The following is a 144,179-nucleotide window of genomic DNA, read 5'->3' on the forward strand; positions in this document are numbered from 1 at the left end:
CAGGTGCTATTTGCAAATTCACAGTTTTGGTTAAGTTGGTTTAAAGGAGGAGAAAATGCACACAGGAAGGGCACTAGCTAAAGAAGCACTCATGAGGATGCATCAAAGAAGGAGCAGAGGAAAAGAAGTTGTTATCATGTCACTAACTAAACAAGTCACCATGTAATGAACAGGTTGACGGGAAAAGTGTAAATGGGAAAAATCCTCTTTTGTTTCTCATTCCCCTGTACTATTCAGGGAATTGAAATTTACTGTCTTCTTGATAAGTTAGCTGTATTTCGTCAAAGAAATACCAATTTGTACTTCCAGTTTCTTCTCAAACAGTATTGAATCTGGAAGGCCTTGGATATTTAGTAACATGTCAGACCAGAAGAACAGAAGTTTTCTATCATTTTAGATTGGATAATATTGTATATTGAGTGTATAATATTGAGTACCACCTACTCCTTAAAACAGAAAATCAAAATTTATTTAGCAATATATATCATGATCTGATTTTTTAGAATTTATTTGAATATTTCCTACAGAATCCAACTTTAAATTTCCAGCCTTCTCTATATAAGGTCTTGTGAACAAGATATTTCAGTATGAAATGACTCAGTTTGACAGCTAATGAAATAAGTAGTGCTTTACTTTTCATTTTGCCAGAACATTCCCATTTGACTTTTAATAACAACTTTTATGAGCAGTCATTAAGAATTAAGCGAAGACTTTGGGGAGGTCTGTCTTTACGAAGTATAAAATTGCAGCTGACACTTCTGGCTTTCTAACTGAGATGTAAATGAAATTTAAAGAAATAAGATCACTGTAAGATTATGGTTTGAGCAAGATTATACTTCTGGTACTGCTGGGTTTAAATCCAGAGTGAGTGAGAGTGGAATCTGGGAGCATTTCACTAACACATCACTTAAAATATTTCAAAACCCTTTTACTTGCTCCAGCAACTTAAATAAGCAAAGCTTGTAATAATAAAATACTAATTGTCACTGATCTTTTATTATGGTCTCATCAGAAATACCTTTCCTACTTAAATTTATTAATTTTCCCCACATTGCAGGATTGCAAAATGAATGCATTAGAATAAAAGGAGAAAACTGGAAAGAAATAAGGTATCCAAGAAGTGACACAACAGCCATGATTCGTACGATCTGTGACTCTTTTGTACTGCTTTGCCTGTACAAAGCATGATTAACACCAGTGCAGCTGACTACAGAAAGGGCCAAACCAGTATACATGAAATTGTGAATGTAAGATAATGACTTCAGGTGCACAAAATATTATTAGAAGAAATAATCCACATTGGTTGCAAATTTTCAAATGTTTGTTAAAGCAAATCTGATGATGCGTCATATAACTTTTCTGTATACGAGGATTACATCCCGAAGACCCAACTTCTGATATGTTTGTCTGGATATTTGGGGGTACCGTAGAATCCTAACTGAGACTGGCTCTATCAAAAAGTGAGTGTAGAGAATTCAGAGCAGAATTTGTCCTTGGACTTTTGTTTCTCCCTTCTTTTGAGAGTTTAGTCTTCTCCTTGGCAGCTTTAAAACAGTTTTGTAATGTAAGCAAAGACTAAACAATGAAAATGAATTTAAAACTTACATGCTTTCAGTCACATTAACTCCCTGCACAATGTAATGTTGTATAAACATAGGCAAATAGTCCAAACTAACTATGGCAATTGTTCCTCAGAGTGTGTTTTCTTAAGAATTATATAGACAAAAGCATGGCAAGTAAGGCCAATAATACTATTTTTTAACAGCCCATCTGTGGTGAAACTCTGGAAATTATTGTTTTCTGTGTTTCAATAATAGTTTGAAATTACTCTGTATGGAAATACTGTCAAATAATCCCAGGACAGCTTAGCACAATAGTTGAAATAAATCTGAGTATTTGTTATCACTATGGGTTTGACCTGCCTCTCTCAGTTTCTCAAAAACTTATAACTGACAGCTTTCTACCTCCAGTTATTGGACAGCATTATACCTATCAAAGAAGTCCAGAATGCAAAGATAATTTGGCTAATTTACAAATAAAGATAAACATTCCAGAAATTAAGACCTAGAACAGAACTTCAGCTGAGGTAAATTGTCTTTGCGCCTGAAGGTCTGTCTCCCTGTACCTCATCTGACTTTGTTCAATGACTAGTCCAAACTGTCAGCTAGCGGAGTTCCAGTTAACAAAAAAAAAAAAACCAAAACCAAAAACCAAAACCTGGCCTGGAGATTGTCACAGTAAAAGAACAAGAGTCAAACAATAAAATACTTAACTGTGTACAACAAAACACATAGGCATGCCTGACTTAAAATCTTACTTTCATTCTAGGAGCCCCAGAACTTGAAGGGGCCAGCCCGTCATCTCACTGTCTGAGTACTCTTCCACACAAAATCGTGGAAATGGAAAACCAGCAAAATTCTAGACGTCACATAATCTTTTGCTTTTCTTTTTATTAGATCAAAATCCTACGTGGGTTAATTACTTTCAAGGAGGCAGTATGGTTTCTTTGTGGGGATTGCTGGTGGGGGTTCATAGACGATAGTAAGTGTCTATGTTGTAACCAGTAGTAATGATAGAAAGGTCTTCTAAAAGAGAGAAGTTTTGCAATATCTCCTAAAATTTTTAAATTTTCTGAATTCTCTGGCCAACTGTGTCATAACCAGATACCCTACTGCAAATACTTTATTTTCTGTTCTACTTTTTTTCTTATTCTTTACCCTCACGTCATGGTCTGAATTGTCTCAAATAACTAAAATTCATACTCAAAATGCAGTTGTTGATAAGAGACTTAGCCAGTTAGTTACTTTGAAAAAAGTGAAGCTATGTGCCCCTTCTTTTTAGCTACCAAGTAATAGAGAATTCAAAATATAAACAAATTGTATGTTCGATTTCTTGTGCAGACTTGTGCAAATTTATGTCAAATCAGAGGACTGCTGTTCATAGAAAGTTTATGATTTCTATAAAAAATGAAGTTTTCAAGAACTACTGTTGTTGATTAAATGAATTCTTCTTATGTAAGTGTAATTTTCAGTATTTTTCTAATAGAGACAGTACTTCTCTTGCTACCCATAGCTTAGGTTCCTTTAAGCCAAGGATTAAATGATTCTTGGGAACTCAGGTGTCAATGAACAATTTTCAACAGTATTACCTTAAAGGTATTTATCATCTGTTACAGAAACTGATACTCCTCCAAAAATGTAGATGTCAGATCAGATGTCATGAAACACAAAGTGACTTCTCTCCATACATAGTAAGACACATAAACTTTGGAATTTTAAATTAAAGCCCTGGCTTCAGACGTGCTGATACCAAGTCACCCAATAATACATCAGCTGAGTTTCTCTATTTCCTCCCTACTAACTGCACAGACAGTCCCTTAATGACTTAGTTGGTGTTGTGAAACTAACATCTCTTTATCTAATTCTGCGGAAATGTGGAGATTTATTTGATCTTAATGTCATGAGTATAGCGTGGCTTCTTTTGAGAGCAGAGCTGTCTGACAGATATAGCACTGGACCAAGTCTGAAGAGACTGCCTTCCTTTTCGTGACTCTTCTACCAGCTCATTGAGTGGCCTGTGCCAAATACTTCACTTTCCTGCGCTACATGTTTTTCATCTTTAAATTAAAACTCAGCGACTGCTGTTAACGTAACTAGCTTCTTTCATATACTTCTGTGAGATCTACTAATGAAAATCTCTAGCACTAAAATAGTAGGGACTCTTTGTTATGTGGTTAACTGGAATCTTAAAAAGAAAAGACTGCTGTTCTTGATTGTTACAGGTAGGGGTTTATCTAGCAGTCTGTTCCGAGTTTGAGCCTTATTAAGCAGTTGAGTAGTGTCAAGAACAGTTATACTATTTTGTTGCTGACATTATAACCTATGGGGGCTGTTTCTGTGGCAGCGCCTGATCTTTTATCAGTTTGTTACAAACCATGTCATGACTGTACCTCAGAAAACAGTTTCAGGTGGTACCTTAGAACATGTGATGGATTTTGACTTTGACTGATGCTGGTCTAGTGTGCAAAAATATGTTCAAAGGAACACATTAATGGTACCAACACCCAATGGTGTTAAGATAATAATAAAAAAAAAAAGGTGACATCTTGAGCCATGTGTTCATGCTGGTAAGCTGGCCTATAGTTCTAGCGCCCACAACATAAGGGGGTGCAGGGCTATTTCCTTGCATCTCTAGCTTGTATCCTGAACTGTTTTTTCTGGCAAGATAACATACGCACAGGGTGAAGAACAAAATAGGACTGTACAGCCCAGTGTATAGCCTACAAAAAAACCCACCAAGCACCTTTTAAAAATATCTGTGTTCCTTTTCCATGGGTTTCTACTCATTTCCCATAAGCACTTATGCATCAGTTGTGATAAGCCATGAAAAGGAAAAGGGTTGGCTTCAGTTGTTCAGCGAGCATTATTGTAAATTCTGTCCTCAGTTTTAACAATTAGTTGGAGGGCTGGGTATATGGAGAGAGGAGATGCAGCTGAGCCTAGGGATAGGCCAGCATTGGCTGAGAAGTGCCAACATGACTCGCAACATGATAAATCATGCGGGAGGAACGAGTGCGTAATGATTCATCCCAGACCTCACTAATGATGTCTTATTGGCTGTCACAGGGTGTAGGATTTTTATGTGATCTTATGTTACACTAGACAGACCATTTACACATATTTCTTTGAAGCAGTTTTCCCTAAACTTTATACAACACTTGTACAGCAATCTCTGAAATTTCTGGCTGAATTTCTGGCTGTTCTTTCACCCAGAAAACCCACAGAAACTTTAACAGGATTATGAAACTGGCCTTAAAGATTTACAGAGATAGTATGCTTTATTGGTCGTGTTCATCAGTGTGCCTTGAACATTGTACAGAATCACAGCCATCACCTGGGAGGCCCCATTTCCTCTCTTCTGAGGAAGATGGTATGACAGGCTGACTGGATGCCCACGAAGGCATCAAGGCCAGCTGTAATGTGTCTCACGGGTAGGTCAGGTGGGTGATACTGCGAACAGCCAAGAAATTCAAATACTGTGAATTGGCACTTCAAAAGAAAGAAAAATGGTCACCCCCAAAATCATTTAAAAGATACCTTGAGATGTGTCCAGATTAAGTATGATCTATCAAGACCTGTGGCATCTTCCAGACATTTATTAAGCTATATGCCACAGCACTGTCATACGTGACCACTGGGGATGCACTGCAGGGCCAGCAAGAGCACCTTTTTTTGCCTTTGAACCCCTCTGCAGCTGTTTCAGAAATCATTGATGGTACAAGGTGCTGTGAAGTAAATTTCATCCTTATGTTACTGAGTTCAGATGAGTATGATATAAACTGGTCTTAATTACAAGTTACTGTGAGACACTGATAGGACTCAAGCTCAGATCACCTTGAAAAAGCTTAAAATAAATGTGTTCCTGAGAATTTTGTGTGTTCTCTGAAAGTGTGGCCTGATTCAGATCTCCCTGTAGTCTGTATCTGTGTAACTCCACTGAACCAGTGGCCTAATGCCAGCATAACCCTGGCAACTGAGAACAGAAGTAGACCATGACTTTCCGTATGTATTTCTTCTAATTCATTTATTTTACTTCATTTGCCAGGACAAAAAAGACCTGGCAACAAACCCAAAATTATTTGTAGGTTTGCCACAAGATAAAGATAAGCTTTTCCAAATTCATCATTTTACAAGTGGAGTTTCTATTTAAATTTAAGTAAAGATCTTTGTCAAATTAATGAAAAAACAGAACAGATGCCTATTCTTCAGGAAAAAGAATAAGACAACTGTACATTGATGTGGTTTGGTTTTGGACGAGAAAAGCATTATACACATAGCATGAAATGACAGAGCACAACAACTGTTTTGGCTGCAAAGCCAGTGTGTTCAGTACTTGACATTACAGGGGAAAAAAAGGATTAAGACTAAAATAAAAGAAAAAAAATAGTGGCAGATTCTTTTGTTATCATGGATTAGCAGGCCTCCTTCAAATACAGGGAAAAAATATTTTTGTATACTTTTATCTAAACTATCTACACAGGTACACTATGGTACCTAAATTATTTCTTAATTAACAAAGCCAATTTTATTAATAAATTAGTGTTGCCAATAAGGCAGCCAACTCAAAGGAAGTCCTTGCCTAAAACTTCCAACATCCGAAATAATGCATGGTTAAGTTCAAGCAGGACAGACATTCAGGTTTTTGTTTCTCCTAGATAATAAAATTACATCTGTGATTAGCAAGTATTTCATTAAAACAGCTTCCTTTTTCCCCCCTCTCTTAAAACTTGCAGGGAGGCAATGAGATGATACTGATCTGCATGAGAGAGTGATCTATCATGCAGTTAGCTAAATGTAGTGGAGAGAGAAATGATGTTAAAAAGGCAACTCAGAACTGTCAAACATTAAGATTATTGGCCCCACGTTTGAGTAAATCTATGCAAAAAAATGCCTAGAAAAACAAAACTCTTTGATCTTAATATGTTTCATGCAGAAATCCACTCCAAAAGGGGAGTCAAGAGTTCATAGCAAATTCTTACTCATTTAGTCTGGCAATTTAACCAGCAGACACTGAATCCAGCTCAGCCCAGGACCAGATGGTATTCATCCAGAACTTCTAAAGGAAATAGTAAAATTATTAAACAAGATGTGTAATCTCTTGCTTAGAACTATGCTGTTGCCAGAGAAAAAAAAACTGTGCAAATGAGATGCCAATGTTTAAAAAGGGTTCCAGGGGAAATAAATCCTTGGAATTACAAGCCAGTCTGTAAGCCTGGCACCCACAGAAGGAAAACTGGTGGGTATGGTAATACCAGATGAAAATCTCTGGACACATGGTCTGCACAAATTTTGTAGAGGAAAGCCACACCTTGCAGATTTAGAGATCTGAGCTTGTGAACAAGATGATCCAGTTTGATTTAAACTGTAACTACACAGTTGTTGGGATTTGCACGAGATAGCATTCCCTCACTCATCCTGCTTTTAGTTGAAATCAGTACCCTCTGGAGTGAATCATGGCTCAGTACTTATCCCTCAACCCTTGGTGTCTATGCTCTACCCTCTGCCTCCCTCCACTATGCTCTCCATTCATTTGCTGTCTGCACAGTATGTGACTAAGCCAAGGAGCTCCACAAAGCAGGCTGCATCCAAGGCAGCTTGGTCCATTTTGCATTTCTGCTGACTACATGAAGTCTCTGGCCATGGCTGCTGGCCTCATTGGCTTCATCCCTCTAGCATGTGCTTAGGAAGCATGCCTTGACACCGTAGTGGGCCCATCCCTTGGGATGGGGCTGGGCGAGGGGCTCCTACCATCCTGAGGGAGCTGGTCCTTCACACCTTCCCACATACAGTTGAGACCGACGTGAGAAACATGCACCAGCTTTATAGTGTTTGTTGTACAGACCTGGCAGCCCTGCCCAGCCTCTCACCCCCCTGAGAGCAAGGCAGTTAGTGGGACCATGCAGTGGTATGTACCACTGATGACCACCTACGTCCAGGACTTCCAGAGGTGAGGAACATTATGCCAAGTCTTCCACAAGACCCCACTGCTCTCTGACAGTTCAGCCTTTTCCATGTGGTGTGGTCATGGTAGGCTTTTTATGCACAGCCTGCCTCTGCCACTGCCACCACGTGGGTGTGCATTGGGAAGACATGAATGGCAAGGGATGAAGCCATCTGCTTACACATAATTTGGGACAATAAGCCTGACAAATGTCATCTGAATTTGTACATCCAGAAAACATGAGCTGCAACGCAAACATGGCTCTGGGCTACCTTTGCGAAAGTGGAAAAGAAAGGTCTGATTTTCTTCTCTCCCCAGGAAAAAAAAGAAGTCAAAAAGGCACTCTCCTTGGGCTGGCAATCAGAGGCAATTACTTGGAAGCCAAGTTTCTGGCATCCATGAACATCATGTGGACACAGAGCCAGTGAGCCACGAGTAACTGGTGATTCAGTGGTGGTCATGCTGCTAAAGATCTTAATAACTCGGTAGAATACATGCTGAGGTTTTCAATGACTTGCATGCATGCTTCAGGTTTTGTGGTTTGTTCCTTTAACTTAAAACATTATTCACTCGTGCTATGGGCACAACCCACGTCATTGAGCTGTTGCATCACTTCTCAGTTTTTATTTCTTCATTGCTTCTCTAGGAGGAGCTTCCCAAGGCCTGGGATGATTCAACACATGGCAATCAATGTTCACAAACAGTCCTGGAAGACTTATCTGGGCTGAGGGAGTGACACTGGCATGGATCTGCGTGCCAGAAAGAACGAGGAGAGTCATGGAAGCAGGAGTTCAGGAGCAATTTAATACCATGGACAAGTAGGGAACCATTAGTTTGGAGTAAAACAGGGAACAGTGTGATTAAAAGATTGGAAATAAAAAGCAGGAATGAAAAGTAGGAGTGAAAGGCAATTATGAATGGAGCCCCACAGGAAGCTTTGCTACAGCTGTTCATCACTGTTATAAATGCTGCAGGGATGAGGTGAAAGAGTTTTCTGCTGATGCTAAGTCATTCAAGGAGAGGAGAAGCAAAAACTGAGTTTGAAGAATTGCAGAAAGCTCTTTCTGATAAAACGGGAGAATAAAGATCACTGCAAAGTAGCAAACAATTATAGTTTTTTGTCAACAGTGTAGGGCTCTAAACTAGATATTACTATGCAGGAAAGAGACTACTGAACTTATGGTAGGTTCTTCCATGAAAACATCAGTTCAATTCTTAGTAGTCATAAAAAAGGCAAATAGGATTACAGGAATTAGGAAAGGAACAGAGGAAAAAACAACACCAAAACTCAATATGCCATTATATAAATGCTTGATTCATTGTTATGTGTTAGCATCTGTGAAAGACTGTAGAATAACTAGAAAAGATTTTAAACCTGGGCCATGATGCTCATAGAAGGTATGAGACCACTTGTTTACAAGGAATGAACAACCAGCCTAACGTTCTCCAGATCTGACAAAAGCGTGGCAGGTACAGAGAAGTTGACTTCAGAATGATAATTCACTCTCTGTCACGATAGAGGATACAGTACAATAGCTCCAGTGCAATCTCTTTGATTGCAGTGATCCCCCAATCTTGTCTTCCCTCCTGATCACTGTGTCTCCCCCAGACTTCCATTCACTCTGCTTCTTCTCTTCTTTTTAGCCAGGTCCTGGAGACTTCATGGAAGACTCTACACAATCCAGTTTGGCAGGCCTGGAAGCCCAGCAGATGATAAGTGCACAGTCTCAGTCTGTATCTGACAACATAAATCAAATTAATATAAGTTAATTAATATTAAGTATAACTAAAGTATAGTTTTATATATCCATATATATATATACATAAACTATGTGTATAGTTCAGTACAACTATAGTATAGTTGCTTCTTCATGGTACAGTAATAACCAAGCTATAACTCATCAGAACACCAGCAATTAACCCCTCACACCAGTAGTATAGTGGTATTACCAGTATAAAAACTGTAGATGAAAAATGAATGGATAGGGAATCCAACCACAAATAGCAACACATCTAAGGTAAAAAGTAATAGAGGAAATACTGCTAATATAATCCATTCAAGACAACTGAAACTGATTTCTCTAATGCAGATCTAATAGAAGGTCCCAGGAATCCAGAAAGATCTCTTCCACATTAAGAAAGAGCCCAGAACAATAATTTGACATCTTGCTTACAGAAAGACTCGAACTCCATTACAGGCTATTTAATTCAGTAAAGGAATTGCTAAACACAATTACCCAGCCTGTGTTTTGCAGCATGTCAGACCATTATAATAATTATAAATAATTATAATAGCTTATTTTGATACAGAAAGGTCTCTTAAAGCTCAAAATTGTTCAGATTGAATGCTACTTTATGACAGAAGAAAGTGTTCTAAAATGTAAAGACTTCGTTGAAGTGAGTCGCGTATGGATGCGGAAAGCAGGATCAGTATCTCAAGTGTAAAGGACACCTTAGAAAGGCAGACATAGGCTACAAAATTTGGTCTGAGTTGGTTTGTTGCTGATTTTCCTTCTATAGAAAGTAGTTTTAAAAAAAAGAGAGAAGTTGTTAACCAGAAGTTTTGGCAGCTTAGACTAGTCTACACCTTTTTGTTGTCTATGAAGAGGAGCAAAAAAGCAACCTTAGTTCAGCAGTCCTTTCCAAAAAAAATCCATTACTTTTCTTGTGCATTACCACTACTAAATCAGCACCTGTCTTGGCTGCCATTTCAGCTATTTGGGATATAATAATAATTTTAAATTGTCAGAGAAAATGTTCAGGAAATGCTGGAATAATTAAAAATAAATTCAAAACTAAAACAACAAAAAAATGTCTGTGTTTAATTAAATGGACAACATTTGTCATTTAGCAGAGGGGTTGCTTGATAACACCCATCAATTTAATCATAGAAAACATAAAAAAATAAAGGTTAGTTAGGCAGCTAAGAGAAAATTGAGTTTTTAGAGACATTGGTACCTAATGTTCAAACTTAATGCTTAATGAATGCAAAATTGGAAACATATTTTAACTTTTATTGCTTCAGTATGATTTTCTCCCATGTTGAGATTTTACGAGTGGAAAAATAAACCAGAACATGTCATTCTGGATTAATTTCCTACCAGTATGTTATACGTATGAAACTGGAATTGAGTCCTGCTGTTTTCTTCAGCTGAGATGGTTACACATTGTATACACCGGTCACCAGCTTGAGTCATTTTATCTCAGATTTTTAAAAACTGCAAAAATCTGTAAAAGAAATGGAAAAACTCTAATTACTCTGCTAAAGAAAAGATAATTTAGAAATTAGAACTTCAGGTGTAACTTTCCAATCTACTGCCTTACATACCCAGTCCAGTTAATGGCACTATAGAGTAAAGCTGGCAAGACTGGAAGAGAAATCCAGGCATTCCAGTCTGTGTATATCAACTTTAAGGGGTCTGAACCTGTTATTAGGAACCTGTTATTGCTCTGCCTATTTAACTAGAAAAGATTTTAAATGTGAAATTTGTTTTCCATTGAGCTATAGCAGGGATTCATTTATAATATTAATTTACATTTTTGACTATAAACAAGCTGTGTACTGGAAGTTAAAAGCCCATGACTTTGTGGAAACACCAGAGAGGATGATGTTTATGTATTCAAAAAGCAGAACTCAGAAGAAAGAGTTTCTTTTAAACAATCAAGATGGTTGTGTTTTACACTAATGCGTAACTAATGTGCTGCAGTTTATCAGTTCATCGAGTTTGTATTCAAGTCATATACAAGTCCTTGCACTGAGAAAATGTGTAGGCTTCTGCTTATATTAACGGACAATTCTAATATCATACTTTCATAAGGTTTGATCCAAGAACACTGAAATTAGCGAGTCTTTCTATTGACTTACTGGAGTTTGGATCAGGCACGTACAGCGCTTTTGTATGAAGTTAGCACTTCATCAAATGAGATAAATGTAGCAACTCTTACTTTTCTGAGCATACACAGTCTTCAGTCTGCTCCGAAAAATGTGAAGATAAGAGTTCTTTTCAGGTAAGGCATGCAAAATTTTCACTATGTTTTTCTCTTCTCTGCCCTTTTATTCAGCTACTCTTACCACTTCATATGTTGCTGGTTGAGAGACAGATTTATCACTCTCATCACTCACTGGTTGTGATTTATTTGCCGTGGCAATACAGACTCCCTCTGAGAAATATTGCAGAGATGTGAGTAGAGGCAATCCTGCAAGGGGTTAATACTGTAATTTTTTTCTAGCCTGTTTATAATCCCAACACTAGGCCAGTAAGAGAAGAGGGTGGATCTAAAAAAGTACCGGAGGGGATATGTGTGTGTGTGTGTGTGTAGATGTGCATGCATACGTGTAAGCGTGTATGTGCACGCATGCTTTGCTTTTCTGAACTGCCTTGTGTGCCACTGGAATCAATCTTGCTCGGCCTGAACAGGACTCTGTGTGCTGGGTGTTCCTGACAGAGAGTTAGAAGAGCTTCCTTGCAGAACTGCCTCTCTTGTATTTCTCCCGAAGATTTCATTCAGAAATGCATTTGTTTACTGAAGGAATGGGCAGATAGTTACAAACCCACCCTCTTCATCAAAGCTAACCTGTGGATGCTGAATAATGGAAATAGTTGATGCTAGCTTCCTCGGGAATGGTACCAATTTTACTGCTTTCCTGTGTGATATCATCTTGGAGAATGACACTTTTTTCTGTGTGGATGATCCACCTTATCCTTCTAAAGGTATGTACAGAAAAACAGGTTTTTTTCAGGCAGGAAATAGAGATACAATGGAAAGAAACAGCTACACAAGGCTTTTTCTGTGAGGGAGTGCAAAATCAACTGCTTGCTGATAAGTTAGGATGAGAAACAGGCAGGAAAGAATTTAGTACTTGCTGGGTTTCCAAGTTAAAATTTCAGCTAGAACAAAATTTGGATATAATGGAAAACTAAAACAGTAGCACTATTGGGCACAAAATGTAAACAGCTCTGCTAAGGACTGGGAGAAACATGATTTTTACTCCTTGAGCAATTCAAGAACAATGCCATTACCTGATCTGATACCATGCATGAAAGTGATTAAATATGAAATTATAGCACTCAGGCTGAAAAAAAATCATCCATGTATTAAAATATTTTTGATTGCTGTATCGTTTCTTACTTCTGCATAAAGGAGGACCTCCCATGGTGAGTGGTGCACACTAAGTAGTGTGAGCAGAACGTGCTTTTAAGAAGTCGTATTTGGCTCTCCAAATGGACATTGTATTGCATGTATTGTATTCTAATGTTATGCAATTCAGGCAGATCAGAATATGTTTAAGAATTTCAGAACTTCCACTGATTTTGCATTGGTATAAAGACATAAACCTTAGTAAAACTGAATACAGAAAGGCTTTTACCTTTTGATTAAAGGATGAAACATATAAAACTAGCCTATGAGCTGTATACTGCATAGCTGATTTTTCCTTGTGACAATTTTCAGATTTGCATCAGATAATTCGGATTCTGCTGTATTGTTTGATATTTGTGCTCAGCGTTTTGGGGAACATTCTGGTAATTACAGTGCTGATAAGAAACAAGCGGATGAGAACAGTCACCAACACGTTTCTGCTGTCGCTAGCCGTCAGCGACCTGATGCTCTGCCTTTTCTGCATGCCGTTCACCCTCATCCCCAACCTGCTGAAAGACTTTATTTTTGGTAGCACTGTTTGCAAAACTGCCACTTATTTCATGGGTAAGTCTTGGAAGTTTATACTTATTTTGAAGACTGACTAATGAGATAAGTGAGAAGGTCATTAAAGACCAGTAAAAAGCTGATTGTTTCCATCTGCCATTGAACAATTACCAAAATCACGAAGAAACAGCTTTGTAGCGCAAATCTTCATGGTTCTGGTTTCCTCAGTTTGATCCAGCAAAACACAGAGGCACCCACTTAATTGTAATGACATACGGAAGTGTGTTGCTGGATCAGGTTAAGTGAGAAGTATGTTGCATGATCAAGCTTTAATGAGGAACCCGGCACATGCGCTTGCTTACCTGTCACTGGCAGAGTTATTAGCAGTGTTCAGACCACCCATGAGAAATGACAGGGCTGTACAGTCCACACCAAGGGCAGGTTTTGCCCCCAGATTTTTGGTAGCAGTGATACATGGAAAAAAAAGGCGGCCAAAGTAGGTGTCATTTGCAGAGCTGGAAGTTAGCACACGCAATTTTTGAGAACAGGCCAGGTGTGATCAGAGCTCACCAGGAGACCACAAAATACAGACATCGGTTTTAAAGGCTGAATTTAAGAAGCATCACTTTTATATACCTTGCCATGCCCCCTTTGGTTGTGGAGCCAGCAGCCAGGACTTTCAAAAGGCCTGGATTATATACGTCTCTGTAAGTGATTTTGTCTCACTTCCAATACTTCCTGTGCATTTGCTTGTTTCTTATTAAAAAAAAAAGAGAACATTATGTAAAGTTTTTGCTACACCGGCGGACCCTTGGTTAATTACAGAAACCTTAGGTCCCCTTTCAACCTGTGCCCTTGAGAACTTTGATGTAATGTGAAAGTACACACCTAAAGTGTGCGAATGGGAAATCAACATCTTTTTGTAGATAAAACCAATAAAACTAAAGGCCATGTTTAAACAATTATAAAGAATTGCTGCCATAAATACCATAAAAACGTTACCAAAATGTTGTCATCTTTCTCTTTTTTCACACTGCGTAAATTACTTTATAAAAAAAATCCAGTGAAATATTTTCCAACATGAAGTTTTTCATTATGAAATGAGTCAGAATGTGGATGTTAGCAGTTCAGGTTAACAGAGGCTTTAATTGACAAACAGACACTGACATCCATTGCATCACCTATGCTCAATTTTTCGCTTTAAGATGTAGGAAGACTTATTTTAAATTACAGATAATTTGTGTAAAGCAAACTGTAAAGATCTTGGCATTTATATTTTGACCCACATTAGAACATTCACAGAGACTATTAAATGAAAGTTCATTCACTGAAAAAAAAGTGTGTGACAAAATTAAGAAGAAATATTTATAATCTTGCAGTTATAAACCGGGGCACCTCAGTGACAGAAATACAGACCACTGAGTTATATTTTATAAGAACAAGAGAAATTAAGGGAACTTGAAGGACAAAGATTCTGCTGCAGAACTTCATTTCTCCTGCTTTGTAGCTCCATTAGCATCTAATTTAAAAAGTGATAACGTATTTAATTCTCTTGAATGAGAAAATCAGATCACCAGTCAAGCAGGACACTTAAAAAAATTAAAACAATAGAAGAGGGACTATGAACTTCTGTGTTAAAAGAGTAATTAACAGCATAATCCCACTGATTTCAAATGCTTGTTTGAATTTCAGTGCAATTAGTGGAGTGGATAAACCACAACAGCAAAGAGAAGAATTAGGAGGAAAAGTGTCTTCTTTACCTGTTATCAGAATTTCATGGTCTGACAGAATGAAACTTTTTTTCTTGGACTTCTGGAGTTAGAGAAGAGCAGAGTAGGAACATCAGTCTGGAGACCCAGACCCATTGCCCCCACATTCTTCCCTGACTTAATCAGCAGGATATTTGTAAATATTTTAGCTTCTGAATAGTTTGCTATATTTTTAATTTCCTATACGCCTACAGAAAGTTAGCAAGACTATTTGAAAATAACGTGAACCTTTAAAACCAGAGAATAACCTTTTTCTTTATTTTATATATATAGGTGTCTCTGTAAGTGTATCTACATTCAACCTGGTTGCCATATCTTTGGAGAGATACAGTGCCATTTGCAAACCGCTGCAGTCCAGGGTCTGGCAGACAAAATCTCATGCCTTGAAAGTGATTGCTGCTACCTGGTGTGTTTCCTTTACTATCATGTCACCATACCCAATTTACAGCAAACTGGTACCTTTTACCAAGTATAACAACACCACAGCAAATATGTGTCGGCTCCTTTGGCCAAATGATGTCATTCAGCAGTCTTGGTAAGACATTTGTTAGCAAATGCATAATTATCTGGTGGAAAACAGGATTTCATGGTAGCATTAAGCCTACTGAAAATCAAGTATTAACCTACAGCAAACATTTACACTTCTATCATGCTTATTTAAGAAGTAAAAAAAAAAAAAAAATATTTTTATGCTGCTTACATTTTGACACTTGTATGACTTTTCCCTTGTTGTAGGAATGATACCCAACATGGCAATGGTCTATGCAGACTACGGTCTGCAAAACCCCAACTGCCACTGTAAAGAACGCATCTGTCACTCTTCAAGAAGGAATACTGGTTTCACTCATTTATACATAAACTTAAATATTTTCAGAGAAGATTAATCATTGAGAAACGCAGACACATACAAGTGCCCCTCTGTGTGCTGCCTTGCCTGTTAACTTGTTTGTCTGAGGGTCATCTGAAGCAGAGAAGTAGAATATGAGAACTTGGAGAGGTTGCAAATGCCCTTCTTGAGAACTGAACCCTTTTGGGTCAGTTTACTTACAGAGAATAGGGACAGAGAAATGAGGGGAGAGACAGTGCTCCAAGTCCTGCATGTCCCAGCAGAGTAAGTAAATAGTAGCACTATCAAGCAGCAATATTACTTAAACATTATGTCTTTGCACGATGACTAAACACTTTAGCTGGTGCTGAAAATACGTAAGATTTTTTTGGGTACTGAAGGTCAGTTGGAACTGGGAACAAGATTAAAGTATGCACCACTTCGGTATGGTGTATCCACAAACATAGTAAATTTGTACTAATGCTTTCGGTAGTCTTAGGTATTTGGCAGTATGAGTACCGATGAGGAGGGAGGGTGCAAGGCGAAGTTCTCTTCTCCGTGGTGTTGTTGCAGATTCCCAGGTGTGTTAGTGATTTTGCACCAAAGTCCCGGGGAGACGCAGAGGTGTAGGCTTGTGAATGCATTTAAACAGAATTATTTCCCCAACTTGCAATCACACTAGAGAAGCTGCCTAGGAGAGTAACAGATGTGCAACCAAGTAAAAGCTGCTTCCTTTAGCAAAGGGGTGGCTGGCCCTGGGACCCCTCCCCAGGGGCTCTGCATGGCCCCGGGGATGCAAACCCAGGTTGTGGCTGCTCCGTCCCTGCCCGCGTGTGCCACGACCCTTGGCAGGTCAGATCTCACTGAAGTACTGCCTGCCAGTGCCAGCGGCTCCTGTCAGAGTCAGCAGCTGCTCATTTGCCTTCTGTAAGGCAATTTTTACATCATTCAAAGCTACGGGGCATCTGACTCTCATCTGGTTGCAGCAGGGAGCCCCACGGATGGGCAGAGACCTTCTGCCCCCTCTAAGCACTACGGGAGTGCCCACCTCCTCTGGGCCCGTGGAGTTTGGGTGATGGATGCTTTGCAGCCGCAATAGCCTTGCTTCTGCTGTACTTTTCTGGGGGAAGAAGGAGGAGAAGAGGTGGGAAGCTTCTAATTTCCAGACCACTCAAAATGATGCTTTGTATTAGCATGAAAAAATTTCAGAAAAATCTTGAAATCCTGCCCCGCCCCCCAGTTCTCACCTGGAGAAGGAGTTTTTCTGGGTTTGTGCTGTTCCGTGGTCTCAGTTTGTCTTTTGGTTATTTAGGTACACTTTCCAGCTACTCATACTCTTTCTTATACCGGGCATTATAATGATGGTTGCGTATGGCCTAATTTCTTTGGAACTCTACAGAGGAATAAAATTTGACGCCAGCCAGAGAAAATCTTCACGAGGTAACAATACATTTAGGTTTGGGGTTTTTTTTAAGTTGAAGATACGAGTAGTTGTCTTGAGGCTACTAAAAGCAAAATTTTCTATTTGCAAAAATTATCATTATGGTCAGTAATGGTCATGAACTTGCCAGATGCATTTGTTGATTGAAGTTATTCCATTATTCACTAGCAGATAAATCCTCACCTATGGCTTGTTTGCAAAGACTCTGGACAGGATACATTAAATTTCTAATTTGCTTATTATAGAAGTAGCAAGATTTTTTTTCTGGCCATGGATGAGAACCATTTCTCTCAATAAACACCACAATCAAAATTGTCAATTTAAGATAGAAGCATACAATTTTGAAAACTATCTTCAGTGAATACCTGAGCAAACAGTGTTCTTCCATTTTTTGCATCAATTTGTATGGCGTTAAGACACGACAATATTGGGAGATAGCAGACGCAGAGCAGCTGATACACGACTGACTCAGAAGTAGGCCAGTGCTTTCCTTGCAGCAGTTGTTCAGCCATGAATTATGTTATTTATTTAGATTTAGACTCCATTCTTTATTTTGTATTTTGAATCACTGTTCAGAGATGTTTTTCCAACTATTTAAGCACTAATTTATATGTACAGAAAGAAAAATAAGTACCTGCAGTGCCAAATATGAGGATGGGGATGGATGCTACCTCAACAAAACCAAAAGAAAAAGGAAAATGCCATTGCAACAGCTCTCTGCTGCCAGCCATAGCAAAATAGAGCGGGTGAGAAGCAGCAGCTCTTCTGCCAACTTAATGGCCAAGAAACTTGTCATCCGCATGTTGATGGTGATAGTGATTTTGTTTTTCCTTTGCTGGACTCCCATCTTCAGCGTCAATGCCTGGCGCGCGTTTGACACCACTTCAGCAGACCAGCGTCTCTCAGGAGCTCCTATCTCCTTCATCCACTTGTTGTCCTACACTTCTGCCTGTGTGAACCCCATCGTATACTGCTTTATGAACAAGCGTTTCCGCATGGGTTTTCTATCCACTTTCACCTGCTGTGCAAAGCAAAAGCCCCCTGTGATACGTGGAGAGGTTGGTGATGAAGAGGAGGGGAAGACAACAGGGGCTTCACTCTCCAAATGTTCTTACACGCACATGAATGCATCTGCACCCCCCTGAGCTGCGTCAGAAGAGGCAACGAGTGGCCTACAGATATTCAAGTATCTATCATCTGGTCTTGGAAAGTGACTGTGGCATCAGCTGAACATGCTTTAGTTCTGAGGTAATGAAACACTTCAGCTGACGGTAAATGCAGTGAGAATTTTATGGGAAATGGATGCTATCACTGTCTGAGCTTTATATCACTTTCCCTTCGAAAGTACAAAGGAGGAAGAGGGCTCTTTGAAGATAAGGGACTTTAGAAGAAGCCTTAGAAGATGCTCTATTTGTCATAAATTCTCCTGTAAAAATTTGTGTCCTTTACATCAACAGTTTCGCTCAGTTTTCGGCTGCAGTTTTGAGTATCTCTTAAAATTTCCAAGATGCTAATAGATTCTCCTCAAACATGAATACATGTATTGCAGTCTTCACTTCGAGATCTATGCCTCATAATCAAAATCTTTCAGTTACATTTGTAGCATTTTTTCACATTATTTTAGCTGAGTGTGTTGAGATCATTTTGGTGTCACAGTCAATTAAAACAAGAATTTTGGGGTGGGGAGAACGGGCTTGTCCATGTGAAAATAATGCTTTTAAGTAAAATAATTTCATCTTTTTTTTTTAATAAAATGAAAACAAATATTTGTGACCTTGTGGATGGAATGCATTCTTCACTTAGGCAATAACCTAAATTAACATAATTTAATGTATTTTTGGTTTAAATAAACCCCATAGAACAAGCACAAAAAAGTGGCTTTCTTCTGTGCAACTGCAAGCACCCACACGTGCAAGTGGCAGGGTCTTAGGTGAGCCCCAAAGGCTCATGCGGAAATTGTCACACTGGGAAGCACAGGGATAAGTACTTGGGATAAAGGCAAAGAGGTGATTTTACAAAAGACATAGGACGATGCCACGGTAGTCATACATTTCACAAATATATACACAGTCACTCCTGGCATGGTACTGCCTACATGGAAATGGAAGCCATTGGACGTAGAAAGGCAGAAACAGCAGACACAATAAGCCAAGGCTAAAAGACCTTGTCAGAAAATACAGTTTTTCTAAACTGTGGAACAACTATTTTCTCCAACTACACATATTTGTAAACAGACCTAACACAGAAAAAAATCCTTTGAATGATGTAATTATTGGTGTTTTATTGAGCAAGGAATCCAGTCTCTTTCCTGTTCAGTGCACAGGTGAGTGTGGGTGTTCAGGTCATGCCCTTTGCTCTGTGGAGCTCAGCAGGAGAAGTTATATCATTTATTTTGTTTTGTGAAAATATCCTGTTGGATAAAAAAATTGTTGGTAGACAGAGATTAAATTTGAGCACAGTGTGGAATGTAGATGTGGATATTAAATATAACCCCTCTCAAGGTTTTTAATCAGGAAAATCTGATCTCTTTACAGAATGATTTTAAATTGGAAATACAGTTTGAGTTCCAGGCACCCAGATGCATGTTCTGCACTCAGTTATTGCCTGAAGTGGTTTACCCGTACAACTTAGCACACAACCTTGGCTATTATTTTTTTTGCATCCAGCTTGTCCACAGACAGGAAATTAAAAAAAAAAAATTCTAAACACTATTTATGCAAAATCCATAGAAACAATGTTTTGCCTGCCACATTATAAAGTAGCACTGTTCCTGGAACAGTGCTGAGACTACTGACATTGATCTGACCTTTTGCAAATACCCACCAAATTAAATTACAGGATTTAATTCAAAACAATGACATAAAAATTTTACTACACTTAAGGATGCAGGATAAGACCCTCTACAAACCTGTCCTGCATGCTGAAACTGAAGGAACAAACTTAGCTGCTTTTGCATTTGTGTAGAACAGTGAGAGCAGAAAAAAAAATTGTGAAGTATTTTATGCCATTTGAAAGTCTGGCTTTATTATAGGACATAGTTTAAAAATTGTTGTTTGAGTAAAACAGAAATAACATGTTTTAATAATATATTGGATGTGACTATTGCTGACTATGCACTGTACAGCGAGACAGCCTACTTCGTAGCTCTGTATGCACTTTAAAAGACAAATTCCTTTTTGTAGATGTAGATTCTCCGGTACCTGCAGAGCCTGCGTAGCAGTACGTGCACTGCTCACCTGCTCCCACTGATTTAGTTCGAGGATAGTGGTTTCAGATGAAAGGCAAAAGCTCTTTTCAACAATGCCTTAATCAGATCACAGCCCCCCGTGGCCTCCAGTACCTGTTGCTGAAAGGAGCAGAGCCTCTGATTGATTCCCCACTCGTAACTATCAGGGAGCACCATTTGGAGGTGATGAAGTGAGGGAGGCAGGAGAAGAAGATCCTGATGGAGTGGTGGTTGGGCGACAGTGAGGGAAGGGTTAGAAATGCGCCAGAACGGACACGCTTCCTTCTGTCCAAGGCTCGGCTGTGCATGTGTCACTCTTCCCCTCCATTGCCCCCTACGCACCTTTTTTGTTTTTAAACCAACACATTAACTCTTTGGCCAAGTTCCCAAAGTCATGAGCTTTAAGCCAAATTCCAGCAAGGAGCCGGAATTAAGTTTTTAAAATGCAATATTGCAATCCAGTCATTTTGTCTTCTCCTGCCCTGGTCTCCTAGCACAGGAAATTTCAGCCTTTCTGCAACCTGCATGCATCTTAATGCCATTTTCCCTGACCGGTGCATTGCAGAAATCATTCCTGGCTCCGAATATTGCCCTTTCATTGGAATCCTTCCAGCACCTTTAATTCAGGTACTGCTGTTAGTGGAAATGTATCTTCAATGATAAACATGGGTGGAATTAACGTATCAAAATCAAAGAGCCCATGAAGTCTCCTTTTTTAACATTAGTTTATAGGGGTTGGAGGGAGAAATCCTATCCTAAAAGTCTACTTCTACAATGGCCAGTGCCTAAAGGCAAACTGTTTCCCAGATGTAGCTGACAAATGGCAAACCAATAAATTTCAGGTGTATAATGCCCATAAATCTCTGAAGTCTTTCCCTTCTTCCCTTTTCTCCCCTGACTCCTGGGTTTTTTTCTCCCTTTGTCTTTCTCTTATCTCTTTCAGCTGCATGGCACCATCTTTTTTTCTTCAGTATCCTTCCCGGTCTCTAGGTTACTTTCCCCCACCAACAATTGCTAGACTTTTTTTTTCCTCTTTGACAGGTTTATTTTCCTTCCCAGATTTACTTTCCCAGAAAGCACGCTCATCTTCATTTTCCCCTATCATCTCTGGTTGACAGACTCCTGAAACACATTGCTCCAAGCAATATATCCTCCCCCACAAGGCAGCAGTTCTGCAATCGCCTCTTACAGCCCTACCTCTGAGTTCACAGAGCATCTCTCTTGAACACCGGCTCCTGGCATGCTCAAACAAGCAGGATATCATAGAATCATAGAATCATTTATGTTGGAAAAGACCTTTAAGATCATCCAGTCCAACCATTAACCTACACCACCAAGTCCACACTAAACCAATCAAGGGAAGACTAGACTAATCCATGTCCCAAAGTGCCACGTCTACCCGTTTTTTGAACACTTCCGGGGATGGTGACTCCACCACCTCTCTGGGCAGCCTGTTCCAATGCTTGACCACCCTTTCCATAAAGAAATTTTTCCTAATTTCCAACCTAAACCTCCCCTGGCGCAGCTTGAGCCCATTTCCTCTCGTCCTATCGCTAACTACATGGGAGAAGAGACCAACCCCCACCTCACTACAACCTCCTTTCAGGGAGTTGTAGAGAGCGATAAGGTCTCCCCTCAGCCTCCTCTTCTCCAGGCTAAACAACCCCAGTTCCCTCTAACAACCCCAGTTCCCTCAATATATACTAGTTCATAAAACAAAACCGTAGCACTAAATAACGTCCAAGCCCTCCTTTGCTACTTCTGTCATTGTTTCTTGCAACCTCTATTATTAGGGTACACTTTAAGACAGATGCCTAAAATTCTGCTAAATACAGCACTTTTGGGGCATCAAATGAAGGATATATTTCACTGCTGCCAAGGCAAAAGACAGGTGCTCTGAATGAAAAGTGGCATGTGGATTTAGAACTGCAGGCACTAAAGGTTTATGCCCCCCTTCATGAGTTGTGGCCCCTTTTCCGATGGCACCAAGCCCTTCTTGGCAAGGTGGGGAGGCTGCCCGGGGTCCCGCCTGCTCCTCCATCCCCTCCTGCCCCTCCTGTCTCCAAGCCCAGGGGTGTTGCAACCCGTGTTCACACATTGTGGCTTGTCACGACACTTTTCTGGCTTGGAATAGATTCTTTCAGGATCAGATGATGCTGAAATACTACAATGCAATACAGAAATATTGCGGCCAAAGCATGTCAAATAAAAACACACTGACACAGTTTCTAACAGCATTCAGCAGGATTTCCCTTAAAAGCAGGCACTTGCTCAGACCACACACACAACCATACCAAGGCAGAAGGCTGATCTGAAGATAGCTGCCTTTTGCAGGACCTCACAGATAGAGGCTGCCAGGAAAATCTGGATGAACAACTGTGTAGTGCAGGGTATAGCACTGCTAGTGTTTCTGAATCAAAGCTAATCTACGGTCAGATATACTCATACTATGCACAGAGCAGAATGTGGTAGGCATTAACTAACTGCAGTCAAACCATCTTGTAATCTTATGATTGCAATGGTGAACACAGTTTTTTAAACTTTTTTTTTTTTTCTTCATGAAGCATTAATCTTGGAAGTATTCGTTTAGAAGCTGAGAGGATTTTGATAGCTACTCATCTCCTTTATTTTCTCAGATACTGTACTGATTTTGGCTGGGGTAGAGTTAATTTTCTTCACAGTAGCTAGTATGGGACAATGTTTTGGATTTGTGCTGGAAACAGTGTTGATAATTCAGAGATGTTTTAGTTACTGCTGAGCAGTGCTTACACAAGAACTTGGGAGGGGACACAGCTGGGACAGCTGACCCCAACTGACCAAAGGGGTATTGCACACCATATGATGGCATGCTCAGCATATAAAGCTGGGGGAAGAAGAAGGAAGCGGGGGGAACACCTTGGGAGCAATGGTGTTTGTCTTCCCAAGTCACCGTTATGTGTGATGGAGCCCTGCTTTCCTGGAGATGGCTGAACACCTGCCTGCCGATGGGAAGCAGTGAATGAATTCCTTGTTTCGCTTTGCTTGTGTGCACGGCTTTTGCTTTACCTATTAAACTGTCTTCATCTCAACCCATGAGTTTTCTCATTTTTACTCTTCTGATTCTCTCCCCCATCCCACCAGGGGTGGGGCAGTGAGCGAGTGGCTGTGTGGGGCTTAGTTGCCGGCTGGGGTTAAACCACAACAGATAGCTATTTTTCCATAGCTGATGATTTTTTAAACAAATCAAGATACACAAACTAAGAGTGTCTTCAGATTCAAGGACTGTACTTACTTTCTCTTCCATTTCTCAGAACTTTGATAAACATGCCTCTTTTTCTCCTCAGTCTAAATTGAATGTATGCTGAGCTAAACTTAGGGTTCCTAGTGGCAAAAGATGCTTATTCTCAAGAGGAAAGTGAAGAAAGATAAAACTTAATGGCTTTGAGTAAGGATTATATGAAAGGAGAGGCTGTAATCTTTTTCTTACAGCATCAGGGTGGTAGAGAGTATAAAAAAACAGTTGGGATGTTTTGGGTTGGGTTTGTTTGTTTGTTTGTTTGTTTTTTTCCCCCACAAAATATGTTGGTCTTCCATTTAAAATATGACACAGACCAACCAAATCACACTTCACTCAGGTGTGCATGTGGGTCAGCAGTTTGCTCACCCTCCAACCATAGTTCTATCCATTTTTCTGTATACATTATTCATTTCTGTGAAACAGCTCCAGCTTTTTATGCACAATCTGTCCCTGGCTCTTCTCTCATCAGTTACATCCACATCATAGTAATGCATACCTTAAAGATGCCAGAATTTCTAAGTGGTTTATAAAAAGACCTATTTCTAGCATTACTTCTTTATTTTTTCCTTCTGCAATACTTGTTAGGCTGCCTTGGGTACCTACCGAAGGAAAAAAAAAATGCAAAGGAAACGTTCATGAATTGTAAAGGTCCTGCTTTGCTTGCCTAATGGCAAATCATCCCTGCTAGGAGTTATTTGTCTGAATCTCTACAGATAATTGTGGCATGAAGAGTTTTCTTTGGCTTCCGCTCCCAGTTGTGTCCAAAAAGCGCTAATTTTGAGCTACTGAGATGTCAGTTGTCCACTGTACTCTGAGTCAAGAACAAAACATCTTCATTAGCATGAGCAGGTTGCAAACATCAAGTAGGAATCAACCCCTATGGGGTAAACACCATTTAATTGATTTCCTGCTATTTTTGCAGTTATTAAAAATTTTAAAAATATCTCCTGATAGAAGGAAGAAATGCAACTTATATACCAAGGTTGATTTAAAACACTGGACAAATCACTGCATTGCTCCTGTGGACGTTGTACAAATACCAGTGTTACAAAACAAGCATGAAGAACAGTTACATGTACAGAACCTAAATCCATAGGAAAGACGGGGGCCTGCTCATGCTCTTGGCTTGCTGTCAGAACCTTTTTTTTTTATTTTATTAAACGGACAGTGGCTCAGGGCCTTGTTCTGAGAATATTTAGGAACTGATAAGAGACCTCATTCATGAGCAAGCGAAGAATGACACACAGAGGTGAAACCACAGGGGCAACCGCAATAAACAGATGACAATACCTAGGAGAGAACTGGCCAGCCAACTGGGAACACTGCATTGACTCTTACAAACCTGCTATGGGCCTTCTAACACCCGAGATCTTCAGGATTTCATAGCTAAACTGAAGGTAGATGCAGAGTAACCACAGCTGCTTCCTTGCTCTGAAACTGGCTCAAAACTCCGTCCACATCCCTGTGGTGGCATCTGGCAGTGTTGCTGTGACTGGCTTGCTATTATTGTAAAGGAATATAAGTATAGTAATGTCATCCAAGACACTCTGTCTTTGGAGTTGCTTTTTCTGGTGGCTTCCCAAAAGATGGTCCTGCCACAGTCCACATGCAAGTAGGAAAAATAACACTACAGTTATGGCACCAAAACTAATTCATTGTATCAGAGAGGGCACAGCTGCTGCTTCTGCTGAAAACCCAACCTTATGTTCCTTCCAGCTTTCCAGGGTGCTACGACTAATTTAACGCACCTCTGATCATCTGACAGGGAAGGACAGAGGGCATCGCCGGATGAGGAGGCTGCCATGTCTTGAAGACAAAGGGCTTTTTATTTGCAGTCCAGATGTGGTCAGTGTTCAGCTGAGTTACAAGAAAATCAGCAGCGACTAAAGCAAATTTTCAGCATTAAGACAAGTTCTCACAGTGGATTTTTAGCAAGAAGAAAGTTCTGCTGATATCAAAGTCCTTGCTTCGCTGGGATTGCAGATCTAGGAAAAGGATCCAGAAAACATATCTCAGTGCCCTTGTGTTTATTAAATAGGAAACCTGTTTAAATAGTGTCAACTGACTGAAGCAAAACAATACAGTCCAGGAGAGACTGTCAGGCATAGCTGTGTGTTCCCTGGTATTTTTCAAGCATTTTTTTCCTTTTGTATTTATTTCCTTCCTTTTTTCAAGCAGTGAAAATAAAAGCTGGTGGAAATTCAAAGAACATTTATTGAACAAGACATCAAATGTTTATTAACATCCAATGTGACTCCTCTGCTGCACTAATTTGTCAAATATTTATTAAAACTGGGATAGACTTTCTTTGCTACACACTGAAGCCAAGACTGACAAGCCTGCAATTACAGAGGCTGCATAGAGAGGGAGAGGGGGAGAAAGAGAGCGCAAGCTGCAGGTGTACAGCTTTGTCCTATATCGCTTTTGTGAGATTTGTGTGAGATTAATGAGACTGATAGAAGAGTGAATATTTAGAAAGACGGTGACTGAAGGCAAAGCTGAATCCAATGCACTTGCAGCTGGAAACGTGGTTCTACAGAGCCCAAACATAGGGCTGGGAGAGGAATGGAAGGGGAGGCAAACAGGAAATATTTTGGCCTTGTAGAGTGGGGGAAAAAATTATAATAAGGAGGAAAGGACAATGTGATCTGATCTGCCGAGAGAGAAAATCAATGCAAACACTTTTTGCTTTTGGATTGTCAAGACCCTTTTGAGAGCAAGAGAAAAGGCAGCTGTGCCCTGTATGTGAAGGAGGCACGTGGGGGGCAGCCAAACGTTTGCCTAGGCAGCAAGATGGAAGGAAAATCAAACTTCATTTTGGGTGCAAAAGCACTTGTTTTAGGCAAGGTTGAAAGTACAGATTTGAAAGGAAAACAACCATTCTGGAATGAATTTCTTTTCTACAGGCTTTGCATAGGGTTTTGCTGCTGAAGGGATTCTGACAGCAGGACAGACCAGGCAAGCAGAGCTGGGGGTCTCTGCAGCGTGCCCCGAGCAGAGAAGCCAGATGGAGAAATGCTCTCAGGGCCGCGGAGAACCTGCTGCACACAAAGTACTACCAGCAAGCAGAGCGTGCTGTATCACACCTGTACGAATCGGGCATCTCTCACGTGAGGAGTTTAGACTACACTGCCACAATATCGTTATGTTCTAGTCTAGCTGACAGGTTAAGAGAACATAACGCTATGTTCCTCTGCCCCCAAAGCCTAATACCCCAGAACACGGCGCATCCATGGGACCTACTGAGAGCCGCACCTCCGGGTCTTGTCCACCAGCCAACACAGACCTCAGCTCCACTCCCACTGGCATGGTAGGAGGCAGCCTACAGGGACCCTACAATCCACCAGACAGAGCTAGAAGTGGCAAAGGTTTCAGAAACCATAAAAACCAGTTGCATTCAGGCAAGTAGAAGAACAAGTACCTAAATAAGCTAGGGGCTATTTAAAAAAGAAACAGAAAAACCCCCACAACCAACCCCTTCCTCCCCCCGCCCCAAACTGTGGTGCTTGCATTTAATATTTACCAGTAACTGAAACAGTCTACTCTTCACTAGCATCCTGCAAACGAACTTAAAAAGAGTGGTACTCTCTGCTAGGAAGAAATAGGTATTGCCTCTCCTTCCCCATCTCCAGCTCAGCTTTTGCTAAAGCTGTTTTTCACCACAGAGCTTCTGTGTCCTCATTCTGATGGCTGACAGCAGCAGTCTGTTACGCATCTTGGTGCTACCAATTGGCTTCGCTAGATAATAATTTCCAAAACTACGTGTCTGCTTAGACTACAATGCCTTGTACATTCAATTATTCTCCTAACTCTACCAAGAGCAACATGTTTCTAAATTAATATAAACTTACCAAAATGCAATTTTGTAACTGATTCATGTTGCATCTGCGCTTCCTCCAAATTTAGTTTGAATAATGTTTTCTAATCTGCTGCTACATAAAACAAACTGAAGAACTTTTATATTATTTCCATATGCCTGTGGGCTCAAATGTAGCCATCTGTGCAACTTCAGGCTCTGCTTCTGAGCCAAGAATTGTTATTTACTTACATTTGTCCTTGGTCCTCTCTAGAGGAACATAGTTGTGCAAGTGCTTTTGAGTACTTTTCTTTGTCTGTGAGACTCTCTCCACCTGTGTGATCAGTTATCATAGATAGCAGTCGGAAGGGCTTTTGAAGAAGGCACACTTGGAAACACCTGCTTTTTAGTTACACGATCAAGTAACTTTACATTCACTTTTTTTTTTTTTTTTAAAAATACTGCAAAATTTCATATCTGGCTTGAGTTCCCTTTACTTTGTTTCATAGCTTTAACATGAACCTTTCTCTTTCACCTCCTATGACTGATCTCTAATTCTGGCAATTCCCCTTTTCCATGTGGAGTATGTCAGATCTAACACTCTCACACACAGGTCACCAACAAAACTATTTTGTTTTGTATCCAGAAAATTAAAGCAATTTTTGATTGCTCCTCCTGGTCCATTTTGGTTGGCTTCATCAAACTCTAAGGTTAGTTTTATTAATATTTCAGGATTTCCATGTCCTCTCTGACAAGTTACCTTTCGAAAATGTTGGACCATCTTGCACATTTTGGTTTCTTGCATCTGGGCCCTTCAGCTCTTTCCATGGTGTGAAGCGAGATGTGACGACAAATCTACCTCCTATGGAGTGGCCTACCAATGGCACTGAAAATAAGGGGAGACACAGATGTACTTTCCAGATTTCACTCTTTACAATACCATTTTAAGGAACTGACAGCACATATATACTTATTGCTAAGGAAGGTGGAGTTTTGTGCAGCAAGGCAAGAATGGATTAAAATTTTTGGCACCTGGTAAAGTAGGAGCAGCATTCTCAGGCCACTGAATGAGTACGTAGATTGTGTCTGTACTGAAATAAGAGCAAACTAGCTTAAAATGTAGACATTCAAATGTCTTTTGGCCTGGGTGAGTGCATGAGGTAGTTTACACCTGCAACAGAAATCTTCAGAAAGGGGTACATCTTGCAAGAAATGGTCTAAATAAAGGTGCAGAATACCTGAGGTGCTACTGCTGACTTGGAAACCTGGTATACTTCATTAGCTAGTTCTGCTTCAAACCCAGTCTGGGATCAGTCCCATCCAATCCTGTTTGTTCCCGAACAGCAGCTGCTGCAAACAATTTGGGCCTTACTTTTGCAGATTCTGTTGTCATCAATGAGAGTTTGTCTGGATAAGGATGTCAGAACAAAGCACAACTCCCCTTTTCTCTGCGTATCCGAGAAGAGATTGCGTATTTATTTTCAAGTGTTTGTTTCCATTGGTCTTAAATACATCAGCCCAGAATCCTACTCAGCTGTGTCCAGTGGGACTTCGAGTTCTGAGCCTGAACACCCATGCAAGGGAGGGTGGTGTGGGGCTGGGGCTTGGGAGGGCACCGGAGGCTGAGTCTCCATTGAGCCAGCTGAAGTGCAGGCTGGTTTTTGTTTCCCCCCCGCCCCCCTCCAGGTTATTTAGAGCAGATAGAACAGCTTTAGTGTTGTAGTAAGGTGCAGGAGGGTTTGTATCGTTTACAAGAAAACAATTCTTCTTTCACCTTCCTAAAGAATTGAAGTTTTAGCTCTGCCTCTAAGCTGAGATTCCTGCATCTCTCCACTCAGAAACTCGGCTGATTACCAGGCTGACTTATTTAGATGGCTTAGCAAGTAGAAACCCAGCACGACTGGCATATTTCTCATCAAACAACAGCCAGCAGGGGTTTTCTGGGCAGCAGCTACAGTTCGAAGTCCAGTAGCCCGCAGTTTCCCTTATGCACAAATCCATTCTTATCCCTTGCATTTTTGTCTATGGTCTGCTGTGCCCAGATCCTTATCAAGGACCTGAAAGTACCGAAGGAGGTGGTTCTTTAGCATCCTCCGTTAACATGACTTTGCTTTTCATTTGTGCACATCAAATCTTTTGTATTTCTCCATCTCAGGGATAAAATTCACTCCTTGAAGAACTTTACAGTTCAACTTCAACTGTGAAGTTAGGTGAAGTGAGAGTTCATCAGGAGCTTTCCTATTAAATTACCTAATCAAAAACTTTTTGATGGAGATGAGCCAGTCAGAGTGAACCCTTTTTGACAGGGAGAAAGCTTCCCTAGTCCAAAACAGAATTTCTGATTTAAGATGAGAGAGAATCAAGTTTTAGTTCGCCCTGTTCCTGCTTCAGAAAAAGGATTTAAACCTCAGTTTGCTCCATTCCAGGTGAAATGGACCCACTACACAGTTACAGACTTTACAGCCTACCTGGCCTGGGGTTTTATCAATGCCTATAAACTATTCTTAATTGGAAAAACAGGGAAAACAGGTCATAAATCCCTAGAGAAACGATTACCGTACTTCAGTGGGATGCAAGAGAGCTACTCATGTCCCCACTTTGCATCCAAAGCAAGTATCTTGGCCAGACTTTTTTTTCCCCACCTTTTCCACTTTTTTTTTTTTTTTTTTTTTTTTTTTAACTGGCTGTATGTGGCCCTGTGAAATAGATCAAATTGGTTAAGATTAGGTAAATTCCAGATGATTTCAACTTGGATGGCACACATGCCTGAGTTTTCCTAGTAGATACCTTGCACATGATTTGATATTTTATACCTGAGCTCTTGACTGTTTACCAGTGACAGTTAATGAATTGCTAGAGAACAATGGATTGTAACTGTTCTGCTAGAGTCCAGCAGCTTATTGAATTGTTATTATCATCTATATGTTATTTGATTTTTCCCATTTGACATTGTTACGCTTTAGAATAAAATCATTCATAAGTTCTGGCCACCAAGGCAACATCCTAACTGGTACTCGACAGAGGGACTTCGTGTGTGATCATTCATCCTTCTGAGCCAACATTGCTGTTGGCCAGTGGAAAAAAACCCGCTAAAAAACAGCATATCCTCTTGGCCTATATGACAAGTAACACTCAGACTTTAATGACTGCATCCATTACGTGATTCATAACTTCCATCAGCCCGGCTTAAAAACTAGTGTTCACCTTTGCTGTTACCTCTCTCCTTCCATCTTATGTAATAATTTGACAGTACTTATGTTTAACTTAAGGTCTAAACTCATTTTTCCCATGCCCATCTGGGACCTGGACAAATGTCCTTTGCATCAGGATATTACTGTATAGGGACTGTGAGTTTCCTGCATCAGAATATGAGAACAGTTCAATTTGCATTGAACATGCCACAGTGCTTTTGCAGAGAACACTTCACAAGCTGACCAGCATTTAAACATCATTTTTAAAAGAAAGGGACATTTTCATAGGCTCATAAATACTGAATTAATTGAAAAACAAGATTAAGTATCAATATTGTTAGTGTTCACTCTAATGACCAGCTGCAAAGAATTTACTTGTTAAAACAGGATAAAAGTACAGGTGAGAAAAAGAGAAGGTAGACTGTAGTATAATATGAAACTGCTTAATAAACTTTTCTCAGATCCCAGCAGACAAATGGCAAAACTCTACCCATATTTCATAACTGTATTCCTCAAAGTAGCTGGAAGAACCAGCTGCAAACAGAGATTCACATACAATTTTTAAAAGCTATGACTGCATGACATATTTAAATTATTATATATAATATAAATTATTAAATCATCTTGCTGTGAAGATAATCCCGTGCAGGTAATAAGCCTAGTTTATTGTTTCACCATCCTAATGCCCAGTGAGAGGAGATGGATTTTTTTGTTTTCTAATTTAACACATTCATATTGGTAGCTGATACCTATTTTCTGTAAGTTTACCCGTAAGCCGACAGTGATTATCAAAATTTATCATTTCAAGCTCTGAAGTTTGAAGAAGTCCAAGATATAAAGACACGCAGATTGTAAGTCTTAGGATGAAACACACTTGGCTCACGATAGCTCAAGAGCCAAGATATCTGAAGGTACAAATACAAAACAACCATTAAAAAAAAAAAAAAAAAAAACCAAAACCAAAACCCGAAACACATTATGTTTCTTTGAATAGCATAAAATTGTTATTAACTTGAAAAATTAACCACTTGATAGAAAGTGCAGATGGATTTGAAAGTTTAAACACTCACCGATTGCATTTATCCTCCCAAAATAAGGAATTTTCCTTATCAACATTACTTGTAAATTAAATAAAGAATAAACCATTTTTTCAGACCATTGCTTGATTTTTATGTTTATTAAATCTCCAAGGTAAAACTGTTTCCCAAAAATTGATTTAGAAGTCAAAAACTTTCTGAATGCATGAAACTGGGAAGATGACATAAACATCAGTCTCACAACTGACGACATCACATCAAGCGGAGTCTGAAACCCAGATGGCTCCTTAAACCCAGGCATGCTGTAAAAAGCAGTATGGAGCAGCAAAAGGACTGTCAAAAACAGATACATATGCCCACACAGAGGTTAATCCACATCAGGCCCTTCAGAAATAATTTAATTTGCTTGGAACTCTATTCTGAAATTGGTAATAATTAATCAGTAATCTGCATGGCACTGCCACAAGACATTTTCTTTTGGAAAACAATTAAACCAAATTCCTAATTCATCAAGAATTTTGTGTTAGTTGCCTACTTTGTCAATACAAGATTTAACACTTTTTTTAAATGGTTTTGTATGGCATTCTGCTTTGTATTGCTGCAGATTGCCAGACTGTGCCACCTTAGCAACTATACTTAATCACAATGCTTGAAATGACTGTTACACAAATCAGGCTGCAACACCTATAAAATTTGAGCATGATAAAGGAACAACGGGACCACTTACTTTCTTCCCTCAAAAGAAGGAAGTAGATGCTGTATTAGAAACTATTGACATCAAGAGGCAAATCTGCAGTTGCCTTGTCTCTATGTTACGGTGCTTGTTTTCTCAATCTTGCAAACAAGGAATTCCACAGAGTTATGTCAAACAGTGTGAGAAATTTAAAATTCTTGCTTTCAAAGGCATAGAAAAACCTTTCGTTAAGACCAAGATATGAGTACATTAAAAAAAAAAAGAGATATGCCATTTCCTATCCTAATGATTTCTTTCATGTTAAAATCCAACAATGTTGCTGAATATCTCTCACATTTTTGGGGAATTCCCAATTACCTTTTTTTAAGGCAGTAAATTCAATCATTATGAATCCTCTATCTGCCCTTTCCAAATTTCTGCAAAGTAAAATTGTTGGCAGTGGGATAACCAAAATGGAATTTGAAGCACACCTAATCGAGAACAAACAGAAAAAAGTACAAGAATAGCAAAAAGACACAATTTAAGACATTATAGTAATAGATTACTGGGGATGAAAGGGAACAATGGAAGCTAACAAGATACAAACCAACCATTTGTGTCTTTGGGCTTTTTGGGGGGTGGGTGGGTGGGTGTGGGGGGGTGTGTGTGTATCTATATGGTGCTGCATGAGAGGTGTTTATGCAGGTAAAGAAATATTTAGAGTTCACACTGAACTAAAAACTCTGCAGCTACATGCACATACAGAAGTATCACGCAAAGTTGTTTTGGATAGAGACCAAAAAACCAAGTTTGAAGTCATTGCTGTCACGTTTGCCACATGTAATGAACACAGCGATGTGGAGCTCAGGATCACATCCCATTTCACAGCACAGATACCTTGGCTGCATTAGCTCCAAACAGATTATGTACAATTCTATCAGAATTATCAACATCAGGAAGAAACACTAGAGCAAACTGTTTCACTCAAAAAGAAAAAAAAGTCACTGAGCTCAAATGAGAATTAAACTAACTCAGAGATTTTAAGAACTAATTATATGTTTGTGACCAGTTGGCTATTAAAACAGACAATTTGAAGACAGAAAACATAGCATGCATAGATCTGTGCTTCTATCTTTTATACAATTGTTGAAGTTATTCTTCAAGCAGAACTATAAAGTTCTTAAAAAGATTCAGATGATATGGTCTGTAAGGCTGCCGTTTCTGTAACAAAATGCTTCCTTCTGTAAAGGATGGCCAATGGATAGCGATTTATTATAGATGTCTTAATGTATTGGTACAGCAATGAACAAATGAATGCAGTTGCTATTATTTATTTGTATGTCAAAGGCCCCACAGTCAAGTCACTCGGGAGAAGCTGAAGCAGAAAGTAAGAGATGGAGGTAGGGCACAGAAGTAGCTCGAATGGCACAAGGTCCCACCCTGCCTGTGAAACATCTGTGGGGATCGCCATTGCAGAGGCGGAAATGGACACATTTCCCAGTGAACAAATGAGCAAATAGAACAAAAGTATGTTAGTTAAAAGCAGATATTTAAGGTTTTAATGAACATAGATGAGGGGGCAACATGACAGCAAATATAATTAAAAGATGAATAATAAGCAAAGAATTTCTAAATTCAGATAAAGATTCACAGGCACCTTGATACTGTTCCAAATTACATGTGTCATCTTCAAATGAAAACCTGCAGCTCGTTAAGGCCAGGTCTGTAGAAGCTTCCATCCAATGTGCAACCAGCTAACATTTCTTTCTCCCCCACCCCACAGCACAACAGTAGAAACAGCACAGAGAGATGACAGCGTGTAGTCTCAAAAGTTACAGTTCACCTTACTTAACACTGACTCCTCTCTCCTAAATTATGCAGCAAAATTTACACATTCTGAGAAAAACTGCAAACTGATTAAGGATCTGGAAAAGTACACATGAAAAGTAAAGGAACAGAGACTAGAATACAAAGGCAATAGTGCATGGAAAAAGACTATAGCAAACTTTTAACCATCTTTTTCCATACTCGAAGGAGATGCAGAACCTGAAAGATGTCAAATTCAGAAGGCTTTGTCAGATCAAATTTGCCTGTACAGAGAATCAAAACTTCCTCAACTTATTTCTCTTTAGCATACATAATTAATGGTGATCTTCAATACAAAAGTATTTTTAAATAAATAATATGGGCTGTAAGTCTTCATGCTTTTGGCCTCACACTAAGCACGTGCTACTGGATATCAGAAATAAATGTCCTTTACAGACACGCTAATTGAGCACATACAGGTTTTTTCTACCCTTCTCAGAAGCATGCAACTCCAATCTAAATAGGGCACTGTGAAAAGTAAACTACCTGTCCCAGTTGTGTAATGCTGAATGTTCTGAAATGGCATATATTGAATGCAATCCCCCAAATGAATCCTTTCCTCTAGCCAAATAATTTCACACCATTCTCCTTTTAATCCTCTACTCTGGATTTCCACAGGATTTATTATTGAGACTATCTATATAGCTAAATACCAAGGTTTAGATGAAGAGAATTTTTTTGTATCTGTAGTTCTTCATCTAAGACCAGCACCATCCCACGCAGTTTCTTCCAACTATACCAACACTAAAGTTTAGCAAGTGACCATTCTCTTTGCCAAACCTCAGATCTAATTTCTATTCTGTTCCAGAAGATCAGTTTATCATTCCATAAACAGACTGCAAGAGTCTTTAAAATAATTTTGAAATGTAATCTGCCCATACTGTCCCTGTTTCAAACAGCAGAAGCTCTACCAGTGTTGAGTTTCTGGCTATTTTATGTGCCTTAGTAACAACAGCATTCACCTTTGCAGCTGTTTCAATAAAAATCTGTAATGCTTCCTTATAGTCAAATGATCTATTTTTTTTCCAGTGAAATCTTCCTCTCTCTTGCCTTCTTAACAACCACTTCTGGCCCCTTTGCAGTCTTATGGATGATATAGTTCTTGTATTAGCTTAATACAAAACTAGTACTGGTAGGTTTCTGCCATTCCAAATTCTCTCTCTGCTGTGTGCACTTCCCATCTCAGAAACTTTTTTCAAGTGACATGTTGCAAACTGAAAGAGAGCATAATCTCTAGTTGTTCCTCATAGCCCTACTAGAGTATTCTGCCAAAGTGAGAAATAAGCTGGCTTGCTAAATTTCTAGTTCTAATTATTAACCAACTAAAAGAAGTATCAGACAGCCTGCAACTAAGAAAAGGATGAAAGTAAGTCAGGTATACTAGTTGCAATAATAAAGTTGCTAAAGTTAAACAATTAAACACAGTTCATTTTTTCTTATTTAATAAATAATATAAAAAAGTGAACCCTTTTTTTTTTTTTTTTTTTTTTTTACATTATTGGAAAACACAGTTTCTTATCTAACTCCAGCAATAATACAAGCAATAATGAAACCAATCTAGATTTTTGGTTGGACATTCCATATCCCGTTTAAGTGGAGTCCAGTGTGCATAGCCTCACAACTACTGTTGACTTTTCCACTCCTGGGGTTGGTCGTCTTTTGTGTTGTTCTGGTTCCATAGATGACCTCACTGTTCTTTCGCAAAAAAAAAAAGAACCCAACCTCCCCCCCCCCCCCCCACCAAAAACCAAAACATATTCCTTGGTTAACATTGAAAAAAATCCACAAAAACTTGGCAAGTTTCAACACCTGATCAAATCATAACTACTTTTATGATATCATCATACAGATGTTCAATTATGTTTGTCACATCAACAGTAACATGGCATTTTATCTTTAGCCTTATAGAAAAAAAATGAAACCCGATAGTATATGCACATACACACACAGAGTACACTTGACAAAAAACACTTATGTGGTTTACATTTCACTTTTATTTAATCCTCAGAACTGCCCATATTGCAGGGTTTTTCTTGATGAAATATGGAACTGAGCAATTAATTCTACAAAATTGTGGTAAAAACTTGCTCATTTTTCTACCTTATTGCTAAGAAACTTTACAGGTGCACAGTTTGTAAAAATAACCCTTTTAAGACTGAATGTATACACATGCTACAGGATTTAAAAAAAATGACATTAGCATAGCACCTCCAGATGGGGCAAATGCAGTGCTGAACAGACAGAATGTTTACAAAGTTAGAACTGCTCGTTTATTTTACAGCTTCTAAAGGGAAGAAATTGTTCAGTCCTAAAAGGGTTAGGTAGAAACCCTAATATACTTCTTTTTCTAACAAAGCTGCCACTCAATCCCACAGTACAGTGCTTGAAAACAAAGTCAAAAGTCTGGCACAGGAAAGTATAATCATTTGTTCAGTACTCATAAACACAGCTGCTTTTGAAAGAAAGTAAATAATATGGTTAATAATTGAAGAGCATCTTAGTTTCAAGATGGACACCTCTATGGAGTCATTTAATCTACAAGTGGGTAGCTTACTTCCAACAGATAATTTGTTTCACTTGGCATTAATATTTTGTATATGGGGAATTCACCAAGTTCATGCCTTTTCAGGTTACCATTCTGATCTTACAAGTCTGTGCAATGAAAAGTACAGAATACCGTTCTTAACACAGTTGTGGGATGCCCTCGGGGCAAACAATTAGGAAAAACATCAGCAGCAGATTATTAACAACCACGCTAGTGTTGAATTCTGAAATGCAGTTCCAAACAAAAGAAAACAAGAAAAGGCATAGCTAAGTTTGAGCACTTAATTTGCTTCTTCTCCCTATAGTTGGAACTATAACAACATTCTGAACACAGACTCAATTTCTATGTATATAGAATTAACAGCAGACTTAACAGCTAGACTTGAACAGTTATAATAGTTTCATACTGAAACATCCTAAGAGTAGTTTTATCCAAATCTTGAGATATGTTAATATAATGAAAATTGATTAACAGCTCACAAGGCCAATAAATGTAACAATATCACCCCACAGGAAAAGTTCAGGAAGATAATATATCTGAACAACTGGACATCTTAACAACAGTAAGGACCTGGAAGACCATTTCTGTACTACAGAGTAACTACTGGCAACAATGGAACCACAAACCCAAGGGAAAAATGGGGTTTAGAATGGTCTTGTAAGCAGAACTTAATAGTCTCTTTTTTCACCCACTTGGCTGTAGTGTGTAGAACAGCAGAAATTAGGCTAAGTCATTAGGTTCTTTACAAGTCAAGGAATATTATATCTATTGGGCAAAATTATTGCAAGTAATGAAACTGAATATAAAAGTATTGCATTTACATGTAAAAAATTTAAAATAATGAGTATAAAAGCAGGTGTCAAGTTCTGAAAGCTATTTTAAATAGTCTTTGAAGGTTAAAAGGCTTGTTATAGTTTGCCTACCGTGTGTATATCATGGTTTGTTCTTGAATACTCTCTAAATCTGATACATATATCGGTTATTTTAATTCTCAGTCTAATTAGTGATGAAAATCTGTGGCTCTTGAATTAAGCCGTACTGTAAGATACTTATGTGCTTCTAACAAAAACACTGTGAAATGATTCCTGCCACAACACAATTAAAACGAAATTTTATAGCACATACAAAGGTAAACAGATTTGCAAGTAAATGCCAGTAAACAGTTTAAAACAGAGATAAGGCCACAATGAATTCTGCCCTTGGTCACTGAAACGGAGATGAGGTGAGGCAGTATTCACTAGTGCTAAAAACCAGCATTGCGACTATGTCATGGGAATACATTTCATAATACAGAATAGCAAACATGAAGGCCTGTGGTAGAATACAAGCACATTTTAGGAGGACAGTGGCACTGATTTTACTATTAGCTAAATATGCTTTATAACCAATTTCTTCTTTTAACCACATTGTTTTCACACATACAACAGACCACTAAAGCAAACAAGTAGAGTGGAGCATCAGAATACACAAATATGGTGCAGAGACAATGTTTTAAAATGGTGGTGGGTGTTGAAACTGGAACAAGTGGTCAGAAATAAAAACCCTATGAAAATGGTCAACAGATAAGCTTGTAGAGCAACGCACTGTAGGAAGCCACACGTTCACATTTACACAGCAGTTGTGGCTCTTGCTTCAGGGTATAGAAAAGGCTGAACACACCATAAAATTTGTATTTTGGCTTTTAAAGAGGAAGATCACACTATCAGAACTTGTCCTACACGTCTATGCCTAGTTCTGTGACTACAAATGAACTACTGGGGTATACTTTCAAATACAAATGAAGCAGGCAGGTCTACAAGGAAGGACAAAACATGGCAAAGTCAAAATGAAAAACAAATGCAACAACCAACAAAGTCAAAGTGCAAATGAGCCTTGAATTTATGATGGAGAGAAGACTTGAATGTTGCACAAGCTGTTGGCAGGGAAAGAGAAACCCACAGGAAATAAGGATGGGAGGAGTTGACATCTTCATAGTGCTTTTACGATTTTCTATTTGCCCATTTCTAAGTAACAAAATTTACTCCTAGTTATGGTATGATCACTTCACAATGAAAGCACGTTCTCAATACAAGTGTTACACCAAAGTCTGGCCTAATTTACTGAACAGTATGAAGAAAAACATGCTTGTTGTGATTCTCAGGTGATGAAGGGCACCACCTACCAATCCCATTTGTAGCACATACTTCTCATGGTATTTTAGTTACATGCCAACAAGACAGAAGACATGCTGCCAAAGGAAGTTATTGGGAACATTCCACTTTCGAAATAAAACATTTAACTTACACTTAATACAAATTATGTACAAGATTAGAAAAACCTGAACAGATCCTGAAACATTTTCAGATGCAATATGACTGAGCAGGGAAGAGGGGGAGTAACCCAGTAACAACCCTTCAAAAACACCAATGTATGCCTGTGACATGAACAATCATTAATATGACTGCTTGAGATGCCACTTTAAAAAAAACCTCATGTAATGTTAGAACCTCATGAATTATCACTATAAATACATATTTAAAAAAAGGAAAACAGAAATAACTATTAACAATGACTGAAAACAGAGCACTAAAGTTAACATACATTGCATGTATTGCAGGCAAGGCAGAGGCATTTTTTAAAGCTTTTGCACAGACTTCATATAATCTTAAAAAAAATATGCTGGCCTTTACAAGGTTCTACTTGCTGAAATAAAAACAATTTCAGTTCATAAAAAGTCACAAGACTTCAGTTTAAAAAAAGGAACAGTTCCAGCCACAGACCAAAAATATATATATTTTTTTTAAACTGGAAGAGTATGGTAATTAGATTATACAAGCATGGTCAGGCTTGGAACCTGAATATACTTCAGAGCAAAAGCTCAGAGGAAAAAAAAATATAAACTATTTGGTAACAAAAGTGTACTATATGTTGTGATACAAAAAAGGTATGGTGAAAATGTACCTTTTATACTAAAGCTTATACAAGTTCCTTGGTCCATAAAAACTATGTTGTGTTCATGTTTTCTAGTTTGCTCAACATGTATCCCAGCCACATTTTTTGTTTCTTGCCCATTACAAAAACCAGCTGAAAAATAGATTTTCAATAAAGTTCTTATGTTTCGGATGTATTTTTTTTTTTTTATTGTGGCTTCTATATTTAAGATCAGCACTTGCAGGTAACAAGGTTCAAATAACATCACCTAAAATGGAAAGGCGTTCTCCCACGAAACCACAAAAATTGTTCAGTTCTCTTGAATGTAGCACTTAAAAGTCAGTTAAAAGTCCAGACAAACAACAGTAGTTAGGAAACTACAGTTGCTGTAGATGATGTGACATTGGTTGGATTTGTGCTGACATTCGTGTAACTTCCCTCGCTGTTTGTATTTGTTTCACTGGAAGCCATGAGGCTTGAGTTGGCTCTGAGGATTGCTCCAGCAGCACTGCAGTGTGGTCGTGGCCCTGGTTCCGGTGTGTATGTAAAGGTAAGGCTGGTGGAGTAAATTATGCCATCGTTACGGACCAAAGTTACTGGAACCTGGACTGGCTGACGGACCCACCTCCAACCCTCTCGAAATGCAGAAATGTCTGGAACAACACACAGCATGCTCTCTGCGCATCTGGAACAAAGGAGAGTCAACTGAGCATAATAAAACTTAAGCTTAAAGAATAGAATAGAACAGAATAGTTCAGTCAGAAGGGACCTACAATGATCATCTAGTCCAACTGCCTGACTGCTTCAGGGCTGACCAAAAGTTAAAGCATTATTAAGGGCATTGTTCAAAAGCCTCTTAAACACCGACAGGCCTGGGGCATTGACTGCCTCTCCAGGAAGCCTGCTCCAGTGTTCGACCGCCCTCTCAGTAAAGAAATGTTTCCTAATGTCAAGCCTGAACCTCCTCTTACGCAGCTTTAAACCACTCGCATGCATCCTGTCACTGGATACCAGGGAGAAGAGCTCAGCACCTCCTTCTCCACTTCCTCTCCTCAGGAAGCTGTAGAGAGTGACGAGGTCGCCCCTCAGCCTCCTTTTCTCCAAGCTAGACAAGCCCAGAGTCCTCAGCCACTCCTCACAGGACATGCCTTCCAGCTCTGTTGCCCTCCTCTGGAAACATTCGAGTACCTTCACATCCTTCTTAAATTGTGGGGCCCAGACCTGCACACAGTATTCAAGGCAAGGCTGCACCAATGCTGAATACATTGGGATAATCGCCTCTTTTGACTGGCTGGATGCTGTTTGCCCTCTTGGCTGCCAGGGCACACTGCTGACTCATACTGAGCCTGCTGTCAACCAGCACCCCTAGATCCCTTTCTGCAGGGCAGAAAGTATACACTTGAGTGTATACCCATACAAGCATCCAGTAAAATGTAATCACCATAAAAGTAGCAGGAAATACCGCACCTGTACATGGTTTCAGCTTCCACATCCCCAAACCAGACACGTAAATTTGGAGTGAAGTTCTGTCCTGTAAGTTCCAACATTGCTACATCCCCACCACCATTCAACTGGAAAGGAAGTGAATAGAAAAGAAATAGAAAAGAAAATCCACAAAAAACATGTATTAATAGAAACAAATGCCCCCCCCCGGGGGGGGGGGGGGGGGGGGGGGGGGGAACATTCTTCACATGTGTACAAGAACTGTAAACAGTGCTGTTTCTATCAGCTGGATAGAAATGAAAGAAACATACCTACACAACTGAACTGTAAAAAAGTAACACATCTAAAAGATACTGCCAATTAATTTGATATCCTGAAGGAACTTCTAAGTTTTGATAGTGGCCACTTAGAAGTCAACAAGGCTTTGAAAACCAAGAACAAAGAATCTTTCAGAGAACGTGTTAGGAGACCTTCAAGTTTTTCCACGGCAAAGTGCTGATTTTCTTAATGAGGTTTTAGTCTGGCTCTCTTTGATGTATAATTGGCTGGTTTAAGAGCCAAAATCAACTTCTAAATAATCAAATAGAAGTAGAGGTCCTAAGGATATGACTACCATAGTATTTTAAGAAATAAAATGCTTAATGTATAGAACAATATTAATATTATTCCTGTGATGTATAGGCTTATTTATTCTGAAATGTAGGCAAGAAAAATTATTGCAACATAAAGTAATTTTCCTATTTATAGAGCTAGTAAGAATGTTTTACTACAGTATTCCACAAAGGTACCATGAAGGTTAAATCAGTATGACAAAACAATCTCACATAAAAGAGTTTATTAAAAAAACCCAAACAAACCACCAAAAACTTACTTGAAGACTTTCTACAACAGGCACAGGTGTCACTGGAGCATGGACCGGTCCCATCCCCTCATAAAACGTGTATTCTGCTTTATCTGTGCTAATGATTGTCCAAGAAGCTCCATCATTAATCATTTCTTTATTTGGTTCTTTTGGGCATGGAGTGGCCTTTGAAAGAAAGAAGTTTTAAATCTGACCTGTCGACTTGTTTGCCAAGTCACAGAAATAAAAACCAACTCAGCCAGTAACAATGTCTATTATCTCAAAAACATGTTTCCTTATGATTTTCCTCTAACAAGATGACCTAGCAAAAGTCACATACTTTTCAGCAAAACTAGTAGAAAACTAAATGTTTTGAGAACACTAACTCTCACCTATGATACTGTCACCTCCCCAACCTTCTGTTTATTAACTTAGTTCAGCTTTCAAAATTTTAACATTATTCAATAGCCATTAACCAACAAACTACAGCAACTAGAAGCAGTTACTTTAAAACAGATCTTGTTTTATTAATGCAAAGTGACTAAAACAGCTATGGAGTGAAGTGGAATACTTTTCATTAGTTATGATTTATATCTGGCCAAGGTTATTTTTTTCTTTTTAGAGTTCTTCACCATCCACAAAATGATAGAAAACACAAGCTTATATTTAAGTGTTTGTGCAAAGACATGGGAGAGAAACCAAAATGACAGCCTTGCAAATTAGTCAAACTTTCACTGTCTCCTTGTAAATATTACTAAATCAGTATACACACATATATACATAGATAGAAAATACACTGACAACTATTTTCTATGGCAACAAAACCCTCTCTGAACAATTGCATCATCTAGCAACCAATAAGGAAATTGTGTATAGGTTAAACACAGGCACAGAAAAAAAGGGGACTTAAAAATTCTGATTTTAGTACCTAAATTCTGTTTTCTTCCATTAAGCTTTAAGGATATCTAGGTATGTAACCCTAAGCTTTAATCTTCAGAACTGTTAGATAAACTTCAATTAGCATGAATTTACCAGTTCAGATAAAAGTAAGTTAAGATCAAAGCTGTGTTCCCACGTGGACTCTTCATTCTGATACGATCACGTAAAACAGCACTGAAAACAGCTTGCAAGGGAAGTGTGTAACAAGAACAGTAACTGCAGATCTTTCCAAGCTCAAGACCCAGCTGATATTCTTATTATAAACATATGAAGCTTCTAAATTACTAGCCCAACTTCAAGAGAGGAACTGTTGTATACTATTTTGATGCATGGCATTCTTCCTACAGGTTGACTACAATTCCTGTTGGCATGGACTGATGCACTTCAACTCATGACAAATAAAACCATGGATACCAAAAACAGAATCACAGAATCATAGAATTGTTTAGGTTGGAAAAGACCTTTAAGATCATCCAGTCCAACCATTAAGCTAACACTACCAAGTCCACCACTAAACCAATTAAGGGGAGAGTAATAACTGATTTCATGTTTCCTGGCTTGATGGCCGGATTAATTTTTTAATGAAAGTAAAACTAGGAATCACTAAGGTTGGAAAGGACCTCTAAGATCATCAGTCCAACCGTCAACCCAACACCACCATGCCCACTAAACCATGTCCCAAAGTGCCACATCTACCCGTTTTTTGAACACTTCCAGGGATGGTGACTCCACCACCTCGCTGGGCAGCCTGTTCCAATGCTTGACCACTCTTTCCATGAAGAAATTTTTCCTAATATCCAATCTAAACCTCCCTGACACAACTTGAGCCCATTTCCTCTCGTCCCATCACTTGTTACTTGGGAGAAGAGACCAACACCCACCTCACTACAACCTCCTCTCAGGTAGTTGTAGAGAGCGATAAAGTCTCCCCTCAGCCTCCTCTTCTCTAAGCTAAACAATCCCAGTTCCCTCAGCCGATCCTCACAAGACTTGTTCTCCAGACCAGAGAGAACCAGCTTTGTTACCCTTCTCTGGACAACGCTCCAGCAACAAAATGTCCTCCTTGTACTGAGGGGCCCAAAACTGAACACAGTATTAAAGACGTGCAGCTTCACCAGTGCCAAGTACAGGGGCACAATCACCTCCCTGCTCCTGCTGGCCACATTATTCCTGATACAAGCCAGGTTGCTGTTGGCCACCTTGGCCACCTGGGCACACTGCTGGCTCATGTTCAGCCAGCTGTCAACCAACACCCCCCTGTACAAGACCCTTGACTGGTTTCTTCAGATCTGCTAAACCCCTGCCACAAAGTGGAAGGCAAATGCCACAGAATTTGTTCTGAAAGTCCTGCTATGTCAAGAATCATTTCAGGAACACATCACTCCCTCTGTCACAGAAATCCTTGAAAGATTATGATTCCTCTTGTAGAGAAGCACTCCTCCTTGTCACTTCCAAATACAGCAGCTTACCTCCAGGCACTTTTTTCCCACCTCTTTCCTTTTCTAACTAAACTTTCTCAACAGGTGGCACTGGAAGATTGAAATGGCTTAACACCATGCTTAGTACCTCATGTACTGACTGGGTTCACACGGAGACAGGATGGGAAGCAAACAATTGCATAATGTTAATGGATAAAGGACAGAATTCCCCAAGAACTGGTAAACACAGCAAGGACACAGACAAAAGGAATCAAAGGAATATATTATATCTGGCTTTAAAAAAACACCCAAACACCACTAACCCTTCCCACCCCCAAAATCTCAAGAATGCTCTCTATCAAAGGATATTAAAGAAATTAAATTATAATGGATTAGAAAAAGTTGTGGTTTTTTTTTTTTTTAAATAGAAAGCTAATTAAAGGAAAGCAAAAACCAAAAGGCAGAACTTAACAGTCATTCTCCTTTCAAAATGCACAAAAGCCAACAGCGCAGCCCCCTCCCCGAGACTGGTGTTGCGATCAGTTTTATTCAACGTCTTCACCAGTGTGCTGGTAAAGTCAAATCTTCAAACTTCTCCATGATCCTAAGTTTTTCAGGTAGTTAAATGCTGATACAATTGCAAGGATTTTATGTCCAGAAGGACATAAAAATGAACAAAGAGGGCAAAAAAGTGGTAATGAGCCTCAATTTAGATAACAGTGAAGTTTCTAAAGAAAAATTCTGTAAGCGATGCCTGCAAAATACTGAACTTGGAACTGGTAGTTACAACTCAGGATCCTGGAGTCACTGCTGACAGTTTTCTGAAATCACCAGCTCAATGTGCAGTGGCAGCCACAAGTGGCAACACAATGCTAGACACCATCAGAAAAAAATATTGAGAACAAGGTATCAGGTATTATTTTGCCAGTGTAAATCCTTTGTTCACCTAATTCTGGAATGCTGTGTGCAGTTCTGGTCTCCCCGTCTTCACCAGAAAGCCCTGGTGAAAAAAGAGTAGGTACAGAAGGGGCAACTAAAATCACCAAGGAGCTGCTGACCTTATGAGAAGAAATTGAAAAGACTGTGACTCTCCAATTTGGAGAGACGAAATTAAGATGTTGATGGGTAAGGTGAATGCAGAATTGTTGCTCACTAAATCCTGCAAAACTGGCACTAGGAATCACTCACAGAAACTATTAGATCATTCAAAACAAATACAGCAAAAAGTTCGCTACACAGAGGACAGGAAACCTCTTGAACTTTCTGCCACAGAATACTGCAGAAAGAGAGAGCATCAGCACATTCAAAAGGAATCAAACTGATCAACCACACATCTACAAAATGATACTAAAAGATAGAGTCAGGGATGCAGCCTTTAACAACCCTTAATACAAGAAGTGTGGATGCTGGCAGAGTATAACTGCATTGGACTGCATAAAGCGACCAGGTCTGCCTGTTGCCTCTAAGTATCATGTCCCGTTGCTGCTGTTAGACATAGATAGGGGCTATGCTCTGATCCAGTAAGGCATTATGTATATTCTTTCTGTATTCTCCAGAATACATGGACATCTTTAAAGAGAGGTCTGACTGATACTTCAGCAACTGAATTTAAAGGTTTTTGTAGGTTCATGCTGACCTGCTGACTTTTTACAGCCTCTCCGCTTTAAGACTCTAAGGTCTCTATATTGGGCTATTTCCATTCACCTAAGAGAGACCTGTCACCCTAAAGTAAAGCTTGGCATTTCTTGTTGTTTTTTTCTTTTTTATAGTGACCACAGTCTGTCTAGACTCCTACTACAGGAACTGTATTCAACAGTAAATGCTTAAGAGTGGGCAGGTGAAAGATGCTACACATGCCTGTTTCTCTGGTCTTCTGGTCCGAAGGAAAAAAAAAAAACAACACACCAAAACCACTAAACCCCCCAAAATGGGATTTCTCTCCTGCCACTGGTAGAATGATTTTATCTTCCACAGTCATTTCACTTACCAAAGAGTAATAACAGCCTTTAACAGATTTTATTCAACAAGTAGAAGCAGCAGGTACCTACACCACTAAAAGAATTCAGAATAGTGGGTTGTCCTTTTATCTAAGCCCTACCCATGTGGAAAGTTCAGAGCTCTTATCAGATTGGGCTCCATGAGTGCTGCAGAAACTGAAGAGTGGTAGGATGTCCTGGTAGTCCCAGAGGCAATTCCAGGATGTTGAACTAAGGCAGCTGTCAGAGGAGCAGGATTTGCTTCTTCATTCAGCCCTTCCCATAAAGTACTTTGAGAAAGATCAAACAGCAAGGCTGATCCTGAGCTACTGTGATTCCTGTTTCACAGCTTTCTCTTCTTGACGAAGGTCCATTCTCCTTTACAAAAAAGTATATTGATATATCTATCTCTGCTGTGTGCTGTGGGTAGCACCAATATATCTGGTTGCTTCTGAGCCACAAGTCATAAATGTGTTTCCTGAAATATGAACAAAGCTTCTCATATTCTCTTTCCGTTGTCCCAATTCAGGATACAAGTCAACAGAGCCTTTACCAATCCTTCTTGCCCCTTCCCTTAAATTAAGGGAAATCTTTAAAAAGTTAGCTTCCCCTTTTCCTACCCAAGAAGCTACAGCTGTTCTCCTAAGGAAGTCCAGAGTCTTTCCCGAGTGCAGCCATCTTCCTGAAGCACAGCACTATCTCTCAACACCCTTTGTTATTTGAGCTGCCCTGGATGTTTAAAGAAAATTGCAATACTTAAGTAGGCCTGAACTTGGTCACAGTCTTGTTACTCTGATGGGAATTACCATGCTGAAAGTCTGCTAAAAGCATGCTAACATACACGAGAGACTAAAACCACAATCTCTTAGCATATTGTATAAGCTGTCAGAACAATTGTACACTGTGGTAGTGGTTTTTTTTTCTTTTTTTTTTACAGCTCTCCCTAAGGGTTCATTCCTGTTACAGTAACTCGCTAGGGATATTTTTCTCCACCTGCTGGACAAACAAATACTTGAAGACTGAGACAGCTACATTCTTTACAGACAAATCAAATTTCTGTGGCTTTACAAATTACTGTAGTCAACTGCCATAGCTGTTTATGCTCTTAGCCAAGAGCAAGATAGTGAAACTCTGCAAAGTTCACCATGAAATAAGACTATCATGAACTGTATCATTTCCTATTTGCTGTAATCTAGAAATGGACATGCAAGTAAGCGGTGCACCTCCACTGGCATATGTCAACATGTTAAGCCACAGTATCATGATTGCATGCACAAGTTCCTAGTGTGCTTCCATTTCTTCCATTGGAGAAAATAGAGTTCATTGTGTAGACAGACATGGAAGAAGGTTATGAGGAAAGAAAAACAGATTTGGAAAGGGACCGATAAAGTTTGATGCTTTCCACCCTCTGTCTTTTCAAAAATCAAAACCAACTGCAAAACTGGCATTCATACATATTTTGGGAATATTTGGGAAAACTTAGCAACCACACTTCTCATCTATTGAAATAGTTTCAAACAACTCACTTGAAATTGGATTATTCTCTCCTGGGAAAGGCACAAATACATTCTCTCAGTGTCTTTAAGGTAAAATGCACATTTATGGAGCTGCGATACTGGATCATCTGCATCCAATAACGCTGTTTGTTTATCTACTTTTCGAATTATCTGTGAAGGAAAATTGTACATATATATTTAGGACAATTTCTGTATTTCATTACATTGGAGATTACACATGTACTGCTAGTAAAGGAAGTTAACACCTTTTTTTTTTATTTCCATGCCTTCCCTTTTAATACCAACATTAGATTCATTAATCTCAATGCTTTTGAAACAAGAACACAACATTGAAGTGACACTCACTACTACAACTTCAATGTGCTGCATGCATATATATTTTATCTTTTTTGCTGTAAGAGTGGGGAAAAAACTTGAAACTTCAGTAAAATCTACTTTTTTTCCACTTCCTGGTACAAAAGAGCAGTAGGTCAAGTATTAATAGACTTCCACAGAAGCTTCCACCATTGACAATATCAACAACATTCTGTGGCAGACTGGTTGCTGAACGAGAACAGTTGAAAATAAGAATTTACTTTAAAGGTATTGAAATGTCCTTAAGTACAGTTTTGCAAACCCAACAGTCAGTGTATCTTAACACTAGTTGGTCATTAAATATTAAAGACAACTGCAAAGAACAATTGTTCCTTACATCTGGCAGTTCAGTGAAAAAAATATCTGCTGACTTAATTCAGAGCTGTTATACTGATTTATTTTTAAAAATTAAAAAAGTAATTCCCTTACAGACAATGGAAATCTGTAGCTTGGAATTTTAACTCAACTTCTAGAAAAATTTTAATACTTCATTTTATGCAACATCAGCAGAAGCAGCAGCCAAAGTGCTTGAAGATTTCTAAGCCGACAATCAGAAAGCCAACCATGTCCTCTGGGATTTCTAATGATAATAAATGGCATTATTAGCAATATAAGTTTCAAGGTTAACTTGTTTCTTCAAAGTTCTTTGTATTAACCTATAAAATGCCTGCAAGTTACCTTTTAATCACATCACCTTCAATCTTTCTTGTAAGGCAGCATGACAAATGTTCCCAGTAGCAAACAAAACAGGAACCTTTGGCCTAATTTTAATCTATTTCTACCTACAAATAAGGTTTCTGGAATCATAAATGATGGTGTCTCCTTTCGGCAATAAAAAAAAAATATTAACATGAAGTTCACAAATGAAGTGAGATCCTCTTACTCAATTTCATGTGCACTGAACCAGGTCTGGATTTTTCTGTCAAATAATGTGATTTTATAAAAAGATGAAGATCTACTTAAACGATCATTTTATACCATTTACTCTGAACAGGCTATCTTCTTTCTTAGCTAAATTTGGTATGGGGAGAGAATTTCTCATTTAAGTCCTGGTAAAATAAGTCTGGGAAGGGGAACCAAAACCTTCCTGCAGGGAAGGCTGGTTTTACATTGGCACATTCTAAAAACTGTTTCTAGTTAGAAGCGGAATTAGCAAAGCCTTCTATGAAACCCATAACGGGCTGACAAACCACAATTTCACAGAAGTTTTCATATGAAGCATTGTTTGTTATCAGTCAAATAAAAATCCACTTAGGCTGGCATTAAGTGCATAAAACAGGAGAAAAAAAACTATAATTATACTTGAATTTATTTATAAAAACCATTACTGTGTATACAGCAATAATTTTTTTTTGGTTCACAAACCTTAACTGGTTATAATCAATTTTGTATCTGTGACAAAGACAAGGGCTGAAATTGTCTCTTTCTAAAAAAAGTTATCCCAAAGGCATTTCCAATGTTCTATATTTAAAGCAGACAGTATTAATAAATGTCAAAAATGGTTTTGCAAGCTGATATTGGTATAATTACGTATCCTTAGAAGTACACAAAAGTGCTTTTAGATTCAAATCAGCAGAGCATTTTTAAAGATGTGCTGAACTCAACAAATGGAACAGTCCTACTGGGTGCAAAAACTTTACTCATCTATTCAATATAAAATTTAAAGTATTTTGCTACACTGGGACCTACATTACTGTTTTTAAAATAGACATTTTCTTAAGGACAGCTTGCAGATTAACCTACTTTGGCAGGTTTGAATTCTGAAAAATTTCCTATGCTTATTTTACAAGCCATTCTTTGCTTACAGAATTAATCTGCAGATAAAAAAAATATGCTTGTATTAAAATGAATGCCACTTTCCATATAAAACATGTATTACCAAAAGGAAACCTACAAAGCCAAAAATTGTAAACAACACAAACCCAACTATGTAATTCCACTAAGTATCCATCTATAAATTAACTACAGCATTAGAGAAATTAAACTGTACCAGTCTTGGGAGTGCCATGCCAGTAACTGAGCATACAAGTTTGACAGTCTGCCCATAATGAATGTAGCCGTCTCTCACTGTAAATTCTTCTCCTTCCGATTCATCATCATCCACTGCATGAAACAGGAATTTTCACATTATTTGTTTCAATCACTGTTTTCCTCGATAGGAGGAACATTTAACATCACGCTATCACATCAAATATACACTCAGTAACAAAACAAATCTGCATATGGGCAATTAATATGGAGGAAAAATGCAGGACTTTTTTTGTGGGGATGGAGGGAGGGAGGTGGAAAACATTTATTACTTCATTTTTACTTACAGAGGTGAATGTAAAATGCTCCCCACTGTTGTGAACTGGCATGGAAATTACCACCTTCTACGTGCAAATATCTGGTGCTAACTGTTTGGGATCGAAGTCTATTAAATAGTGCCACTTTTGTCCCTGACGCAATACATACTGCAAGGAACACATACAGACTTGAGATTATAAAATTACTTCATTTTTACATAGAAAAGTAACAAAAAGTCACAAATACAGTAAAACAAACTAGGAATACTGGAAATCAAGAAATAATTCTCAACTATTGGTTAATTTAGAAAATATTTATATTTGTGACAGACCAAAAATAATCACAAAATTACAGTGGCTGTTCTCCAAAGGCATGCTAGTTCACAGAACTTTGCCACTTAGCCAAACAGGCGAGTGCTTGCCAGCTGAAAACTCCTCCTGTTCATAGTTTTCCAAAAACTGATTATTTGAACAGAAGCTTTAGCTTGCCCTTGTGAAGTACTTAGACAACTTTCAGTGATCATTTGAGGTGTATTTGAAGTATAAGGAAAAATTATTCTTATAAATCACAATCAATTGAAAGGAAGACAGACATAACTATGTAAAATTGTAACCATGCAACTTGAAATTTTCTCAGATCTGAACTTACTTATCATTCAAGAGAGAAATGCTAAGTCTGCTCCCCTGAAAAAAAAATCAGCAACTAGCATATTGCCATCAAAATGGGCATGTTTCTTCTACTTGGTTCATATTTACTATCAAAGGATGCTTGGTTCATATTCACTGTCCATCAAAACTATCTGTCTGAATACAAAGTCAGCAGTGCATACTCTGAGCCCACGGGTGTGAACTGCACAGCAACAGATTGCCTTTAGTCATGTGGCAAGCTAGCGGCCCCGAGATCCACATTCCATAGGTGAATGGGTTCCAGCCCAACACAGATGGAAGAGCCTTTTAAAGCACTAGTGAAGAGAGAGAGAAAAAACAAACAAAAAAAAAAAGGGTATCTCTTGAGGTGCTCCAGTGGTATGCAGGCAAAAACTTTGGAGGAAAAGCAAAAATGCTCCCAATTATACATTAGCACCAGAGATATCTTTAGTTGAAAAACATGGTAAGCAAATAAATGTGGGTGAAGTATCACCACCATAGAGATATCTTAACCAATTACTTAAAAGGAACCATGCAAAAGATATTAAAAATAAAAACATGAAAATGGCATGAGACAGTAAGAAGGTGGCTGTGATGTGATGAAGTGCAGTTTGGATAACATGATGCTACTCATTTATCACAATTTCTTTCATACTGATGAAAACATCCTAAGCACCAGATCATGGCAGCTTAAGAGATCCAACAGCTTAGAAAGCTGAACATTCTTTGTGCGTTTGTCTACAATGATTCAATCCTCAGAATAGTTTTTTTGGTGGACTTTTTATATTTACTAAGTAATTAACTGTGCATAGTCAACAGTGTAACCCATCTACACTGGAATACTTTAAAATACACTGATGCGTACAGATTCTGAAATACTTTAGAAAAAACAGAAATTGAAAATTTCATTGTATTCACTTCATAGTCAGACCTTAGAATACATAAGAAAAAATTAGTAGGAGGCAAAATGAAAAGAAAAGAACTGTAAAATACTTACAGTCTGCATTTTTCAGTGACTGTTTCTTTTTAGAAGGTTTGGAGATGACTTTGATCCGTTTACTGAGGAACACACCAATGTCGTCACTATTGCCATAGAACATTTTTACCGATAACATGAAGTGCTTTCTCTTGTCTGAGTCTGATATGTATAATGTTTTGGCAGTGCAATAATTCTGTAGGTGAAAACATACTGTTGTTTCTTCTTTGAAGTCAACCCAGTTCAAGAAACTATGTAAATTTAATTATGAACGAAATAGGAAAACTGATGATAAAGTTTCTACAACGGATCAGAAACTGCATTTTCCATACTTCCATATAGATATAATTTAGGATTACTGTTTAGCTTTGTGAAGTTTAGCACCCGACTTCAGTACTTTAGTGTCCTTCTAAAGAGCCTTACCAGGACTGGAAAACAGTTAGAGACTATAGCTGTGTCAAAGCCATCTCTGAGTGGTTAAGAGCACTACTGAAAATAACATTTGAGTAGGCTATACAGGCAGTACAGGGGGCATGCACAAGAGGCTGCCTGTGCAGAAAATGCGTTGGACCAAACTTTTCTTGAAAGGATGGGAGATGACTGGGTTTTGAAACACCAGAAAGCTACTTTTGGCTAAGTGTTTAGGCTAGATGACAACAGGAGCTTAAAAAAAAAAAAAAAAAAAAAAGGACTTTTATTATTCTTTGCCTATTCAGCAACATATGAAGCATTTCTATGTAGACTGTGCTGGAAATACTAGGTTGCTATAAAACACTGCTTAATAAAATAATCAGCTAAAATGAGCACTCACATGCTGCCAGTTCTATTCCAACTGTTTAAGTCATCACAAATATCTTTAAAAAAAAAATCTTGTAGCAATTTATATCACTGTAAAAAAAAAAATCTACTAAATTTATCAAGATGCCTATCTTAATTGTATTTTTATGCAAAGGGACTTAAAGACCACTTCTAGCAGCAGATGTTGTTCAGATAATTCCTTGATGAGATTATCCATTCATGCAAGCCAGGGAGAGGGACACGGAGTTTGGACCTTACTTGAGTTAACCATTGATGCCTACACTAACTAACCTAACAGTTTACTGACTCTGAGTCAACAACCTACAAATGAAAGCTTAGTACCCTGCTGTGATCCCATGAACCAAATCCACCTATTCAATTGCCCTACATATTTTTGAGGGTTTTTTTTTTTAAAGCACTTACATAATGTCTGCTACAGTGTAACAAAAGTTATCAAAAATAAGCAACAGTGTTGCTTGAAATATGCACCATGTAACTATAATATCCTTTGCAGTAATCTAAGTGGTTTATTACAATTTTTCTACCTTTCCTTCCAAGTTCAGCTGCTGCATTTCTTGGTCGCTGTTTCCAATTCCAATGAAGGCGCAAGGTTGTGACTCTTGCTCAGTGCAACCATCCCGTTCCATTTGCTCTTTTTTTTTCTTCCACCCACTGCCCATAAGATACACACATGGAGGAGGACAAAAGAACCTGAAAATGAAAAATGCATTATGAGATTACACACAGTTTTCAAGAAAATTCTTGAGACAGAAACTGTTGTGTACCCAAAGCTTTCTCAGCCCATTCACACTTCGCATTTGAGTTTATACATGCACACCCTTCATTTGCCTTGAAGATTTTCTAAAATGCAAATCGAAAAAAGAAAAAGCTAGGAAAATCAGCATTAGATCCACTATCGCTGAGTATCTTTCCAGTTCAATATACGATAGGTAACAGTCTGAATCTCTATAAACCAAAAATGCTTTCTACCCTTACAAAGAGAAGATTCTCAAATAAAGTAAAAAGGCCTTGAAAGTGATGACAGTGTTTTGCTTCTGTAGGTGCTTAACATGATGCAGCGATTAATACACACAGAACGGTTCCACAAGCTAATTTAATGGACAACTGCTGACTACAATTCCTAAACATTTAGTGTTTCATCATTAGCAAGGAGGGTGTCTATTCCATCCAAGCATAAATCTCTTTTCAGCTTTTAAATAAAACAGATGATTCTACATCTTCATCACTAACTGTAAAAGATCTTTAGCAGCATTGACTGAAATCAGTCTAGAAGCTACTTACAGCAACATGTTCAAAATTAAATGCAGCATTACAATACAATGTATTGGTCTTGAAGTTTCTGCAAATTGTTAAAACGCAAATCCTAATCACTTGGTTTTAGTTTAGCCAACAGCTGCAGTGTTTTTATCATCATTTAGCTAAGACCAAAGTTAAAAAAGCAGAATGAGTACATCCAGTTGTAAGGTAGCTAAAGAGGCATGAAGGGAGAGGATAACTGGACAAGTTTTTAATTACTCTATTTGTTTCAGATTGGAGAATAGTGCTTAACTTGGCACTTCTGAAATCCAAATCTAAAGACAAATCCTACCTTATACAGGTAGGTAGAATTTTTTTTTTTTTTAATTTGGCTTGGGACAACTGAATTAATGGCTTATTTCTATTAAACACCATATAAACCTCGATTAGTGGAAGTCAACTTTAGTATGAAAATCAAGTCTAACACACTTCGTCTGACCTATTTAGCAAAATTACCTTTAAGATATAAAATGCTCTTCTAAGTAACAGAATTCTTAATAGACGAAATCAAAGTCCTGAGTTAATAATCACATAACAATAAAATGTAAATATTAAGAGTCTACTTAAATAAATGCAAAGATTTGTAATCATTTCAGTTAATGCACACAATTCATGTATATTCTTTGTTAGAGAAACAAACAACTAAATTTTAAAGCTTTATTGCCATTCAAAATGTCTCAGTGGTTATGATAATGAGCAAAAATTACCCGCTGCAGGCAAAAAAAAAAAAAAAATAATCAAACTTTCTATCTTGCCAATAAATCCACAGTGAAAATTTTTCACTTAATTTCATTCTTTTTAAAACACAACAAAACAGATGATATAACAATATGTATACAGCTAAATATCTATGAATGTCTTTCAAAAGTATCATGCTCTGGTTTGAAAAAAGACTGCCTACAAAAGAGGATTTGTATAAAGTAGCTTACTACATGACATCAAAAGACCTTCATGTTTGAGAAGCCCATTAAATTGATTTGTGGAACTGCTCCTACGGATTGCTTTTTAAACTTAATAAATCTGAACAAATAGAAACAAATGCTGTATTTTCTCCATTATGATAATCCATTTCAGCAAAGACTTATCATAACAATTATTTGCTACTTTTATTGCTTTCACACTGTTCTGAACCATAGAATTTTTGGTAAATGTGGAATTATGAAGTAACAGAATGCCACTTGTAGAAGCAAACTATTCAAAATTTTACAACTAACATTTTTTTCTTGTGCTTATTTAATCAGTTTTAACTATTTATATTTTATTCTTTAGGGTAATTATGGGTCATGTGAAGGCTCTGGAATTTTTTTCTTCCAACTGAAAATGCAGAACACAGAGAACCAAGGCAACAGGTAGAAACTTGCCAATTCGCAAAGCAGATGTTTCCTGTCAACTTGAGAAACTACACAATAAACTACCTCAAAAATAAAATTCAACTCTTTCGCAGTAGCAGCACAAGAGAATACTTGTACTAGCCTAGCCCAGGCATGAATCATAAAGCTGAAATTCATAGTTATCTAACATCAGAATGTGTTATTGTAACTTTATTGCTGTAAGAAGTTCTGAAATTTGAAAATCACCGCGAGTAGAACTAGTAAGCAGTAATAAAGGTAATCAAACAGCACACACTGTGTATCTCTTTTTGCTTGCTATTATGCCTTTTGCTTCTTATCTTCTGCTACCTGACCTCTGTTCCATCTTTCTTCATGAAGATGCTGAATGATGCAGTAGGGGTATATTTAAGAATACCATGAGTTTCTGTTACATGCCAATTGAGTCCTCCACTTCCTACTACAAATTTTTGATCTCAAAACCAGGAATGCATTTTCCACTTTTCAATTGTATTTATTTCAAACATTAGATCAGCATAGACACTATGACCTAATTTCCCTCAAATGCTTCTCTACCCTAAAAGAAAAATGATCTTAAATGGACTTATGTTTGTGAGGGAGACAGTACAATGACAATGGTCAAAATCATAAAATTCATATTAAAGTACAAGGCGTATATTTACTTTCTACATGACTAATCTGATTTATATGTCCTGTATCACCCCACATCTAGATGTAAATACTACAACTGTTGTTAAAAATCTGTTCTGAGGCTCATCCACTTGTTGCTGCAACTTTCAGCATGTTTTAGGAAAACAGAAATCCAAAACAAAGCAAGAAGTAACAGCTTTAGCATTACACTAGGAAAATTTCTACTGTACACAATTGTGATAAATATTTAAAAAATATATAGATATACACAGAGATATATATGTGGGTGGGAAGGAAGCAAGAGGATAAGAAAGAGTCACTTTTTATTAGACTGGCAAGGGGTCAAGCAAGGGCAATGATTGTGCCCAACTACTGTTTAGGAGGCCTACTCTACTTTGCCATCCCAGACAGATGACCATCATCATGTTTCCCCTATGAACAATACTTTTCAAATGGGGGTTAATGAACTAACTCCAAGGTTAGGAAATGCAATTTTGGGGGCAAGAAACTTCAACTAACAGCTGCATTTATTCAAGAGTTGATCTTTTGGAAACAAACTCAGATTGCCATAAAAACTGCACCACGTATCTAGTCAACTTCTGGACTCTCAAACTCAAATGACAGTACAAGACCCTTTCAGTGTTAATGGATGTATCCCACTAACTTTCTTCACAACAATTATAACGTATTTCCAATGAAGAAATTATACACAGACTAAAAAAAAAAATCAGTATCAACCTTTATTAAGGGAGCAATGCTTTGCAAAAAAGAAACCAAACCCCTTGTATTCCAAGTAGGTATAAGACCATAAAGCAAACATCACACATTTACCTTTCTTCCTCACGTACTCTTTTGTATTTATCTTACTGGTTAGAACACAAGAATAAAGTCCCAAACTTTTTTGTTATCTTTTTCTTTTCAGCTTTAGTCTAAACCAAGTCCTTTGCATAACTGTAGCCACTAGATGGCAATGAAGACCAACAAACAAGTTTTAACCCGTTGATAAAGAGAAAACAAGCCACAACAATTAAAGCACTCTTAAAATTAGAACACAGAGAAAAACCTTGGAAAACTATAACTTACTGAACAAAGAAAGAAACTTTTGAAGCTGAGACAATTTTAAGTTTGGTTAAAACTACCAAAGAAGAAGAAGGAGTCTGGACATTCACAATTTGAATGGGTTTTCTTATGTGTCAGCCTCTTACTCAGCCTTCAGATACAGACATTTACTTCATTCATTTATAGATATTTACTTCATATTTACAATCCCAGGAACTCATGTGTAGAAGAGATTAACCATACATTTTCTATCCACTGTGTGAGTAAACCATGAGTATCCTCATATTTCTAATTTTCACAGAGGATTAAAGAAAGTGTCTTTGATATGTATAAAATAACTGCTGAAACCGGTTCTCTCATTAATAAAACATTTCCGATGTAAACAGGAATGTACATGTTTATGTGAGAGGCTGGCTTTCAGATAACTATAAAGAGGAAAAGAGAGAAAGAAAATCACCTCCCCAAAATAAATAATTTAGGTAAAGCAATTTCTAGTATTACTGATGGGAAATAAGGTAGGACAGTGTTTGGTGGAACAAATGAAAACACTCTTCCTTCGACCTTTGATTTAGAGGGCCTACACCTCTCTTTTTTCTTTAACCACAAAACTAAAGTAAGACTGAGTAGGAGGTAAAAATTCTTCTGAAGTATTAATCTGACCTATAGTAAAAAGAAAATTACGTTGGAGGGAAAGGCAGCTGTGTTTGGTTCTTCTGAGCTTGTTCAGAATTTTCAGCACAAGAAGTAATGGTGGAAAATCATGTGGGATGTAATTTCCTCACTGGAATTATAACATATTCTTTTAATACCTCTTCTCTATGCCACGAGCAGACTGGCAATTCCTTGCTACATGAGCAGTAACAAAAAAAAAAAAAAAAACCAAACCCCCAAGACATTCTTCCATGAAGTAAACACCTAACAACTTGATCTAAAAAACACATGAGATCTGTTAGACACATGAGATCTGTTAGGGATCAACTCTGTGAGGTCTTTCATTACTGGAAGTATAACAACCAGAATGTCTTTCCTGGACAAAACCTATTCCACCCTTGTTAGAGCTGCATGATGAGATGCAGATTCAGTGCTTCCTACTTGCTGCTATAAAGCACAATGACCGAACGAGGTTAACATAACCTGGGATACCAGGTCTCTGCAAATACTTCATGTATTTGACATATCTCTACAACATTTTGTTGCGGACTCCTAGCTTCTCAGAAGAGGCTCTCTATGATGCTCCTCCTATGCATCTTCCAAGAATTTGTGATCAGTGTAATTAAAATGAGGGGCAGTTTTAAATTAAGCTAACATTGGGACTGATATTAGCCAGGAAAGGTCAGAGGATCAATCTCCAAAAAGTAAAGGGCATCCCCATAGTGCCTTCTTACACTATAATTTCATAGGCCACTCAAGTGAGGAAAGACCACAGTGTTACCAACCTCATGTTAGACTCCAGGCTCAGTAACTCAGCACAGCAAACACAAGCAAGCCGTTACTCATCTATTCTGCCAAATCTGTTCCATCAGACCAACTGGAAACTGAACATTTTTCCATGGCAAGAAAACCAAGCTAAGATTTGCCTAAGGATTCTCCCCTTTATTCCAAATGACTCGAAGGTAAGAACAAGAAAATTTCTAGTGGTTTCTGAGTCTTGACCACAACAACAGAAAGTGGAATAGGTTGAGTCTTTGGCACCACCTGGAATATTCTTTTAAATCAGACAACCACCGAAGGAGAAAATATTCCTTCAGTCAATTCAGGCCAATCAATAGAGAAAACATAGTACTTCAAGTAGAGAAGCTACCCTAACTGAACTTGCCAGGAAGCAAGGGGTAGAAAGTAAAATAAAATCAGCTCATGTCACTGCTACGTAGTTCTGATGCACTCAATGACCTTTTCAAACCACAGGCTTCTGTTCACAAAGGTTTGCTTTTTCAAATCATCTAAGTCATTCCTGTGTTCATCTTACAGAAGTCTTTGCCTTCAGGAGGATTTAGAGGTGTCTACCAGCTGGTTTTCTTTATGTTCAGGGTGACATTAGCAGAGAAGTTTTTCCTTCGTACGGTCAAGGCCGGAGATGTGTTTGTCAATTACCCACATTGTTCTGAGCATGAAACCACTCAGCAGTCTTCTTTCCTTCCTAGGAGGTGAAAGAACTAACAACATCCACTAAAGAATTCAATACAACAACAAACAAATGAAAAATTATTAGATGCTAGATTGCCAAGGATGAAGTGGTGGAGTCATGGGGTAAGCCCTGGAAAAAGCTATGCTCTTAATAACAAGAGCATTAACCAGTGGGCAGGCACACTCAGTTTGGTGAAGGGAAGTATTTGAGCAGAAATTACAGGAGCTCCTTCACTAACAGCCATAAAACAAGACACAGCTAGACCATTCTCAGGCTAATCAGTAGTGATAATGTTTAAAGTCAGAACAGCACGTAATCCACAAATAACAGTCTGGCTCACAGTCTGATGAACTATGTCTCGGAATCCAAAACACTTCAGTCCTTTAAAATGTTGAATGTTCACACCGTTCAGACTCTGAAAAGTCTCAGTGAATGGTAAATATTGGAAAAAATACAAGAAGCACAAGCCAAACACCCACACTCATCAGGACTAAACATCACCTGAGTCTCTATCAGCTGAATGCCTTTGAAAGATGACAGCCATCCAACAGGAAACATTAGGCAAAAAGTCTTAAATTCAACTAAAATTCATCCCTGAGCTTCTTACTCCCTTGGCTTCCGTGTTAAACTAAACAATGTTAACTTTGGGAAGAACAAGGCTAATAAGAGTAGTCCACTCAAAAAAGAAAGAAGCCTCCTTTCATTACTGTTATTCAGGGACAAGTATCAAGAACACTCTCAGATTAACCCACAAGGTCTCCATCCATGCGGCAACAACCCGAAATTGTGTTTCTGTGAGGCCTATTTGAACCAGACCATGCTACATGAGACCTGCGCCGTCTACAGTCAGTTTTCAACAGAATATTTCACCATCCACTAAGCCTCATCAAAACACTGAAAGGTAGTTATTGTGCTAATCTTATAATTATACCATGCAAAGTTTATTAATGATAAATATTTTCCATGACCTCACAACAAACAAGGTTTAAAGACTGAAAGAAAAGGTGGAAGCTTGTTTAGGGTTTTCTTTTAGGTTCTATATTTACTTGAAAGACATGCCAAATTTAAGAAGTAATTCCTTTTGTAACTTGAATTATTAGTTACGAAGATAGTGCAATTTAACTTACTCTTCACGGATCAAAAATTACCCAGATTATATCCATGCCATAATGAAGTCCTGAGGAACACATGAAATTTCTCCATAAAAACAGGTATGAAATAGGCTTCTGTCTATAAGGCAGTTGTATGCAAAACAACTCACTTCAGAAATTGTATTGAATGTAAAAATGGTGAAAACTTAATTAACCAGTTGCATAAAGCAGCCTTAAACCTTTACTAATTTTGCTCAGTCCAGAAATATGAAGAACCAAAGTGCATGTTCTAATATGAATAAAACAGAAGCAATTAGAAAACCTAAAAAAAAAAAAAAAAAAAAAAAAAAAAAAAAAAAAAAAAAAAAAGAATCAATCCAATGCATCATTCCATTTCACTAAGTACCTTAGGGGACACATAGATCCAAGGATTTAATAACCCGGATTTTTCTGTATGCTGGTAACAACAGGACATCATTACTGATGCTAACAGTCTGGGAACTAGCCAAACAATACCAGACACAATCCAAATGGTTCATTAAAACGTAAGAAAAACTAAAATATTTGAACTGAAAAATGAAATCTTAGTATGTATTCCAAACTTTCATTTCATACCCATACCAGAATGGCAATCATTTCACCATCATATTGTTTTATAACAAATATCCAACCATTTTCATTCCTAGTCATCTTTTGCAAAGTTCTGAAATTCTCTACATTCATTTGACATAATTCCATTTTTAAAGAGCTGAATCTGAGATACCTTTCATGAACAAATGCAGTTGTGCTGAGACAGGCAACTGAACTGCACCTCACAAAAATCTAAAGTGGTAAAAGAATGCCTAATTCCAGTTAGCAATCATTTCAAGCAGTGAGAAACCAATGACTAGTTTACAGAACATTACCAGTGCTTAGGTAATGTATGTGCCACAGTGACTTTAACAGCATCAAGTGAAGTATACACGTATATTCAAGGCAACAGGGATTTATGGCAATGCAATGAAATACACATAGGAGCTTTCTGAAACTGATAGCAAATAACAATTTGAAGCTTTGCCCTGTATTCTTCAGAACACTTATGTAAGTTTTGCAAACAGTAATGGAACTTTTAATAAACAAAATTACTTATCTTTTTAGTTTCTCCCTTCTTTTGATTCAATTTGTTCTCCAAAATAGACAGGACAGCTTTACAAAATGTTCCTGCCCTCATGAACTGCTCTGGCCCCAGGAGAGCAAACTGACTGAAGTTACAGATACACTTTTTAGAAAGCCGCTTTCTTATCTGCAGGCACACCCCTCGTTTTTGGGGAGTAATATGCTTAACTCATCTGCAGTGATGAGTTAACTATGCAACTCTTGAATGACAATACAATCTTGGAAGATAACAATCAGAGGTCCCTCTCTTGTCATGATAATCTTTTTGGCTGTCGAGTTTGCTGCAAAGGGTTAAAGTTACCATTTAGCACTAGTAAGGCCTTGCATTACAACCCTTTTGCATTTAAGCATGGCAGTGAGCAAGAGGGCTGTATAGTCCTATACTTGTCTGCTTCCATGCTCTTCCCGCTTCCTCTTTCACTGACTTTCCATTTGACTCTCACCAAGAATTTCAGAAAGATCTGAAAAGCACTTTGAGTAAACAATTCCACGGAGCTGCAGAACCTGGACACTACCCAAAAGAAAGGAACTGAGACACTGGCTAACAGAAAAGATGTCACATATTGAAAGGCAAGTACTCAGGCACAGAATACTGAAGAACAGTTGAAAATATAGTGTGCATCTCTGATTCACAGACATCAGGAAGTGTGATTTAGATTGAGAGAGAGAGAGAACAGAAAACTCTGCAGGCTTAATTCTAACATTCCTCTTTTCTAAAAATTTCATACATAAATATGTTAAAATCTCAGATGTCTAAAAACTGTAAAAAACATAATGATGTAACAGGACTTAAGCAACAGTGGCGAAACAAAGGTTAAAACTTCAAAACCATTAATGTGCTGAATATGTGGTCTTTTGTGGTGAATAAATATTAATAATACAAAGTGTCTGAAAACTAACCAAACACTGCTATTGTAGTGAAATTTAAGGTAGGAAAGTATAATTTACACTTGAAGAAAATTCTATTTCATCATGAGAGTACTAGAAATCTGCATATGAAGAACCATCCTGTTTGCTTCTATTAGTCATGCAATAAAAACATCACAGAGAAGATTGCAGGAAATTCACCTTTGCCTAAAAAGCATTCATCCTCAAGTCTCCCTGTAGATTCTGTCCCTTAGAAAACTTTCTATTATTGTAACTTGTACTGTATTGATTTTTATGAGAGAAGGTTTATCATAAATATGGTTACGACTGACCTGTCATTTATTTTAAAGCTATTACAGATCTGATTCAGAGAAGTATCTTACTGAAGCTAGCAATTTCCTTTTCATATTAATTTGAAATTACTCAGGGAAAAACTCCTCTACAAATAGTCACCATTAATCACCTTGTTTACTCCAGACTTAAAATGGAAGGTTTAAAATTAGAGCTATTTTAATTCAATGGAAGAAAACGTTCACCCACAGATAGAGAACCTGTTGGTAGAAACAGGTATCACTATACTGAATGCCACAGGTTTGCAGCATTTGAGCATTTGTTACATCATTAAATGATTTATGAGAACACATTATGGTTTACGCTTCTTCAGACTATATTACAATCTGAGGGATTCTGCAATGTACTGCATACCAGACTACACACTATAGTTTCCCTAGCTGGGAGCTGTAAAGGGAAGCCAGGAAAGAACATACACTTACCTTTTTTCATTTCCATATGATTTCTGCGCAACTTTCGCATGGAGTATTAGCACAGTTTGATCGCCTCGCTCCTTTAGGTAATTTCGCATTGCTTCCCTAAAAATTAAAAGACAAAATAAGGTTTGAAAGTCCTTTCGGTTTTGCTTATAACTATAATAATCCAAAGAGAGCTTTAGGACAAAAAAAAAAACCACCCCCAAAAACAAACAAACAAAAAAACCGAAAACCCACACCCAAACAAAAAAAACACACACCCAAAAAACCACCACACACCTGAAATTCAAAAAAGGGCAACCACTAATAGGGTCAAGATTAGTTTGTTTTGTTTAAGACAATTACACAGCAAAAAGAAGTAACTATCTTGCATGAACCTAGCAGTGGGGGTCTGTGGTCATTTACAATGACTGCGTTTTCCAGAAAAAAAGATGCTTGTGATGTAAAATCGTACCAATGCCAATCACTACCCCATGTTCAAAGCCCGATTTTGTAAAGTACCATGCCACAAATATTTGACTTTATTAATTCAATATTGTCTCCTTAACCCATTTAGTCTCTCATGATAATGACAAATTGTTCTGAAATTTTGTTTAAGCTATTAACTAAATCAATGCAATGTTTATATAAAGTTTTCTTTTGGTTGTGAAGATACTGCAAAAAAGTTAAATTCTTCAGCTTATTTTTTCATCTAGTTTTCTAGAGAAAGCCTCTACTTCCTGCATACAATCAGGTAGAAAAAAAAAAATAGATTTTCTATCGTTCATCACCACTGTAATGACAGACATCATATCAAAGCTATAATTACCTCAAACACACCAACAGCAATTCCTTGAGAGAAGTAAGAGAACAATACACCCTATCATTCTTCTGCATAATAATCTAACTGTTCATTAAGCAGTATGCCAAACTCAACACCCTAGGGTTTAGCTGTGTCAGAGTGCTGACAGGAACACTTTTAAGTCCCTGGAGGAGCTTTTGCAGGTTGAATGCCCACCAATGCACTCATGTTCAAAGTCATCAACTAGAGAAACAAATTATGACTTTAACAGGAAGTTACATCATGAGATGAAACCCTACAGAAGAGGGGTTTTTTGGTTTTTGTAAACTGCACCCAGCTGTTGAATTCCCTTTGGACAGATCTAGAAAGCCAAACATTTCCAGTGAAAAAAGATGTAAGATCAAAGCCAGTATTTTTGTTGACAAGACCTTTTCTAAAAAAAATCCCTACATATAGTTTCATAGACAAAAGCAAGTAGATTGGGGGGTGGGGGCTGGACAACAACAATCCAGCTTTGCTAATGATGTTTTGTAAATTCTTGCATTTGTCATGCCTGCATAAGACAGTGATCAGTGTGCTAGATTTTCTGTGTAAATAGCAGGATAGAAAAGCAGAGAAAAGACTTGAATTACTGTTTTAAATTTGGACTAACTTGATCAATTTACATTTGACATTGGTAAAACTGATGTTTATCCACGAAAGCACAGATGAAGAACTGTCTCAAAGCACACAGACTTACTTTATTTACAAGCATTGTTTAAGAATATATTTTAAACCACAAAACCTAATTCACTGTGAAATTATTGTTATACATTTCATTATGATATTGTCCTGGTTTCGGCTGGGATAGAGTTAATTTTCTTCCTAGCAGCAGGCATAGTGCTGTGTTTTGGATTTAGGATGAGAAGAATGTTGATAACACACTGATGTTTTAGTTGTTGCTGAGTACTGCTTATGCCAGTCAAGGACTTTTTCAGCTTCCCATGCTCTGCCAGGTGCACAAGAAACTGGGAGGGGGCACAGCCAGAATAGTTGATCCAAACTGCCCAAAGGGCTATTCCATACCATATGACGACATGTCCAGTATATAAACTGGGGGGGGTTGGCTGGGGAGCAGCGATCGCTGCTCGGGAACTGTCTGGGTATCGGTCGGCGGGTGGTGAGCAATTGCATTGTGCATCACTTGCTTTGTATATTATTATTGTTATTATCATTATTATATTATTATCATTACTATTTTACTTTATTTCAATTATTAAACTGTTCTTATCTCAACCCAGGAGTGTTTCTCACTCTTACTCCTCCGATTCTCTCCCCCATCCCATCGGGGTAGGGGGAGTGAGCAAGTGGCTGCGTGGTGCTTAGTTGCTGGCTGGGGCTAAACCACGACAGATATATATTAGCTGCACTTAAGTGGATTAAAAACTTTTTGTCTGACAATTTGAAATACTCTAAGAGTACTGTCATACTAAATTAAGAACATCTGTCATACTAAAAACTTTTGACTTGACTACCATTAAAAAACTCAAAACCAGCAACCCACACACAAAAACACTAGGTGCTATCTAATGTTTATTTAGCATTGTATGAGGAAGAAATTATGCCTTTTCTACTCATCTGTTGCTACAGTGGACTTGTACAATCCAAGCTCCCAGAAGAACTAGGAATGTTCCCCTCCTACCCCCCCCCCCCCCCCCCCCCCCCGATAAAAAAAAACACATAACCATTCAATGCTTACATGACATTTTTCATTATTAAATCTTATAACTCTCCACGAAGGTAGTACTATTATATTTTATATTTAAAAACAACTAGCACAGTATGAACAAAGTACTGTTGTTCCGCTGGAGCTTGCCTGACAATGCATAGGCTATTAGACAAACAGTACTGCCTTTACACAAAAAAGCAGAGTAATTTTCCAATAATTGAACTAGATGCCTCTAAGGGTTTACAGATACATTTTTGAGCCTTACATAAACAAATCATACTCTTAAAAACTTGTGTGATGGTTTTTCTGTTTCAGCATTTTTCTCTTCAGAGGAAAGAAGTTAGGTTGCCTCTATCAGTACAGAAAAAGTTTACAAGCTACTGCTTTGAAGGATGGCCAGCAGTTCCCAGGTGCCTACCCTGTACTCACAGGAAAGAGTACCTGGCACATCTAGTAGCTAAAACGCTGCACATGAAATTTAGAGTCACTGCAGTTAACAGATAACTTAGTTAAAAGACCTTACACTGAATAGTCATTATTTTTGTTGTTCTTTTTAAATCATAGAAGATAAATTCTATCAGTAACTTCAGAGTGATACTAACAGGTGTTACTGCTCAAGATGGAAAATAGTTCATTACTTAAAACTTAGTATCTTTAAATATCCCTGAAAATAGGTAGGCCAACAGGAAAGAACAATGTTTGTTCAATTACTTGTAAGTCAGTATAGATCAATTTTGCATTGAAATGAAGTTTAACAACACAAGCTAACCTGAAGCTTATCCAGAAATGCAATCAGACAAATATCCCCAACACAAAATGCAAATGCTCTCCTGCACCCTGTGCTTTACAGGAGGCATCATAATTTCATTCAAAACAGAAGTAGGCCATAGCGACAACGGGTTTCCATGTGTTTATACAGCACTATTACCACACAAAACTACAAAAAATTGCACATATTTTGTACTTCAAGCGAACAGTAGATTTGAAACTCAGTAGCTACTTACAATCGGCACAGAATAGTAAGTGTTTGCATAGACTGTGTTACAACAGTTTGAAAAAATGGTGCCTACTTAACAGCTTCTAGTATAAATACTTCCCAGGCAGACCAGGAGCAAATCAGGCACCATACTCCAGTCACTCTAAACACTTTTCAGAATGGATTGGCTTGCTGGTACTATTTAATGCTATCTCTGACTGTTTAGGTTTCACCAAAAATTGATTAAGATCACTCCTTGACAACACTGTGTTCATGTTGCTCTTACCTGCTGCATGACAGCAGTAATGTAATAGCTGAATTATGGCAGTAAAAAGGGTTACTTTACATGACCTCACAAGACACTTAACCAAGGAAAGAAATCTGGCTCATTCCTAGTGATTTAAAACTAAGCAGATTCATATCCTACTGAATAATCTACAATAACTGAAATGTGAAGTCAATACCGTTTCTAAAAAGGCATTTTGAGTATCATGTTAAAAACAAGCCACTCACTGTTCAAAATTTTACTTCTGGCTACTGATTGCATACAATAATTGAAAAGCTTTGATATTTAAAATTCTAGGATTAGCAAGCCAAATTTTTTTAACTTAGAAATCCTTCTGAGAAAAGGGTAACTTTAGAAAATTGTTAAAACCAGAATTTCTTTAATGCTTACCTGGTGAGCCGTTTCGGTTGAGGTCGCTCTCCAAATTTCCTGAAAAAAAGAAGTTGCTAATTTAAAACAAAAGTGTTTAGTCATAATTTTACGGTGAAATACTATCCCATTTTACAATTTTTGAAAATGCACTGGAATTTGGTGTCTTTTCTTCGTAATTTCCTAGATAGATTACTATTAGAATATCAACCACCTCCTTCCAACAGCTTTTCCCACAATAGCATAGGCTCTTTTTTTATTTGGAACACTAGATAACTTTCTTTGCTAAAGTCACATTTACTTTCTCTCTGAATCACTTTTGAAAAGTTCAGATATCACAGGTATGTAAATAACCAGGAGATCTTTGCCATAGCACTGACCAGAAGTGCCAACAAAAAGTAGTTATTATTAACATACAGAAATTAACAGACTTATCTCTGAGTTGACAAATCGCAGTGAATGCTTCCCATCAAGGCAATTTCTCCAAAATCCTTTTTGCTTTAATGACTTCTTACAAAAAGGATGACAACATATTTCATACGTGCCAGTACCGAATTATAAGAAAAATCTCTCTCGTGGAATGTAGCCAAGCATGATCCAGAAATAGCCTGCTATACACTTAATGTTTTTTAGCCATAAAGTGTTTTAAGACAGCTGTATTTCTTTCAGTTCTTGAGAGCAAGTACACTCTTTAGGTTAAGACCTTCCACAAAAGTCTTTATATATATGAGACACTGAATTCACACAAGACAGAAACATTTTCATTAACAAAAATATCCTCAGATTAAACCAAATGGTTAGGTCAACCTGGTAAGGAAGTGTAACCACAAGCTAAAACAAGGACACAGAGGGAAGAGGGGTAAAAAAGAAAAGAGGAAAAAAAAGAGGCAGGCTTAGCTTAACACCTTTCTATCTAAAAATAAACTAAGGCATAAGAGACTGTGCTTCTGCTGCCAGTGTTCACAAATATCCCTATGACTTGCCAAACTCTTTGATAAATGGGCATATCTTTCCCTTTATGCTTCCTGGAGTGTGAAAAAAACCTCCCCTAAAAAAAAAAAAAAAAGTGTTGGAGGCTCCCTAGGACAGAACAACTTGATCATTAAATGATGTGACAAGAAATCCCCCTGTTTGTGCAGTGGATCTGTCCTGAACTCTACAGCAACTGGTGGTGGAATGATTTGATACATTCCAATTTCACTTCAGTAATTCTAGAAATGTACAAAGTAAAAATACATAGCTATTGCCATTTATACAGTTGAGCAGAATAGAAATCTCCTGAAAAGACAGTGACAAGAACATTCAGCAAATTTTGAAGTTATTTTTCAAGACTTGAGAAATTAGACTTCTAAAGTACTGATAGTCCACTCTACATAGAGGAACTGAATAAACAAGATGAAGCCAAATTATTTTTTTTCCAGTTTAAACAATGAAATTAAAATTTATTTTTGTGACCAGGCATAAGTTCCTTCCACATTTTACTTTGTTGTCGTTAGTATACTGGTTCACTTATTTGGCATTACTTTAACTTTAAATGAAACAATCAAAACTAAAATTCCTGCTGCAAGATTTGTTTTTATATATTTTAAATTCCGAGGTCTATTGGACATGTACTTCATTTATATTTTTCTCTGTGGTATGTATCACTGCACTGTCATATTTGTAATGCATAAAGGTAACTAGAAAACCCAAACAGCTTTGCAGTTTGGCAGCAGGAAAGTTATATCCCAAAGCCTTTCTGCTTCTACCACTTATCTTTGCAGGATCTGCCTTGCTTCATCTCCCGAGCACGCCCTGCGCCTCTGATTTCCCCTGGATAACAGTGCAAGTAGGCGTGCGTACCCCACCACCCCCAACCCGTACTGTCTATGCAGTTACTCTTCTCCCCTGAGGACATCAGATCATTGTATCTGGCAGAGGATTCACCTGTCCGTGACTCACTGACTAGACAACAGATAACCTTTAAGCAATGCTCCACAGACAAAACATCATCCCTATAGATTTGCTCCCTGATTTTGTGTAGAACTATAGTCTTTGTTTCAATCCCTCTGCACATCGTAATTCACCATGAAAAGAATTAAGTGGTGCCTATTCGGGAGCAAAGGAGGCATTACGCATGCCACACTTGCTTGTACTGTGGCCAACAGATCCAATCCAAGATGAGGACACTAGTACATAAGAAACTGCATTAACACGAAAAAACCTCCCAGACAAAATCTTACACTCCCCTAAGGCAACATCTACCCGTGCAGAAGTCTTGAGCGCAGCAGATACATTCCCCTTGCACACAGGCTTACTGCTGCCTAAAAAGAGCTTTATTAACAAGGCATCTACATAAAACAGTTGCAGTTACTTAAAGAAATAAACCCTATCTTTTTCTTTAGTCATATCCTGAATATACAGCAAGAAAAAAGTACGAAAATCCCCATTCTTCAGCGGGAGAGCTAAAGCACTGAGTCATTCTGGAGATGCACAGCGTGCACAGGGTAAACTCTGATCATCTGATGCTCAGTGCAGTATCTTTATAAATCACATGCCAGCTTTCCCTAGCCTCCTCCATCCAAAATAAAGTCAATGATGTCACTGTAATCAACTTGTGAACACATATAAATGCTATCCTTAGCAACATGAACCTTCCAAATAGATGATGCAAACTCAATTTGGTAAACTTTTAGTATTTTTTCAATATACATTAGAGGAGGAGGTAGAATAGGAAGAAATTACATATTCATATTTACTTTAAGTCCATTTTTTTTACTGTCTCTAAATTAAATTCAGCTACTTTTTCCTCAAAAATGTCATCTTGACAGATGATTGATGGTTATGTACCCTAGTCTTGGTGTCAATGAACAGCACTTTCCTGTACCACCTCAGAATAATTTCAAATATCCCACAAATGTTCTTCAGAACTGAAAACACTAAGACTTGACCTACAAACCACTTATACTAGTAGACATTTTCACAGGAATAACTATATTTTAGGAAAAATTAACGTGACTTTTACTGGAATGCTGCAAACCAAATTATTTAAATAAGTGACCAATACGTACATGAATAAGGTTGATTTACATTGCATTCTTACACATCCAGTAAAAAACCTCCCTAGCTCAATAGCAATAGTCAAAGAAGTGAGAATTCGAGAACAGAATTGGAAACACAAACATTACCATGTCATAGCATTATTCTGCTACACACCCACAATTCTGAGAACTGCCTGAAGTTCACTGAAAACGTAGTGGAAAAAAGTTATCCGAGTAATAAAACATACACAAAAGTCAATATGGATGATCAATAGTTTTCACATGCAATTGGCAAAAACTCTTTAGCCTTTAGTGAGAGTGAGAGCACGAGAGAAAAGTGACAAATGGAGGCAAAGACCTAGGAGACTAATAAAAGATATGCAAAACATGAAAAGGAGATAGTTATTCTTGCTCTCTCACAAACACAGGAATTAGGAAATATATCTAATATCTGAAAAATTCATTTTAGAAAAAAAAAAAATTGCCTTGCTCTACAAACACTGTTATAACTACACTGTGAAACATATTGCTAGAGATTATTCTGGAGGCTGAAAGCATAAATGGACTCAAAGGATTAAACAGAAGTCTGACACAGAACTCCATTTGCTTCTATTAAGCATAGTGACCTATTTTTTACAACCCTGTTCTCAGGAAAACCTAAACCATGTTCCACCCGCAGCAAAGAAGGTACCAGGAGGAACTAAAAACAGTCTACATTTACCCTTTCATATTCTTTCCTTAGTTGTCCATTACTGATGACTAGCACGCATGGTCCAGTATGTATACTCCTATGAACCTGATATATTCCACAGCAGCAATTGCATCCAGCATGCCAGATTTTTAGTCACATTGCAAAACTCAAGATATACAAACAAGACATGAAAATTAAAAAGAAGTATCACATGTATTTCATTTACTGGTTCATCTGGTTTAATCTTTCCATATGTTTACAACTTCATGTAGATACCTGTGTTGACAACGCAACCTGAAGTACAAAAACTATCAGTAACTACCATGTAGAAGAAAAGACTAAGAGGCTTTTAAATTTTTCTGATGTTAAGACAGCCCATTTGAAAGTGCAAGAAACACATTATCTATGGTTTTGTACTAAATGACAGACATTGTACAAGCTGCGATTGCTGTTATTTCAAACTTTTGTATTTGACTGGCATTTTGAAAAATGAGCCAGTTCAGACATTTCAAGGTTACCTGTCAGAGATGACAGAGACTGCAACATTTTTCTTGTGTAGGTTTTCCCTGGATTTCACTGTTCTGGAATTTCTTTTTATATTCAGTATTTCTATTCCTCCTCTTTGTTTACGTCTTGAAAATATGCAGATTGATGGATAACAAAAACATAAAGGAGAGGAAACTAGAAATGTATCATAGTTCTATTCCTATAGTGGTTATTGAACAAGCTAAATATATATCATTTGAAATCCTAATTATAAGTTATATATCATTATATCTGAATGCTCGCCAAGTTCCTTTCCTTTCCTGTTTTTGTTACTTTACTATCCAAGACTAAGTGCCATTTCAGGTACTGGAATTCTGGACATACAATCAACTTACCATTTCAGTTCACAAAACTAATTCAGTGCAAGCTGTATTTCATTAGTGTTTCCCTAACACACATCACTGCAAACATGAGTGTGAGCATTAGTCACACGATAATCACTTGCTGTTGCAGCAAGTTATACTTGTTCTAATGATTCTTTTCCCAGTCCTGTATTTTCTCCAACCACCAGTTTGTATCCTATTGTGTCATGTATTTTATTTGTCTTTTGATGCTTTGCATAAATTAATTTCATTTCCACATTTTGCACTATAGGAATAACTTTTCTCCCACATCATGTCCCAAATGATTCTTCTTTTCAAGTCCATCCTTTTCATTTAGCAAGTCCCAGTCTGCCATTGAAACTTTTATTCAAACTTGTTTTCCCCATTCACAGAATAGGAAGTGAACTTACTCTTTTTACCTCTTTACTGCCCCTCAAGTAACTATGGAAATGAACAAGTGCACTAACATTAATCTTACAAGTACACTAACTAGTTTTGATCAAACTTTTAATTTTCTCACATTAGGTGAAAACATGACACAATATCTAGGGTAAGTTTCAAATGTTTTCAGAAAATAGCAGCATGCCAAACCCTATTTGGAATTCCTAGCTCGGATACAGTATGCACTATACTATAGTTTTCTATGGCTGCAGGAGTATGAATAATCCAGCCACCACGCCAGGAAACACGAAATTGCTACCCTACCCTTAATTGGTTTAGTGGTGGACATGGTAATGTTAGGTTAATGGTTGGACTGGATGATCTTAAAGGTCTTTTCCAACCTAAACAATTCTATGATTCTATGAATTTCCACTGTTTCCAGCATCTACAAAGGAGCACAACGAAAGTCTCCGTTATCATATGCCTCTACTAAAAGTACCAAACTTTTTTTCTGTTATATAGTCTTACTTTCTGGAGATAAACTTAACTGTTATGGCTGATTTCCACCCCCCCACCCCCTCCCCCATGGTACTATGTGTCAAGGCAAGTTTGGAAGGAAAAATAAATAAATTAAAATTAACCAAGACAGTCTTGCCATTTGCAAGAACAAAATTATTAAAAAAAAAAAATTAAAAATCACATGCTGTCCCATCCTGAACTTTGACTGAAAATCTGTGGTCATTAAACTGCTCTAGCATCCTCTTGCCTGGAATATGAACTTCAAATTTTTCCGGTATTGGCCTTCAGCCAAAAACATCCTTTTTACAGTCCCTGAGAAAGTCCATTCACCTTTATTTACCAAGCACAGAAGCCTTAAAAAAAAATATTTCCACAACATTCAGATAGAGGCAAACTTTAGCAATTTACCTTAAGAATTCTACCTTCACTTGGGCTAGACTGACACAGTTTTTGGCATCTAGTAGGAACAGCACAGATCTTTCTGTAAATAATGCTCCCCAGAGAGGCAAAAAGCAAAAGGAAGTTGTCAAATTTGAATACAGTAGGAGTAACAGCTGAGCAGAAAGCAAGCATGTTGGAGAGGCCAACATGGGGGGAATAACAGGAGGAGTGAGGACTGAGAATGGGAAGACATGAGTGGCAAACTAAGACTTGCTAGATGAGAAGAATGGGCCCAAGAACATTATGGGAGATGAGGCACCAGAAAACCCTGCGGCAAGGCAAAACATTCAGATTTAACTCCAGAATATACAAAGACTAGTAAAAATACAGCGCAGTTACTGTTTTCTCTGTTAACTTTTTGTGACAGAAGTTTTCATGGTGTCTTAAAAATTTCAACATTGAAAATAAAAGCAAAATACTCGTCATATATTATAGCAGATATCCATGTGCTGAGATCTGAGTTGAGCTCGCTCTACTTTCTTTTTCCCTTACACAAGGCACGGAGAGATCATCATGGGTGTTGGCAGCTAAGCCCGGTAGGCAGCACACAGCCACTTACTCCCCCGCCACCATCAGATGGGTGAAGAGAAAAGCATGAGTAAAAAGCAAGAAAACTTGTAAGTTGAGGTAAAATTTGTTTAACAAACAAAGGAGAAGTGGAAGACAACAGAAACAAAACAAAACATGCCAATCACTCACCACCTCCCACAGGTAGACCAATGCCCAGCCAGTTCCCAAGCAAAAGCTGGGTAACCTCTCTAAACCCCCCTCCCTCTCCATTTTATTGCTGAGCATGACATTATACGGCCTGGAATATCTCTTTGGTTAGTGTGGGTCAGCTGCCTGGCTGTGTCCCCTCCCAATGTCTTATGCACCCCCCCAATCACTGTTGGGGGACGGACACGGGACAGAGTGAGTAACAGAGAAGGCCTCGATGCTGTGCAAACACTGTTGAGCAAGAGCTAAAACATCAGTGTGTTAACACTGTTTTGGTCACAAAGAACACAGCACCATACCAGCTGCTATGAAGAAAATCAACTCCATCCCAGCCAGACCCAGTACAATGAGAAAACTGAAGAAAAACGGATGTTTTCTACATGGGAAACAAGTGCTGGATTTTGAAAAGGCACAGAGTGCCTGTTCATTGGAAAAGTTTCACTCCCAAACGTCCGACTGTCGAATCTTTTCCAACTGGACCTCACACTTGCTGGTGCTTTTGACTGAGCTAGCAAGGGCCTAACGTTTCTCCTGAATAGCAAAACCCATTCTTTGTTAGTCCAGTTACATGATGGCACATATCAGAGTACTTGCTGCAGAACACATTAAAGGAACTCTTTGATAAGCTACAAGAGATGACTGTAACACCTCAGTATGGATCCTGGAAACAATGCCCAGACAAGTACTCAGAAGGAAGCTTCCCTGGAAGGAAGTTACCCCATAATTGTTCACTGCAATCATTCCTGCTCCTTCTCCTGAAGCACAAACCTCTCAACATTGTCAGATATAAGAGATGGCAATCACTAATCCAGGGCAGTATAAGACCCAGAGACTGACCGAGTGGCAAGTCCCACTTGCCATAAACAAAGTTGTCAAATAAATAGGTTTTGAGACAAATACAGCGTGCTTCACATAGGCTTACTAGTGGATAGAGATGATTAAGAATACTAAATTAAATACAGAATAGAGTGACTAAAGAAAGTTTTTACTTCCTCAGAGGAGGACTGAGGGAAACAATGCTTGAAACAGGAGGATTCTAATGAAAAGAATTTCAGATTTTTATACAACCTCTCGAGAAGTTTCAGAATACACTATGCAATTCAGAAAGAACATAAGAATTCCAGTCTCTGCTGTCCAACAATATGAAGTGACAATGAAGTTTGGTGAGAGGCTGAAGTTCCAACATTTCTAATATCTACCAAATAGCTGGTATCCCAAAAGTCGTTAAGAGTGACAGGATTAGGGAGGAAGAAATACTGCCATTTCAATAGATACACTGTAATTAGGAGTGTAGCAAAAGAAACCTCTGTGCTTTGCTTAATCCCAGTTCTAAAAACACAGTCAACTGTCAGATGCAACCTTCTCCGAGACCTTTGAAATAGCCATGAAACTTGTGAAAGAATGTGAAGAGTTCAGGTCAGACAGTGAGACAAAAGCTTTTTAAAGAAAGGAATTAAAATAAGACAAGTCACCTACAGGTATTTTTTAATCATTCTCCCTCAACTTTAAAACAGCTGCTCCATATCTGGAAAGCTACAAAGTCATTCAAACGTACATTCAACCTTTAGCACAAGATGACCCTCATCATAACAGGGCCTATTGCTTCTACCATAAGAAACAAAAATACTTTTTCAAAGAATTAATTTCAAGTTGCTATGTGATCAGTTATCACAAACCTATTAAATGTGGTGTACTAGAAGCTCGCCAGTATGTGAGCTCACTAGGTTTGCCTACTGAGGTTATCTAAGATCTAGGAAAGTGAAATACCAGGTTTTCTAGTTTTATATTTAATGTTTGAGGATTAATATAAAAGTATTCCTTTTCAGCTGTTAACAGAGACATCATCTGAGAAAAGCTGAAAGAGGGATTCACGTAGCATGCTGGGACTCTATTTTCTCTCTTGCTTTTAATCCTCTATCCTCTACCCATTTCCAGCTTCAATTTGCTTACCACAGACAAATTAGTGGGGAACTGAAGAAGCACTGAGGAAAGTTCATACTCAGGGACTTTAAACATGCTTAAAATTATCAAAGTCAACATATATACAACAGTCCCCATGTACAGGACACACTGAATAGCTCTCAGGAGCTATCCCTTAATCTTCCATTTGTTAAAAACATTTCATACAGGTTAGGCAGCATACTACAACCTGCATGGTAAGACTCAGCTACTCCATATCAGCCTTCTTTTGTTTTTGCAGATTTCTACATTTAGAACAACATCTTACATCAACAGTAAAAGCAGAGCAGCAGATGCACATTTTAAAACACAGGAATTTTCTGTTAATGTAAGTATATTTTCCTGTGCACAGATTTCTGTGCAAATACAAGATGCAAATACTGAAAATATTTCTGTGCATTCACCTACACAACCATATTCTCTTACAAACATTTTAGAACACAACTCCCAAGGGAAAAGATCATCTATCACCAGGAAACATTATCCCATCTGGTGGTTTCACAGACACAAAGAGAATTCCTGCGTATTAAAAAATGGCCATTTATGATCCAGCATTAGCTGGCATATAAAAAAGACCACAAAATTTCATACAGTGGTTTCTGCTATGATTGGTCTGTGAAATACACATTAAATGTAGCTGTTGATTCACATCACTTTTAGTATTTGTTTGCTGTTGGAGATAACTGATGCATTTGATTTCTGTAAGTGCACCTTATTCCACACTGATATCCTTTATTTTTTAAATGAAGCTGAAATTAGGGCACTGTTATAATTTGCCAATGGTAAAAATGCACAGCTCAAAAACGTGATGTTCTACAGGTTTAACACATGATGAAAAAACCAAAACACCTAAAAGACACAATTTCTAAGAGATTAATGCAAAAGACATATAACTGGATATATGAATTAAGATGGAAGTAAACACAAGCAATTAATATTGCTTATGCTCAACTAGAGCATTTCACATTTATCTTTTCCATGGGTAAGGATACTGAATAAATGAGCCATATAAATGGCTAAAACAAAGACCTTCAGAAGGAAAATTTTATCTTCTCCAAAACAAAAATGGGTTCAATATCCACAGGTCTGATCATTAAGGGAAACAGAGACAGTTGTACTACCAGTAACATCCAGTGCTAAACAAACACCATACTGTAAACACAAAAGGAAAGGAAAGAACTAAAATAAACAAACTTACATTGTCAAAAGAAAGAGCAGGTGATGAAGTAATTCTTCTCTCAGCCGCTCTATATCCACAGCCTACGATTCCACACAACCTTAATTCTTCACAAAGTTCTGAGCAGATTTACTTTTCTTAGGCTACCCACCTCCATGTCCTGCACGTATTTTTTCTTTGCCCTCCACCAGTCTATAATTTAATGCCATACAGCCTAATATGACCCAGCCTACACTGTGAGCGTCCCTAACTACTGTAGCTTTAACTGCATAGCATCTTAGAGAAAAGAGTTTTTAAATCCTTAGACTACTCATACCCTAAACATTTTATGGTCTTCTACTATTTCCTTTCACTTAGCAGAACCACAGAAAATGTTGCTGTGCTACTTCCTCAATAAAAATACCACTCTGGCCATTACTCAGTTCTATGAAAGGTGCAGAAGACACTGAAGATTATGCAGATCCATTACTTTGCAGTGATATATGTATCTTAGGAATGGTTTGGGTTGGTTTTTGGTTTTTTTTTTTTGTTGTTGCTATGAACATACTTAGGTTTATGTAATGCAACATATGCAACTAAATACACAGATAAATGATGCATTTCAGAGGCTCTTATTCTTTCTATAATATCACACACCCGAGGTACAGAAGCTGCTGAAGAAATGACACCTATCTCCCCTGTTGCTCCCTCCAGGTGCAACTGCGTTCATAAGCGCGATCCTCTAGAGCTGATGAAGTCAGCAAAGTGACAGTTTCCAGATCACCCATCACACTGCAGGCTGGTTCACCATTCAGGATGAACACATGCACTAACAGAGTCACATGCAGTCATCAACTCACTCTCACTTTTGCCTCCCAACGGCACTCAGGCCCTGATTCTCATTAGGGTGTCTACTGTAATAAATATTGCTATAAAGACTTTGTCCTGAATATTAGGAGTTGAACTAAAAGCTAACCCATTTTAAAAAATAAATACAGTTTTTATATCCACACATAATGTACAAAGAGCCAACATCAGCCAATCTGTTTTGAAATACTACTGACCCAATATACCCTCTTTCTTAGCCATCCTACAAAAGGAGATAAAATTAATTAAAATCTCACCAATCGAGAATATAAGGGACATGAACAATGCTAGCGTTTCTCCTACTCCTAAAGTCCTTTTCTCCCCTCTAAAGAGTAAATGATGGGTGGTCCAACTGCACTGTGGCTCTTTGGAAGTAGGGGGCACAGCAGCCCCTGAAACCACAAAAACGGAAAGTTTTTGATCGATACACAAAACACCCCCTCTCTTCAAAGGGGGCGGGGGGGGGGAGGGGGGGGAAGAAAAAAAAGGGAGGGGGGGGAAGAAAAAAAGAAGACCCACCTGCTCCAGGGTGAATGCCACCAACCATGCACTATCACATCTTTGTACTGCATGATCCTGTACTGCTCCAGCCTATACTTAAAGAATTTAAGTTCTCCAGCACAGGGAACATGTTACGTGTTTGAAACAAGTCTTCTACTGTACAGCACTGTATACACTTTTGGCACTATATCAAATAATACTGACATAAATACAATAGAAAAAGCTCTGCTTCATTTAGTCACGCCCTCTCACTGGAAGTCACTGGTTCAATTAGAAACTCCCTCTCCCTTTTCTGACCTGCTTTCATCCTCCCACGTTGCTTTCATTATTGTCCTCTCTCTTTTCCAATCCCCATAAAAAGAAAATCATAGAACCACAACTGCAATTTAAATACAGCTTGCACCGTATCAGTGGATAGGCTCACTTTAAAACAACTTACAGAAGTAAACAAATTCACTTCTTTATGCTAGTCTCCCTACATTTGGAAAAAACTTTATCCAGTAAACCACTATATTGGTACATGATTCTAAAAATCCAAGGTCTAGTCCAAAATGGACATAATTTTAATCCAGACAGAACTCGCACAACTCTGCCACACTAAATAAGGCAAGAAAATCAGTAATCACATCTCTTTAAGAACAAGAAAATGCCTAAACGTGTATCTGGAAATGCATTTTCCCTGCTTTTGCTTTTTGCTGTAGGTACCTGCTGCAAGAAGCTACGGTAGCCCAAAGATCTCAAATATACTAAAGAACTTCGATATTATCAACTTAAAGCATGCCATTAAAATGTTAGAATGGTGTAGAATGTGAGAAACATCATCAAAAATTTCTCCATTTGTTAGGATTCCTTTATATTCACATGCTATTATTTCTTTTTGATGGACTCCCTAATAACGTTGGCTCAAATGTTCAGTGGAAGCTGCAGATTTGCACACTTACCTTAGCAACTGAACGAGTTATCAGCTTGAAAAATCAGCATGCCAACAGAATCTCAGTCCCTAAAACACAATATAATTTGGCTCAGCTATTGTAACTGCATAGGGAATGTGCAATATAAGGCTCATTAGCTTTATCTTCATCCATGCAAACCAAAAAAGAATGACTGCTAGGAAAAAGGAAAACAACTGCACATCACAAAATTGTCTACTAAAATAATGGTAAACTGCTAATACATAAAAATACTCTGAAGCATCCTTCCACGTGTAATGTCCCACATTCACAGCTTTCAGTGACAACTACTTTACTCAGTGTACAGTTATTAGGATTCTTCTTGTCCATCTAGCACAGTAAATTTCCCCCTGGATCTCACCTTGCACATCATCTGTGAATAGATATTTTGCAAGTGAACTTGACTTTTATTTCCTAAGAAAATGTCCTATGTCCCCTACTAAACCACAATTTAAGTACCAGTGAGCCTTTAAACAAGCAGCTACCTTTTCTTTTAAGAAATTAAATTTCTAAATATGGTAAGAACAGAGCTACTTGACTAATAAAGCAGTGCTTTTTACAGTTACCATCTGCCCATAATTGCAAATAAGATTTAGTCTGAAGAAGGATTTTTTTAGATGCATGAGGAATCAACTTTAACAAACCGACCGATTATTGCTTCTGCTGCCTGATTACTTGACAAGTCAGAAATTAGACACAAGATGAGACTTTTTAGACCACTTGCCTGCACATATAGGAATCTTCCACTAATAGTATAGTATCTGAGGATTTGCTCAACCTTGCTTTCAATGACTGAATGTCTGCAGTGTTCAGAAAACAGTTTCCTTTCTTTAAATATACCTTCCATTCTTAACTGGAAGATAAGCATTCATCTTCTGTGCAGAAGGCAACTTAAAAAAAAGTGAATAAAGAAGAAGCACAAAAACTTAAGGTTCATGGTTTTCTTTGAATTGCCACTGTTCACTGTAATGCCAAAAATACGTAATACAAGCAGAATTTGTGAATGATTTTGCAAGGAAGTGGTAAAGAACCATACTAAACTTGCAAAGGAGGAAGATTCTTAAAAAGCCAGCCTAACCTCACTAACCATAAAGTCATATATGTATTTCTTTTGAACACCTCTTAAAGAGGTAACAGGTTCTTGACAGGGACAATCACTGGTCAGCTCAAAACTTCTAGCCAATGCTCTATTAAAGTAATAGGTTAATTCCTCTTCCATGTGCTTTTCCTTACTCTATACCCACATAAACAAAGGCGATTCATTACTACAGCGACTCCTTCCTATCAGCAGAAAAACAAGGAGACTGTACTAATTAATCTGCCTCTAAGGTGCTTACTGCCCTGCTCCAAGCTCCTCAACCAGCACCAGCTGCAGAGCTCAGACCTTCAGAGGGAGCCAACTCAGCCCATCAATCTGTCACATCACTAATACACTGGGAAGCAGGAGACACAGGGAAATCAGTGGTTTTGATTGCAGAAAGCTGTTCTGTCACCTCAGCAAATTCAACTTTAACAGAAGCCAAAAAAGATCACACAGGAGCAGCTAAGCTTGTTTTCTCTTACATTCTAGCAAGCCCTAACTCTCATGGAAAAGAATTACATGTGAGAAAATAAAACACAAAAGAATTCTGTAACCTAGAAAGTTAAAGAAGTGTATGCACTCTACTATTCTAATCTTTAATGACCCGAGTCAATTCTTTCCTTTTGTTTAAGGAAAGTGACTTGCAAAAAACAAGTCCTAAGCATAATTAAGAGACCTTACCAGCAGACTAACATCCTTAGTCAAAATTTAGCCTAGGGTAGTTATAAGACTGTCACCCCAAATGCAGTCAGAACTTAATGCAAAATGACAGCTAAGTATACTAACATCTCTAAGGTTTAAGCAGACCAACTCTGACAAGTCTTGCCATGGCAGTTTAAGTCACCACTGTCTCAAATGCCTCTCCCACCTCTCTGCTAGGTCAGGATAAGCAAACACGTCTGCGTCCCAGCTGCTCCAGTTCACAGTTGGACTGTGGCTTCACAGGCAGCTGAGCTGATTTGTCACCACCAAACACAGGTCGTGCCTGCCAGCTTCCCACCCTACACTTACCCACCCTTACACACCAAACTCCAGCACTTGTCACACCTTTCTACAGATTGATTCAAATCAGTAACCCAGAACAAAAACTATCTTTTGGGGGAGGAGGGGAGTGAAAGGAAGGAAGGGAAGCGAATTTTATTGATTCAGTCACGAACCCGGTGAGTGCCAGCACCACCACAACGCAATCACCAGAAACACTCAGAGGAGAATGTGACCTCCCACTTCAGCAGCAGTGCACTTTTAGAAATCTGGTGCCTCCATAGCTTCAGTTTAGACCCACTTAGTTGTACTTTAAATAATGTAATTAAAAACAAAAATTCATACATTCCCTTTACTGATCTTTTTTTACGAACTGTAAGCTCTGACAGCAATAGTATATACAGTGCTTAGCCCACCAAAGCAAAACTTTCAAAAGCCATTTTTAAAACTCTAGTATATTTTTCTACTTCTAAACACCACCTTTAGGAAATGGGGATGATTCCCTATCATCTCCTTCCCCCAGCAACTCAGTCAGTTGAGTCAACTTTTTATATTTTAGAATATTCCTTTTTGGTTTTTTGTTTGGGTTTTTTTTTTTTTTTTTGAAACACAGTATTATTACAGTCTGTACCCTCTCCTTTCATTCCCTTCCTTCCTCCAACTTGCATACTGCTGTAATCCTTCAAAATGCAAAATGGAAGCAGCTCCTTCTGCTAGAGTTATATAAGCTTACTTCTATACAACTATGTCTCATCCACTGATTCTAGACTTGTAAACCAATTCACAAATGGTATCAGCATGTAAGTAGAGAACAGGTTATCAGCTCATAAGCAGGTTTCCATGCACACAGTAATTTCCAAATTGGCAAACAAAATTCATCTCTTCAGTAGATTAAAATGACAACACAGAACCTGTGAATACATACACTTTTTAACAAAGACGTATTTGGCACCAACCTGTTTTACAAAATTACAGGTTTTCCTAGATTTCAGATGTTTTCTTATTGCATCACCCAGGAATTATGTGGTTACACTAACATTAACTGGGCGCAGTTGCAAAATGAGCTGTCAGTATCCTAGAATTAATCAATCTCAAGTATATTGTTTCGTAATTAAGCTTATGAATACATCATCCCATGAATATAAAAACAGCAGCAATAAACACACATCCCAGAAAAGAGGGAGAATTAGAAGGCACTTTTTCAACTTTCTAGGACAGCTAAATCATTTGGAGGCCATTCTTCATCCTCAATCTTTTTCGCTGTGGTTGTGCCAACAGTCTCCAACTGGGGAACATTTTATATAAGCAAATTATTCTTAAACCTTTAAAGTCACATAACTAGCCAGCAAAACTTTTGGTGATATTCCCTCTGCAGTTTACAAACCTGTGTTTTAATAAAAACATGCATGTTTTAAATTATTTTAAAGCTTTGGATTTTTTGTTGTTGTTGTTCTTGAATTGATTCATAAGTAAGTTATTTCTATGTTTCTAAGAGATTAATTTATACTTCAGCTACAGCCCCTGCAATAATTAATAGAGCATTCCCACACAGGAAAGACGGAGAAATCCAGATTCCCATTTAAGAAATACTTGACTACTGAAAGACAAAAAGAGGGTATGTATGAGTATATTTTTGTTTAAATGATATAAACTAGAAGTTCATTTCAATTACTGCTATTTTTAATTGCAAAACTCAAATATTTAGAAACAAATTGCTAGAGAAATATTATCTCCACAATGCCTATCGTCAAATACAATAATACTTTTAATAACTGTTGTGGTAAATGGGTCAATGATCCCTGAACAAGATAATTAAACAGACACTCCAAAAATACACTTTCACCACACCTTATCATAGTACATTTACAACAACCATACGAAAAGATTAGATTACGTGTCTGGGATGTCAGCAGGCTAACTGGTATTATAATATTACAGTTCTCTTACGTAGTTACACATGCTCCTATTGTGCCCAAATAGCTGTCATGGGGCATTTTTCATAAGAAAAATAAAATCTGCAGAGCACAAATGCAAAGCAGTTATTATTGTCCATTTTTTTAAATGGAAATCGTGTGATTCATACTTAATTCAAGTAGGCTTGCTTTTCAGGTTTGTCAAGTTTAAACTCCACACAGATGCAAATTACTGGTAAAACTTCTCCCTGCATCTTAATGAGGTACACTATAAACTATGAAGCCAACTTGAAAACAAGAATGTTTCCGAGACAAATTTTACTTGACCTAGGTATTCTCAGTGTTTAAGGAACTAGTATTTTAAGAGAAAGTTTTACCCAACAGCACTTAACTTCTGCATGATCTTGAACCTGTGACTGCTACAACACTTGTATCCCAGAATAATGCCTGGGCTGGCACAAATTTTTGTGTAAGGATTTTACTGCATGATAAGCGTGCCTAAGCAGCGTTGCGAAGACTCCCAACTGCTGAGCTCTGAACCCAACCTCTTTTCAAAACATTGTCTCATCCTTTCAAGTACATTCAGGCCAGAAGGGAAAGTAAATTGTCAAAACTGTTTTGAAGTACTAAAGAACCAAATTTTAAGAAGTCATTTCAGTTAGCAGCTACCACCGTCTCACTCGTATCTCAACCTGTTTAAAAATGATTGCCAACACAGGACTGCTGAGTGCATAGTACGTGGAACACAGTAATCGATAGGGAGATTTCCTTCCCACAATTCCTGCCTACTGCTGCTTTCAACAGGGCAGACTGAGCTCTCCAAGAAAAATGGGAAAATCACAAATGCGATCATTAAGGTTCAGCAATCAGACAGATAAGCTGAACATGCAGATGCCTGTGCAGCCAAGATAAATGAACAAAAAAAGTCTTATCCTAAAGAAAATCAGGGGATGACCTATATTAAAAGTTACAGCTTAGAACTCAGCATTTTAGAGAGATGGTATCTTTTCTTCCAAGGCATTAATGCGCTCTGGAAAATACGGACACACTAATGCGTCCACAGAGCAGACTTAGTATTCTACTAACAGCTAATACTCCCTCATTGCTTTAGTTTCCCAGTTTACTAAAAAATGAAGCTTATGCTATAAAACTGATTAGCCATTCTTGCAATAACTTTGGAACCCATAAATCAGTTCTAACTAAGTTTAAAAATAAGAAAAGAGTTTTTAAAGACAATTAAGTTGCTATGAGTTTTATGAAAACTGGAGGCTGGACAGACATTTCCAAAATACCAATGTCACTGAAAAAACCAAGCAGAATTTGGAAATGACATACTGTTTCACAGCTGGTCACTTTGCATATGCCATTTGGATAGATAGTAAGCATATGCCTTAGCTATACTACAGCTACACTGTGCCCATTAGGGATGAAGGAGCTCATGGTATTGTCCTGCAAACTTTCCTCACCATACAGGGCACAAATGTATAGGAAACACAAGTTCTTTAGTCCTGGTGCTTATAGGACAGCTTGGGGACCAAAAAAAACCCTGTTACTTGACAGTAGCATATGCAAAATGCAGTCTAAAATGCAGAAAATTCAGAATGCCAATTTTAAAGCGCTTAGATTATCTTATATGGTTATGGGCAAGTTTACATACTATCAAAACAGCATTCACACGTATAGAACAATACCAGCATTTCATCTTACAAGTCTTTTCAATTTGTTACCTACGTGCTGTTCACCCAGGCGTAAGAAATATAGAAACCAACTGTTTGCTCTACAGTCAGATTGTAAGCAGAGGGTCTCCAGAATTTCTAATGACAATAATAAATTATGAAATGCAACTTAACTGTTGAGTTACAGACAATCATAGGGCCCCCGCCTTAAGTGGATTTTTAAACAAAAAAACCCACGAGTTTCATACTAAATTTATGACTATAAACCTCTTGGAACAGGTATCAAATTATGTTATGTTTACTAGCCTGAAGAAAGCCTAATAAAACATTCTGGCAATTCAAAGATAAACACCAGAAAAGTATTTCACTGTGTAACTTTTTTTTTTTTTAAATTTATTTTCTCAGTGGTTCACAGGTTGTTCTAACAATTTTTGTGCCAAGTTACCTACCACATTAGCTATGATGGTGTCTAGCTCTTTAAATAGATGGTATTGCTGTGGGGACAGAGGAAGAACTGCTGGACTGTTTCTATGACGAGAAGGGTAGTGGGAGAACTGAAATGTGAGCGGGAGGTTTGGAAGCCTGAGGTATTTTTCACTTCTGTTTTGTATTTTTTCCATATACACAGGAAACTCCCTTGGGGGGAGAAAGACCAACTTCCCTACAGCTAAATACAAGAACATGTGTAAAACAGAAAAGCCATATAGTCTTCAATGTTTCCATACCCTAACAAAAAAAAAATTTAAAGAATCAGACAAAAACTTCAACACTGAGATAGCGAAATCTAATTTTCACACCTCCAAAATTTCTTCAGACAACAAAGTCTTTGCAGTAGTAGAAAATTCAAGAGAATCAAGAGACAAAAGATTAGGATGCCTCCACATACACACGCACACATCATCATCTACCTTCGTATTTAGAGAGTTCATTCTCTTCCGCAACCCCAGACTACTGTCCAACCATTCCCCTCCACTCCCTTTTGCTGCTGCAAAGCAAGCGAGGCAATGATGAGGAAGAGGGGCAATGTTAAGACAGTCCAACCAGAGGTGCAGGGCCTGCTACTCCCACTGCTAGTGGATGCAGGGGTTATTCTTATCCAGGCCAAGGCTCCAGCAATCCATTTGTCCATTCCAACAGCAGGATTAATGGACAGCTGAAGAAGAGTAAGAACCAGACAAGCCTAAATGGTACTTTCCCTGAACATTCTCCTGTATTTTCAGTTCAGGGGATTTCTGAGCCCAATGTCGATGCCAGGAATGAACACAGCTTTTATTAATAACTGGACCTCACATGGTCCAAGCATACTGTAGACAGTAAAGGACACATACTGTGTGCTTGGAGACCAGTGAGGCAGAGAAGAGACCAAGGGAGAGTTCTGCTATAGAACAGGGCTACACTAGAGGTGCAAGGGAATCACAAGGCAACTTGGCGTCATCAGTATGATCAGCCTCAAAGGGTCACCCCACCCCAGAACTAAAATTCAGTTTTAATACCTCAAAGCCAGTTTCATACTGGAGTGACACTTAAAAAGCCTGCACATCACATGGCTCAGAAGCTGCAGACACTCACCTGTGACCAGAGCACAGCAACAGAATGCCACAGCTCTCTGAAGGTATGCACAGAAAGCCAGCTGTCAAGTGCAGTATGATAATACAAATGTTTATTAATAAAATTAACTACAAACAGTAAGAGAAAGCATAATGAATCTCTACTAGTCACGTATTTGCTTTTCAGAAAGCTAATTTAAATAAGAAAACAGAGCTTCTACATTTGAGGGTCCCAGTCAGTTTTGCTTTGGTACCATGCAATACAGCCCTGCTACCAGACGTTTCTAACTTTTGAGAACAAAATAAGACTTTTCTTTTTTTAAAAAAAAAAAAAAAAAAAAAAAAAAAGAGAAGCTGCAGATCCAATTGAGGTTTTTGGGGGTTTTGTGGGGTTTTCTCTGTTTTGTTCAGTTTAAATTTTTTTCTTTTCCCCAAAAGAAAGGATTTTCTAGTTTTCCCCAGAGACCGGCAACTACAAAACACAATGTCCTTTAGGAAATATATCTTTGTTAACTACACAAACAATGCCATGACAGGCACCCAACAGCTGCTCAGCTACGATACTTTTAATAGTTACAAGATCTGGTCAACCATGCCAGCACACCTTGGGACAAACCTAAAGTAACTCACCATCAGAGCACCACTCTTCACAATACACAAGGAATATAGAGAGGTCCCGAAAGCTCCAGTTATCCTAACTGGTTTTGTAATGAAAACCAACACAGTCCATCCCTTCAGGTATACTAGAGCTCCTGTTAAAAGGGCTCCCTGAACCTGCACGCCACCCGACAGGTAAAGTTTGCAAGCAGTATGGTTATAGGTGAATACAGGCAACTTACAGGAACAACACTGTACCAAGGCCTAGGGCACTTTGAACTCAGAGCCCTACAGAAGATGTTTCTAACAGCTACAATTAAGTGTAGACAGTGTAGAAAATGGACAGAATAAGGAATCAAGAGGACTGAGCCAGAAAAGCAAAAGCAAGTGGACAATGCAATAAACGGCCTCAGGCAGAAGAAAATGTAGTGGATTCCATTACAGATGATTTGGCAAAGGAGAAGCCGATAAATGACTCGACTCTTAGGAGAACAGCATGCAGTTAATTTCTGTCTTGGAAGCCAAAAGTAAGCAAGCAGCTGAAAAAAAGGAAGAGGCCACAGACAGAAGGAGCAATGAAGATCTGGGACAGAGCTTAAGTGCTTGCTTCCTGTTTCTCCAACTACGGTCCAGTGTTGCAAGACTGAATGTTTGAAGGTTCCTTTTACCAAAGGAGAAAGGTTGCACACATTGAGCCTGGCTGGAATTACTATTCAATTCTGATATCCAAAGGACATGCCTATCTGACATTTTAAATTTTCTTGCAAAATGAAGGAGGGAGGAGTGCTTTAGCCAAAGGGCTACATGAGTGGCTTAATCACTGAGAGTAAACTGAGGCTCACTGTTGAAAGAAAAAGTGCACCAGTGTTACACATCTACTTCAGGAATATCTTGATAACCTTTCAAATACGTATTTTTTGTGAGCAACAATAGCAGACAAGTTCATGACAAGTGTATCACAAAATCTACGAATGATTTAAGATTCCTTCTCTGATGAGAACAACAAATGTAGGAGAGAACTATTTCAATCAAACTGGTAGTTTTTTACCTGTATTAAAACACCCCAGTATGAATACTATTTCTCTAAGGTTCTGAAAAGGTAGTAAGAAAACCAAATCTAATGTTTGTATTCAACCACTGAACCAGGCAAAAAAGAAAAGTTACAATTTTACACAGAAAGTTACACATGCTCTTTTAACCCATCTTATGTTAGGAGAAACTTTCTGTATAGTAAATATTAATTCAAGTTGTATAACAAAGCTGTGTAACAACCAACCTGAAGTTTATCTGCATACACACACACCCCATTTTGGGCAATGCTTATTTACAGAATTTAGCTTTCAAAACCTGGTCTCAGCTTTCCTTTGTTTGCTTTCATCACTTCAAAAACAATCCTTTCTCCCAGTTCTGTTGCTTTAGAACTGAACCATGTTAGTAAGAACAAAGTGTCCTGTTTCCTCACAGCTTTCAATATACTCCCTCCAAAGCCACTAGCAACAGATTGCAGTCTCTGAATTCAAAGTTCCCATCCCTCTTGGAGTAGCAAAAGGATAACAAAATAGTAATAGCTTCCCATACACTTCTAAGATGAAGAGGATTGAAACATGTCAAAATAGAGAAGGGTAGTGAAAGGAAGTAAGGAAACTCTTCCAAAATAAAGTGATCTTCAACTACGTCTTCCTCCTACCCCTCCCAAAATACATTTCCTGCCTTCACAATATTAATGCTTAGGATCTTTCTTTGGCTTTCCCCATATAACTTAATTTTCTTCAGCTCTCTGTATCAATGTTTTGTCTTTTGTTACACAAGATATCTGGGGTTCTTGAATTCTTTAGATTCTATTTTCTCTCCAATCCTCACCAGTTCTGCAGCTGGGAGACAAGCAGCATACCAGTGTTTGTTAGACATCCCCTCTCACGATCAAAGGCATCGATATGGCCAAGTTCCAAAAAACAAGGAACAGGGCTTGGACTTGACTTAAAACATACAGTTGTTAGATTATCACATTGGTTGAGTAGTAACAGTGACTTCCCCATTCTGTAGATAGTGGTGGTGATGCTCTAAGCATACCACAAGCCTTACACGGATAGTAACAGTAAAAATTAAGGGGAAAAAAAGGAACATGACAGATCCAGAGAAAGAAGCAACACTGTTGGCAAGTACTGCTCTGGACCAAGTGAACACAGACTGCCCACGAACAAAGAGAATAGGGCTTATACAGAAATTTCACATAAAAAAAAAAGGGAGAGAAAATATTGTGGTGTACTACTTCATTTAAAAAAAAAAAAAAAAAAGAGATATGTAGAAGCAAAACTAATTGAGGGCTGGTCACAAAATTCAGTAGAGAACAAGACCGAAAGCAACTAAGTAAAATAAAATACCCAACATTATTTCAATATGCTGTATATATAACAAGAAGAAGCAGAATTGACTGGGTCTAAACTGGAATCAGAAGAAAGGAATGTCAAGCAGTGGCTATATACATTTTTCAACTAATGTCAAAACAAAAAGGAGAAAATATTAGTTAGGAAAGCAATTTGGACAGTCGTAGAATAGTATCTTCCATCTCAAAAAGTAGTACCATTACTGAAGGAAATTGCCTAAAATCAGGACATTAAGTAGGATAATACTGAATACAACAGAGAAATATCAAAAGTGCCACCAGTAAAATTTATGTTAATAAAGTAACTTAAACAACAATATCCACGATTTGAATCCTATGTACCAGAAGCACAGAAGAAAACTTCCAATAAGCAAATAAGTCTTTTATCTCTACAGAAGTAATACTCATCACTGCGTAATAATTTCTAGCAAACATAGGTCTGTTGCTTTTTGGGTTTTTTAAGAACTGTTCTAACCATAAAAGATAAACTTTCAAATTTGAGCTGATGCAATATGACTTTCATGACTGTGCAAACTGACAAGTCTAACCAGTCTACTGCTAACTTTAAGTGCCACACAGCAACAAGGTGAAACAGCTAAGAGTCAGTTCAGTTTTTCCAATTGCTTGCTAAGTATTGACAATATTGGAAAAAAAAAAAAAAAAAAAAAGATTTTGTCCAGAAAAACTATCTGGATGAAACACTGGAAAACCACTGGATATGTCCAGAGAGTTCGTTCTTATATATTTTATTTCCATATGGAAATTCAGCTTAGACTCAAGGAACACTCACACAAGGACTGGCTTCAAACTCTGCCTTGACAGGTACCTTCAGCATATTGTCTGATGTCACCTTTTATTTAGTGCATTCTCAAAAGCTGCACATAGATGCAGCAGCTAGTCAAAAAGAACAATAATTATCCTTACAGCCGAAGGGATCCAATAAAGAGTTGTCCTATACTTTCAAGTAGCCTTTAACAGTTGCAAATGACTGCAAGAGCCTGGTCCACTTTTCCTTTGCTACCATTTGAAGTAAGATTTATCATTTCAACAAGTTAATTGTGACTAAAGCTTCTCAATAAGAGCTTTTTCAAGCATTGTTTCGTAATGACTCCTTTGTTTTGCCTGTTAACTGTTGTGAAATACAGGTATTTTGCCCATTGCAAATAAAAATGCACAAAGTTCTGACATTGGTTTTAGCATAGTTCTCACATTTGTTTTAACACAGTTCTTAGCATTTTTAGAGTGCTGCTATCTAAACATAAGCAATGCAAACACAAATATTATTTAATGTATTATCAAAACTGACATGAACTGGCCAATGTCTGTATTATAAAAGAGATATTAGAATAAGTTTTTACGCCTTAACTTTCCTCTTTCTAATGACCTTTATGGCAAAAAAATTACTTCAGATCTGGAGAAAGACCTATTTTCTATCTCTACATAATATGTTCTTCTATCACTCTTGCAGACAAACTAAGAGGCACAGTCATGTCCATAATCAGCAGCAAAACAATGAAGCCACCCTTGTAAATTTAGCACTTATATGAAGATCTCTCAAACTTTTACCTCATGATTGGGGTTCAAAGTTAGTATAATCTGTGCTGACTGAAGAGTTTGTCGCAACGCATCAAGCGTGCTGCAAGCCTCTTCCAAAGAGGAAGCCCGATCCCAAATACTTATTTTGATTAACTGCTCTGCATAGCTTATTAATGACAGATTTCTAATACACATGTAAACAAAACAAACCAAAACCAACACCAACACTAAAAAAAAAAAAACCCCAAATGGAATGCAAAAGGAAAAAAAAACAAACCAATACCAACAACCCAGGACTCACTGCTGGCAAAGAAGTGCTGAACAGCAGAAGAAAAAGATTTGGCCAGAAAAATATTTGGACAGAAAAGACACGTCCAAAATAGTTTCGCTATATCCCCCTCACTTCTGGAAGATATTACATTATTAAGGATTTTACTAGTCATCACTGTTTATCTACTACAAAACTAAAAGAGCGTGTAAAGAAACACACACATGCAGAATAACACCAGTCTTTCAGTAAAGCTTTTTCTTTTCTGAATTCTTACACTCACTGCTGAAGCCAGAGCTGGCTGGCTGATTTGGAAAGTGGTAAATATTTTGAATTTTAAAAAGAAATACCTATACAGAATAATTTCTTCAGTAGTATAAAGACATGGGTACAGCACACTGCAGTGCCACTTCATTTTTCTTCATGCCAGATTTATCCACTGGTCATGCCCTATCCATTGCTTTTATGTCTCAATTATGTAAGAGCAGCATCTTTCTAGTGTCTATTCTAATATCCCTCACATTACTGAAACACATTAATTATGAATACAGCCACTCCCAGTCCTCTTTACCATACCTTTCTGTTACGCAGATTAAAAACCTAAGAAAGTCTGATATCTTCTGACCATCTTCCACAGTCTCAGTAAGGAGAGAAGACATGATGCCACCTGTCAAAACCCAGGAAACTCTGAACAGCGAACGGCCCATAACCACACAGAGCAACAAGAACCGAATCAGGAGACAATAATCCTATTTCCACCTCTCACAGACGCTGTGTTTGACCTTGGCAAGTCACTGTTTTTTTGTGCTTGTTTTTTCATGTTCAGGACATGAAGGGCTTTTACGCAGATGGCTGGAACAACAACAACAACAACAGAACAACTGAGCAAGTTTAATTATTATTTATCCTATTATGCCAGTCTTTAGAACTCTTCCGCAATGGCATAAATTCAGAGTGAGCGCAAGCACCTCTGATTCTCTAGACCTTCATTTTGAAATTCCCTTTATGTAAGAGCACCGGTGAAAGCAGTAACCCATTATCAGAGATTCCCCCACACACACTCTATCAAAAACTGATAAAAGCTTAGTTTCACAAATTCTTCTGCTGAGCAAACAAGTTTAACCTTATTTTCTGCACTGGCAGTTCCTAATCCACAGCTTGCAAAAGAAACAGTGCCTGCAACATCCTCTGTCACTGCTCCCAAACAAAATTAAAGTACAGAGTTAAAATAAGAGCTGCCAGGAAAAAGAAAGTAGGATATTGCCTAGAGAGTATTTTTTACTCTGTGCCACTTCTATGGTCCGGCAAAAATTAGGGACCGTTATTTTACAGAATCCAATTCTCTCTCTCAGGCTTAGAAAATTCTAAATTTCATGGCTGCCTGATCAAGTTTCATTCTGATACCAAGTTTCCCAGTAATCTCCCAAAGCACCACACACTGGAAATATGCCACAATTATAGCTTTGAAAAAAAAAAACCAAAGTGCAGATGAAACAATCTACAGACCAAGCAGTGTTATCAAGAATACCAGTAGAAAGACTTTTCGCTGGCACATACAGAAAAAAGTCTACATTTGTCCATACTCATAAAGGGAAAGTTATAAATGTTCATTCTGCTACTCAAATAACTATAAATAATTAGATTAATAATCAAAAGACTGACTAGGACCCATTGCAATATATACCCTTGAATCTCACCTATCAGAAGTAGAAAAATTAAATTAAGTAATAGGTGTAATCACATGCTGAGCAGTCGAAAATGACCACTTGCCAATACAGCTTGTTGCCTATTACAACAAGTGTTTTGGATCTTGAGTATACTGATTAAATGGCACTTCATACAAGTTAGTCATGCAATTACAATGAAAAGGAGATAGCTCTTGCTCCTGAATAAAAAACAAATGAGGAAAAGTTATACCTTAACACAACCACCTTAATGTCTTCATGTTTTACAAGTGAAGCAATGCAAACGTTATTTAAATAATTACAGAAATACGTACTTAAATTCAACAAGAATGTTTTCAAGACTTATCTACAGAAAAAGACATGTTCAAAAAAGAGCCTCACAAACTTACTGAAGAAACATGCTCTTGACTGAAATGTTCAGATTGCTTTAGAAAGAATAAACCATGCCTGAGCAGCATGCCATTCATCAAATAATCTGATTAATCAAAATAGTAAAACATAATGATTGTATCTTACAGTAAAATTTTATAGATCAGTCAAGCTTTTAAAAAATTACAAAAAATATTAAACGGAACACAAAAATAGTGTTTATCCTTGTTAAGTTATAGCCTCTGTCTATTGTAAGGATGTAAAACTGTGACCTTAATTAAGGATTTCTCACACCGTACATACTGGAACCCCTCCCTTCTTTCCTTTCTTGGTAAAAGTTTACCACTGCATATATGTAGTTTATGCATTTACAAGCAAAAGACCATGAAGATACGTGGCCATATATCACTATCTGGCTAACTAAACTCTACCTGAAGAGTATGAATTATTTTTCAGAAAATGAAATTATTTTAAATAGTAGGCATAGGCTCTGAAAAGTGGCCTATGATGTCACATAGAAACAGGCAATGAAAGAGTTTCTTTAGGTTGTAAAGGGTACTTAACTTTTTTTAAAAAACAGGTAGCAACCACAAAATACATACATACATGCAAATTATGAGTAAAGAGCACCACAACATAAGTAGAACCCCAGGAAATGAGAAAATGTCAAACTCTAAGTTTAGCGCTTACTTTTCCAAGACCCAGTAAGAATATAATGATATGGAAATTGCTACTTTCTATTAATAATTTTCTTTTCAAAGAAATTTATCAGCTGTTTCCTTTTCTGAGTTTTTACATTGGAAAGAGATGACCATAATTCCATATTATTTCCCTGCCTCATATAATCTTATTAATTATTGCAATTATGTTCAAGACAAGTATGAAAAGTGTACAATATTAGAACATTATAAGCATTTCCACATAAAAGTTTAGTAAGATCTAGAATATAATTTTACACCTGTAATTATAAACTTGCCTTGAAATACTATAGACTTAGAAGGCATATCCATTTGAAAACAGAATTAAGATTTTATCTGAAAAGACAGCTCATGACGTCTACCTTTTTCCCTTCTTCACGTAAATATAGCAAAAAATAAGCAACTCTCTTAAAGCAGGCAGACACTACAATTGCTCAATTTTTAAAAAATATTGGAACAACGTAAATTAAAAAAAAAAAAATCCACTTAAAAGTACACCTTCCCTGTGAAACACTCTTGGGAGGCAGTGATTCTGCACATTACAGTGCCATATAGGTCAGCTCATAACATGCTCTACAATTAACATCCAAAGAATTTAGGGTGGCAAGTATTACAAACATACAAAAGATGTCCTGAAACTTTGAAATTCTGCTGACATGATTTGCTCTCCAAATGTGAAACTAATATTTTGCATAAACTATATTCTTCATTCCCAACAGAGATTAAAATGTATTGCATAAGATAGAATACTTGCTTGTATTAAATATATATTTTACAACTCTAAAATTACAATTTCTCTCTTCAGTTTTATCTAAAAACAAACACAGTGTAGGTATGTATTGCACCTTAACTGCACTCTTCATCAAAAATGAGTTACTAACTATGAAGCCTTTTTTTTCCAAAGTATTTGCCCGTGAAGGCACCACAAGTCCTTTAGCAAGGCTTTATAAGTAGCTATAGGCTACTTCAGCTCCTTTTCACATTCTTTTTAAATATAGAAATTGCTTAAGTTAAAAAAAAAAAAAATTAAAAACAACCCTAGAATGAATTATTCCTGCAAAGTAGAAATTAGCAAGTCAGATGAAAGAAACTCTCTCTCATTCACAAACCCATGATCATTTATGCAATTCATAGTACGGAATAGCATACTTGGAGAGCTATCTCTACAAACAGTTATCAGCAAAGGATATTGCCTTTTAACTAGCAGTAAAAAACGCACGCATATTATGCCTAATAAAACAGTCTACAGATTACTTCTGGAGAAATCAAGCTATAAAAAGATTATTTTCAAATCATTATTTCAAATTATTTTCAAAAGATTATTTTCTTTGTGCTCTATATCAACCAGAGTAAGTCAGAAATGACAAAGAGCTACTTAATACAGTGAATAAAAAAATGAAAGCAAATAAAATCCAAATCAAGAGCTTAACTTCATAAAATTGCTCCTACTGAAACTACAAAAGGTTAAAAGAATATTTGCAAGCATCTCAGAAGACTCATTCAAGAATACAGTGCTCACAAAGATTTCCCAACAGCCAGACTTAAGAAACTGACATGCTCCTTGATAATGATTTAAATGTTAGTCACACAAAACCATCTACTCATTTGATTGTAAACGAGTTTTTCCCAACCTTTAACACTCATCATGTGCATATACACAATAGCTGTAGTTATGCTATTACTCAAATCTTAATAAGCACTACGCTTAAACCTCCAGTAAAAACTGTAGCCTGAAGATCCCATCCTTGAATTCTATTCCTATAGTCTATATAATCCTGCTTCCACTCCTTGAACTTCACTGAAACCATTCTCACGAACATCTCTTGCAGCCTAACCCTATGGTAAGGCTCAGAATCAATATGTAATTCTTACCTTCCTAGACCTGTCAATCACCCAAGATCTACCAACAATGCTTCTTTTCCGGAAATATTCTCTCTGGTTTCCTTGGTATTGTTGCTCTCATGATTCATCCCTTACCACTCTAATTGTTCTTTCAGTGTATCCTCCTGAAGGAGCCTCCTCATTCACCTGTACTATTTTATGAATCATTTAATAAGTTTCTGTCTTGCATCCCTTTCCGTTCTCCTTCACTTTATCCAGGGCCAGGATTCAAATTCGACTATTAACTCCTTGCCATTAATCAGAAACATACTTTCTACTTCATATCTCCTGTGTTTGTCCAAGCTAACACCTCAGCTTGTGTGTGTCTTTCTCCGTACAGATGCCTCACTATCAGCTCAGTCTCAGCATAGACAAAACACAGGTCTTACTCCTTCTATCATTGCTTCAGTCTCCTTTCCACCACTGCAGGTCATTAACTTTCAGGACTCTTAACTAAGCATCAGCCCTCAAACCATGGTTCTCTATAGGTCCTAGAAATAACCTGGTTTTGAGATCCCAGAGATGCCCTCACATCACAAAGACATGCCTTTTTTATCCTGTGACCGCAGCACTTCACATCTGAATTAGTGAAGTATCCTTCTTCATCTTTCGAAGTCCAGAGTTGACCCTGTTCTATTTATTCTGAACATTCCCCTCTAGGTAACTTTTTTAGCCTAAGGTCAGGTCACACAAGTCTTCCCCCCGCCCCATCTCCTGAGCAGCATCTGCTTCACTCTCTACTTCAAGACTCTTACTGGTCAATGTCCTCATCCTAAAATTACTAATCAGGATGTAGATGAGGTTAAAGTTTCAATAAACTGTTACATTTTCATCTCTGAACATGTCTTCTGTTGCCCTCGTGGTTGGGAGAGCTCCACAAAGCAGTACCTTCTTTCAAAAACCTCCTACAAGTTTTTCCATAGTTCTCATTAAAAACAAACAAACAAAAGGACCAGATGGCTGGCACACCTAGACCACTACACTGAAATTCACTGCGCTGATGCCAAACATTTTCCTGTGTCATCACAGATCTGATGTGTCTTCCCTTACCCTTAAATCATTTAGTATTCTGGGTCAGGGAACACCTCTTAACCACAGAACTTTGGGATGACTAATTCAGACACATAACTTAAACAGTCTGATACTTAGAAAAGCATTACTAAAACAATTTTCTACTTTACAGTGCCTGTGGAAAACACCATACCAGTGATAAGCCCACTCAGTTATTTTTGTCTTTTTCAAGACTTCTCAACCTGTTTGAAAAACCATCAAATACTATATTGTATACTACTACTTCAGAGGTTTTCACTGCTAATCAAGTACTCAAGCCTATGTCTAGCATTTATCATTTTTATCTGCCCTTTCTAAATTTTGTTCACTTGTTTACTGGTATAGGAATATTTACAAGGGTTCTTTGCAATGGCTTCTTGCATTATTTTCTTGTATTTTAAAGATCAGGTTGTCCCAGGCTACCAAGAAGACACTCCACAGTTCATGTCATTTTAAAATGACACAAAATTAAGTTCTTAGGATTAGAAAATCTCTCTGTCATGGGGTTGTATTAGGCCTAGCACAGCAATTTTCAAACTAATTTAGGCCTACAGGTGTTTTTGTAGTATCAGTAATTATTTAAAATAGTGTTTTCCACTCAAAACGTGCTTCTCTAATTAAATAATATTTTCATTAATTTTGTGATCTTAAAAAGATGAGTTTCGCTAAACCATTCACAAGCAAAAACAAAAATACTCCACAAAACCCCAAAATACTATGCTATTATCCCAACCATAAATTAGCCACTTCATTTTAAATAATAGTTCAAATAGTTAATAATTCATTTTCAGTTACTTGTTTCATGTTTCTGTGTACTTTCTCATTATATCTAGTTCTGCCACTGTGCAATTTAGGTTCAGTCGTACCGTGCACACAAGCAATTTTGATCAAAACATTCTTTGCAATGCAAGTAGTGGGAGTGTGCCACATGCTGCAAACAAGAAACTGGTAATGTACTCTGACTGCCCCCCCAAAATTACCGCAGTAAATTTCTACTATTCCATTCCAACACAGCATAAACCTATGCGCCATCATTTAGGCTTAGGCATACAGTTTTCACAGGAAAAATTGTGTATTTACATTCAGCTTACATGGATGGCAGAAAAGCTTTATCTCAAAGTTTGAGCACCCATAGAACTGCAAGCTGCCCATTAAAATATGACGTGGTATTTGGGTACTACATTCTTCAGTTACAGCTTTTTGATTTCAAGCACTTTTTTCCTACGCAAGTCAGCTTTTACAGAACAGTCTAGAAAGAAAACTGTCTTTACTATTTTGAAAAAAAATTCAGCTACTGGAATATCGTCAATTTTTAATGCTAATACATACAGACAACTCAGCATCAGAGCTGTACTCCAAAACCAGGTCATATAATAAAATTAAAAAAAAAAAAAAAAAAAAAATCAGGCTCCTTAATGTAATCTAACTATAACATTAACCAAAGTTAACACACTTCATTTTACCAATACTAAAATTATAAGAAACACAATAAGAAAACAAGACTACTTTTTCAGAGAATTATTCAACTTACAGGTTTTGAACAATAAATTTAGCACTGAAATCCTAAACTCTTTTTTCACTCTTGTTAAAATGCTATTTTTTCTAATGCACAAATTATTTGATCATTTATTTAAATAAAAAAATACAGTTGTTGTTGTCAACATTTTAACAGATCTCCGAGAAGGATAAAAGTAGCGTCACAAACATGAGAACATTCTCACAAACCTGTAATAATCAATAAACAAAAGGAAATGAAGCCCAAATATTCAGATGAGTAAACTAACAGAAACGTGGAAAAACTTCATCACTAGAGCGCAGACTAATACTTATAGCAAACTTTAAAAGCGTTTGTTCCCTTCTTTCAACTCTAACCTCTAAAATAGTACACTCCAGGAACCATAACAAACAAGACCAGCTTCCCTAAAGAACATTTAATTGGGAAAACGTGTATGAGCCACAAGATGCCTTTATCAGGAGAGAAATCAAGCAAAAGCTTCGATTTAGTTTTCAACAAGAGTGAGGAATTGGAAACACTACTGCAGCCAAACAAAACAACAAAATACCATAATGCTACCTTCTCCATGAGAACAAAAGCATCAACCACCAACTCCACCCCACCCCCAAGCAGGCTGTTGCTCTCTAACCACAGAGCCAATGCTGTAGACAATGTAATCCCACAGGGAAGACAGAAGGTCACAGACACACTGTGAAATCATAAAATAAGGTCCACGTTTTAGAAAGACACAGCAGTACTTTCACCAGTCAAGATTTCATTTGGAACAAACAGGTGGAGCATAGAAACAGGCTGTTCTTCTCTTGACTGTCCCTTCCCTCAGCACACAGAGGGAGGTCACGCGTGCTCTGTGCAGTCCAAAATTAAGGACGCGGCGCTTACAATAAGCAGCACAATTCAAGATGTGGTGAAGATGGCAATATGCAATGTAACACTGCAGGTGAGATTGCATACTGTACACCAGCAGTGGATCTGTTATTATTCATCAGCTGTAGGTGGCTAAGAGGGTGTCACTTATTACAGTGACACAAGCTGCAGCTGGCTAGCCATGATTAAGTATTACCCAGTGCAGCTGAAAGGGATGGCAACTATCATTCATTATGATCCAGCGTGGCTTAGTAGGGTGGGGAGGCTGCTACCCTTCACTGCAACGCAATATTAGGAGAAAGGCAGCTAAAACTCAACAAAGCCTCGGGAATGGTGCACAGGGAGGAGAGAAAGGGAACCTCAGCCCCCCGCCCCCCCACCCCCAGCCTGAGAGAACGGGTGTCCTGCTAGCAGGGGTGGAGAGCCCGACCGCGCTCGGCGCGACCGGGAGCGCTCCAGAGCGGACAGTGACAGAGCCGCCCCGCTCCGCAGCCCGGGCCGGGGGCCTCCAGCCGGCCCCCGCCGTGCGAGGGGGGCTGCGGCAGAGCAGGAACACCGCGCTCAACTTCTCCCAACCACAGGAGCAAAAGCCTTTGTCCGAGCGCTGCCGGTCTGCGGCCGCGGGAGCCCGGGGGTCCCCCGCCTGCGGCAGGACGGGCCGGGTCGACAGAGGCGGGGGAACGGCCTGCGCCAGCCCTGGGCGCCCTCCCGGCCGGGCCCCGCTGCCCTCCAGGAAGCCCTCGCAGAGGGACCCCCTCCGGAGCAGCCGGAACGAGCACTGACCCTGCACGGCGTCCCGACCCCTGTGCCCGTGCGGAGAGGAGGAGAGCAAAGGAAGCGCCCAGCCCTGCCGGCACCAGCGCGCCGGGGGGGCCGCCGCAGAGCCCGGCCGCTGGCGGCCCGTCACCCGGGGCGCGGGGGGCCTCCTCCCGCCTGCCCACCCGGGGGGGACCCCAGCCCCCCGGGGTTTGCCCCTCGGGGCCTGCCCCCGGGCCGTCCGGAGGGCAGCCCCCACTTCCCCACAGCGGCGGCAGAGGCGCCGACGGGCGGGAGCCGGGCGGCCGGCGCCCCGGCACCCCAGAAACAGGCGGCTCCCGGCGCGGCGCTGCGAACCCCCCGCACTCACCCTGTCACAACAGGCGCCATCTTCCACAAACTCTCGCCAAAACTCCTACTCTCGCGAGAGCGCCCCCCTCCCCGGGCCCGGAGCGCGCCTGCGCGGGCCCGTGAGACACGCGCGGGGCGGGGGGGGGGGGGGGGCGGCGCGCGCCGCCCACTCAGCGGCGGGGCTCTCCCCTCAGACACAACAGCCCGGGCGTGGGAACCGCGCCGCTCTCGCGAGAGCTGCCCCGCGCGCCGCGCTGCCCGCCGGCCGGCGGCGCCCCGCTCTCGCGAGAGCCGAGCGCGCGGGGGGGAGCCGAGGGATTCCCTCTGCCCGCTCGCGCGTCCCGCTCCGGCGCCTTCCCCCGCCGGCGGGGAGGGGAGGGGCGGGGCGGGGCGACGCGGGGGGCGGTGGGGGGGGGGGGAGAAACCACTCGGGGCGTGGAGGGAGGTGGGCGGCGGCTGCAGCGCGCGGGGTTGGCCGGCAGCGTCGGCGGGGGGGAACTCGCGGCCGCCGCCGCCTCCTCTCCCACCCCCCCGCGGGAAGCGCGTGTGGGGCCGCCCGCCTCGTGCTGCCCCTGGGCCCGGCACATGCGCGGCCTCGGCGGGCCCCGGGCTGCCCCGCCGCCTTCCGCCGCCCCGCGGGGGCCCGGGCCGGACCCGTGCGGGCCCCGGCGGCAGCCCCGGCGGCGTGGCTTCCCCTGGCCGCCCCGGCGGCGTCGCTTCCCCTGCCCGCCCCGGCCGGGCCCCGCGGGGCCTGCAGCCCGCTGTGGGCCCTGCCAGCAGGGACGCGGGGCCTCCATCGGCGGCGGGGGAGGTGCGGTGGGCACCGGGGCGTGCTCGGACGACGGAGAAGTTTTTCTCCCCGGTGTAGGACGAGTATCCTCTCAGGAGTTCAGGCCGGAGCTTTTGTGGAAGGTTTGGCAATAAGCGACGTGCCTGCGCTGTCTGAATCGCTGCACCCGTGCAAAACCAGACCCGAGGCGGTCACTGCTGGGCAGCTTGGGTGTCTGACCAGAGCTGCGAAGAAAGTCAAAGCCCACCGGCGGGAGGTAACCTGTACCATTGCTTTTGGTAGCTCTGTCAGGCAGTACGGACCAAGCACTTTTTCACTCCTGTTTATTGAGTTTAAAAATTAATTCATACAGAGCTCGGAAACCAGTGGGAAACGGAAAAGAAATTATTTTCCAAACAGTGAATAAAAGCTAACAGTAGGAGGCTGGGATCTAGAGGCACAGCTATTAGAAAGGTCTGTTGGATTTCTTACGCAGAAATGTTACATCGCTTTTTTTGAAAAATCGGTTTGAACTGAAAAGCCTGTTGTCATGATTTTGTTGTCAGCAGCAACCAAAACGCTTGAGATAGATAGATACATATGTTTAGCAAACAAAAATTGTTGAGACTTCTAAGGCTCCACCCGATAAAGCGAACCTTGTGGTGACCTCTCTGATAGACTGCTGAATATAGGCGTGCAAACAGAAGGTACCTGCAAAACAAAATTGCCTGGATATGCTCCAACGTTTTGACAGAACAAAAAAAGAAGACCCTGATTTTGGATTAATTTAACACCACTACCCTTTCAAGGTGAGGGTCTGATCATCCATTAGGAGACCGCGTTTGAAAACTAATCCTTTTACCTCATGGATTCTGTCCTGTCTGTTCAACTTCCTTTATGTCTTTAGTATAATATGTCACTCTAACTTCAAGCACAAATGCAACATTGATTTAAAGATCCACTGAGATTCCAAAACCCACATCATTTTTATTACTTCACCTCCGTACCTCTGCTGTCTCCCAAATCAGGAAAAAAGATAACATTTCAGTAAGCCCGTGAATATGATTTTGGGTTTCTCTCCCACATACGCTCTCCGCTGCTAATACTAATTCAATGAATAATGTCTCAGATGAGTAAAATCATGTTTAAAAAGATGGCTTGGCAACAGTGTTCGCTGAAATTCTACTCACTGTACAAACAGCTATTGTTTGCTATCATTAGGGGACTTTCCCCATCATGATTTCTCCCTCCTCATTAGATACGAAAGGACTTTGATTGGCTCCCTCATAGGTGCAGTTCTCGGCAAAAGCACAATGCATACTGGAAATCCTCTGTATTGTTTGCAAAGAGCAACTCATAATCCCTTTGGAAATCTCTTCCTAAAAACATCTTCTCTCTTTTTTTTTTTTTTTCTTCTCCCAAGGCTAAAGAATGATCTCAGCTCATGCTAGCTCTGTTGCATTAAGAATGGTTTCTGGATATTTGCCACGGACTGTCTCTAGATGGTCATTTTCTGGGGCCCCTCTTTTAGTGTGTTTTGAATCAAACTGGAAAATCTAAAAATATAGTACACAATAATCTGCAGTGTCTAGACTCTTAATATTTTACAAAGAAGGCATTTTGATTAATAACCAGATTAATTGGATACTAGAGCAGGTATATTATTTTGAAGAAGTAGTAATTACAGAAACTATTGTAGTCCTTTCCGTCACTGACAGAGGTACATTATAAAACAAATTTAACCATTGAATTTTTTTTTTTCCTTTTTGATTATAAACAATCTGTAGTTCAAAAGGCCAGGAATACTATTCAAATCAAAAACAATAGCCTGAAATTATGTGAGTAGCCGGTGGAAGGAAAGATAATAAAACCACAAAGGGTTTTTTGATATTGTTCATGAATTGAATTTTCTTCGTGCTGCTAAAAGGTTGTATTTCACATAGGAGAGTGTGACCAATTCCTGTTGACTTTATTGGAAACTGAAAGCATCAAGTACCTCGGGGAATTAGGCCCCACTTTCTGGTCTGTAATGAATGTAAACGCTTCCAGAGCTGAGGTAGAAAAACAAATTTAAATATAAGGTTTGCACCATTTAAAATTCTGTGTTTGCTATGCAAATTGGTAGTTTGACTTTTTGATTTAAGCCCTGCTGAGGTTGGTAGAAGGGTTCTGAATCAGGCCTGTCGCTTCAGAAGCGATTTGGAGCAGCACAGCTTGGAGGTGCCTTTGAAGGGCGTGATTTCAACAAGTGCTGGGCTTCACTCTTTTTCCAAGCAGACGGTCTGCTGGGTGACTCCAGCTGAGTGCTCAGAATCATTAGCAGCCTTTGAAAACAGAAGGCTGTTAAAGAAGGAGATCCAGTTTACTCTCACTTGTAAACTGGGGGACAGGACCACCTCCTGCTTCTTTGGATTCACTGATGTGCAGATGTGGACAGAGCCAGGTCTGTGCTAAGTTGATGCCAGCAGCTTCATTTGGGAATTCACACAGTTCACCCGTCCTGGCAGGATCTTACTTTGGGTGGCAAGAGGAGAAAAGACAGGGAGCCTAGCAAGAGCCCACAGAATCATTAGGGATCGGGCCCTCTATGTGGACGGGGAGGAGGTCTTTTGGCCCGGAGTTTTGTCTCACCGATGGTGCTGAAGGAGCTGCCAGCCAGTGGAGCACGAGCAGCCCAGCTTTGGAGCAGAAGAGCAGGCGGGAGTGCTGCATACAAGATGTGATAACTGGGCTGAAGATTTCAACAGCTGGTTTGACCAGTCCGGACCAAACTTTCTCCAGCTCAGCCTTGGCTCTGGGCTTCCCCTAAGCTCATTCCTTTGGGCACAGCACTAGCTAACATACTGTCTGGCTTCTCGTTTGGCAACTGCCTCCCATCTCGCTGGCGTGGAGAAAGATGAGAAGACAACAGACCTGCACTCATTTGTGCAGAAGCACCCCATGTCTCTTATGTGCTTAGCACAAGCCTGTAAGAAAAAGACACGCAAGGGGACAAGAGTCCCCTTCCCAGCTGAGTGTTTGTAAAAAGTAACTCGTAGCGTGTCTTGTAAAATCCTAGCTATTTATAAAATCCAGTGACCTTAAAAAGCAGGGTAGGTAGTAGAACCACACAATTATCTGAATCTTCATTATAAGCAGCAGGTTTATCTCAAGATGTTGCCATTTGTATCTGATGGTGTAAATCGGACATTCTAGTAGTAGGTACTGTGATACAACCCTGCTGGAATTTTACAAGCACAGGATGTACAATGTGGTTTAACCGCGTGTCTAGGAAAGAAAATAAACAGGCAGTTGCCCACAGAACATATCTTACATCTGAACGTCGGTGTATATGCCAACAAAAGTTATCGCTTCAGCTGCTGGCTGGACAACTCGATGTCAGAAGTGCCTCTGCTGTTTGAAATGGAAGCTATTGTTCAACATAGCTCACAGGATTTGCAGCGTTGTCTTGAGGATGATAGGGATAAAGGATCGGCTAGTTAGCAATCTGCAGCAGGAGCGTTGTTAAATAGTTTTCACTTGTGTGTCACAACCTCAGAGAGGACGATATCGCAAAGAAAAATCTGAATCTGCATCTTTATGCCAGTTAAGGCGTAAGTATGCCTTAGTGTGGTGGTTCCCAAAAGCTACAGTCGAGCTTGGGCCTCACTCTAGTGTGCCTTGCAAACAAGTAGAGTCCCTTCACAGAGCATTTTTATAATGTAAAGGCAAGATGCAAGAAGTGAGTATAGTAAACAATAGGAAGGAAGAGGGGGAGGGAAGATGAGGTTAACAGTAATAACATCATGTGGTTATGTAGGTTAACAGTGTGAACAGCATGATGACTGAGTTCTGTAACCTCTTATTTTTAAACACTTTTCTAGAACACAGTTAAGACACATTGCATTGTATTAAATTTTGCTCCTCGCCCTACCCCAGAAAAGTATCTTCAGTTACTTTCCATTAGGTGAAGTTTTCCTTCTGTTTGTGTGTAAACTATCCTGCATCTCTCTTCTCCTTAGTTTTACTGAGCCCTTCAAAGAAACAGCTATCCACCTCTGAACCCCTCTTACACAGCGCTCCTCCCCACTCGTGCGGATGGTGGCTGTCCACCAGCTACGTGTGGCACCAGGTTCCTCCCTTAGCCCTGCTCTCCACACACAGCCCTCTTCTGCAGCAGCGCTGTCTGCACCGTGGCTGGTGCCATCAGCCTCCCCGTCCTCGGGGTGCCCCTGCAGGTACCACCAGACTTCAGCGAACCTGCGATTCAGCTGGAGAGTAAGATGTCCCGGAGGCTGGCAGAGCCTGCCCACCGCCCACCAGCTACCTCCGGCCCCTGCACCCCGGCATTCGCCACCGCAGACGCCGGTGGAGCGGAGATTCGCGGGGCCGCACCTTGGTGCTGCCGGGAGCATGGCTCCCGCGCCGCCCTGACCTCGTGCCACGGTTAGCGTGTGTACCCACCAAACCAGTTCTAAGATTAAACTGCAGTACGCAGGATTACAAAGTCGTTACTGACAAGGAGTACAGCAGGATAAACTCTGTCAAAATCTCCTTCTCCCGCACTTCCAAAACATGCTAGAGAAGATACAGCTCCTTTTCAGCCTATCTGCTCCCTGTGGGACTGACTTTGAGCAGAGTATGCCAAAGGAAATTAGTTGCATCCCAGTGAAATCAAGAGGACAGGAAAGACTGAACTAGTCGGTTAGACTGTGAATTATCACAAGTAATTAACAAAGGAAAAGGAAGATTTAAAGATTATGATATGGCTCCACATGTTTTATTGATTTTATTCATATATAAATACAAATTGAATTTGCAATGCTACAGTTTTGAACAAATGTGAAAACAGATGTCTTTGTGCAGAAAAAACTATTTAACCAGAGCTGCTGTCGCAGTTCTGTTGTTTTCAGGATGTGTATTAGTTTACCATCTACACTGCCAGAGGCGTGCTCACACCCAAGCCTGTAATTTGGTGACTGAGTTAGAGCTGATTTTTTTCAGCTAGTCTGCTCTCCCATTCATGAGCCTCTTTGAGAAGAAGTATGCTGACATGCTTCACCTTTACCTGCAAGTAAAATGTGTTTTTGGAAAAGCCTCCAAAGAATGAAAACTCATTTGGTTTGACAAAACACGAGAGAAGCCCACAGTTTTGATTATACACATTTTTCTGCTGGATATAGTGCTTAAGGGAATTTCAGACTAAGTGTAACAAGGTACAAAAAAAGAGCTCAGCAGCCTCCTCTAAAAGAAAGCCACAAACTGCACATAACCCCTTGATAAAACTACCACTAAAAACCTATTTGACATTATAAACCAGCCCATTTTTCTATGTACTAGGAAAGTCCAGGTCCCAGTCATAAGCACACGCTACGTCGAATGGGAAGAAATATAGACAGAAATCCTTAACCTGTAATTCTACATACAAATATGTGCACGCAGGAATTTTCCTGGTTATGGGTAGAGAGAGGAGTTAGGAAGTTAATTGCTTCACAAAAAGTATAAAGCTAGGTACCGCGTAAACACTATTTGGAGAATTTAGTGACGGTTAAGCCTCATGCTGGTCCTATATGAAGAAGTTAAACTAATTTTGTGTGTTTAGTGGCTTACAGAGGCTGTCCGTGGCCTCAGGCTGTGAATATAATACTTGGTTTTGGGCTGTTTGTTTAAAACATTGAGGAAGCTATACATGCCTGAAACAGAAGATGTTTTAAATTCATCTAAAGGCATGGTCAAAGAACACGTAATCCTAAAAAATAATTATCTTGTAATACTGCCATGTTGATACCTATTTTAACTATTTCTTTTGTCAAGAACAGTTGCACAAATTCTAGTTGTTGTGGACTTAGTCTAACTTTCATACCACTCTCATTTTGAACCTCTGCTGTTCTGTAGCCCATTTTCCATAATCCTCATCCTGAAAAAAGAAAGGCTGTTTGTGGCAGTAATTAATGAAAATAAATTCCATTCAAATTGCCTGAGAATATTTCATTGCTCAGATCCAGGGTGGCTGACACTTATGAGTAAAATAACCTTTTGAATTTTTTCCTTTTAGGGGATTACACGTGACCTTTTAATGCTAAAGTTCATTAGTGCTTGGATATCATATTGATGAGCTTTGTATAAATGAATGGATGAACAAATAAGTCATAACTAAGGTAATAAGCTTATAGCTGTTATGGAGGTAACTGACAACATGTCATGGATGCTAATTAATTGAAGAATTTCTGTATAATTTCATTTATTGTCAGTCTCAGTTCAGAATTCACTCTCTCTCCTTTAATCTTAACAAGCGGTGTTTCATTTTTAATGTTCCAGACAGCTGTATCTTTTTCTAGAAATCCAGATATCCAGCCATTCTTATTACTCATGGCTTCATTATCAGTTTGTTTTTCTGCTCATTACTGGCACTGACCTTGCCAAGAGCTAAGCACATGCATAATTTTACTCATGCGATTAGACTCATTAACGCTAATGGGATTAGTCAAGAAAGTAAAGCTACTTCTGTTTAAGTGTTTGTCATTTGAGGTAGTGTGACTAGAAGCAAGATCAGGAAAGTCTGGAAGGAATTCAGACTGAACAATGATTTTCATTAAAAGTCATATAAAGAGAAATTCAAACATTTTTCCCTTGACCCAACCGTGATGGGTGATGAACACAAGGTGGTTTCACACTGGAGGCGAACAGGGATTTTCTAACATTGTTTTTTCTTCAGAAGATGGGGGCTTGTTAAAACTGAAGCTGGTCTCAGCAAACTTTACCAGCTCATTTCTCAAGTCTAGGATGAAGTTTCTAAATGAAAGATAATGAGAAATACACACCCCAGCGACAGAGGCTGACTGTAATCTGATAGCAATGTCACGATGCTGCGACCTGGGAGACTTCAGATGTCCCCAGGAGTATTTCATTAATGTAGGGAGTCTGAGAGAGGCAAACCCAGGACAGGTTTCCCCTGCACAGAAAGAGGGAGAGTGCTCTGAATTAAACAATGTAAAGGTGTCCCCTCTCTCAGAGGAATGGTCTGACAGTTTGGATGTGGGTTTATAGGTTGAGTATCTTGTGTGTGAAATCTTCAAGAGGTGTTTATGCCAGTATAGAGTGGGGAAAAAGCCTGAAGAGGTTCTGTGGAAAAAGAAATGCATTTCCTTGCCGTTACTCCTGCCCTACCTTTGTTCCTCATTTTGAGTGCTGCAAGTCTGTCATTATTTGACCTGCCAGCTGAAAGCCTCGCAGAAGCGTTATAGCAGCCAGAAATACAACGTTTAGAGCGCAGCTGGTTTTCAGCCCCTTTCTTTGACAGCCCTCTCGGTTGGGGCTGGGAGAGGAGAGGCAGGGAGCAGTTATTCCATCCATCCCAAGGAAGTTCCCTTCTGGACCGTGAGGACAATTTTATGGCAATTGGTAACACAGGCCAAACATACAGTGGATGATTATTAACTCTAACACACTATAACTGGTAATTTTGACCTCTGATGAGATACCCTATATACAATGAATTATAAAAAATCTGGCCTCTCACTCACAAAAACAAATACCAACTGCTCCGCTATCATTCTGAAGCAATAAATCTCCCGTGGCCTTGGAAAAAACCACCACTTGTGGACTTTCACCCATTTTATACCTTCCTTTCAAAACAAACCCTTATTTTGGTCCCTGATAAAAACGAATACAAATGACAATGAAAACTTATTAAAGCTACAGTAGATGCTATTTGTAGTCTAAAAGTTAAAATTCTTAGTTAATACTGACTTCTGTACCCTGGCTTTTCCTGGGCAGAGGTTAAAAACCCAGCAAATTCACCACTGCCGAGTCTAATATTGGGGGTGGTAGATATTTTTAAGTATTACTCACTTTTTTCTAGGAAAGCAACTGATCTATGCCCCAATGCACACAGTTCTATTAACGTTGGAAAGAGCCATGTGGTGTTCATACAGTGTTTAATCTCGATGAAGTCTCAGCACCCAAGGTTTTCTGATTAATGGCAGAGGAGGAAGACTGGAGCGACAGTTAGGGTTTCGCCGGTTTGTACTGTATATACAGCTGTTGCTGCGCAGGGGAGGGAAGCGCAGGGTCTGGCTGTCTGTTCCAAACAAAAAGAAATGGCACATGCTATTACTTCCAGATCATTGCAGTCCCTGCACTACCATCTGCTGGGGGTCAGAGCAGTTGTCCGGGTCGGCGTCAGTCATGCACAAACTCAATGCCTTCCACCGAGCTGCGCCCAGCAGTACATATTTACAAGAACAATAAAGCGAACCTGCTCCCTGGACACAGGCACCACAATGCTCCGTCACATTGGGAACAAAGGCGCACAACGAAAGTTGATATGCATTACAAAGGAGGTTCTCAGGGATCACAGCTTTGTGATTTCGGGCCGTAACACAAATTGAAGGGAAGAAAAACTGCCACCAATAAGCCCAAACCTAGTGATCATTGTATTTGTAATTGACGTAACATTGCTAAAAGGGTGCCTGGGTCTCTCTGTTTCCCCTTTCCGATTTACAAAGTCCTCTGTAGAAGATAGTTAAATGGGAAAAGCTTTGATGATAAACACTTGGATCTGTTATTCTGTAACAGCAGCAAGATGATCGCTGCCACTTACCCCAGCTTGTCTGTGTGTCTCTCTTTTTACAGGGCTTATGCCATGTGTTGGAGCGAGGTGCAGAGAGCCCTGACTGACGTAAACTGAACAGTTCCTGGAAACAGGAGGAGTACAACTGTGTCACTGTGATGTTGAAACCAAATGAGCAGTTTTAGCATCTCTTCGGCCCGAACAACAACTAGTGAGTAATGCATTTCTTTGCTAAAAACGGCTGCTTCAACACCACCAGTGTGACACATCGGGTGTTACTGGTAGGGTACTGCAAACCTTTCACTTAGTGCTGTTCTGCATCCTTAGCTGAAGATATGCACACAGATGTGACACCTTTGGTGCCTAGAACTGCAGGTGGGTCTTCTTGCTGTACATTAAGGCCTAGAGGTAAAGCACAACTTTTCGATCTGGGCTAGCTTGCTGCAGGGCTAAGTCCAATGTTTCTGTACTGCATCGCAAGGGAAGCAGGGGAGCAATGGAACCCAGTGCAAAGACGTCTGCATTGCTTGGGACAAACTCAGCAGAGTTTATTAGTTTGGTCTCAGTATCAGCACTGTTCATATAGGCAGCAGTGCCAGCATGGGGTGAGAGGAATGGGCAGCAGCCCTGGAAAGCTATGAAAAGGGCAGGTGGAGCTGGACCCAGAACATTTTTTAAGTGAGGCTCATTGCCAAATAACTAGAAAATGTGCTGTACTAGCAAAAACACATGAAGGACTGCTGTACTCCCTCTGTACTCCCTGCTTCACATAGCTGCAGTGTCTGTCACAGCACTACCACATACATAATCTTTGACATTTAATCTGGTAATTAGTCATTTTGGCACAAGCAAACCCAATCTTGTTAGGTCCTATCCTCAGTTGCTTTTTACTAAGCTCCACTCTGGGCATTTTTGCGTAAAGCCTCTTCAGTTCATGTAACGTTTGGCAGCCTTCTCGGGTGCTTTGCGTGAAACATAATATGGAAGAGAAGACCTCCAGGTAGCTGCACCCACATGCCTTCCAGACTCCACCTCCCCGTCCTTGCTGGCACCAGGACACCCCAGCTGCCGGAGCCGCAGAGCTGGTTCTGGAGCCTGCGGGGACATGCGGAGCAGCCTTTGCCGTGCTTCCTTGGAAAACGTCACCAGGCTTACTTACATATTTGTACTTGGAGGGCACTTGCCGTGAGCCATTCAGCACGGAGCTGAACTGCACAGGCTCAAACTGCAATTAGGCAGCCTTTCAGTGTCAGATCAGAACTAAAAGAAGGATTTTTTTTCTTTTTTTTAACAATCTAGTGCTGTGGAACTGAGTCTGAAGCAAAGTTGCAGAAGAGTAGTCAATGTATAGTTTAGATATGTATTAAAATGTATGTGAAGTGTAAATAACTTGATGTCTCTAATTTTGGAGAGGGGAAGGGAAGGGACGGGAAGCTGGCAGAGTGGCTCTCTCAGGACACTACTAATAAAACGAAAGGATAAAGGGCCTTTAACCTGTAGGTAATTGATGTAAATCTGCCCCAAATGTGACTGAAAGTCATTCCTATCAGTAGTCCAAGAGAAGTGATGTGTTGTCCTGTGTGTCTAGTCCAGAATAGACAGGTGCTGGAAATCGTCCCTTTTGGCACTTGCTTGCACCTGTGTTGGCAGCTTTATTCTAGCAGCCAGTGACTAGATTAGCATGGGGAATAGAGTGGGTTTCTCAGTCATCCTTCTGGACACAGTTCAGACATATTCTTCAAATAATGCTGGGGAAATTTAGGGCTAGTTTCATGTTTTCTGCAGATAACTAAGGGACTTCAGTATTCAGGAGATATTTTACAAGTCCTGTGTTCACTAACAAATGCAAAACACAAGAATAGATACATTCTGTCTAATAAAATAACTTTTCTGATAAAAATAAAGCTTTTACTAAGCGAGAAATGGAATAACCGTGTTGGTAGTCTCGTTCTATGGCACATTCCTGCTAAACCATGCTCTTTTATGGATTAGTCCCTCCTCCTCAACCATATTGTGGCATACCTAAAAGAAATGGTGCCCTAGATAAACTGTATTCTTAACTTCTGTTTTGTAAATCTGTCATTGTGTGAACAAAAGAATTCTGGGGTGTTTTTTTTGCCTAGATGAAATGAATTCATATAGTGCCCAGCCCAATGGGTATCCAGTTACGCATACAGCGTAAGGAGTCTAATGCTGAAACCACACAGCATCCAGGGACTGCACTGGAAACGTTTAGGTACTTGAGTGGGAGATGAGCTGTTGGGAAAATCTAGGCCAGAGTAACAGTTTTATTTTTCATATTGCCTCTTTACTTCATCAACATCACCCTTTATCTCTGAGGCTGCAGATAATGTTTTTATAAAGACCAGTTCTGCAAGTCACCAGGTCTCTGGCCAATACAAATTCAGTCCAGATCAGGCACAATGAAACATATATTGAATCAGCTAGAGCACATGGTATGTACACATAATGGCTGTTTATGCCAGCTTTATTCTTTGTGCTGCCTCAGTGACAACTATGGGAGAAGAGGTGGTATTTGATCAAACCTGAACTGCACAGAGGCAAGGCTTTGCTTTTTGAACAAATTTAATCTACTACCTTAAGCTGTACCAGTTGAGCACATTGCATCAAGAGGTGGTGACGTTTTTGATCCGGGATTAACTGCTGTAATTTTGGATTTTCTGCCTGCTGGAACCTTGGCCCGATTTTTACCCCCAAACCACTTGTATGAAGTTTCTTAACGTATCTGCCTTGAACTCATTTGCAAATCTACTAACCTATCTTCTTCCAAACCTTTTCTGTGAATTGCTTCTGCAGTAACGTCTGCCAGAAGTTTCTAATGCCTAATGGCTAGATAAATGACCATTAGGAAATAATGGATTCATAAAATACAATTATGTAGCTTTATGAAAGCAATATTTTAGTGATTTGCAGCTGGCCTAGGGCACACATATGCTTATTGTGGACTTCTGTTGCTTTTGTCCTCCATCCCTTCTCACTGCTTGCTCTACCCACTTACAGCATTTTATTTTAGTTCCTTGAATTTGCCTGACTGAATAAGTCTTTGCAGTGGTTTTTCCTAAGCATATAATACAGGACGTTCCCCAGGCATACTGGAGATGCTTAAAAGTTCGGGGGGGCGGAATATATTCAGAGCTTTTAATATTTAAATATATTTCTTCCCATTGTTTATGGTGTTACTTTTCATAGTTATAGAAAACTTCTGAAAGGATTATTGAAAGGGTTGTCTTGCTTTAATCAACTTAGTAAACTTTTGTTTTGTCCTTTCTTTTGATTACAAAAGCAGCTGACATTACTCCGCTTTACTTGCACCTTTCAAGCCATTGCAGTGTGTTAATGGCTGAGCAGCACCTCACTGCATGACAGAACTCTGCTTGCTCAGTTTAAATACTGCTGCAAAAGCAGCACAAGAGAAAAATGGTGTCTCTAAGGTCCTACAGAAACTCTGGCTAAGCTGGAGTAGTGGACTGGAAAGAGATGTGGCACAGGGAGAAATCACAGAAGTGAAGGGAAAAGGGGTAGAAAGGCAAAGGGAGAGACTGTTGCTTCGATAAATAGAGAGAGGGATGGCTGAGCAGACAGCATCAAATTGCTCCCCATCTCTGTTCTGGCACTTGCGGGTCTATTGAAAACAGGCCAGAAGGACATGCTGAATTTGTTGCTCCCGTGTGCCAGCCTTTTCTGCAGCAGCGAGAGAAACCAATCAGTGCTGCTTCAAAAGCAGCTGGAAACTAAGAAAACCCTGGTCCCCTGCTGCCTGGCAAGCAGCGGTACAGGGTCTTCTCGGTTTCCAGCCACTACAGAGGCTCCATTGACAAAATGTGTGCGGCATTTGAAGGAGCACAATGTGACAGTGAAAGAACCTGAGGGAGACAAAACAAGAAAGGGGGAGAAAAGAGGGAGGGGGGAGAATTAAATGGGAATGTGGGAGCAAGCCAAAGGCAGGAGGAGAAAAATAAAAAGAAAAATATGCTAATCACTGCAAAAGGGGCGATAAAAATAAATTATCATTGTCATATTCGACACCTCTGCACTGCTTTATCAAAGAATATGGTTGCAATAGCAAGACTGAAGGAAACAGAGTGAGACTTTACTAATGTTCGCTCTCACCGCCTCTCTGAGGTACAGACATGCTTACTTTTAGTTCCCCACTTTCACAAATGCTGTTACGAAGTACAGAGCGACTGGAAGACTCCAGGTCCCACACTGGGGACCATGTGGTGCTGCGAACAGGACAGTTCACATCCTCATCCTCCGTTTCAGAGAGAAGCAGAAAGAATTAAAGAGCCCTGGAAGCCAGGAGGATGGTATGTCTTACTGTTGTTCAGAACAACTGGGAGAGAAAACAAATGCTGCCCGAAACAAAGGCATGGAGCTGGCTCATTTTCTCCTTTCCCTTGTACTTCACTGCATTGGCTAAGAGAGTAGAAGCCTGGGTATCACCGATAGCTCAGACTGAAGCAACATGGCTAGGTTTTATTTCTTTTACCACTGTCTGCCTGGCCGTGTGGTGGGACTATCTAAGAGGGGCATCCAAGAGCTCACGGGATGTGCCTGTGGTAGCATTTTTGTGATCTCCCAGCTGTCCCCTCTTAAAGTGCTTGTTCAGGGCGAAGGGTGGTCTGGGGGGTGCAAGAGCTGAATTTTGTTACAAAGCAACTAAATTGGAAGGAGCTTCCCAAATGTACTCACACAGCTCATGGCTTTTCAGTCCACGGGTCCAGCTTAAGCTACTTCAAAGTAAAGTCCACTGAAGCGTATATGGGGTGAATGCAGGGTCTTCACCACCAACAGTTCCACTCCATATAGCTGCTCTTATTGGGAATAGCTTGGCAATGTGGACATGCAAAAGAGAATATTACTTGGGAGAGAGCGCTAATGTGTACAGATTTTCTGGCAATTCTTGGTACTTTCTGAAAGGTCAAAGAAGTGTGCCATAAAAATTGAGATAGAAGAATAGAAAAGCTGCTGTTAGTTTCAAGAGGCGTATCAGCCAGGAACCGAGAAGAGGGTAAATTCTGTATTGCCCAAGTTGGAAGTGGGTAAGCTCAATTTACCTGCATTTGCCTTTGAGCACCTTGCTGTCATCATCTTAAATGAGTTTTTCTTGTTAACCAAAGGAAGGCTCCTGTCCTGACGACAGGAGTTTTGAAGTTAAAGCCTTCTTAAAAAATTCTTAGTTATCATTCAGGTTTAAAATAAAATGCTTCCATTTGCTCTTTTAAGTTGGCAGTTACTTTCAGTCTTGAGAAATTACTCTGGTAAAGTAGGTTACTGCTTAGGTCAAAAAAATAGTCTGTTTCTTCAAAGCAAACTTAATTTGAGCATGACAGATGTCATCTACACAATCCCCAATTTTTAGATCAGTGATCAATTTGTCTTTCTCTGTAGGAATGGTAGGCAGTGTAGAATGGAACTGATTTTCTTGGATATTTTTACTAGCAAGTTACTGCATGTTATAATTTTGAAAGAACCTGCAGATGCTTTAGCAGTTATAAAATTAGACCACTATCATGTCTCTCATCAGAAATCCCCTGTTGTATAGTATTTTAAAAGGATGGGACAGTGTTTATTATTTAATCTGTTCGTTTCACGTATAGTAGACCAAAATTAATACTGTATTTTCAAGTTCACCATTGCAGGATTTTTCCATCTGAACTGTAAGTTAATTTAAAGTAAAGGTATCTTGCTTCATCTGTAAAATCCTAGCTGTACCTTTTGCGTCATAGGAGGAAGTGATAGCAAGGGCTGTAGAGGAACTACCAGCACAATAAACAAACATATAGAGATACCTCTCAAAATATTGTGCGAAAACCTAGTTGATACTTTTAGGTTTGTTTTTTTTTTTTTTTCTTTTTTTGGATACGTCTTATAGGCTGGCTTGTCTACATTAATGAGTAATTCATCATAACAGCAACAGATCGCCATATTGAAGTAGTTAGTGCTGAGAATCAGGGTGTTTGTTATGACCAGTTCAAGGATTTGAACTTCAGGCTACCTTTAACGTGATCCCTTGAATTGGTTCTTCTCACCATGCAAGTGGTTTAAAGCTGCCCAAAGGCCCACTGGTGGGTTTGGACCCTCACATCCTCGTTGGAGGTTGGAGTGCATTTCATGTGCGCTGGGCAGAGATTCTGGGTTAGTTCCCTGCGAAGGGAGTTCTGCACCAAAACTGCTCGGTGAACCAAACCAATGTGCAGTAAATGGGGATGGTCAGGGTATGGGATTTGCTGCAAAACTGCACTACTGCTCTGAACCAAAATGCCGATGTGTAGGCAACCATATATATTTTCATGGCTTTGGGAAGACACTGCATATTTTTCTGTTGTATGCAAACCCATCAATTTTGCATGGTAATGCTCATATGTCTGCTTGTATACTTTTCTGGTCAGCAGCCTCTGGTAAGTTCTCTGTGTTTAATGATGCAGAGACCAAAGCCAGCTACACTGAATCATTATGTAAGCAGAGAAATCCTTACATATGTACTTCACATGCAACTCAGAAGAGCAGATTTTATTTTATCAAGTGATAACAGTCGTGGTCCTTGCATAAACAATATGAAAAACTGTTTTCCAAGATGCATGATGAAATAACTGCAATGTAAATTGAGGAAGTTTTATTCCAACTCTCAAAAACAGAGAAAGTGATGGGTTTGCCAAATCAGGAAAAGAGACTAACTGTCTGTGATCAAAGAAGGTCCTGCTCTACATAGGATTTCATGAGAATGCATAAAGAGTGAAGGAAAGAAAAAGTCTGGAATTGTGTAGGCTTCATTTAAAGCAATGTGCTTTAATATTCGTTCACTTAAATATTGGATATTAAAATAAATGAAGTAAGTCCCTTCTGTCTTCTCAGTTGGAAAAAAAGTCCACAATACCAATCGCTTCCCCTAGCTGACAAATTTCAGGCAGTCTGCAGGAAAAAGGACATAGATGTAGTAACTCGAAATGATGATACTTGGGATCTTTAAGCAGCTGATACTTAAAACTTCACCCACATTAAAAGTTTGGTTTTACTGTTAGGATCAACCTTTCTCTTTCATATCTCAGCTCGTATCATAGACTTCTCTTTTCACGTATGTTTTAAGCAATGAGTATAGCACATAAATATAGTTCAGCATCTGAACAAAAGAGAATATTTTCTTCCCAACTCACTTATTTCGATAATTAAACTTGAAAAGCAACTTGATACATTCTAAAGCTCCATGAAAAGCAACTTCTGTATTCTGCTTCTACATTTCTCAAGAAAAAAGTTAGCCAAAAGCATCAGTCAAAACCTGGGAAGAATCAGATCTGAAGTCTGAAAAAAGTAGTTAGTTCACCAGAGGCGATTACAGGTAACATTAGAAATGCAGATACAATATATTACATCAATGTATTGATCACAAGATCAGAAGTCAGAACTCCCAAATGCTAATTCTGACTTTGTCAATGATTTTCAGCTTTTGTCAAGTTTCCCACCCGAACAAAGGAATATTAATGCTTCAAAGAGCATAAGAAAGAGTTCAACACTTTACAATTCACCTTTCTGACTTCTAGTTTATTTATTTGAATGAATCATTACTTTGCTCTTAAAACACTGCTCTGAATTTTACTTACTGCTGCTGGCTAGCTTTTTGCACTGAATGTTTTAATTTTGATTAGTCACATTCATTTGTGTAATTTCAGTTCCCTGGCTGGATTGCCAGAGCTCAGGCAAGTTTCTAGTGCAGCTGCTGGTGTGAGTACAAATCCAGTTTCAGGTAATTCTTGGTTATATGATTTTTGCATTTGCTCTCAACAAATGATCAGGCACATTTTGAGTGAACACATGTTTCCAGAAAGCCAATAGAAAGGAATGTAAAGTGAATAGTGAAAAAGCATCTGACTGCTAAAAAAGAGAATTCCTGCAGTAGTGTACTCTATTGGCTTTGCTAATACTTTTGAATTTCTTCCACTGGGGTCTGATCCATAAAGGGATTTGGTCACTTAAAATAGCAATTAAGTCCTGCAGTTCAGAGTATGTGCTGTTAGAACTTCAGCTCAGCTTCTATTTAAGCTTGATAGAGAGCACCAACGTTTACACCATGGATTATACCTACAACCTGCCTTCCAGGTTGCTTTGCTAGCTACCAAAGGGAATGGTTGCAACTAAAACCATGGGCACTGTAGGAAATTCAGGCAAATGTGCTCCGCTGCCATGGAGATGCCCAAGCTCCCTGAGAGCCTCCTTATTTTGACCTGGAGGCTCCTTTGGCACCTGCAGTTTTGCATTTTGCACATATTCAGAGCTACGTCTGTCAACTTGCAGCTTACTGCCATTGAGACCTGACCAACACCCCAGCTTCAGTGCAGCAACGCTGGGCTGAGTTTGGTATGAGCAGCAGGAGCAGGACAGATTTCTCTTTGTAAAAGGCAGAAATAGGAATTGCTGCCATCCGCTTTTGTGCAATACCCAATTTGGTCCAGATTCCTACCAATAATATTTTGAGGATAGTGTCCCAAGCTGTAATTTTCCTTTCCCCAGATTAGAGGCTAAATTTGCCCAGGGAGCTGGGAGATGCTGCTTCCCGGGGAGCTAAGATGTTGTCAGTCAACTGTGGCTCCTAACTCCTGGCACTTCACATGCTAATTAAAACCTGCTTCTAGAATGTCTTTTGCACTTATGCCTTGAAATGTCATTCTAGTTTAGGAAACTTGCAGAGACAGCCGTGCTCAGCTCCTTTCTGAGTCGGAGAGGACTCAAACCTACATTTTCCACTTCCCAGGCTTCCTCTGCCTCAGTACACCTTGTCTCCCTTTCTAGTTCTGGTCCTAGAACAACACAAGTGTATTTGTTCCCTGATCAGAAGATAGTTTTGTAAAGTTTTCCACCTCATTTTTGCAAAACCAGAAGTTTCCTCATAGTCAGACACTGTAGACAGCCTCAGTTTTAGTTTTTAATCTGGACTGGAGGTGGTCCACAGGGGTGTTCAGAGATAAGCTCTCCGTTCAGGCTGATAAAAGACCAGGAGCTGTTTGTAAAACCAGCATTCAGCTTTTGAACATCTCCTAGGTGTTTCCAGTCTTCTTCTCTCAATTTAACACAAAAATGTAAAGTATCTTCCCTTCCACCCCAGGTGTTTGACAAGTTTAGAGCTGCAGGAGTTATAACAACTGCATCTCTGAAACAGATGGGTTTTTTTAAATTTGATCAGGGTTTTTAAATTTAAATTTGGTCAGCCTTTTAAAATTTGATCTCTAAAGAAAGCTTGCAGAACTCCTGAGCAATTGTTAGTGGGTCACCTGATAAGTCACAGAGATCAATTCTTCTTATCCTCAACCATTACATCCCTATTACAAGTGAGTACACAGATACAGGCAGTGCAGGCTTTTACTTTAGCTTAGTCCATATAGATTAATTAAAAAACAGGCCCAGTGCAGATGATGCCAAAAGAAAAAGTCCAAAGCATTGGAAAAAAAAAACCCAAACAAAAAAAGAATTACATCATTTCCTTGTATCTTCCCTAAGGACAAGGGATTGGAGAGTATGAGTCAGTCTGAAGAAATGAAATAAAAACAGCCCAGCTTTTAGTGAGTTTTCCTTGTTCTTACCTTATGGAGCAGAGCCGGCCATCAAGAACGAGCAGGAGAAATCTGACTGCTTGCTACGTTTTAAAATAGGAGTGAAGGTGTACATGTGGATAGCTTGGCTTTACAATTTGCAACAAAGATATAGTGACCAGGAAAAGTGGACTTCAGTATGGGGCAGCATGGCCTTGTGGACATCACATTTACTGCTGCCTACAGTCAGCTACAAAGTAGGTGTGCTCTGCAGCTAGTGGGTGAAATATTTTCAAAGCTCTTTAGGGAGAAGAACACACGTTGCGTGTCCTTTTGGGTGCTCAAGCCTCTTCTTTATAGCCCTGCTTTCCAGTCTACCATACAGAGGTTCTGGCAGGATGAGGTGGTGGATGACTTACACACTATTTTCTTGGTATAGGGACAGTATATTTTGTTCATGACTTACGACTTGCAACTTTGCCATGTACTCACCTTGCTTTCCATCTGACATCACAGTGTTAAATATTCTGGCAAATGGCGTTTAATAATGCAACCTATTTTTCCGCTTAATAATTCAGTGAGTGAGAATTATCTGGATACTAATGAACTTCCTACTGTGTCAAAATGGTATTATTCACTTCTGTTCAAATAATGCTTAAGCTAATGAAAGATTGTCTGTTTGACCCAGGGGTTCTTTTGATAGCATCATTCACAATTCCTTTAATATCAAGGATATTCACCAGGTCAGTGTCTCGGAGAAGGTAGTTATGCGTATGACTACAGAATGTTTGTTGTACACTCAGGGAGAAAAAGTGGGTTTGCCTATGGCTAACAGCCCCTCTCTTCACACTGAAATCTATATTTTGGGCTTAGAAGACTAAGTGTCCTCCTCCACCTTTATGCATTATCATAGGGAAGTGGTAGTCACGCGGCAAATTTTAACATCCACAGTACCTTCAGCAAAAAAAAAAAAAAAATCATGCTTCTCCATTAAATGTCACCATTAGTTAAAAGAAGTTGGATTTTTAAAGTATATAGGAGAAATATTTATTTTTATGTGAAAAGGCTAAACTTCTATTTTGTCCCTTATAAGTTCCCAAATGTATCTTGCTTGCAAGCTGCTTGTTCACCTGTTATTGTGCTGTGATATATATTACACTGCTGGCACATGTTACAGTGTCTGGGAGTCCTTGCAGCTCAGGAGCTAAGAAATAGACGTTTCGGTGTTGCTTTGTGCGAGGTACCACTTTCAGTGACAGAACAGACAATTCAAGAAATTACTTTGATAGACATAATTCTGTGTGATAGACATTGGTGGAGAAAACAAAAAAGGCAGTACAATGTATTTTTGTTCACACTGTCCAATGTCAGTGAAGTCTTTCAGTGATGAAACCTGTTAAGTTCCAGGACTACCCTGGAGCCTCCCAGGTCAGAGCTTACAGGGTAGAGGGCTTAACTACCCAACTCAAGTTACATTTTCCCCTGATTCCTGAGATTTCATTTGAGAAGCAAAGGATTTGGGGTCTCCTTTTGCCCATATTTTTGCAATTTTTTATTCTTTTCTGGTTTTCACCTCTAATTTCCACAGTCTCTTCTGTCTTTTTATGTCATATTCCTTCCCTGCTGCAAATAGCTAGTCTGGCAAGCACAAAGACATTTAAAGGACTTCAACCAAGTTAAGAGTGTGTGTAGAACTGATGGAGGATTTAAGAGGAGAAGATGGGAAAGACCTACCTGGCAGTATACGTATGATTTCTTTTAATAGAGCCAAAACGTCCTGAGATTTATTTGATTGTATCGCAGCCTCAGTTTTCATTTAAAAATATTTCTGTGAAGAAATATTTATGCCCATGCTGATGCCTGAGTGTGCAGTCTGAAACAATAGCTGTGAGCAATGCTGCATCGTGAAGGTAATACTTCAAGGAGAGGTGTTGAGTAGCTTCAGGGCTCCCTGACAACTTTATCAAATGAATCCACGTGCCAGGAGGAGAAAAACATGAAGACCCTATTGAATCCTCCAAAACCTTGGCTTTTGCAGTAATGAATTCTTTGCCTCCATCAGCCTATGAGGGGCAAGTGAGAATGAACCATGGGATGGGCGTGAGAAGCCAGGACCACTCAATCTTCACGTCATGCTGTGCCTTGGGCAGAGGCTTGCAGTCATCTGACCCTGTCCTCAGCATCTGTTTCCCCGAACTGCAAATAGTTCCACTACCATCATGCTGTTTTACCATCCTACAAATGCAAATTTGCCCTATGACAGAACGAGTCCTGCCTCTGATGGAATAGATTTCGCCATCCCGTATCATGTGTGTGCTTTATGCTGCAGGTCCTACGTTACTCTAAGAAAAACCTTCCGATGTGTACTACTGATTGTTTACATATGTTATCAGAGGGAAAAAAACAGGAAAGGAAAGCTGGCAGCTCATGCTGCCAAGAGACCTGGCAGTGGCTAGAATCACATTCAGATCATTTCCAGTCAACAGGCTTTGTTTTTGTTTTAAAAAAACCCCTTCCTAGAAAGTTGCTGCACTGTTCTTTTTTCTCCGTTACAATCAGTCCAGAGGAATACTTGCAATGGCTCCTGTCCCTGTGACCAAAGCAGGCAGCATCGGGAGATGCTTCCAGGCAGAAAGTGGAAGGTGTGATAAGATACTGTGCTTTATACAAGTTCAAAATATGCAATGCTGCTTGGAGCTGTGATCATGGTTCTGCGTGATAGAGGCCTTTTAATGATAATGAAATAAGGGACTCGTGATGCAAATAGAAATCAATGCCAAAAGAAGAAGGAACAACAAAGTTTAGGACATAGGCATGTTTCTCATCCTCAGGTCAAGCTCTGTAATGGGACTAAAAACGGTGAGTGCTGGAGGACTGGGACTCCAGCTGCCTCCATCTAAGGATCACCTGTAGCAGAGGGAATGTTTCCTTGGCCAGCTAAGCCAGAAGAGCTCACGGCTTTTCCGAAAAAAAAAAAAAAAAAAAAAATTAGAGGGAATAGATGCCAAAGCAAGTTTAATTAAAGTCTAACTCAAATTCTCGCAAAAGTGTTTAAATCTGTGTTGTATCAGCTGATCTGTGCCCATTCACTTGTGCAGGCAATACTGGAAACTTTATTAGGGTGAAATAAAAGTTGCAAACTTATATCAGCATCTCAGCTACTACAATCCCAGCTAGTCCAGGCCCAAGCTTCAGGAGTCCTTGGGTTTCAATATAAAACTATTCCCATAAGGTGAAGCATTTGGGGACTCAAGACTGCAGTTTTTGAAAGTGCTGACTCATTTTGCAATGACAGCCTTAATATTAACTCTGCCTGAAGAGATACAACATAAGCAAAAATAAAATGTAAACTTTAATATCAGCATAGGTATTAGACATTCATACCAGCATCACTCAGAGAGAAAAAAAAAATGGAAGTTCAAGTGCAAGCAATCACAGTGCTAAAGACCTCTAGCACAAATTCTGTGTGAAAAGATGCAGTGTTATTAGCATTTCTTTTGGCATCTTAGTCATCAGGAGCACAGGACGGCAGCTGTCATGCTGCAGCGGCAGTAGGGCAGTGATAAATTCACTTCGCATCCAGTGTCAGATTCCAGATGCAAAACCAAAACAGAAGGATTATCTTCTCTCGTTGTAGAGAGAATGTAGAAAAGTGACAAAAGCTATCTGCTTTTGACATCTAAATGAGGTACACTGAGGAGACTACGGTTAGGATCCTAGTTTTACTGTGTCATCCCTAGATAATGGAAGGCCAAAGAGCACCTGTTAGATGCTGAAGTTGCCTACAGGTTGCAGCACGTGCTACTTCCCTCTGCCCCCTGCCAGCCACTAGAGACATGGTCACATCAGAGATTCTGGCTGTTAGATCACATGCCCCAATACACCAGTGCAAGACATAAAAAGCTGTCAGTGACACAGAAAAACCGAAGTAAAGCTGTAGGCTGAGACATTAGAGAGATTGTGAAAACCATAGCTGAAAAGGAAACCAAAAAAGCGGTGTTATTCAGTCAGAATTTGGTGGGAAACTACCAGCTTCTACTGTATTTTTCTTGCGAGAGGGACAAAGATGTTTTCTTCTGAAGACTGACAAAGGTAGGACATCGGCCTGCAGAAATTTCATATCTGGAGCCATTCCAGACCAACAGAAGTGGAAAAGAAAACAACCTTGAAATAAATGGACTTTGGTGCCCAAATAGTCATCCAGAAGACCTAATCCTGATCTGAGCTGCTTCAGATGGCAGCAATCATTTGTGCCAGACTCCCAAACCTACCCCCGTCTATGAACTTTTTACATGTTTGGGAGTAAGGGGAAGGGTTGGATGAGCTAATTCTGGCTGAGGATATTCTGGTTCCCTGTTGCAGGCTGACCGGGAATATTTTTGAGTTTAGCTCTTCTGCAAGAACTGTCTGACTTCTTTCCATGAGAAGAGTGAAAGAAGACCAACGCTGTTAATCATTTTACGGAAAAGCCGTGGTCCACCTTCATTTCACACTCATGACTCCTGCAAACGTTAGACAGGCTCTGGCTCAGAGCCAGCACATGGTAGTGGCAGCAAGAACTCCTTTCCATTAGTTTCTTTAATTCACTGTTTCCCTTACAGACCCAAAAAGAGATGAATCAAAAATAATTGCTTGCTTAAAAAGGAATACTGATTTGTTCATTAAACCTTGCTGGGGCACTGGGTGCAGGCACTTGAATGATCTGGAAAATATGAGAAGAACTTGGCGGGGGAACAGAAACAGAGCTGATATGTGATAATGGCAAAACCAGAAGTAGAAGCTATATAATACAGGCAAATTCCTATTGAATGCCTCTTTGTCTTGCTTTAAAGAAATACAGAGAAGCACTCAAGATGTACAGATAACTAGCCAGTATTCCTCACTGCAGAGCTCAAGGAAAGAAGGAAATGCTTCAAGGGTTAGTTCCTGGCTACATGGAATACTGCTGGGCTGAAAGCAGTCAGCTGGAGTTCATCCTGATAGTCCCGCAAACCATTTTATCACAAAAATGTACAGTAATCAGTAAGAAGCAGCCACAGTATTTTCTCACCACTTTCTGCTTTATAGGCATTTGGGAAGGGGGGGGAGAGGAGAGAGAGACTACAGCGTGGGGTTCACGCTGCATGTGAATAGTGAGCTTGGTCCATGTTTAAAAAAACGTATCTTGTAGAAAGGGAAAAAAAAGGAACTATGATGGCATGTGAACTTCAGCTCTTCCACTTGCCTACTAATTATTTGTTCTGTTTGTAAGGACAATCTTTCTTGCATATTTGTTCATATACCATACTGAAGGAGTAAAGATGTGTCAATAAACTGATGGATGTGACATTCTGTAATGTCTTTGCATCTGTCTCCACTGCTACACTACCAGCTGGGGAGAGACTCTAGAAGCATCAGTCCTCCTCCACAGGCTGATCACTAGCTCGGTGAAGACAAAATTTCTCCTACTTACAGAAGTATGAAATTAGAAGCAGCAGAGTATTATACATTCAGAGAAAGTGATATTGGTTACTTTCAGAGATAAGAGTATTGGTTTAGCCTTCTCCACAAGAGTGCGGTTTTAGCATCTGTTTTTTATTTATGCCAATATGAGTCTTAAATTGAATCACTGTATTTCAATGTGATGTTTCATAATGTTTTGATAAACAGTTTTCATTGTCTCAGTGTAAGGGTACAACTCTGTCATCTTAAAAAAACAAGATGTGTTGTGTGCTAACATACTTTGCAGTTTAGGTTCAGGAGTACAATCACTCTTCAGGTTGTACTCAGTTCCCAGGTCAAAGTGCAGACCTGCTTTAATTGGATCCTTTGAACACTGACATTGAAAAAATAATTATAGTGGTAGTAAAGTCAAAGGCAAAATGACCCAGTGAGGTTTCTGGTTCAGGCAAGTTCTTACACTGTTGTCCTTCTACTAGTTCACTTCCAGCTGACGCATGATGTATAGATAGTTGTTAATGTGCTATGACCCAGTTATTAGAAAGAAAATCCCAGTCTTGGCCTCAGTGAGATAATTAAGATGAGCAGGAAGAGTTTTTATCCTATTTTGTAGGGTTAAAAGCCATAGGATTGATGGCATGACAGGAAACGTCTCTTCTAGCACTTTAGACACATTTACTCTGTGAAATTATGATGCAGTCTTTGTTCAGTTTGAGGCATTTGTATTTTCCTCTTACACATCACATCCCTGTGGCCAGGATGGAAGTGTTGGTTCAGAGGTCAGCTAGTCGGTTTCAAAAAAAAAAAAAAAAGTTAAAAAACTTTTCTACAAATCTGTCAAACCTGAAATGCTCCCTCCTGGTCCTGATAGGCTGCAGCGGCATTGCTGCGTGGTTTCCGCCTAGGAGCCCGTGCTCCTAGAGCTCACAGCTCCGTAACAGCTCTCTGCACAAGCAGTCCTGGGGCCAGGGGCTGGGGGGGGTTGGGATCCTGCTTGAGCCAAGAGCAAGGAAACCTTGGAAGCTCTGGATTTAGCTTTTGGCCTCCATCTCTGTAGCAGTCAGCTTGCAACCCCAGCTCAAGCCAAAATTTGCCTGCCTGCCAGGCGTCCTGCCACAGAGGAGGCTGCAGAGGTTTATTGCTAATTCAGACTGACCTGGGCTGAGGGTCCCAGGGTTTCCAGGCTCCCAGTCCAGCTGGCTTTCTAGGCTCCCCAAGCCTGCCTGGAGTCTCAAAGCCATGGCAGATGCTGACATGATTCCTGTTGATTTCACTACGGCTTACCCTGACTAGCAGATGCTTTTTCAAAACTGCTGCTGTGATCCCTGGAGAGCACCTTTCCTTCTGGAAATTATGTGTGTTGGTATTTCCAGAAATATTTTTTTCACTTTGCCTGCTCATTGGGAAATTTTGCAGGCTTTTTGCCCCTCTAAGCTGCACATAAACAAATTTCAAAATGCCAAAATTTCATCCCTTCAGATATTCTGGGGTTTGGCCACCTCCAGTGTAAACATTAGTATTTAAATCCCAAGAAAGATTTAATAGATTCAAAGGGAGAGACTGTCAAAATATAGCAGATTGCACAGGGTTACCCTAACAGAGGGAAAGGTAGAACTCGGCTGACAAGGTCCAGCTTCTTTATGTTTAATATTTGAGAAAGTTCACCCCATGAAGGGGTTGTAGCCAGGTTCTTTGGTATTCCATATTCTTCATGCTGAACAAGAACTGGAAAGTAATTTTTCCTCCCTCTGCAACTCTGGTAAGGTCTCTGCCCAGTTGTAGAAGTGTCGCTAACCTTTGTGAAGACAGCAGCTGTAATTTTTAATGTTCTCCTTTGTGGGTTGTTTTGTTAAATGTCTCCTTTTAAGGCTGACAAACAAGTGCCTACTCATGAAAAAAAAAGGTTAATGTCGATGCATAAGGAAAAGTCCATAGCTTCCCAGTTCTTAAACTTCCTGTGCTCCTGCGGCTGAACAATATAGAATTGTGTTGAGAAGGAAAGCGCGTTCCCAGTGGTACCTGTCTGAGCTTGGGATTACACCGTCATTTAAGGATACACCTAAATGCAGTTTTAGAAGGCTCCGAAGCTGACATTTGCCTGAACATCTAGTGTTGCCTTAGTTTTAGTACTGGTTTTATCTACCTTCTGCAGTTAACAATGTGTATTTTTAGATGATTCTGGGGTGCTATGGTTTCCAAACCAGGAAGCCCCTGCAGCCATTGTGCTGGGTCAGATGCATAGGAAAAAGAGAGCAAAGCATCACTGCTTTGTAACTACCATATCTCTCTGCAAGGCTTCTGGAAAAAAAAAAAATAAAACCAGCTTCCTGCTTTAGCAGGAAACTTCCTGTTATTTATATAGTCCTCTCTGTCACCAAATGCAAGGTGTCAAGTTTTTAACTGAAATTTAATGTATCGAGTATTATATCTTCATGAAGCTGAACCAATTCTCATTTCTGTTGCTTCATTCTCATGGGCACTACTAGGAGTGGCATAAACAGAAAAGCAAAATGAGGAAGTTTTTGGGTGCCTGTTTTCTGCTAGAAGTCCTTGTGCTTTTTATATTAGAAGTGATTTTTTGAGGGGAGAAAAGAGCCTCTTACGTAATGCACTTCAACACACTGTATGTGCTTTCAGCTCTTTATTTTGCCTCCAACTGAGCCTTCAGGAATAGGGCCTTTAACCTTGCAGATATTTAAAGCTTCAAGGCTGTAAACAAGACACAGCAGAATATTATTTCTTTGTGTGTTAAGGTAGAAGAGAACAGTGTGGTATGGCAGAATGGTATTTGCACTGTGAGACAATGGGGCTAAAAATTAGGACACTGTGTTGTTTTTTCTGCCTCTTTAATATTTTAATTTTCTTGGGAAGTGTGTCTTCATTACATACTACATCTCTGATCCCTGTAACATCAGTAGAATAAAGGCTATTACAGGATGTTTGGAGTAGCAATACAGAAGGTATAGCGTGGGTCCTCTTACTGCAAAGCAATTCCATTGCCACAGACTGCATCTGAATTTGCAAAGGTGCAAGCATGGAAATGGGCAATCTGGCTCCACATGCAACGTACTGTTTTACTGGCGCATACACAAGGAATCCGGAACCCCAAGAAACAGCAACCAGCAGATGTCCATGCTGTGGCTTTTCTTTAGGGAATGAAGGTACAAACCCAAACCAAGATATTTTTCTTGGTCTGTACTACCACCATAAGAGGTTTGCTCATCAGGAACAGCTGTGTACAGGTTCCTATCATTTTAAGTGATAAGAAGAAGAGTATCAAAAAGCCCTGCACAAGCATGTGTTTCCTGCAAAACTCTCTTCCCTCTCCCTTGGCAGCAATAGATGGAACAAATCTTTCCAACTTACAAAGGTGCAGTAGGCTTTTCTGCAGACCGTTTTCATTGCCTCTCCCCATCTGTTTTGGTTTTTGAGGTAAGACTGGTTTAATTTTTCAGATCTGCTAGGATTTGGCCTGCATGTTTTGCTTTCCTTTTCCTATGTTATTGCAGACTTGTGCCCTTCTTGCTTACTTACTGATTGGCGACCAGATAATGACACTCAAGAACTGATTTTTTGTGATGGTTTTTTTTTAAGGAATATTTTTTTTCCATTTTAGAAAAACCAAAGGCAGTGAAATTAAGTTTAAATGTTTAGCATTCATAAGCATTGGTTTTATTCATAATAGCTTTCAATTTTCTCACTTTAAAATACAAACGACCAGAACTGTTGTAACAACAGTGTTGTCATAACAAGTCCCAGATTTGTTCATTGTTGTCCAGCCTGCTTTTAATTGTCTGAGTGTTATAAAAGTAAATTCAAAAGTTTTGAATTAGCAGCATTTAAAAATCTGTGCAAATCTGGAACTAATAAGGCTTGTACTGAGTATTAGTTCTAGAAAGGAAGGCCATTTCAAAATATTTTCATTTGTGGCCATTGCAACCTTAAGTTTTGGCCTGAGCTGACTTTGTATAGAACTGAGGGACATTAAGTATGATGTTAAGAGAGAAGCCGAGCCCAGAACTCAAGAGGATGGACATTCCTAGACGTGATCAGGGAAATAAAGATGCCTGATAAATGTGAGAGCAGTGAAGAAATTGCAACCAAATCACTGTAAAACAACACATAAACAAAGGCACCAAACAGATGGGGTAGATGCACTTTTGAAAATTGTGTGTGAAGGAAAGTATCACTAATTCGGATTGCAGAAGAGATGGGAAAAAAGCCCATGTGAATTTGTGCAGCCACCTGCCATTAACTAACCTAAAGTCAAGTGCAAGTTATTGTGTGGCTAGACAGACAGAAAGGAAGATTACTAAAATTATTAAAATGAAACAGCTGAGCTTTCCTACTACAGCTACAGATATAAGGCATAAAGTGAAAGAATAATCAGGGAGAATTTGAACCTAGTAATCATTAGATCAATAAAAAAGAATTTGTTTAGGACAACTGGGAACTTAAGAATGTAAAAGCAAGCACAAAAGTTGCTGTTTTGGCCAGGAACGTCTGGACAGGGAAAATAATTTTTTTTTCTAATGTCAGCAGAAAACTTTGTCTAAATGTCAGCAGCAAGAAGAAAATGTGAAATCATCAGCAAAAAGAAACATTTATCATTCCTGAACTTCCATGTCACCTATGGCAACTTCTGGGAACAAACTTTTCTGCAGGGAATATTATGAATATTTACTGGCAATGCATTTCAAATATTTTTAGACATCTCCCTGAAAACAAAATATGTCATGGGATGTCCACTCCAGAATGGCCTTCTGTATCTGAGAGGAGAGAAAAGTGAACAGTACACCTACTTTTAAGCAGGATCCAAGAAGATGTTCAAAAAAGCGAAGGCTGAGGAGGGTAGGGTTTTCTGGTTTGCTGTACAGACACAGCTGATCCTAAAATGCTGAACAAATGAACCCAATGTAGCCTTATAAATCATTCTTCATCACAGTGAAGCAGTTATGTAGAAGCCCTTTAAAAAACCCTGAATCAAATAAGAACAGGCAGAGAAAATTCATAATAGGTTATTAGCAGATAAATGTGGGAAGTGTAGCTACTCTCTGGTATGTACCCAGTCCACCACTGCTTCCCAGGTCCCACAGGTCCAACTGGCCCATAGCACCTTACAGCCATAAGGGCTGAAAAATGTCAGCAGTGTCTCCTCATCACTTTCAAGCGTGTGAAACTTTCAGACAAGGCTACCACAGCGCAAACCACTCAATCTGCAAGGCAGCATATGCAACTGCAGCAGAAGACTGGATTGCCCCTAGCAACCAGGCTGGCCATCAGAGCCCGCTCCTGCTGTGAAATGCCCCTTCTGACCAGTTCAGAGTAGGAGCTTGTCCTCCTGTCTGTCCTTTCCCCACTGAGTACTTGGTGGTGGTGTATCCAAGGCACTGCCGGGAGCTTTTCATGGTACTACGCCCTACTCCTCGTTTTGTGGGACAGGTCGGAGTTCTGGGCTGAGGTTGACAGAAAGTGCCTGCGTTGCTGGACAGAGGGAGGGCTTGGCTCTGCTGGTGGGGTAGAGGAAGAGGTCCTTGTCTTTGCTTGCCATAAAACCAGAACAAGTTACACCTAATAAAGAAAAGATGATTGACCTGCATGTAAAGACTAGGGGTAAGTAGGTGTCTCTCTGCCTACTAACATCCAAGTGGGATGCTCATTTTGAACTACACTTAAAAGTTATTTTGATGGAGTTTAATAACCCAGCACCTAGGGAGAAGGGGGTTTCTTTGAGAAAATGTTTTGGGGCTTAGGTTTGGGGTTTTTTTTGTAAATTGTGACTCTAGCTGCATGAAATGAATGTCCTACCACAGAGTCTATGCCAGGACTATGAAACCCAAAAGTTAAAGCATGGCATAGCTTAAGACCACAATAATGCACAATTTCTGGAAGAACTAGACCTATCCTCTATGTGTGTTCATCAGTAAACAGCACAGATTTTTATTTTTTCTGCTTAGAAGAAGACCCAAAGGACTCTCAGAATACCTAAAGGGACAATTCCCTTTTTGTATTTTTGTGCCAAATTCCCACTCTGTAATTTGCTAGGTTATTCATTTCACAGCCTGATTACCAGATGCTAGACTATATAATCCACCACTTTATTTTTAGGGAGAATACTTCAAAAAAGCTAAGTGAAACTAATGCAATTTGCATTCATTTTGTCATAATCAGAGGCATTCCTGTTTACAAAAACATACCTCTTGAGTTTTACAAAGACAGTAAGACAACGGCACAGTCCCCTGTCGCATCCAGGATTACCATGTAACACACTCAGTAAGGGGAAATTTAAGCCACTGCTGTCTGTTGTGTCACAAGATAGAAACCTTAAGTCCCATGCATGTGAAGGCACGAAGAGGAACTGCTACGGTCCTTTAGGAGAAGGCAGCACTATCTCTGCTCAGCACAATGAATAACCAGAGTTTTTAGCAAATAGGCATGTAGGGTTTTTTTTAGGAGTGAGTTAACACTGGAAATTGTAATTGGTTCCAACCACTTCACCCTCAAGCTAGGAAAGCAAAAATCCTAAATCTAAGGAAAAAGTAAAGCAGGAGCCTCAGAGTACCATATAAGCCTATTAAAAATCAGATGTCTACACTATCGTTCCAAGAATTTAAAGGCTATGAAAATAAACCCAATTTTACCAGTCAATAGCTAAGCAAGAGGCTTCATCATTACCTAAATGCCTGCCAAAGCTAGATAGCAGTAAACACTAATATTTCAAGAACACCTTGATAGTGCTATTTAGAACACAGATTGTTACTCAAAACTTTAAAAAGTGCAGCTCCCACTTATTGAGGTTTCTGAAGATTAGTTGAAAACGTGGCTTTTTGCCATGTGACCTACCTGTCTACATGTTATCTAAAGCTCCTATAGGGTGTCTCACAAAATGAAGCCCAGATTCTGGAATATAATCTTTGACTAGAATTGTGCAGATCTCTTGCTAAGAGAGACAAACATTTGCATTGCCTATTCTGGGTTCGTGTAGTTCTGGACATATTACTACCACAGAAAAATCAGGAATATTTGACTGGTTCTGTTAAAGAACCTTAAGGAAAAGGTTAAATAAATCTCATGCCTATGCAATGATTCAATGGATTTATGATTATAAAACCCAAGCTCATGGAATTTTGAACCCAACACAATTTTTATTTTGCTGGATTGGAAGAGCAGACATTTTATCAACACACAGGAGATCCTGCAAATTTCATTTAATCGTACTGCATAATTCTCTTTGCTTTGTCTCAAACTAAATTTCAGTGAACCAGAAGAATCTGAAGTGCCATTTTTTGACATAAGATTTGTAAAGTACCTTTTTGTGCACATATATCACATGCACATGCACGTGTGCACACACCCACGTTCTCTTTGCTGTCATTTCACCATTAGGTTCTATATAAAAACTGTGGACGTTCTTTGGATAATTTCTGATGGCTCAGAATACCCACTGAGGCTGAGAGCAAGCCAGAGTTTCTGGAAACCTAAATCCTCTCATTTTAATAGTTTTGAAAATCCTTGGCGTTTAGCTTTGAACTTTAACCAAGAAAAGTTATATCTTATAAACAATGGCATTTGTTGATTGGATGAAAGACTAGATCAATATTGATTTTGGCAACTTGTTTTGGCTGGGTTTGCCTGAAGAAATATGCTGGTTGTGGTGTTAAAAAGTTATGTCAGTTCCTCAACATGTGCCTCTTTTTCTTGGAGCATTGCCTGAAAATTAGTTTCCAAAGTTACTTCCAGAAGTTAACCTAGAGGCTGGCCTCCTCAGCAAAGGAAGCTACACAAAAAATACTGGAATATAATCTATTATTGTGAGCTAACAACAGCCTTCTGCTGAGCTATCACCATGTGTGAAATAAAACCATTCGAGAAGAAAGATTAAAGACATATAAAACAATGGCTTTTTGTTTCACAGAAGTGTTAAAGCATAGGACCCAATTCTCATTTCCATTGATTCTGATTTACACTGCTCTTGCAATTTAAAAGGAGCTGTAAATTAAATAAGGACAATGATAGCAACAAGATTTTAGGAACTATGGGAATTACCTAGTTGACACACAGCAAAATAGGAGCCGTATGATTTCCATGAATCAGTTCCTGATTCAAGACCGGTGCTATGAATGAACAAAAATATATCTTTTAGAGAAAATGTGCCATTTTCATTTCAAAGTTTCCACTGAGACAGAATATACTGCAAACTGATAAATTGCTACAATTAGCATCACAATTAAAATTTTCATCTTGTTTTGATTTGAATTTTTCCCATTTCAGCCTCCAACTGTTTGAGCCTCTGATGCGACTGCTACAGGAAAGAGACACTTTGAATGTGACTATCTATCTACCTATACATCTATCTACCTACCTCCCATTTCCTGTATATGCTGTTAGTTCACATATCTTTCTCCTCTCGTGGTGCTCAGCCCTCTGATGTATTTCCAGAAAGCAATCATATCACATCCCAGCCTTTCCTTTGCTATGGTAAACAAGACAAGCTCCTTCATGCCTGCTCTACTAGAGCAATTCTCCCCATTTCATCCAGGTGCCTGCTCTACCTATGTGCAAGTTTGAATTCTCAAACATGAGTGAACAGAGTTTCCAGATAACATCTTACCAATAGTCTTGGCAAATAGCATTAATATTTTCCCATTTTAAAAAAGAACTTCCCTCACCTGATTCATCCTGAGATTACTTGTCCCTTTTTGCATTCAGGTCACTTTGTTTCCCTGACTGCATCCTGCAGCTGACTAGCCTTTTCGGGTTTTTTTTTTATTGTGCCCCGATGAGGAATGCCACTTTACAACATAAATTTATGTTCTTTGACCCAGAGGATGGAATACAGCTCTTCTGTCTTTAGGCACTTTCAGAAAGTGATTTAGTGAGAGAGGAACCCCAGACAGGTGGGATAAATGAGCAGCAAAAAGCTCCTATTTCTATACGTTGAATAGAAATGACTTTTGAAAACTGCTATAGGGGAAAGTGTTTCATCAACAGATTGTGTGAATACAGTATTTTATTCCCCCTCACCTAAAAAAAGAACAAAACCACTTACTGAACATTTTTGGATTTTCTGCATTATTTCTAATTTTCCTCTAATAATGGCTAAATACATTGTTTGTGGTCTTCTCTGGTCATGACTTTTGGCCCTTGATTTTATATATAGATATATAAAAATTGTAATTAAATATTCATGATGTATGGGAATCATCCCTTCCCCCATCCTATTCTGAACGAAGGATATTTTCCTAATTTTTAACATCCAAAACAATTATTTCTTAAGGCCACACAAAGGAGACAAAATAGCCCCTACTACCAAAGATATACAAAGTAACATATACTTTTTGATGATATATATAGAAAACTTTTCCAATGGACTGTCCTTTATTAAATGGCTTCACTTTCACTTCAGCATCAAGTTTACTTTTTAGGAAAAAATGTGCTGTTTCAAGTTTTTTATTGTTGTAAATTATTGCTAATGAAAATGGGTTATGAATCACATTATAAAAATTAAGTTTATGTTAAAGATGTTAACCCAGCATAATTTAAGGGTCTTGCTCTTATAGTAAACTGCTGCACTTATAATAATCTATGAAGTGACATATTAATTCCATAGATTGTATCTTTTTCCCCACTATCATGATCATGATGATATGATAGTTCTGTGTGACTATTTTATTAATAAGCTAGGTCTGCATCAAACTAAAACTGAGGAATTTGTGCACTGTATGTATAGCTGCCTTTATAATTTTCATTAAGCAACTTTTTCCTTAAAGAATTCAAAAGTATTTTACAAACAAACAAACAAACAAACATTCCAGCTGCACATCAGAATTACTTTATTCAATAAAGGAACGCAGGTAGCACTGAGGTATGAAACGGTGTGATGGTGTCAGTCAGTTTAGGCAAGAGGTGGATTTCAGGTGGAATTTAATTATGGGTTACCCAGTTAAAGGTTACTCTTCCAAAAAACAGTGGAGAAAATTTAATGGCAATATTTTGCTTAGTTTTCCCTTGATATGGAGAATATAATTTTGGAAGCCTGCTTTATCCTACATTAGGACAATCAGAGTGAAGTGATGCATCAGTAGAGCTGCTGTTATAGAGTTCCTTTAAAGATTTTGTGATGACTTTTTCCATTCTCTAAAAGTTCTTTCATTATTCCAGAAAACCTTTCCAGTGTACAGTCAGTTAAATGTAAGTTTTTCATCACCAGATCTAATAATTTCAAGAAAAGGAGAGAAAATATTCTAAAAGTAAGTGACCCTCTTTCTTTACAGTACAAGAAAATTTTCAGCCAGTTTTGCAAGCCCAGCACTTCCTGCAGTCATTGGGAGTCTGCTGCCTGAGTTTTGATCAATGCCAGTTTTGATGGCAGGACCTGTTACCAGTTTGAACTGTTATGTGATAGAAGATTCTTTAGCATTTTACTCTAAGTTTGGACAGATATCTGAAATTCTCTAACACTCTTTTTCCTGAAATGCTGATTCTGAATTATTATGAGAGCAGAAATAAGTTCCTTATTGCTCCAGAATTTGTCAGTCATCTGTGGGAGCAAGCTGTATCATGGGATTTCCATGTCTGTGCCTCTGACCCTACTTTGCCAAATTCAATTATAAGAACATCCAAAAATGAAAAAAGAAAAAAAAAAAAAGCATTCTCCAAGGGCTAAAAAGAGATTTATTTCCCTTTTGCCCCTGTTTGCTCAATCCTAATACACATTAAAAAGACTGCTTTACCAGTCCCAGTCTATGACACTAAAATCAATCTAGACTTCTTGAGGATCTCTCAGCAATCCAGAGGTGACCGGTCAGCTATATAGCCATTATCTTGCCTGGCTTCTTCTCTAAGGCACAGTGCATTTGATGCAATAGCGTGTCTTTGCCGCTGAGGCCAAACCAGGGCCATGGCCACAGCTTGTCTTGCTGGAGGTGGTGCGTGCACTGGGCTCAGCAGAAGGAACAGTTCCCTCTACGACCATCTCAGTTGGACCAAAGTGGAAATGTTGGGAAGGACTTTCTTTTCTATTGGGCTTTTAGGGGAGGCCTCAGATCACATGTACTAGGTCTTGTACTTTTGCGTATTGGATTGGAAAGCCCTTTATCATCAAATTGTTTCTTCCTTAATGAGCATGACTTGCAGACTCTCCCCTAACTTTATCACCTACCTAATACATAGCTTGAGCTCCTATGATTCTTTGTGCGTCCTCCAGTTCTTTAGCCATTGCTGTGGATCCTCTTTGAGTTCTCTTCAATTTTTTAAGATCGTTCTTGAATAGTAAATACAAGAACTGCACTATTCTAGAAGCTGTTGAAGCAATGCCAAGTACAGAAACTCTTAGCCAACTCGCTTGTCTTCTCAGGTTGATGTTTTACATACTGGATTACTTACATTTAGCTCCACCCTCCTGCTAAGAGGCAGAGAATAATCAATGAGGTTATCAGTCATCTCTGAGATCCTCATCAAAGGCCCACAAATATGAGACATAGGTTCCCCAGCCATGCAAAAGGCATGTCGACCTGCACACCCACATGCCAGGTCGCAGTTCGGTGAGATTCGGATGTCGTCTCCCCACCAGCTCCTGGGAGGGACTCATGGGCAGGCAGAAGCCAACACACAGTTCAGCCACGTGCTTGAAGCGGACAACTAGAATACACCTTGAGGTGTTTCACAGCACGTACCTGCTGTACAATTTAAACATATCCAGAGAGACATTCAAGTCTGAATGTTTAGAGGCCCAAAACTGTAGCCATATGGCTCACAGAGAGAAAATAGCTAGAAACACAGACTAAAACCACAGTCTCTTCACCTTCCAATATGAGATCTGTCAAAACTAGGCATGAAGGGCAGGCAAAACATAACTACTTTCCAAAAGAATGACATAGTAATGCTTCTTTATATCACCAGACACAGATCATTTAATTAACAATTCTTACATCAAGTCCTCTTTTCTGGAAAATATGTTGCTAAAAGAGCCAATACGAAGTGGGACAGAGGCAGAGTAACAGTGTGGAAAGGTTTAAGACTATGTTTAAGTAGGGTAATAAGCACTTGCAAGACTTTCATTGGGTCTGGTTTACAGTATCAGCATGTGATGTGCTTACAGCGCTTTGCCCTCTAGAGCCACAGGATTGACAGTCCCCTATTTTATCCCCATCCCTCTGTATCCCTCTGGCTTCTGGGCTGGGCTATGTTATTTTTAGCTTGAAGTGGAAAAAGGAAGTTATTCAGCTCTTTCATCTGAAATTCACTAACTCTACATAAAAGAGTAGACTTCCTGGTTCATATATGGAGCAGGTCATATTCCTCTTTCACTATGACTGTCAGATCTGTGATAAAGCCTCCACAAACCCACTGCAGAGAAATTCAGACAGATTTTAGAGAAGTCGTTTACTTTTGCTAAATATAAAAGGGCAGGGACTTGCTTTTAAAGACTGAAATTTTGCTTTAAAAGTGATCTTAGTAAGAGAAGGAAAATGAGTCAGTAGCATGTGGAACATGCATTATGTGTGAGACATCTTAGCCATGCAAAGGGAGAGGGGATACCAAGAGGAGTTTTGCCTTCACTTTTAACAACCTCAGAAAGCTGCTTTCTCCTTACCTTGCAGGACAACCTATTTCTTTCTTCATATACAAAACCAGTCATTATGTGTATCCAGTCTTCTAACTGAGCAGGCTGTTCAACGACATCCTTCTGTCTAGTATGACTATTTTGAGTGGCATTGCTAGTGTGATCTACCAGTAGAAACATATTCAGTGGCCAAGGGAGAATCATAGAATTGTTTAGGTTGGAAAAGACCTTTAAGATCATCCAGTCCAAGTCATCTGAGTTTCAGGATAGGTCTTAACATAGGGTGCCTCCCATCTCACATCCTGCTGCAGTAGCAGCAGAAAAAGGAAGTGGCTGGAAAGCTTCTGACCCAGCCAGCAGCTTTCTGCTGCATTTGAGGCCTTCTGTAACTCACAGAGCCCCTGCGTCAGCTCTGTGATAACTCTGTCTCTCCCCTTTCTCACCATCTCTCCGGACTGTTGCATACTCCAAACATGGATGTGACTAATAGGAGGGAAACAGGATAAAACCAGGACTGTGGATAAAATTATGAAATCACATGGCCAGCTGGCATCGATCAGGTTCAAAATTCACAAAGTTGTCAGAAAGAGAGATCTGAGATACTAGACAGGTCTAGTACCCTTTACAAGAAACACCCACATGCTTTTCTTCTTTCTTCTAATATTTTCCCCTTTACATGTGTGCAAGGCATTTTACTGCTTTCATTTTACACCCAAAGAACACCCAGTGGTTATAACTAAGCAGCCTGGTGCAGGGACACATAAATCTACCCAACTTCATCATGTAGCAGCAAAGCAGGCACTGGGAAAACAAGAGTCATGCTTGCTTGGCTAGTCAGCCCTCCTGGAAAGCAACCTGTGCCTTGCTAATGAGATTATCCTGCTTCCAGGAACCAGGATTGCTCATTCAGGGACTATCTTTTAGTATCTGAAACTTGGCTTTAGAAATTATCTTGGTATGAAAAGGTTCAGAGTTGGCTTGGTCATCCCTGCATGGAAAGGTACCCAAAGGAACTGAATGGATCATCCTAATAGTACTGAAGACTTTCAGAGGAAGTCGGGGCAGAACAAGGAGTTGTACCCACATCTGTTTGACAAACTAACCCCCAAACTGATGAACGTGTGCTGGTCTGTCAATGGCTATGGAGACTCACTCGCATGAAAAAGCTTTGACTTGGGCTCCTGGGTATGTCAATGGTTGCACTAAAATTATACTGCTGTTTTCATAAGCTATTTATTTCCTGTGAATACCTTGGAAAAATTCTTAGAAGAGACTTAAATGAAGACAGTATTGTAACTTGGCAAGTTCACTTCAAAACTCATTAGTGCTCGTTTTCTGTTTTCCTTCGCGGAGCTCTGGTGCCTGTCATCAATAGTCAAGGGGAGAGATGGGGGCTGTTTTGTTTTATTCTGATTCTGCAGAGGAAAATCGTATTGGCTTCAGTGCTTGGCCATAAAAAAATATTGAATTTCCCCTAGGAAGCTGCAACTTTAAAATATTCTGTGCTGATGCATTTTTAAGTCTGCCCAGATGTAAAAAGTTTACATGAATTAACTTCACTTTTTGAGTACCTGAGACAGAAAGATTTCCTAATTAAAGAAGATATATTCTGTATTAGTCTTTCCTATCTATTGTGATTCAATCCATATGATCAGTCTATATTCCTTATGTCATGGATTGCAGAGATCATTCGACCATGGTGATCTAGCATAGTGCCATGCTGTGTTTGTGCAGAAACACCGCACAAGGGAGATTCCAAAGAGATTTTAGCAACCCCTGCCTAACACAGGAATTTTGAATAACATTACTTGGCCATAGGCAAAAGAATTTCCTTTTGGCAGTTTTTCTCTCCAAAGAAAACACAAAAAGTGGAAGTTAGATAGTGCTGTTATTAGAGCTTTGTTACGACGAGAGAAAAAGTGGTGTTCACAACAGCATGGATACAGCAGCAGCTGAGAGACAGCTCTTCTGCTGGACCTTCATGTGCTCAGCCTCTTTGCTGGATTTAGGTCTTCACAGAGCTGATCCCTCTCTTGGACCATGCCTGCACATCCCGCTTCTGTTTCTTAGAATTCTCTATATCATTGGGGGTTTTGGAGGGCAGAGAGCAAGCAATGAGTTCAGTGTTGAAATTTCTATTTTACGTGTTAGTTACTAAGGAGATGCTTGGAAATATTAAAGTTTGTTCTGTGTGAAGTTCTAATGGAAATAAAAAGATGAAGACTCAACAATCCTGTCAAAAAATCCACAAGCAAAAAAAGCCACCCATACTTCCCCTTGGCTGTAGCCTGAATGGTGTAGGAAGCACCAGAACATAGCAGGTCTGTTTCATGCGCTCACTAGAGCCAGGGAAAAATGTTAATATTTTCATAGAAAACATTTCAAAATAGTCTCCCTTCTGCAAGAGTTTTTGGGTTCTCAGGTTTTTTCTGGTTTGTGTTTTTTTTCCCGGTTTGTGTTTTTTTCCCTTGCTCTCCTTCCATTTCACCTTTACTGGCGAAAGAAAAGAAAGCAGAAAGATGGTAAGCGATCTAGCAAGTTAGATACATAGGTAGGTATTTTGCAGTGACAGGGCAGTAAATATGCCTTGAGGTAATCAGGTCTGTTGAGCTGAAATTTAGTTTTCAAAGATTTCCTCCCATACGCTCAGCATGCATCAGACTTGTCCTTCAGTTTCAGTCAGTGGCCTGCCGTGCTGAAGGCATTTACGCAGTCGTGCACGAGGTAGCTAATGGCACAGTGTGACACTATTTGCTGTCCAGCCAAGAGAATATGTGTTTTTGCTCCATTGCAAATACAAGACAGAACTGACTCTAAACTGTCCATTTATTCTTTTGAATGCCGTTTTATCACCTGTATATGTTGACTTGTAACTTAGTCTTGTTTCCATTTACTTCTCCTTTATGCTGTGCACAGAAAAGCAACAGTAGATCCTTGAATGGTTCCCAATTTTCATTAATAGTTCTCATGTCAAGTTTCTGTTCCTAATTAACTATGCCTAAAACTGCTTTAGGCTGTAGAGAACTGGCTCGCTCTTTTCCTTTAGTTGTTTCTTGCCGTATTCTGATTGCATAAGGTAACAAAACCATAGAGCACTCCTCTTCCTCTGTTAGACTGAGCTCCTATTTTAAGTCATCCCTGCTGGGTGCAAGGCTTTCTGTATTTAAAAGTTGGTTCTTATTTTTAGAATCTCTTTTAGAGTTTGGCATTAGATGCCTAGCAAATCTAAACTGAAGTCACACAAGATTTTTTTTCTTCTTCTTAATACTACCAAATAGATATCCCAAGCAGTTCCATAAAATGACCAGGCAGTCTGTAAAACGTAGTCACTGGTTCCTCTTTCAGAATTTCACAGATGTGACCTGTGTGCATAGGTAAGGCTCAGTGCTTGCTAGAACTCTTCGGCACTGGCAGACCGGGCCGTGCCTGCTGCGACATGCAGCACCTCCTCACCCTGCTCCACCTGCCCGGACCAAGCTGCTGACCACAGGTGCTCACATTCCAGTCATGAGACCCACCTCATGGCACTGCAGCCATACTAATTTGGTTTTGTTAGTGGTAGACATGGCAACACTCAGTAGTGGAAGAAAGTGGGGTTTTGAAATGTGATTTAATACGAGTAACTGAACTGGAGAATGATGCAGAAAAGCAGAGCTGGAAGGGAAGCCTACGTATCTCAGAGAACACGGGCATGACTCAGAGTCACAGGACCCTGAATGCTCGAAGTCCTAGTGTGTAAAACTAAATATGAAAGGACTACTGGCTTTTCCTTCCATCTCTTTATTTTGTCTTTCTTTGGACCATTTTTTATGGTAGCTTCTCCATCAGCTACATGGAACAGCAGATGAACTAGAAAATACTAGTTTTTTGCCTCTCAGAATGAAATGTCGTTTGTAACAGAGTAGTCCTTTGCACCATGAAGAGGTAATATGCACTAGAGGGTGACTATTTCCATTTCAGAGTTGATCCTGTTACTGAGGCAAACTGTGTAATAAAAAGCAGCACTAAACTTTGAAGAACTCGAGACAACTTTGGAAAAAATAATTTCTTAACAGAAGACTTTCTAGTCTATGTTTGGACTACTATTTAAATGGCTAATAAAAATTTGGCCATAAGCCTGCTTCCCTCCTTCTCCCTTCCCCCCTTCTCCTAGTGCTGCAATTTACAGAAGCAAAAAGAGGAAATCTGATGATGACATTTTTCCAACTGTAGAGCAGTTTTTGCTTAGTGTTCCCTGCAGTGTTCTTTGCATAATGTTCTCATTTGTTACTCCCTTTGTACATGACAGTAGGAAGAAATGGTTGCTGCAAGACTTGGTGTGCCCATACTAGCTTTCCTTCAGAGAGCAAGGCCAACACGAAGGCCGAGGACCCAACTGCGCAGTTTTTAGCCAGGGTCCCAGGTAGTTCCCAGTGCTCAGGCTGAACCCTGTGCTGCCACACGATCACTGCTGTGAATACTGGCTATACTGCCTAGGGCATAGCTAGCATCTTATAACTGATTCTGTTGAGACCGTCTGAATATAGCCTTAAGTCATTTCTGTGTATTATGACTCTCTAAGGAGACAAGCACATAGCAAAATGACACTTCCACAGTGATTTCCGTCGGATGGTCTCAAGATATGTTGCAAGGCATATTTGTGAGAGAAATACATCTTTAGAAACTGGCAGTCCACTATCCCAGAAGCCCTAGGACTGCTGGCATATCAACATTCAGTGGTCCTTTCTGATAGCAGACAATATCAGATTTTTTAGAAGACAATGAAAAAACCCTTGTAAAATAATAGTTTATTTATTTTTAAAGGAAACTAACAGTGGCCAAGTCACTGGACCAAAACCACTAATCCAAAACTAACAAGATATGTTGCATGGACACATCAATGTCCAAATAACAGAAGTCTCCCTCTGCCTGTTATATAGAAGAGTTTATAAAGTCAGGAAAGATTATAGACAAAAAGGCTTAAGAAGTTCAGAGACAAATGCTTGCTGAATGAAGTGCTGGGTGAGATTACATCTGAGAAATGAGAGGAATGGCCCAAAACTGATGAGCAGGAAATTTGGCTTACTTGGCAAAAAACAAAAGGATAATCCTTTTTTGCTTATTGCCCTTTTGTGTCCATAATTTGATGCCAAGAGGGCTGAAAGGAGTGAGATTTACCTTCTTGGCACAAAATGCCCACTGTCTGCTGGGACTTGAGGGTTCTTTATGGCATTATTGGACCTTAATTCTCCTAATGCTAAGAGGTGACGTGGGCAGAGTCGATGGGAAGGATCCAAAAGATAACCCCATTTCTAACTTCTGAGAGATATCCAGCATGTGAGGCTCAGGTTCCTGTTCCCACCCTCTCCCTCCTATCTCCTTTTCCTTCTCCAGTTCAGTTAATCTTTCTCTGTTCTTGCCATCTGTTTAGTTAGTCTGTCCTAAACTGTTCCTTTTGCAACACTGCTGCAAGCCTGCAACCAGCAAGATAACCAAGAGTGCTGCCTTTGACAGCCCAACACTAGTGTAAATTTGCCAGGTCTCAAAGTGACTGATAAGGCTTTCTGCTACTTTTTTTTTCTTTCTCTAGCAGCAAGCTTGGAAGAAATAGAATGAGAAAAGGACTCTGCTGCTGTTTTGCTGTCCTGTTCTCCCTCTCCTCTTAAGTTTTTTTGTCTTGTGTTGTCTTCAAGAAACTAGGAGTCAGTTTTAAGTAAGAATAACAAAATCACTTTTTTTCTGTTCTACCAAATGGACAGTTAACACCATAAAAGGTTCAGAACAAGGGAGTGAAGGAATCTTCACAAGAACTTGCTGCAGCTAAATGGAGAGGGAAAAAGAAGGAGGGTTAATTCCCTTTCCTTCTTTGCCCACGTCTCCAAAAATGTCCAAGTGATTATTAACCGTGACTGTTTGTCAGCATGCCATAAAAGAGAAGATCACGTTAACACCTGTGAATCTCTATGCCCAGCAGTTTCATTGAAAAGAACTCAGAGCAAATGTGCCTCCTCTGCTTCTGCCTTCTTTATTGACTGCCTTTTTGTACCATTGCTGTAATCAGTGCACATGGTACAATGCACGCTTCAGCATTAATATGATATTTAGAAAGGCAGTTAAATGCTCTGGCATCTTTATAAGAAAATTTCCCACCTTCAGATTGTCCATGATGAAGGGGACATAACTTCTCAGCCACTAAGTTCTTCTCCTTAATCATTTTATGGCAATGGAAATTTGGCATTTATACCTGTTTCAAATATGTTCCCCTTGAGTCTGTTTCTTTTTAGAGAATGCTACTTTTTACTTCCCTTTTCATTGAGTTCAGCTGATGACAAAGTGTAGCAAGGAAGGCTGACTGGAAAATTGGGATTTGGTTTCATTAAACTGTGTCTAATTCCAAAATTTGTTTCTGTATGCATGCAAACGCAATCCGCGACCTTTCCACTGAAAACAAAGCGCAACTCTGAGACAAAGCCCCCTGAGAAGGTTCATAGTGGCTGCACTCCCCAGGAAAGGGTGAGAGCCCCCTGGAGAGCTTTCACTAACCAGACTGGGTTTGGAAAGTTGGTTTTCCACACCTGGGAGAAAGCCAAGGCCTTTCTCTTAGCTTGATCTCTCCTTCCCTCCATATATCATCTGGAGAAGCTATTTTGCCAAATTTTGGTGAACTGACATTTCAATGTGTGAATGCTGCAACAAAATGACATTTTCTGACAAAAAAAGATCTGTCAAAAGAGTC

The 144,179-nt window shown here is 39.3% G+C and overlaps 2 protein-coding genes across 3 annotated transcripts; one reads left to right on the forward strand and one right to left on the reverse strand.

The window, feature by feature from the left end:
- The first annotated feature begins 12,091 nt into the window (after positions 1 to 12,091).
- CCKAR (cholecystokinin A receptor) lies at positions 12,092 to 18,324 on the forward strand. The gene is made up of 5 exons (XM_009481118.2): positions 12,092 to 12,212; positions 12,952 to 13,203; positions 15,186 to 15,447; positions 17,051 to 17,178; positions 17,798 to 18,324. Exons 1-5 carry the CDS (start codon positions 12,092 to 12,094, stop codon positions 18,322 to 18,324), a joined length of 1,290 nt encoding a protein of 429 aa, XP_009479393.1.
- A 17,792-nt stretch (positions 18,325 to 36,116) lies between these two features.
- RBPJ (recombination signal binding protein for immunoglobulin kappa J region) lies at positions 36,117 to 100,646 on the reverse strand. 2 transcript variants are annotated; one of them, XM_075709182.1, is made up of 11 exons: positions 100,618 to 100,646; positions 67,397 to 67,435; positions 63,262 to 63,357; positions 53,441 to 53,606; positions 52,119 to 52,293; positions 50,504 to 50,641; positions 50,179 to 50,291; positions 47,844 to 47,984; positions 42,015 to 42,170; positions 41,168 to 41,271; positions 36,117 to 40,385 (listed from the first exon to the last, which is right to left on the reverse strand). In XM_075709182.1, exons 1-11 carry the CDS (start codon positions 100,635 to 100,637, stop codon positions 40,070 to 40,072), a joined length of 1,464 nt encoding a protein of 487 aa, XP_075565297.1. In that variant the 5' UTR covers positions 100,638 to 100,646; the 3' UTR covers positions 36,117 to 40,069. The 2 variants fall into 2 exon arrangements, with proteins under 2 accessions (XP_075565297.1, XP_075565298.1); XM_075709183.1 differs by lacking the exon at positions 50,504 to 50,641.
- Between the last annotated feature and the right edge of the window lie 43,533 nt (positions 100,647 to 144,179).

Source organism: Pelecanus crispus, chromosome 4 (genome assembly GCF_030463565.1).
Source record: "Pelecanus crispus isolate bPelCri1 chromosome 4, bPelCri1.pri, whole genome shotgun sequence".
Lineage (NCBI taxonomy): Eukaryota > Metazoa > Chordata > Aves > Pelecaniformes > Pelecanidae > Pelecanus > Pelecanus crispus.

What these genes read in the sequence shown, in the direction of transcription:
- CCKAR (XM_009481118.2), top strand. Translation starts at nt 12,092, where the DNA reads ATGGAAATAGTTGATGCTAGCTTCCTCGGGAATGGTACCAATTTTACT. An exon ending in GATGTCATTCAGCAGTCTTG is followed by an intron (nt 15,448 to 17,050) that starts GTAAGACATTTG and finishes TTGGTTATTTAG; the next exon opens with GTACACTTTCCAGCTACTCA. An exon ending in CCAGAGAAAATCTTCACGAG is followed by an intron (nt 17,179 to 17,797) that starts GTAACAATACAT and finishes TTATATGTACAG; the next exon opens with AAAGAAAAATAAGTACCTGC.
- RBPJ (XM_075709182.1), bottom strand. Translation starts at nt 100,637, where the DNA reads ATGGCGCCTGTTGTGACAGG. An exon ending in AGAGAATAATCCAATTTCAA is followed by an intron (nt 42,171 to 47,843) that starts GTGAGTTGTTTG and finishes TTTCTTTCAAAG; the next exon opens with GCCACTCCATGCCCAAAAGA. An exon ending in GAAGCTGAAACCATGTACAG is followed by an intron (nt 40,386 to 41,167) that starts GTGCGGTATTTC and finishes CCTTTGTTCCAG; the next exon opens with ATGCGCAGAGAGCATGCTGT.